The sequence below is a fragment of the Amphiprion ocellaris genome, chromosome 17 (genome assembly GCF_022539595.1).
Source record: "Amphiprion ocellaris isolate individual 3 ecotype Okinawa chromosome 17, ASM2253959v1, whole genome shotgun sequence".
Classification (NCBI taxonomy): domain Eukaryota; kingdom Metazoa; phylum Chordata; class Actinopteri; family Pomacentridae; genus Amphiprion; species Amphiprion ocellaris.
In genome coordinates this window covers 32,456,836-32,561,892 of record NC_072782.1, presented here as the reverse complement: position 1 = coordinate 32,561,892, position 105,057 = coordinate 32,456,836, and the positions used below count along the sequence as shown (strand labels likewise).

Below are 105,057 nucleotides of genomic sequence, written 5' to 3'. Positions count from 1 at the left end.
AGACTTAAAAAAGCACAAGTGAGTAATTTTGGACAAAAGTTGAGTCATTTGGACAAATTTCGAGTCATTTTGGACAAATTTTGTGTCATTTTGGACAAATTTTGCGTCCTTTTGGACAAAAGTTGAGTAATTTTGGAGAATTTGGGTAATTCTGCACAAATTAGAAATCATTTTGGACAATTTTGAGCGATTTTATTGCACTTATAAGAACTTTCTGGGGACACATTACCAGCCTGGATTAAACATTTTGCACTTATTTTACATTTTCAAGGTCCAATAATTAAAGATTTGTTCTCTGCTGGATCCAATCAATCACTCTGATCTGATGAAACTATTCTGTCTGTTCTCAATACATTTCATGGCTGTTCTGAAGATACTGAACCATTGAAATGGCTTCTCAGGTGTTCTTTTTGGGGTGAACATATAAAAACTCTCAAGCTGGAAAACACAGATTTCTCAAAGCTCTGCTGCAATATTTTACAAAACATTTGGATCCAATAGAACAAAGACAGTGGAGGAACACCGCAATAAGAAATGACTCATTTTCATTTAGTTTTTTCCCTTTTTCCAGGTAAAATAACTAAGTTGTTGAAGTGCCAGTTAAAATGTAAATGTTTTCCAGTGTGAGGACTCAGTTCTCTCCCCGTCCTCCTGGATCTTTGAGTCTTTAACTGTCGTTTTAAAGCCGACCTGCTGCTGTTACTGGAGATAACTGGAGAGTTTCTGCACTGAGCTCATGAACAGCTGGACTCAGACTCACACAGCTGCATTAACATCCTCCAACCACGAACACACACACTGTTTCAGTGGTCGACACATTTACAGGATCATAAATCCTCCGACAGCATCAGCAGCAAGAAAAACGCCACAATGAGAGTCTGCAGGAAACGGATTATTAAACGTGACGGCTGCAGGACGGACAGGAAGAAAGACTGGAGTTACAGCGAGTAAAGTCAGGATTTTACAATAAAACAGCAAAGACAGACAAAAAAACACACAAAACGACCACAAAGAGATACAAAAGGATGAAAAAGACACAAAAAATGACCACAAAGAGAAACAAAATGACAATAAAAAGAAACAAAACTACCACAAAGCGACAGAAAAGACACAAAACCAGAAAAAGACACAAAATGACAACAAAGAGACCCAAAATGACAAAAAACCCAAAATAACCACAAAAAGATATAAAATAATGAGACACAAAATGACCACGAGACAAAAAATTAACACAAAGACTCCATTGTAAATTTAGTTTTCACCACATCATGAATCATGTCTCTAGAAGAGAAGATGATCCTTGTTTCTTCTTCATCGTCTATATTTGTTCTGACCTACCACCGATCGATCACACTGCTCGGAAATTGATGAAATGACTCAAAAAATGCCCAAAATTCCACAAAAAATATCCAAAATTGCTGTAATTTGTCAAAAATAATAGATTTTCCCCCCCAAGATGACTTTTCAAATTCATCTAAATGTTTGTGTAAAATGACAAAAAAAATTTAAAAATTGTCCAAAATGCTCCTTTCATGGTCTATAATAATTCTGACCAACCACCTACCAACATGCTGATATGAAAGTCTCTAGCTTTAGACAGAATTCCTGAATTTTTGTAGGAAATTGGCTCAAAAAAATTGTTCCAAATGACATAAAATTTCCAAAGTCCTCCAAAATTGTGCAAAATTACTCAAATCTTTTTCTTAAAAAGGCTTGAAATGTGTGTAAAATTACTGAATATTATTCAAAAATGTCATTTAAATGGTCCAGAATTAGTTGAAAATTGTTTAATGACTCAAAAATTGTCCAGAATTCCTTAAAAATGTATTTAAAATGACATAGAAATTGTCCAAATGTGTTCAAAATGAAAAGAAAATTGTCAGAGTGGACTCAATATTTCTGAAAAATCTGATGAAAATCATCCAAAATGAAAGAAAATTTGTTCAAAATTAGTTTATATTTTGCTGTGACTTGTTCCTACCAACCACCTATCAACATGCTGATATGAAAGCTTACCCAGAATGCATTTTTCCCCTTAATCTTGTCCAGAATGACTGAAAACTTATGCAAAATAACTCAAACATATCCGAAATATCCCCAAACTCACCCAAAATGATCAGAAACGTCTCCTAAATTACAACATTTTTGCCCAAAATGACCGAAAACTGTCAAAAGTGAACAAAATGTAGGTAAAAATGATCATTTAAATTATCCAAAATTACCCAAATGTGTTTAAAATTAGATGAAATTTGTTTAAAAATCGTGACCCAAAACACGTAGAAAAACTAAAATGTGAACAAATCAGCAGCTTTGTGTGTCTGTTGTGGTTCTGTGATGTTAAACCTCCTCCTGCTGGTCAAACCCTGCAGTTACACTCTGATGGACGTGATGAACTCAGGTTAGTTTCTGGAAGTTAAATGATAAAAACACAGAACAAAGAGAAGGACGAGAAGCTCCACCAGGAAGATTCTAACAAATTCTAACAAATAAACATCCAAAAAGACCCGAGTTCATGCTGCTCAGATCAGAACCTACAAAGATGTCGATCAAAGTGACCACAAAAGCATAAAAAATGACCACAAGGAGACACAAAACGACCACAAAAAGACACAGAATGACCAGGAAAACAAACAAAATGATCACAGAGACACAAAATGACAAAAAAGAGACACAAAACGACCACAAAAAGACAAAAAACTACCACAAATCACAAAAAATTACCACAAAAACACACAAAACGACCACAGAGATACAAAATTACCTCCAAAACTGTCAGGGTCCCCTCCTCTGTCCCAGCTCCAGCCCCACCTGACCTCCCTCATCCTCTCTCATCCTCCCTCATCCTCTCTCATCCTCCCTCATCCTCTCTCATCCTCCCTCATCCTCTCTCATCCTCCCTCATCCTCTCTCATCCTCCCTCATCCTCTCTCATCCTCCCTCATCCTCCCTCATCCTCTCTCATCCTCCCTCATCCTCTCTCATCCTCCCTCATCCTCCCTCATCCTCCCTCATCCTCTTTCATCCTCCCTCATCCTCCCTCATCCTCTCTCATCCTCCCTCATCCTCCCTCATCCTCTCTCATCCTCCCTCATCCTCTCTCATCCTCCTCATCCTCCCTCATCCTCTCTCATCCTCTCTCATCCTCCCTCATCCTCTCTCATCCTCTCATCCTCCCTCATCCTCTCATCCTCCATCATCCTCCCTCATCCTCTCTCATCCTCTCTCATCCTCCCTCATCCTCTCTCATCCTCCCTCATCCTCTCTCATCCTCCCTCATCCTCTCTCATCCTCCCTCATCCTCCCTCATCCTCTATCATCCTCCCTCATCCTCCCTCATCCTCCCTCATCCTCCATCATCCTCCCTCATCCTCCCTCATCCTCTATCATCCTCCCTCATCCTCCCTCATCCTCCCTCATCCTCTATCATCCTCCCTCATCCTCCCTCATCCTCCCTCATCCTCTCTCATCCTCTCTCATCCTCCCTCATCCTCTCATCCTCCCTCATCCTCCCTCATCCTCTATCATCCTCCCTCATCCTCCCTCATCCTCCCTCATCCTCTATCATCCTCCCTCATCCTCCCTCATCCTCCCTCATCCTCTCTCATCCTCCCTCATCCTCCCTCATCCTCCCTCATCCTCCCTCATCCTCCCTCTCCCCACCTGCCTGCTGAAGCTCTGTCCAGCTGCTGTTCATCTCTAATCACCCATCAGCTGAACTCCAGGCAGCACACCTGTGGTCCATCTCCTCCATAGAAGCCGGTGTCACACTCCACACCCTGCTAATAGTAAACTCTGTTCATGCAGTCAGTTCATCTCCCCTTTACATATTGCTGTGTCTCTTTAAAAGAGTTTTCCTGTCTAACCCTGTTCTCCTTGTTTAGTTCTTCAGGCCTATCTGCTCCTGGATCCCTGACCAGTCTTGGAGGGTCTCTACCTGCCGTGTCCCCCTCGTCCCTGGATCATCCTGCCTGCTCTCTACCACCAACCAACCCCCACCATGGAGAACACCAAGCGGGCCACCGGTTCCCGGTTCAGTCACCCCCCACCCTCCCCTGTTAGTTCAGTTTCTTAGTTATCCTGGATCTGTTTCTCACCCCATCCATTATTTCCCTGCTTTTTGTTAACAATAAAATCTGCCTTTGTTGCTGCCTCAGTTCTCGTCTGTGTGCTCTCTGCTCGGTTCACCCCACACCATGACAAAAAGAACCACAAAATGACCACAAAGAGACACTAACTTTCCAGTCTGTTGTCGTATTATTGTGTTGCTGTAGATGCTCTTCTTCCGTCTCTGCGCACAAGAATTAAAAATCACACCCAGTTTGTGTCTTTCTCAACAACTGACACACACACACTGAAGGTGTGACTCTGAGGGAGGAACTGTTTTAAGAATGTTGTAGTTCAGGTTTGGATTTTCTGACCCGACTGGTTCTTTCTGCTGTCAGAGAATCTCAGAGGTTCTTTCTGCTGTCAGAGAATCTCAGAGGTTCTTTCTGCTGTCAGAGAATCTCAGAGGTTCTTTCTGCTGTCAGAGAATCTCAGAGGTTCTTTCTGCTGTCAGAGAATCTCCGGTTCTCTGGTTTCTGTCTGGATTAATCTGATGAACCAACAAGATGTCGGTGAACCTGAGTAAGAACGGAGCGGCCCTGATGGCGGCCTACAAAGACGTGGTGGACGGGAAGTCGAAGAAGAACTGGTGAGCTGAGATTGACTGAGGAGAACCTGGATCCAGCCTGGGTTCGACGTCACTGAGGTTCTCTATGTGTTTCAGGGCTTTATTCACCTACGAGGGGAACAGTAACGACCTCCGGCTGGCACAAACTGGAGGTAAGATCCAGAAAAATCTGCTTTTCACTCGGTTAACATCCATTTAAGTCAATATTTCAGTTTATATTTCAGAGCTGCACTTTTATGAACTAAAGGGAACTTTTACTGCATTTAAACTGTCATATAAAGTCCATTTAGAACACGCTAGAATCACATTTATCAGCAGTTTATTAGGAACATCTGTATGTTCCTGCAAATTCTGAGGAAAAACTACCATGAAAACATATAAATCAACCAAAATGTGGTGCAAAATGGCTAAAAAAAGATAAAAGACAAACAAATTGCAGTTCAAAATGACATAAATGAGAAAAATGTGACACAACAGGCCTACAAAAAGAAATAAAACGGCCAAAATGTCACTAAAACAATCACAGAAAGACATAAAATAACAAAAACGTGATTAAATGGTCCTCAAAAACATGTAAAATCGGCCAAAATCTGATCCAAAAGTACCATAAAAAGACATAAAAAAAACAAAACGTGGTGCAAAATTGTCATAAAAAGATAAAACACAATGTGCCACACAAAATGACCACAAAACAACATAAACTATCAACATATGACACAAAAACATATATAACAACCACAATGTGGATCAAAATGGCCATAATAAGACATAAAATGGCTAAAATGTCACTAAAACAACCACACAAAGACATGAAGCAACCAAAATGTGGCATAAAATGGCCATAAAGACACAATGTCACGCAAAATGACCACAAAACAATATAAACTATTAACGTGACACTAAACTAGCACAAAAGCACGTAAAACCACAAAAATGCCTAAAATAGTTTTCATAGCTTTATTTATTAGTCTTTATTATCTTATTATATTTTAATAATTTCTACTTTGTTTATTTGCATTAATTTTTTGTAATTAATTTGCATTTGTTTTTTAGTTAGTTTTTTATTAAGTGTATTTTATGATTATTTTTTACATCTATTTTTCCCCACGTCTTTAATTATTTGTTATTTTATCTTATATTTTCATGATTCATATTATTCTAATTTCATTTACTTTTCTTCATTCTATTTAATCATTAATTATTTTTAAAATATTTTTTATGTATTAATTTGTACTTCTTATTATTTTATTAGTATTTATTATCTTACATTTTAATGACTAATCTATTAATCTAATTTTATCTACTTTTTAATTTTGTATTATTTCTTCTTAATTAATTTGCATTTGTTTATTATTTTATTAGTTTTTTATTATGAAGTATATTTTATGATTATTTTTTACATCTAATTTTCCCCAGATTTATTCATATATTAGTTTTTATTATCTTATTATATTTTCATGATAAATTTTTAATCTAATTCATTTACTTTTCTTCATTCTATTTAATTATTAATGACATTTTTTTTATATTTTTATGTAATAATTTGTATTTATTTTATTATTTTTATTATTAAGTGTATTTCATGATTAATTTTAACATGTAATTTATTTATTTATTAGTTTTAATTGTCTGTAACCTAATTTCATCAATTTTCCTTCATTCTATTGAATTATTAATTAATTTATTTTTTTCTACATGTTAGTATTTTGTATATTTCTATATGCTTTGACTTTAAATAAAATTGATCTGTTTGCTCTACTTTTATTTCTGAATTAATTTTTCAGATTTTTCTTTTTCTTTCTGTGCAGACGGTGGGCTGGAGGAGCTGGTGGAGGAGCTGAACAGTGGGAAGGTGATGTACGCTTTCTGCCGAGTCCAAGACCCAAACTCTGGTCTGCCCAAATACGTCCTCATAAACTGGGTAAGACACACACACACACACACACACACACACACACACACACACACGGACATATATATATATATATAGACATGATGTGTTTCTACCTGCAGACAGGTGAAGGTGTGAAGGACTCCAGAAAAGGAATCTGTGCCAATCATGTGAGCTCCATCGCAGGATTCCTGAAGGTCAGTCAGACTTTTTACATTAAAAATCACTCAAAACTTATTTCAAACTACTTAAAATTCACCCAAATGTCTCATTTTACTGCATGTAGACCAAAAAGCAGCTGCTCAGTTCAGTATTTTACACTAAAAATAGCTGAAATGAGGATGAAACCACAGATATTAACCTCCAGATCAGCAGGTAAGTTGTGTTTTTAACCCTCCCGTTGTCCTCATTTACGGGTTCCTTTGTCTGAAAAAAATCCCCCCCAAAAATCCCCCAATTTATAAAAATTTGCAAATTTTTCTGGAAAAAAATTCCAAAAATTCTATAAAAGTTTCCCTTAACAGTTTTTTTTTAAATCCCCAAATTTGGCAAGAAATAAAATTTTCAAAATATTTAAAAATTTAAAAAAAATAAAAATTGTGAATATTTTCAAAAAATGTATAAAATCTTCTGAAAATAATTCTAAAAATATCTAAAGTGATGACATATAAATCAGTAAAAGTTCTAATATTTTCTTTAAGAACATTCAGAAAAAAAATTCAGACAAAAAAAAATCCCCAAATTTATAAAAAAAAATTTGCAAAATTTACAGGAAGAAAATTCCAAAAATTCCTTAAAAGTTTCTCTTAACAGTTTTTTTTTTAAAAATCCCCAAATTTGGCAAGAAATAAAATGAATAAATAAAATTTAAAAAAAAATTGTAAATATTTTCAAAAAATGAATAAAAATCTTCTGAAAAAAATCCTAAAAATATCTAAAGTGATTCCATATATATATATATATATATATATATATATATATATATATATATATATATATATATATCAGTAAAACTTCTAGTATTTTCTGAATGTTCTTAAAGAAACATTTCTTTTCTTCCACCAAAAAAATGTTCAAAAATTTCCCAAAAGTGTTGAAAATGTGGAAGTTTTCATGGTGAGAATTATTTTTTTTCCACATTTTCAAACTTTAAAACGGGTCAGTTTGACCCGCAGGACGACACGAGGGTTAAATGAATGTTCATTGGTTGGTCTCGGTCATGTGACCTCAGGGAGCCCATGTGACCATAAACGCCCGCGGAGACGAAGACGTGGAACCAGAAACCATCCTGGACAAAGTGGCCAAAGCTTCAGGAGCCAACTTTGACTTCCACCAACGAAAACAGGAATACAGAGATGCTCCCAGAGGACCAGTGGTGAGAAAAAACTCTCATTATTAGTGTTCTGCTGCTGATCTAAAGGTAAATCTGAAGAGTTTTAGTGGTTTTAATCCAGATAAAGTGATTATTCCAACAGCATTACTGCTCATCGGAACCTGACCACATCTTATTATCTAATATTCACCTAAAATCTACTTTTATATCACCTATAGCACCTTCATCTGAACATATCTGTCCAAAACAACCCAAAAATGATCCAAAATGGCAAAGATTTGTCAAAAAAGTCAAATAAAATGGCTGAAAGTGACTCAAAACCTGTTCAAAATAACTCGATCTGTACAAAATGATTCAATATTTGTCCAAAATAACTCAAATGTGCCGTACAATACTCACAGAACGATTTATGTTCATGTCCGAATTGACTCAAAATGTGTCCACGGTGATTCAAAACTATTCAAAATGACTTAATAATTGTACAAAACGACTCAAACTATGCCCAAAATAGCAAAGAATTTCCCAAAACTACTGAGAATTGTTGAAAATGTGTCCAGAATGATTCAAAACTTGTCCAATATAATAACATTTTGCCCAAAACTACTCTCAAATTGTTCATAATTACTTAAACTTTGCCCGGGATGATTCAGACCTCGTCCAAAATGACATAAAATTTGTCTTAAGTAGCAAAAATTGAACCGAAACTACTCAGAATTATGTATAATTGCTGAAAATTTGTCCAGAATGACTCAAAACTTGTCCATGGCAGCAAAATCTTGTCCAAAACTCCTCAAAATTACTCAAAAGGCTCACAAATAGTCCTAAATGACTCAAAAATGGACATAAATGACAAAATGATGCCAGATTTGTCAAAAAAAACTCTAAAACTTTTCCAAAACTACATAAAATTGTTCAGAATTATTTAAATTTTGTCCAGGATTTTTCAGAACTCGTCCAAAATGACTCAAAATTCATCTTAAGTAGCAAAAAATTTGTCTAAAAAGATTGAAATTTTTGTCCAAAACTGCTAAAAATTCAGCTAAATTCTGAAAATAAAGCAAAAATCTAAAATAAACACAACATAAAATAGTGAAATATTAGAAATGTGTACAAAAACAGAAAGTACAGCCAGAGAACTCTGTATTTTTAGGAGACTGAACCTTTAGAGGAACCAGATCCAGAACCTGACCCGTTGTTCCGTTCTCCAGGGTTCTGTGTACCGTAAGACCAACGCCGTGGAGGAGATCCAGCAGATCAACAAGGACGACTTCTGGGGGAAAACTCAGGTTGGTGTTCTGATCAGGTCCACTAGAACGGTTCTGTCGGGTCCAAACCCTTTAACGAGTTCTGTTCAGAGGGACGAGGAGGAACGTCGGCAGCAGGAGAACCGCAGAGCAGAACAGCAGAAGCAGCAGCTGGAGAAGGAGAGGAAGGAGATGGAGGAGAAGCAGGCTGAGGAGAGGGAGAGGCAGGACCTCAGGAGAACCCAGCAGATCCAGCAGGACAGGTCAGAACCACAACCACAACCAGAACCACAACCAGAACCACATAGAGGAGAACCCAGCAGATCCAGCAGGACAGGTCAGAACCAGAACCACAACCAGAACCACAACCAGAACCACATAGAGGAGAACCCAGCAGATCCAGCAGGACAGGTCAGAACCACAACCAGAACCACAACCAGAACCACATAGAGGAGAACCCAGCAGATCCAGCAGGACAGGTCAGAACCAGAACCACAACCAGAACCACAACCACATAGAGGAGAACCCAGCAGATCCAGCAGGACAGGTCAGAACCAGAACCACAACCAGAACCACATAGAGCAGAACCCAGCAGATCCAGCAGGACAGGTCAGAACCAGAACCAGAACCACAACCAGAACCACATAGAGGAGAACCCAGCAGATCCAGCAGGACAGGTCAGAACCAGAACCACAACCAGAACCACAACCAGAACCACATAGAGGAGAACCCAGCAGATCCAGCAGGACAGGTCAGAACCACAACCACAACCAGAACCACAACCAGAACCACATAGAGGAGAACCCAGCAGATCCAGCAGGACAGGTCAGAACCACAACCAGAACCACAACCAGAACCACATAGAGCAGAACCCAGCAGATCCAGCAGGACAGGTCAGAACCAGAACCACAACCAGAACCACAACCACATAGAGGAGAACCCAGCAGATCCAGCAGGACAGGTCAGAACCAGAACCACAACCAGAACCACATAGAGCAGAACCCAGCAGATCCAGCAGGACAGGTCAGAACCACAACCAGAACCACAACCAGAACCACATAGAGGAGAACCCAGCAGATCCAGCAGGACAGGTCAGAACCAGAACCACAACCAGAACCACAACCACATAGAGGAGAACCCAGCAGATCCAGCAGGACAGGTCAGAACCAGAACCACAACCAGAACCACATAGAGCAGAACCCAGCAGATCCAGCAGGACAGGTCAGAACCAGAACCAGAACCACAACCAGAACCACATAGAGGAGAACCCAGCAGATCCAGCAGGACAGGTCAGAACCAGAACCACAACCAGAACCAGAACCACATAGAGGAGAACCCAGCAGATCCAGCAGGACAGGTCAGAACCAGAACCACAACCAGAACCACAACCAGAACCACATAGAGGAGAACCCAGCAGATCCAGCAGGACAGGTCAGAACCACAACCAGAACCACAACCAGAACCACATAGAGCAGAACCCAGCAGATCCAGCAGGACAGGTCAGAACCAGAACCTTCATGGAACATACAGCAGAACCAGAACCACAGGAGAAATAGAACCTATCAGAGAACCAGAGCAGAACCAGAACCAGAACCAGAACCAGAACCGGAGAACCTGACCCGTGTTTTGTGTTTTAAAGGATCCAGCAGCAGCAGAGAGAAGAAGACAGAAGGAAGGAGGAGCAGCAGAGACGGGTGAGAAGATCTGACAGAAGCTAAAACCATGATTTTAACTATTTTAACTGACATGTTAGAAGAATTCACTGATATTTAACAGATAATAACTGATAAAAATAACAGAAAAATGTATTCATTTACATTCTAACCACAAAAACAGACCAAATGTTTAAAGTTTTTTACGACATGTGACTATGAAATGACACCATTTAGTTTAAATCCACTTAAAATTACTACAAATTATTACTGATAAATTACTTTACAGATATTTGCCATTTGCCATTACTTATTATTTAAATACAGAGCAGAACAGTAAATGTTGTAGATGTCAAACATCGGTATTTTTATAATAATAATTTATTCTATTTATTATTAGACTGTTTTTATTTGGTGTAAAAGGAAAATATCATGTATGGAGGCAAAGGCCACATCTGGAAAAAAACTAATAAAAAAACTATAACACATTAAAATAAATTAAAATTATTCTGTTTCCAGGTTGTTTTTCTGTTTATATGATTTAAAATGATTTGTTTATTTTAGAATCAGGTGGAATCTAGTAAAAAGTCGACAGGAATCAACTCAGCAGCTTCTGTTCAGAAAGCCAACGTGAGTCTGATGAATATTTACACATAAATACACACTACTATTGTTATTATTATTATTATTATTATTATTATTATTATTAGAGTAAACTGAATGTTCTGCTGCTTCGTACTGAAGTTATTTTATAAATCTCACCTCTGACCTCCACAGGAAGCCAAATCACTGGTTTCTCAGAGATCCTTCAACCCCAGAGACGTCTTCAGACAGAAGGAGCAGAACCCAGAGAACAGAAGACCCAGTCCTGCTGCCTCCAGACCTGGTAAACAACAACAACATGACGTAAACAACACAGTGTAAACAACACAACGTAAACAGCTTGTTTTCCTCCTCCAGGGAAGCTCCAGAGTCCGTTTTTATCTCAGAAATCATCAGAGAGAAAATCTGTTCAGCCTCGGGATCAGCTGATCTCTGCTCCAGCTGTCACCCCCCTGACTCCTGTCTCACCTGTCTCACCTGTCTCACCTGCTGCACCTGAAGAACCCACAAGAAGCCCAGAGATCACAGACTCACCTGTTCAACCTGCAGGTCAGAAGTTTACTGAGAACAAATAAAATCTAAAGTAAATGTGATCAAAGGATCTGAGGAGGTTTTACAGATAAAAAGTCCATTAAAAAGGGATAAACTAGAATCACCTGTCATTGCTGAACAGACGTTGCTTTCACAGAAGAAGAAGAAGAAGAAGAATGGTCGGATGAGTTTGATGACGACGGACCGACTCCAGGTTTGATTCTAGTATTATCAGTAAACTTCCTCCTGAAACTAAACAACAGGTTCTATTTTTAAACTTTATGCTAAATAATGTGAATAATCTGCAGAACAAACTTCAGTTCAAGAAGATCTTTATGAAGCTCCACAATCAGCCGACCAGGAGGAGGAGGACCTCTATGAAAACGTTTACCAGCAAACACCAGCAGTGAGTCTCTGAAAACCTGAAGATTAGTCCTAGAAATAAACCAGAACCAGGTTTAAATGAACCAATAAAAGGTTCTGATGTGGTTTAATTGAACCAATAGAAGGTTCTGATGCCGTGTTCTTGTACTTGGCAGGCTGAAGACGTTCCTGTGGAGGCAGCAGAACAGGGCATCTGTGCCAGAGCTCTGTACGACTACCAGGCCGGTCAGTGAAGTCCTGGTTCTGGTTCTGGTTTGGAAACTTTTGTACCTGAATTTAGAAACGATTACAGTTTTTAAAAAATAGAATTTTTTTGAGCATTTTATTAAGATTTTTCACACATTTTATAATTTTTTAAAAACAATTTATTCATTTTTAAAAATTATTATTTATGACACATTTTTGACTTTTTTGGACATTTTATAACCACAATATTTTCACAAATTGTTGAGAAATTTTATGTATATTTTTCAAACATTATATTCAAATTTTGAACAATTTATTAAAACTTTTTTGGATATATTTATAACCTTTTGACACAATTCCATGCATTTTATTCATATTTGTCAGACATTTGATTCATTTTTGGAACAATTTATCCATATTTCTAACCTCTTATTATATTTTCTACCTTACATAATTTCAGAGATTTTACAGCTATTTTATTCATAATTTTATATTATTTTTTGAACAGTTTATGCATATTTTTAGACATTTTTGACATTTTAAAATAACAATATTTTCAGATATTTAAGAAAATTTTATTAATATTTTTCAGACATGTTATTAATTATTTTCAAATATTTTAGAGAAGTTTTATTTGTATTTTCCTAACATTTTTAAACAATTTATCCCTATTCTTTGATATACTAATGACATTTTCAACATTTCAAAATAGCAATATTTGCAGAAATTTTTAGAAAATCTGTATTCAAATATTTTTAAATATTTTACTCATTTTTCAAAAAAAATTTTTTTTTGATTTTTAGACATATTTACAGCTTCTGTGATATTTTAGAACTGCAAAATTTTCAGACGTTTCAGAGAATCATTTTCAGATACTGTTTTTTTTTCTTCATTCTTTTGGACATATTTATCACCTTTTAATAAAAAAATGTATAATTGCAATGTTTTGTACATTTTATTGATTAAAACATATTTTATTATTATCGTTTTGACAATATATTCAGACACTTTAGGGACTTTTTATTTATATTTTAGTGACATTTTATTTATGTTTCTAACTTCTAGGACATTTTATAGCTCCAGTTTATATTTACAGACATTTTAGAGGAATTTGAATGTCGGATTTTAGACTCCAGTATAAAAACCTTATGATTAATTATCAGCTCTTCTTGCTGAAACCCCGAATAACCTCTGAATAGTTGAACCTAAAGTCTCTCAGTTCAGAAATGGTGAATGGAGGCCGAGCTGTTGTTTAGTTAAACTGATTTATTTCTGTTTTGTTTCCTGTTTTATGTGTTCTAATTAGAATTTTCTCTTTAATAATAACTATATTTCTCTTCTCAGTGGACGACAGTGAGATCACCTTCGACCCCGATGACATCATAACTCAGATCGACATGCTGGACGAAGGCTGGTGGAGAGGATTCGGACCCGACGGACACTACGGCATGTTTCCTGCCAACTATGTGGAGCTTCTCTAGAGTCAATCATCTGTCTTTTTAGTTTCATACAGCTGGAAGATCAAAGTTTCTCCTGAACCAACGTCACTGAATTATCAGACTGCTGTAAAAATCAGTCATCAATAAAAACTGCTGTTCTTCTAGTCTTCTTGTTGTTATTGTTATTATTATTATTATTATTATTATTATTATTATTATTATTATTATTATTATTATTATTATTATTATTATTATATTCTGACATTTTTCACTTATAATACTTTTAAGACATATTATTCACATTCATAGTTTCTGACATTTTATGCATTTCTGGAATATTTTCATAATATGTTTGGAAATATTTGTGACATTATGAATATCTTTGACAATATGAGTGACATTTTCTGACATTTTACAGTTTTTCTGAGCATTTTATTGATTTTTTTTTGGACATTTTCTGACCGTTTAGACAACTTTTACCTCCAATATTTTAGCATTTTTTTAAGCAACATTTTATTCATAAGGTGTAGAATGTTTTGAGCATTTAATTCATGTTTTCCTGTAATTTTATAATTTTTTATACATTTTTGAAAAAAATCCTAATATGTTTTGGATATATTTCTGTTCTGACATTTTATACCTTCAATAGTTTCAGACATTTTAGTGACAGTTTATTCAGTTTCTGACATTCTATACATGTTTTGGCACTGCATTCATTATTATTATTTATTTCTTTTACATTTTCTGACTTTTAGCGACATTTTATTTGTAGTTTTGGCAAATTTGATTTATATTTTGTTATTTAGAGTATGTGATTAATAGCAGATGGTGCTGGATGTGCCCAGGTCCTGGTATTAGCAGTGGGGTGATCTGTGCTTTGCTGTTGCCGCCCCAGACTCTGGAATGAACTTCCACTCCAGCTTCGCGTTATTACTGACCTGCCGCTTTTTAAGCCCACACTGAAAACCCATCTATTTAGACGTGCTTTCGAGTCCTAGCACTGTTTTATGTTTTTTTTTTAATGGTTTTATGGTTTTCGTAGTTTTGTGTTTTTATGGGTTTTATGGTTTTACAGTAATCCAAAATTGTATTGTTTTGTTTTATTATGCTGTTTGGAAAGCACTTTGGTCTCCTGTTATGTTGTAAAGTGCTCTACAAATAAACTTTGATTGATTGACTGAATATTCCTTTAATTTTATGCATTTTTAATACAATTTATTCTCATTTCTTGGACAGATTTCTGATTGTATTTTCACATTTTACCACACACATTAGGGACATTTTAGTTATATTTTTTGGTAATTTTTTCCAGACATTTTTACTCACTTATGATGCATTGAATAAGTCTGATTAGAAAACTGAAACATAAAAAGCTTGAAGAATATGGTAACAGATTATTATTATTTACTTTTATTTATTTATTCTTTATATTTTTAGGCACTGTTTTTTTTAGTATTTTTTTTTTTTTATATTTTAATTATATTTTATTGATTAGACTCACATTTTGTTAGACATATTTTGTGTATTTTTTTCAGTATACATTATATGAAAAACTACATTACTGGACTATTTCCGCATACAACGAATGACGCGTCAGGCGGACGTACGACGTCATCACCCATCGTCACCGACCATCCAGCACCAGAGGAGGGAAGATGGCTGCAAGGTTACTGCTCCGCTCCGGGCTCAGAGCCGCGGCGGCCTGTCGGGCTGTCCGGGTTTCCGCTGCCAGCCGCTGCATGTCGACTGGAGGTGAGGACGAAACCGACACAGGACCAGAACGACTCAAATTCGGCTAAAAAATTAGTTATAAACCGGCGACAAGGACAGAACCGGTGCTTCCTGTCGCAATAGAGAGAAACAGACCAGACTGCATTCAAAAATGTCATAATTTCTGGAGAAATCGCGGCTCGTTTAAGTTTTATAGCTTGTAAACCTGAAATTATCTTCTCAGTAGAATCAGGTTTAAATATTCTTCAATTCGGCAAAGTTTAGAAATAACAAAGAATATTTGGATTTAAAATAATGAATCTCTTCCTTGTCTTTTCCTTCTGGTGTGACCGCAGTCATCTGCTGAGTTTTGTGTTTTATTATTTGTATGTGGATAAAATACAACAGAAAGTTGAGCCAAAAGCAGCCGAATTTACTGTTAACTTTAGATTTAATGTATGTGAATGTAAAGGTTTTAACTTCATAGTGATCCCATGAAAACATTAATAATTGGGATGTAATTTGGTTCCAGTTTTAGATGAGCAGAATTAAAAGCATCGATATAAAACAACAGGTTAAAGATTCCCCAAATATAAACAGTAAAATGAGAGGTTGTTTCACATTTACTTAAGTTTTAGTTATTTAAATTACTTAATTAAAGAAGAATAAGTGCATTCTCTGTTTTTTGCAGCTCGTTGAGTGTCTAGGAGATTGTAAATTATTGTCATTATTATCTAATAATAACTATAAAGCCTCGGTGAATATTAACATTAAACTAATCAATAACTGCAATAAATCTGCACTCTACAGCTCTGCATTACATTTAAAAATCTCTTTTTGTGTGTAAAACAGCAGAATTTTGTGAAATATTTACCTGATCCTCTCGTGATATTTACATCTCATCGATTAAATAGTATATTCTGATAAATGATAAATAACTTTTCAGCAGAAATAGACAAAAGTTTGCAGATATTTGCAGATATCCATGTCTTAAAAGTTTTGTTTTTAAAATAGTTGCATTCATATATAATAAAATCATCAGCAGATCATTCAATATTGACAATAGTTCTATAAAGTAGTGATATAATTCCACTAAAAATTGATGAGATGTGATGCTGCTGTAGCTGCATTAACTCGTTTCTATTAATAAAAGTTTATTGTTGTGTTTGAGGGATTCCCACTGATGAGGAGCAGGCGACAGGACTGGAGAAGGTCATCATGAAGGCCATGAGGGACGGAACGGTAACATTATTTATCTGATTAAATCGCTTTGTTCTCTGGTTGGTTGACATCAAACATTTCACTGAAGGATTTCTGATGTATGCAAATTAAAATGAAATGAAAATTTAAAAAGTATAAAGAGGCCAAAATAAAACATTCTAGAGAAATTATATTCCGACTTTTTGACATTTTGATCACTTTTTAGGTGCCAAATCAATTTTTGAAGCTTATTAAACTCAGACCTGCAAATCAGGACCTCATTTAAATAAAGTTTAGTCAATATTTTCACACATTTTATCAAAGTTCTGGACCCTTTATTACCCGCTAGATTTTTCAGACTTTATATTCATAGTTTATTGACAATTTTGGAACCGTTTATTCATATTTTTTTGACACTTTTTTAAAAAGTTTTACTACTAATTTTAGATCCATTTCTGACATTTTATGTCTGCAATATTTTCAGACATTTTATTATTTTGTTCTTTTTTTCCTGACAAATTTCTTTTCTTTTTTTCCGACATTTTATTTAAAGGAAATTTTATTCTTATTTTTGGATATTTTGATGCGGTTTCTCAAGGACCTTTCAGACATTTTAATCACTTCTTATGCATGAAATGCGCAGTTTAGAATCAGAACCAGGAGAAATCAGCTTTCAAAGTCACCATGTTCAGATATTATTTAATATTCACTTGCTATACATTATTTACTATGCTTGTAGAACATTATATTCATATTTTTTGACATAATTTTGTAATACCTTATTGGAAAGTTTTATTTATATTCTACATTTTTCTGACATTTTCTTATCTTCTGCTGCTCATCAGCTCAGATCTGAGCAGAACCTCTGATTAGTAGATATGTATAAGTTTAGTTGATTAAAGGTAAACTTAATGCTGGATTCAGATGAAATAAAATCCATCCAACCTGAACTGAAGTGATAATTCTGTGCAGCTAACCTCGTCCTCTTCTTGGTTCCTCCAGGATCCCTACAACATGATGAAGCCAAAGGGCTACGCTGGTTCTAAGATGGATCCTCACCTGGTTCCCTCCATCACCAACAAGAGGATCGTGGGATGCGTCTGTAAGTTAAATATTAAAAACATGAATGTAATTTAACTTTCTGCACCTGTTAGATGAAAAAACAGCATCAAGGTTGTTAACTGTGGCTCTTTTCAGGCTGAAATTCTTCTTTAAATTGAAAATTCTGGATATTTTGAAGTTGTGAGACCTTGAAAAAAGCAGCATGTACTCAGATATTTCTAGAATTTATTTCCTCAGTAACAGGCGTCAGGTTTTACTTCTTCCTCTAAGCTTTATTTCCTGGTTTGCTGTGTACAGGTGAAGAAAACACTTTTGTGTGAGAACAGGCAGATTTTAAACAGATTCATATTGAAAAATATTTGATTTATGAAGCTAAAATGTCAGAAACATCTTTATAAATATTCATAATTTATGCTGTAAAAGTTTCAGACTAATCAGAGATGGTTCAGCAGAAATATTTCTAAAAACCTGTGATATTTGTGGTGAATTGTGAACGTTTCCTTGCTGCTGCTTGCAGGTGAAGAAGACAACACGGCCGTGGTTTGGTTCTGGCTTCATGAGGGTGAAGCTCAGCGCTGCCCGTCCTGTGGAGCCCACTACCAGCTGGTTCCTCACGAGCTGCCCCACTAACTGGCCCCTGGTCGCTCCCAAATATTCCACCAGCTCTGGAACAGGAAGAAGAACCGGACAGGACAGGACAGGACAGGAAGCTGCTTTATCTGCTGGTGTGTTTGTTCTTGGTCCTGTTCAGTCTCAGTACTTGATCTACCTGCTAGAACCTCAACAGTCTTTCATGTTACATTAACAGACGGGTCAGATGTGGTTTTGGGACACAACTGTTTCTCTCTAAACATTTCCACTCAGAGTCAGTTTACATCGACTAACGTACTGTACATCGTTACACTCGGTCCACTTACCTCCTTTTTCTGAACCAATAAAACTTTCTCAACTCTTGTTTATGGACTTCTGTGACTCTTTTGTTACTGCTTGGTTGGATAAAGGCCAAAAAAGAGCAAAAAGTTAGAAAAAAATGCAAATATCTTATTTTAAATTGCCTAAAAATGCAGCTGTGTGAATTTTATTTACGCATTTAAACCACATGTAGATCATATTTTAACAATATTTTAACTATAGGAATAAAAGAGTTTCAATATTAATGGTTTAGACTGCACAACAGAAATGTTGTATTTTTCAAATTATGTTAGACAAAATACAGGTTCTGCACTATCCATGTACTATTAATATATTTCAATATATGTCATCAACAATTTGACAGTTTTTCAAACTTCAGTGTGTAGTTTAAAGTCAGCTTAACTACCAAATAATGTAAATTCACTGGAGTCAACAACTGAGATAGCTGCTACTGAGGAATGCTAAGCTCGCTACCGTTAGCAGGAGTTTAGCTGTTTATCTTCTCCATCTTCTCTGTTTAGCTGCTCGACAACCTTAATTAGTTAATGTCATTTCCTCAAAATGGAATATTTTTCATCTATAGACCAGAACAATTAAACTTAGCTTTACTTTTGGCTAAGGCTAGTCTTGGCTATCTTAGCAGCTAGCTTTCACTCCAAGTAGCACTCTGATTTTAGCTGTGTAGATAGCATCTTTATTTATTATGTGGAATAAGCAAACTGAATAACCAAACTTGATCAAAAGTTAATATAGAGACAACAACCAACAGAAAATCCATAACTGAACTTACCTTTATTTTTAGCTCGGGGTAGCTGCAGCTATCCCAACAGTTAGCTTTCTCTATGACGTTAGCTGTGATATTAGCTGCCTTAGCTGCGAAGCTAATTTCTTTAATGACATTAGCCGTGTAGTTAGTTCTTTTAATGATTTTAGCTGTAAAATTAGCGGTCTTTGATGTTAGCTGTGTAGTTGACTCCTTCTTTGAATTTATCTGGGTATTTAGCTCTTTTTACTTATTTAGCGGCACAGTTAGCTCCTTTATTAATTTAGCGGCACAGTTAGCTCCTTTATTAATTTAGCGGCACAGTTAGCTCCTTTATTAATTTAGCGGCCCAGTTAGCTCCTTTCATTAATTTAGCTGTGCAGTTAGCTCCTTTCATTAGGTTAGATGTGTATTTAGCTCCTATGACCAGTTCTTAGCTGTCTATCTTTATTTTGTTGAATAACAAACTAAATAACCAGAATATCAGTTCACTAAAATGTATATTTTTCAGTTAGTTTATAGATAACAACTACTGGAAAACTAATAAACAATATTCAGTTTTTAATATTTGTATTTTCAATATTTCTCCAGTTTTCTGCCAGCAGAGGGCTGCAGGTGTATCAAAACGGAAGAAGAAGAAGAAGACGAAGAAGAAGAAGAAGAAGACGAAGAAGAAGAAGACGAAGAAGAAGACGAAGAAGAGACGTCATCACCGAGCGACCAGAGTGTGCTGACAGGAGAAGGAGAAATGGCTGCAAGGTTACTGCTGCGTTCAGCTTTAAGAGCCGGTTCCGTCTGTCGGGCTGCCCGGCAGGCTCCAGCCCGTTGCATGTCGACCGGAGGTGAGAACCGAACCAACACCGAGACACACCGTCTGAGATATCCGTTAAAAGAGGGATTATCGGCGACAAGGACGGTTGATGCTGCTGACCGGTTCCTGTTGTTCCGTTAGTCTGTAGCTTGAGCTCGGAGCAGACTTTATTTAAAATGTAGAAACCACGTGTCGAATAAATTACAGGGTTTGTAAAATATAAACCAATAACCTAAGTGTAATTAAAGCTAAAATGCCATTTATTCAGAACTATTTAAAGGACGTTAAACCGCCGGAACATCCAGCTAGCTGTTAGCATTAGCTTAGCAGCGTTAGCAATGTTAGCTGAGAGAGGTCAAGTGTCGATGTCAATAATTTACTTCATGATTTACTTACAGCCCACAGTAGCTACAAGTACACGTTGTTAAAGTATACTAGTGTTACTGTGTAATAGCACTAATTGTAGCAAAATACAGATATTATTAAGACGTTAGTGTTAGCTAGATAACACGATAAAAACAGAAGTTAGCTCAATGAAATCTAAGATGAGATCAGATCAGATCTATTTTATTCATCCTGGAGGAAATTATTTTGCCAGAGTACAGTAAACGATAAACAAAGGTTAATGGAATATGCACAATTACACAGAGGTTAGTAGTAAAATTTAAATAAAGAATACAAAATGCAAAGTGTTTAAAAGTGTTTGTGTGAAGTGTCTAGAAATAATAAAAATAAAGATAAAGAAAGAAAATAAAATGACACGAGTACAAGATGTAAACTGTATACCAGGGCTGTCAAACTCATTTTAGTCCAGGCACAATTTGATCTCCAGTGGGCCAGACCAGTAAAATCATAACATAATAACCGATAAATAACCACAACTTCAAATGTTTCCTTTGTTTCAGTGCAAAAATGTTCATTCTGAAAATGTTCATTTTTACGGAATTATTGTTTTACAAATCATCATAAACAACCTGAAATATCTTAAGAAAAATAAATTCAATTTCAACAATAATATGCTTCAGTTTATCATTTCCACATTACAACTTCCAGATCAGAGTGTCTACATAGGAACACAACATTGAGTCACAGCTATCAGGAACTGAACCATGGATGATTTTACTTTTAAAAAAGACAAAAAACAACAAAAACAAGACAAAATATTGCAATAATGAGATGCATAATGACAAAAAAGTGACAAAAAGTTACAGAGACAAAAAAATTGACACAAACGAGACAAAAAAATGACAAAAGTGAGAAACAAAACGACAAGCGATACCCAAAATGATGAATAAAGCAAAACACAAAATGAGACAAAAAAACACAAGCTGGGAAAAAAAGGAACACAAAACGACAAAAGCAAAAGACAAACGACAAAAGTCAGACAAAAAAAGACAAAAAGCAGCAAAAACAAGACAAAATATTACAAAAATGAGACACAAAATGACAAAAGAACAATGAACAATCTAGTATTTTACTTTCTGATCCAAACAACTTGTCATGGTCTAGAAATTATTTTAAATTTATAGTTTTACTAATTTATAATCTGCAGTTAATGTCTTCTCTGTAATTTTTACACTTTGAGGGCCGGATTGGACCCTCTGGAGGACCGCTTTTGGCCCACAGGCCGCATGTTTGACACCCCTGCTGTAGACTAATATCAGGAAACATATGAACAGAAAATGAACTGAAAGTAAGATAAACAGATGTGTTGCACTTGGACAGTGATAATACAGATTATGAGTATTTGTGAGTCTGATGATGTTGCACATGGAAAAGTTGATTTTGTTTTATGGTTTTCACTGGATAGAATAATTTACCAGCTTTGTGTTCTAGTTTTATTAAATAATTCAGAAGATGTTAGTTTGTACATTAGAGTTCATCTCAACAGTTTCTTGTTCTGCACCAACCCTGTTTGATTTAACGTTTTTATCCACTGTGGGCTCACAGGAGGAGAGATTCAGTTTAATGAAAACCTGAAAGCATTTAGGAAGTTTAAGATCAGAGATTTAGACTTTATTGTCTTTAAAAATCCTCAAACCAGTGACCCAGCTATAAAAAACAAATGTTGGCAACTAATTGCAGCAGCGCTGGTTAATTTTTAAAGAAAAAAAAAAATCACATTTTGACACTTTATCATGTTTGAAGGGAATGTTTGCTGTTTTTCTTCATCAAATATCACTAAACTGAACATTTAGGAGGATTTAAGGGTTCTGAAACTTGTGATCAAACAAATCAAATCATGAAGGGACGTCACCTTCAGCTCTGAAATATTTAGCAGGAAATTTTGATGTTTAATAAACTAAAAGTTACTTAATTAATTGAATAAATTATCTTCAGATGAATCAAAAATGTAATTTTCATAGTTTGTCGTCCTCAGACGTGTTTTTATTTGTTGTGTTTGAGGGATTCCCACTGATGAGGAGCAGGCGACAGGACTGGAGAAGGTCATCATGAAGGCCATGAGGGACGGAACGGTAACAACATTTATATTAGTTCTATCAGTATTGCTCTGGGAAGGTTCCTGGATTTTAGTTCTTGGGAAACTGAAGTGACTGGAACTTTTCTTTTTATTGTGTGAGGAAAAAACATCGTTGATCGGTTGATCTGACATATTGAGTTAAACATGAACGTGTAAAAGGGTGAACAATGGAGGAATGTCAGGATAAATTTGTGCTTGAATAATTTTAGTGTTTTAGATGAAATCATGTTAACGTTTTGGTGTGATGCTGCTGCTGTCGACTCTCGTCTTCTTCATGTATTTTGTGTTTTTAACATCTTGATCATTTTATTGTTGGACTCCATATAATTTTTACTTCAACCTTAAAGTCGATGTAGGCAGATTTTCTTTGGCATAATTCAGCAAAAGTTCCTTGTTTACCTTTCAGCATGTCGCAGTTCAAAAAGTGTGAAAGAAAACCAGACTTCCTTTCAGCTCCACTTCTTTCAGCTTGACTGTCTTTGTGCGTTTGAAGCTCGTGTTTTTCTGGCACTAAGGATCGCTGTGTGTCACTTTGAGGAAACTCTGCTAAAACTCGTCTATGTAGATAATCAGGTTGATCCAGGTTTCTGCAGGACTTTGGGTGCTGTGGTTGTGCAGCATTAATGGTATTTGACGAAAATCTGTGTTCAGTCTTTTACTGTGGATGATCTTATTTTGTTATGGGACTCATATAGATCGTCTCATTGGAGATACTGGATGTAAATATTGGATTTTAAAAGTCTGGATGCAGCTAAATGACATTAATGGTTTATTCATAAAACAGAAGAGAAAGTGGTGGATGAAGGATAGTAACGAGGAGCAGCAGAGAAGCTGCTTTTTGTTTTAGCTTTGAGTTGGAGTGATTTTGTATCCAGGAAACCGTACACACAACAAATAAACAGCTGAATCTGTGAGGAGAATTAGATTTTAGATCATAGTTCTACCACTAAAGATCGACCACACACCTGCTGTATTTTCATTTTGACAGAATTATTTTACAGAATTTAGTTTTAGTTCCAAATAAGGAAACTATGAAGAAAATCTGAGACGTTGCAGAAACATCAGCGTCTAAAATCACCCGTAAGGTTTTAAAAAAACTGTTACAAAACAGACGTAGTTGAGATTTTTGTCTGTCTTTGTAAAATCAAAGTGATATTTTTAAGATCTGATGATTCGAAGCTGCTGCTGAGTTCAAGTTTTCTGACAGACGCCCTTCAGCTCATGTATTGATAAAGATCCTCTGTTGGCTGCGATCGATACTCTGCTGCAGATAATCAGCCTTCAGCAGATAAGAGGAGCTGAGAGCTGCTAAACCTGGACTTTATTATCGTCTCCCAGCAGCTTGGAGAGGAACGAACTGGAGATGAACTCCAGCTGGTTCAGTCACTGTTGAAGCTGGAGTTCATCTGTTACTGCTGGGAGATAAAGTGAGATAAAATCACTTGGATACTGTAGAAAAACAAACAAAAAATCACTTAGATACTGTAGAAAAACAAACAATAAAAACACTTACTGTAGAAAAACAAACAAAAAAATCACTTGGATACTGTAGAAAAACAAACAAAAAATCACTTAGATACTGTAGAAAAACAAACAATAAAAACACTTACTGTAGAAAAACAAACAAAAAAATCACTTGGATACTGTAGAAAAACAAACAATAAAAACACTTACTGTAGAAAAACAAACAAAAAAATCACTTGGATACTGTAGAAAAACAAACAAAAAATCACTTAGATACTGTAGAAAAACAAACAATAAAAACACTTGGATACTGTAAAAAAAACAACCATATATAATATTTTTTAAAGAATGTATAGACTGTAAAAAAAAAATCTAATAAAAAATTTATTTTGGACAAGTTTTAAGTCATTTTGAGCAAATTTAAAGTCATTTTGGACAGGTTTTGAGTTGTTTTCGCCATAATTTAAAGAATTTTAAACTACTTCAAAGTAATTTCTGAAAACCTGTGGTCATTTTCGACATGTAGTTTACAGGAAAAGTGGTTTGTACATTTTTAAAAATATGTTAAAAAAAAAAAAAGCAAAACAAGAACAGAATATTATAACATAAAAAAAATGATATATATGTTTATATATATAAACATATACACATATATATATGTTTGTTTATATATATGTATGTATATATAAACATATATATATATATATATATATGAACTGTGGAAATAATGGCAAATATCTGTATTTTTAAAAAATATTTTCAGTCGTTTTTTTCAAATGTCATTTTATGGTCACACACTCTAAAAGAGTAAATTACTATTACTATTTTTTTGATGTGGACATTCTTTTTTTTTTTACAGTTTTCCCTGCTTTATCCATTTTTTTACAATTAAAAAACCAACAATTAATACTTTTTCTGTAATTTTATTTGATATTTGTAATTAAACGAAACAGGAAGAGCCTGTGAAATGACAGTAAAAAGACTATTCACCATTTTTCAGTCCTTAATATGTAGAATTTTTCTTTCAAATGACACCAAATATCTGTAAAATGTATTTTTTTCTGATTTAAATGCAGTGTGTAAATGTGTTGTAAATTTACCAAACTACAGTAACAAACCATCAGAACTGAACCAGATGATCTGTTGAGTTCAGATCATCGTTTCTTTCTGCTCCGAGTCGTTTATTAACCTTCATCCTCGGCTGAGCGGCTCGTTTTCAGCTCAGAGCTGCTTCCTGTCAGCGTTAATTTAGATTCATTAACGTTAATGTTGATCAATTCAGCTGCTGAAGACCGTCATAAATGCTCAACATAACAACCCTTAAAGGTCTATAAATATATAAAAAATTAACACAGAGACGCAAAATAACTGCAAATATGTGCAAACTCATTGCAAAGAGACACAAAAATGAGTAGAAACAGACGGAAAATGTCCAAAAATAGTAAAAGTAAGACTCATAATCACCAGGAAGAGGTGCAAAAAACTGCAAATAGGTGAAAAATCACCTTAAAAAGACATAAAATGGACTGTAAAGAGGCGCAAAATGTCCAAAAACAGCTACCGAATGTGTTTGTTTCCTTCATTAGTTGCTCCTTTCACTGATAGATCAGCTAACCTCGTCCTCTTCTTGGTTCCTCCAGGATCCCTACAACATGATGAAGCCAAAGGGCTACGCTGGTTCTAAGATGGATCCTCACCTGGTTCCCTCCATCACCAACAAGAGGATCGTGGGATGCGTCTGTAAGTTAAATATTAAAAACATGAATGTAATTTAACTTTCTGCACCTGTTAGATGAAAAAACAGCATCAAGGTTGTTAACTGTGGCTCTTTTCAGGCTGAAATTCTTCTTTAAATTGAAAATTCTGGATATTTTGAAGTTGTGAGACCTTGAAAAAAGCAGCATGTACTCAGATATTTCTAGAATTTATTTCCTCAGTAACAGGCGTCAGGTTTTACTTCTTCCTCTAAGCTTTATTTCCTGGTTTGCTGTGTACAGGTGAAGAAAACACTTTTGTGTGAGAACAGGCAGATTTTAAACAGATTCATATTGAAAAATATTTGATTTATGAAGCTAAAATGTCAGAAACATCTTTATAAATATTCATAATTTATGCTGTAAAAGTTTCAGACTAATCAGGGATGGTTCAGCAGAAATATTTCTAAAAACCTGTGATATTTGTGGTGAATTGTGAACGTTTCCTTGCTGCTGCTTGCAGGTGAAGAAGACAACACGGCCGTGGTTTGGTTCTGGCTTCATGAGGGTGAAGCTCAGCGCTGCCCGTCCTGTGGAGCCCACTACCAGCTGGTTCCTCACGAGCTGCCCCACTAACTGGCCCCTGGTCGCTCCCAAATATTCCACCAGCTCTGGAACAGGAAGAAGAACCGGACAGGACAGGACAGGACAGGAAGCTGCTTTATCTGCTGGTGTGTTTGTTCTTGGTCCTGTTCAGTCTCAGTACTTGATCTACCTGCTAGAACCTCAACAGTCTTTCATGTTACATTAACAGACGGGTCAGATGTGGTTTTGGGACACAACTGTTTCTCTCTAAACATTTCCACTCAGAGTCAGTTTACATCGACTAACGTACTGTACATCGTTACACTCGGTCCACTTACCTCCTTTTTCTGAACCAATAAAACTTTCTCAACTCTTGGTTTTTGGTCTGAAGCTGCTTCATTGTCCAACAAAGACACAAAACCACCAGAACCAGAAGTAAAACAGCCACAGACACTCAAAATGACTGAACTTAGGTGCCAAATGTTTGGATTCAGAATGACTTCATCCATCCACCAGGGGGCGCTGCAGGCAGTCAGTTTGTTCTCTGCTTCCACAAGCAGCTGCAAAATGAGACACAAACCCACTGCAGAGACTCAAATGTGAATGTTTCCACAAATATTTGCAAAATGTCTGCAAAAAGATGCAGAAAAGTCAAACTGAGGCACAAAACTGTGAAAAATGCTAAAAAAAAAAAGAGGTTTGAAATATCCACAAAAATGCAAACTGGTGAAAATGAAATGGAATTACTGCAAAGAGACTCAAAACTACTGCAAATAAGAGCAAAGTCTTTGCAATAAGACAAACAAAATTGGTTAAAGAGGTGCAAAAGGTCTATAAATTAATACAGAATGACTAGAAACACACAAGACAAACACAGATCTAAAATGACTGCATGAAGTTGTAAAATAATCATGAAAGACAACAAACAAGGTGCAAAATGTCCACAAATAAATGCAAAATTATGAAAAATACGTGTAAAACAGTCAAACTGAGGCACAAATCCACCACACAGCAACCAAAAATGACTACAAGAGACACCAGAGACACAGCATTACCGTAACTAGAAAAAAATGGCTTTAAATAATGCAAAACAGCCCTAATCAGACACAAAACTACCCTAAAGAGGTGAAAAAATATTATAAAGAGACTCAAAACAGCTGCTAATAGGTGGAAATGTAAAATAAAAAGAGAAAAAATGTCTGAAAATAAATGCAGAATGACCAAAAAGTCCCAACATCAAACAAGACAAAAAACCCACAATACTGATGTTAAACAGATCACTCTCACAAAAGACAACAAACTAGTGTATAGAGGTGTAAAATGTCTCCAAATTAATGCAAAGCAGCTCTAATCAGAGACAAAACAATGGTAAATAGAAATTTGTCATAGAAAGAGAAAAAAAACCAGACACAAAATGACCCCAGACATCAAACAACTGCAAAGAGATAAAAAAAAAACAACGACACAAAGGGGTAAAAATACTGCAAAAAGACAACAGATTAGTCTAAAGTGGTGCAAAATGACCACAGAGAGACAAAACATGATCAAAATGAGACAAAAAATGATTGTAAAGAGACTGAGAACAACTAAAAATATGTACAAAATTACTGCAAAGTTACACAAAATGACTTCCTAGAAACCATCTCACAGGGGAGCAGCATCAAAGAAACAAACACATAAACAACAACATCATCCTTATTTCACTTTAAGCTGAGAGCAACTTTAACTAGTGCTGTTTCCTCTTCCTGTTTCTCTTCATGTGTTGCTTTGAAGCTGCTCTGAAAGTTTCCAGCTGGACTGCAGTAACTTCCTGTAGCTCCACATGGACGCCTCAGACCTTCTAATGTGTTCACACAGCTGAAGCTGCCCATAGCAGTTTACTGGTTCCAGCCTCACATTGATATTCCTGCTGCAAACTCCAGCTCGGCTGATTTGGCCTCTGGTGGGAAGGAACGAAATGAAATCTTGGATAGGAAGGGAAGGAAGGAAAGGAAAAACAGAACCAAGCTCAGGGAAGGTGGATATCTGCATCCACCAGTTGGGTGTAGAGAAACCATCTGGTGTGTTTCTGAGGTGTTTAGGGCCGAATACAATAACCTCAGTTTTGTCTGAATTTAAATGAAGAAAGTTACAGTCATCCAGGCCTTTATGTCCTTCAGACATGTTGGACAAACTGATTGGTTTCATTTGGCTTCATAGATAAATAAAGTGGGTGTCATCTGCATAACAACGGACATTTATGCAGTGCTTCCTGATGATACTGCCTAAGGGGAGCATTTACAAAGTACATTTTAGGAAAATGCCCCCCTTTGGTTTAAGTTTGATTGAATTTAGCTGCCAAAATTACACAGATTTAAGAAAATATCACAGTTTGAGTTAAAATATGAGTTTCACTAACAGTTGAAGCTTCTCCTCTATTTTCTGTGTTAGGAGAGTATCTGACTTTGTGGCTGACAGGAAATTAAAATAACAAATGGATCAGAAAGGTTTTTGTGATACAGCATAATTGAATATGCAGTTTATTTTTACTGGAACCGGATAAAGCTGCCGTCAGTATTTAAAGATGGTCCGAACAGAAACATCCTCCAACAGAATCAAGAACAACAGTCAGGGAACTTTGCTAACCTTTATTAGTTGACATAAAAGCATCAGAGAGCTGCTTCTCTGTTCGTTATCTTGGTTTGGAAGGTGGAACCAGCTGATTGTTCTCCTGTCAGCTCTTCACCACGTTCTTTAATACCACCGACTTCCCCGTTAATTGGTTTCCATATCGCCGAACCAGAAATGAGTCTTTTGCGGTGGTAAATATGGAGATGCAGCTTTTCAGCCGTGCAGTTAATTCTTTCCCCAATACAAAGAGATAATTAAAGAACCTTTATTCTCTCCTTTTCTTTATTGTCTTCGTGGTGCAGAAATCCTCAGAGCAGCTCTCAGCTTCTGTTCCTGATCACTGGATGGAGAGAAATCACCGACAGGAGACTCTTTAACTTTAGATTCTTTATACTTTGTCTATTCGCTTCAACAATCTGATTGATATTTAGGGACATCCTGATCCTGATTAAGGCAATTTTTACCTGATCAACATCTGCACAAACCTCAGACTGATGTTTGTTTAGGTCCTCTGTGACACAAATGATGTCAGCTTCAAAATATTCTTAATGAATACAGCATTACCAGCCAATAACTCATTAATCTGTATTAAAAATGAGGAACGTTACACGTCTGTGCTGCGTTAAAATCATTACTTTAAGCCACAGATACAACACAGTCTTGAACTAAAGTTTCCATCCACTTATAAAGTTAATCTTTATCATCAGTCTTTAGTTTCCAATGACTACTAGAACTCTTAATTTTCTATGAATCCTTGTCACAACAACACAATCGTGTATTCTGGTTCTTTCATAGATTTATTCTGGAAATATGACAAAATCTGATGCATCAAAAATAAACAAGCAACAACTTGAACAATCCGTTTTGTTGATGTAGAAAGTTGTGTTAATCTAATGTTCTTATTTTCATGGCCTCTTAACTTCACCTGAGGGATTCCAGTTGACTACAGCTGCTGACTCTGATCCAGTTATATAGAACCATTAGATCCACTCATTAGACTCAAACACTACAGGGGGAAAGTCTGAGGAGCTCAGCAAAGATCTGAAGAAGCAAATCCTTGACTTCAAGTCAAAACCTGCCAAAGTAGATGCAAAAATTGCCCAAAATTGACTCAAAAACAGCCTGAACTGACTGAAGAGACGTCTACACTGACATAAATTCACTCAACAATTGGCCAGTGACTAAAAACATGCCTAAAATTATTTAAAAACCGGCCCAAATAGACGCAAAAACTGTTAAAGTCGATTGAAAATGAGTCCAAATTTACTCAAAACTACACCAAGGTGACTGAAAACATTTTGATAATGATTCAAAAACTGTACAAATGAATGCTAAAATTGACCAAATTACCTTAAAAATTGCCCAGATTAACTCAAAAATAGTCCAAGGTAGCTAGAAATACATCTAAAAATATTCAAAACTGAGATGATGCAAAAATGGTCCAAATTGACTGAAACTCTGAAACGCTGACAAATATGAATAAAAAAATTGTCCAAATCGACTAAAGCTGTCAAAATTGACTAAAGAAATGGTCCAAATTGACTGATGAAAATGTCTACATTGACTCATAAATTCACTCAACAATTGTCCAAATTGACTAAAATATGCATAAAATGTTTAAGTCTTGCCCAAACTGACCCAAAAAACAGATACTGCTGAGAGACCATTGGTCAGGATGGTCAAGAGTCAACCAAGAATCATCAGAAAGCAGGTCTGAATGAATGAGAAGCTGCTGGAACACAGCTGTCAGTGTCCACAGGGTTTTACATCAACATGAGCTGAGAGGATCCATGAAGAAGGAAGTTCTTCCTCTAGAAGCAGAACCTTAAAGCTCCACTCAAGTCTGCTGCTGATCACATGGACAAAGAAAAGACCTTCTGGAGGAAAGTTCTGTGGTCAGATGGAAGAAGAACTGAAGGTGAGGCCTTTAACCCCAAGAACACCAAACCTACCATCAAGCATGGAGGTGGCAGTATCATGCTCTGGGGCTTTCTAGAAGAGCTTCTGGACTGGTTTCAGACTGCATGTTGGACTGGTTCTGGACTTTCTTGGGCGGGTTTTGGACGTTTTTAGGAGTAGTTTAGGGTTGGTTTTGGTCCCAATTTTTTTCTGTTTATTGATTTTTTTAGGACTGGTTTCAGACTGTATTCTGACTGGTTTTGAACATTTTTTGGACTGGTTTAGGTCTGCACTGCCCGTAGTCCTGTTAGCACATTTGAACTTGTTTTATGACACTCATCCAGCTTGTTTTCTCCTGGTGCTGGATCTACTCTCAGATGTATGTCGCTTTGGATAAAAGCACCATCAAGAACCTGAAGAACCAACTCTCAGACTCAGTTTCAGACTAGAGTCAATTAAACTTATAGTACAATGATACCGCCACCTCCATGCTTGACAGTAGATATAGTGTCCAGAGGAGTCAAAGATGAACCAGAACACTGAAAGCAGAAGAATCAAACTGAGGTGGAAATGGACAAATTTAACCAAATATTTGTATGCTGTATGTATATTTTTGATCCATTTATGTTAGATAATTTCAGACCTTAATAAATCTAATCCATGATTGTTTTTGTGACCCAGCAGATTTTCTTTTATTTCCAGAATATCTTTAATAAATCTATGAAAGTCGTGTTTGAGTCTAATGAGTGGATCTAATGGGCTCATTTTTAAACTGGAGTCAGCAGCTGTAGTCGACTGGAATCACTCAGGTGAAGTTAAGAGGCCATGAAACTTAAAAAAAAAAGATTATTGCATCTTTTTCTTCACAAGAAATTAATGATGAAAGTTGAGGTTTACATATTTTTGATGCAGCAAAGTTTTTCATATTTCCAGAAGACCTTGGATAAATCCATGAAAGAACCAAAATACATGAATTTTTTTTTTTTTTAGTGACAAAGATTCGTAGAAAATTCAGAGTTCTAGGACTGATTGGAACCTACAGACTGATGATAAACATGGACTTTACATGTGGATGTAAACTTTAATTCAGACTGTAAATGAGCCACACAGTAGACAAACCCAACAGTTTGTCTGCAGGAACTAGTCAGTACTTTCAGAGGAGACTAGATAATATCATTCAGGGTTCTCATGTTTGTATCAGAGGTGGCCGTTATCACTTTAATCTCTACTTAAGTTCCCTCAGATCTCAGATTTCTAACAAATAACTCAGAACATGAAGTCGTGAATGCTGGGGGGATTTATTCCTGAGCTCCATCAGCCGAACAGACGTTACCTCGTTAGCTCTGCGGGAGCTTTTATTGTGGAGGAGATGAGCTGTTAGACACACTTCCTTTCTTTCTTCATCTCACCTTCAACCCCCCCGCTGAGCGCACACACACACACACACACACACACACACACACGCACACACACACACACACACACACACACACACACACACACACGCACACACACACACACACGCACACACCTCGTTAGCTCACATCGTTGCAGTATCAGAGTTGGGAAAAAAAGCTGTTGCCATGGAGACTGAGTGCATTTGCAGTAATTGCAGTCTGTGTGTGTGTGTGTGTGTGTGTGTGTGTGTGTGTGTGTGTGTGTGTGTGTGTGTGTGTGTGTGTGTGTGTGTGTGTGTGTGTGTGTGTGTGTGTGTGTGTGTGTGTGTGTGTGTGTGTGTCTCATGTTGCTCGGATTATTCTACTGTCTCTCCTCACAAACATCCAGAGTGTTTTCATAAAACATGGATGAAAATAAGTGAGACAGAAGCAGAATAAAATGATAAAAATTTAAAAATCCATGAACAGACAACGAGGTCCAATAAATCATATGATGTAAGAACATGATGCACAAAAAGTGGAGTTCCTCCAGACAGGTCTGTCTCCCAGGAATCACGTTCCACAACAACTAAACTGTTCATTGTGTTCAGAGTCCAAAATTACTCAAAATCATCCAAAACTATTTCAAAAAATCCAAAACAATCCTTTTGACATTTGTCTGAAATGACTTGTAACTTGTCGAAATGATTAAAATTTCTGAAAAAAAAATCCAACATGACCAGAAAATGTCCAAAATCATGTGTAATGGATCCACAACACAGTAAAGTGTGTTGTGCAGTGATGCTCTGCTCCCAGTGCTCCTGCAACACTTCCTGTTTAACTGTTTTTCTTAAGTAAACATGTAAATTTATGTCTTTTCTCTGTGATTTTACTAGTTATTATGTGTAATTTAACAAAACAAGGGAAATCTGTAAACTAATAAAAGCTTTCAGTTAAAACAGTTCATTTTTAACAGGTTGAGGATATAATTTCTAATGTTGTGCACCAGGTGAAACTCCAAATATGTAATAAAACGTTGCTGTATTTCTTGTTCTGAAGCCTTGAGGGTTACTTCTGAGCCTGACAACATGAAAGCCTCCGTTAAAACCACCACGTAGAGTGTAATTACCCACAGTTCCATTGAAGACGAGCCATTGTTGGCTTTTAAAAGCTGACTGTCCGCAGATGGAAACTAAACAGTCCATTAATGTGTTTGTGGACGTCGTATTTATGAGATGTGGGTCAGAGCCGCTCTAAAGAAGCTGAAAAGAGGCTGTTCGTGTTGTTTTATTATCGACTCTTTCAATAAAGTGACCACATGCTGCTCTCTGTGTAAATTCAAAGGACCCATTACCACCAGTTCAACAGAATGCAGATCTGGAACCTAGAAAACGTTGGAGGTTTCTGTTTTGGTTTAAAACCAAATTCAAACTGTAGTAACTTGATGAAACCAGCTTCATTAAACTACATTTTAAATACGAAACACACCTGGATGACTTCACAGGATCTAAAGACTTTTACTGAGCAGTAAAATCTGTTAATTCTTTGGTTATTTATTTGACAATAATTCAATTCAAATTAACTTGTGCTGAGGCGTTGCCAACAGAAAACAAATAAGTTGTCTTCACATGATGTAAATATTCAACTATTTGTACAATCTTGACAAACTCTGAGGTCATTTTGTGTCTCATTTTTGTTGTTTTGTGTCATTTTGGAGCAGTTTGTCATTTTTTTTGTAATTTTTCACCACCTGTCACGTTGTGTGTCATTTTTGTTGTTTAGTTTCTTGTTTTTGGTTTTTGTGTCTCATTTTTGTTATTTAGCTTCTTGTTTTTGGCTTTTGTGTCTCATTTTTGCTGTTTTCGTGTCTCTTTGTGTTTGTTTTGTCTCCTCATCCTGTAGATGTTTTTCTATCTTCATGTTTCGTCTCCAGACTATTCCTCTCTACTCTGTTTCACATGCTGGATGTTACTTTTTCACCTATTTTCTGTTTCTTGTCATGTGTCTCTTGTGTTTTAACCTCCTCCCTTTGTAGTTTTCCCTCCTCTTTTGACTGCCCTCATTAGTTTCACTTGTTTCTTGCCTCCTTCATTGGTTTTCTGTGTATAAATATTCTTGTATTTCCTTTGTCGTGTGCCAGTTTGTTCCTGTGCTTCGTGTACTGCAAGTTTGTATGTTTGGATTTCTAGTTTTTCGGATTTTTTAAAGCTATGTCTTGGGCTTTTAGTTAATATTTAACTAGGATCTCCAGATGCCTTCTCTCTGCTCCTTTTAAGTTTTATTCAAGTTTCTTCTGTTGCTTTCATCCGTCTGTTTCTGCAGTCTTTCCTCACCACCATGTGACAGTACTGGCAGCAAACCTGATTCTGCTCATGTCCAAATGTCTAAATGTTCTGCTGTTGTTCTTATTTTTAGCATGTTTTCTGTTGTTTTCCTTGCTTGTTTTGAGCTCTCCATTATGTGCACTGTGCAACGCTGCCATTGTTTTTTAATATCTGCCTGCGAGCCAACACTTCTCTTCATTTAGTTTTTCATTTGGCTCATCTCGCCATAAAACAGGCCGACTCAGTCAGAGCGGCAGCCAAGAGTCGAGGCGCAGCGCGTTACATAACAAAATGGTAAATTGTGCAAATGAAACCGAAATAAAAGATGCAGCTGAAATCACAGGAGAGCTGCTGCTTTATTTCAGGCTCTTCCTCTGCTGCCCTGTTTTCCAAATCACTCAGCTCACCTGCTTTTCTTCCGACTCCACTCTGACAGTTATTCTGCATTAAATGTTCATGTGATGAGGAGCATTTTGCAGCTCCCTTTTCAATTTAACACTTCATCCCGATGTCCATGCAGGCTGGTATTTCTGGAAACTCTCCAGCGGGCTGAACACTTGACAGTCCATGAAATTCAAAGGGAAACACCGGCGCTCGGCCTTATGGGAGCCGCCTGCCATAATTGACCACATTATTGAGCAAAGTATTGCTTTTATAAGTGGAGAGCTGGTTTCTTCCACCGCCGAGGACCCTGAAGATGTCATTAAGTGTCGGTAAATTGTTCTTTCTAATTGGCGGCTGCAGCAGCTGTGTATTATTCATCCAACACTGTCTTCAGCTCATATGAGAGTTTCTGACTGACACTGGATTCATTCAGATACTGATGGAGTCATCAGCCTCCCATAATGTGAGCGTCTCGTTGATGGCCATAAATTTTGTTAATGGACATAAAAGCTGTGTGTCTCTTTGTGGTTGGCTCGTCTCTTTTTGTGGTCATTTTGTGTCTATTTGTCATAATTTTTTTGTCATTTGCAGCCATTTTGTGTCTATTTGTAGTCATTTTGTGTCTTTTTACAGCATTTTTGGGTCTCTTTCTGGTCATTTTGTGTGTTTTTGCCATCATTTTGGGTCTACTTCTGGTCATTTTGGGTCTTTTAGCAGCCATGTTGTGTCTATTTGCCATCATTTTGTGTCTATTTGTAGTCATTTTGTGTCTATTTCTAGTCATTTTCTCTTTTTGCAGCCCCTTTGTATTTATTTTTGACCTCTTTGTGTCTATTTGATAATTTTGTGTGTCTTTGAAGTCAGTTTGTGTTCTTTTGCGACCACTTTGTGTCACTGTGGTCATTTTGTGTCTATTTGTGTCCACTTTGTGTCTATTGGAGATAATTTTGTGTCTTTGTGATTGCATAGATGACATTAGCCAATAATTCATGCTGTCCAGGTAGTGATACAGCAGACTAATATAGCATAATGTTATTTTTTTTCATAAATTAGCTAGTTAGCTAGTGCCACCGCAGGCTAATATAGCAAAACATTATTCACTTAAGATAAAATTAATTAGCTACTTAAATTAGCTACTTATCTAATGGTATGACAAGTTAATATAACATAATATTACTGGTTTTACATAAAGTGAATTATTTAGCTAGCTAGTTATGCCATAGCGAATACAGCACATTGTCATTTAGTTTACCATAAATTAGCTCGTTAGCTACAGTTACAGCAAGCTAATTAAGCACAATGTTGTTTTAGATAAAGTCAATTAGTTAGCTAGTGCTGCACCAAGCTAATGAAGCATATGTATTAGTTTAACATAAGGTTAGCTAGTTATCTAGTGTTTCAGGAAGCTAATCAAGCATAAAGGCATTAGTTTAACATAAAATTATTCAGTTTGCTAGTATTCCAGTGAACCAATTTAGCATAATGTTATTAGTTTAACAGAAATTTATCTAGTGGTACAGCAAGCTAATGACGAATAATATTAGGTTAACATCAAGTCAGCTAGGTAGCTAGTGCTACCATAAGCTAATTTAGCATAACAGTATTGACGTAACATACAATAGCTAATGTTACAGCAAGCTACTTTAGCGTAAAGATATTAGTTAACATAGTCAGCTAGTTAGTTGGTGCTACAACAAGTAAATTTAGCATAATAGTGTGACGACCCTTCGTCTGGACACCAGATGTGTCTGATCAGGAGCTGAGGGTCGTCACCTGACTGAACCACACCTGCAGTCAGTGGTTCAGCTGCATTTACCTGCTCTCCTCTCCAGTCTAGACGGGCCTCGCTGACAGCAGCTGGTGTCTGTGGAGCTCCAGCCTCATGTGTGGGTTTTTGTGTTGGTTGGGCCTTGACAGCATTGTGAACTGCTTTTAGTTGGCAATAAACCTTTGTTTTTCACCGTACAGTGGTTGTCTCCGAGCTTTTGTTGCAACTGTGGAGCCGAGTTGTAACAAATGGGGGCTCGTCCAAACAGTCCAACCTGTGTAAACAGCGGCAGCTTGACTGGGTGAGTACCGTTGTGGGCGGAGACTGTGATTTTTGTGAATGACTCAGGTGCTTTGTAGTGTCGGGAGTGACGCTGTGTGGCCTGTTCATTCATTCCGTTTAGGAGGATCGGCGCGTTCTGGGTGTTCGGAGACACATCAATGGTGAGTGGACGGCTCTTGGAGTTCTGTTTAGTGCTCGCTCTGATACTGTGTTTGTTTCTGTGAGTTCGTGTGTTTCTGTAGCGGCCTAGTGGAGATAAGTTGCTGTGAGTCTCATCCCTGTTAGGCTTCAGAGCGAACTCCCTTGGAGTCCGTTGGGGGGTCGGTAGTGTGGTGGGAACGTGGTTGGAGCAGTTGTCTCGGGAGCACGTCCGAGGCTGCAGGTGGAGTCGCCGATCCTTGGTTGCTTTGCCGGGCCTGCGGGAGATCAGTGCATAAATACCCGCCACAAGTAGCACCTGAAGACTGGGGGGGGGGGTCCAGTTAGATTCTGGTGGAGGCAGTCAGAGGGACAGAACCACGGCAACGAGTCTGCTGCTTTAGCTGCAGAGGATTTAGTGTCACAGAGCAGCTGATTAAGCAGGTTGGCATCATTGTGGTTATTCAGTCTGTGCTGAGTCATGGCTTCAGCAGAGGATTTTCTGAGAGCTCCATCAGAGGAGCTGTTAGACCGCTGTTCATGAGAACAGTTACTGAAGATAGCGGAGTACTTTAAAATGGATGTGGGGGATAAACAATCAAAAGACAACATGAAACACATCCTGAAAATGAACCTACTTGATGCAGGAGTTCTCCAGCCTAAAGTTCAGGCTGTGGAGGCTGAGTTAGACTCTGGTGAAGCTGCTGCTGCTTCTGGTGAAGCTGCTGCCAGCAGTTCAACTTTAACATTTGAGCAGCGTGAGAGGTTGCTAGTGTTACAAGTGGAACTGAAAAAGCTTGAGCTGGAGGAGCGCTTGGTAAGCCTGAGATCTGCTGGTGTCCTGGGTCAGACTCCTGGAGGTTCATCTGGTCCCCCATATTCATTTGACGTTTCCACTAATCTGCGTTTAGTTCTTCAGTTTAATGAACGTGATCCTGATACGTTCTTTTCTTTGTTTGAGAGAGTGTCTGAGACCAGAGGCTGGTCTGACACTGAGAGAACGTTACTCCTGCAGTGTGTTCTCACAGGTAAAGCTCAGGAGGCGTATTGTGCACTCAGTATTGCAGACAGCAGGGTCTATACTTCTGTCAAAGCCGCTGTTCTTAAGGCCTATGAGTTGGTACCTGAGGCCTACAGACAGAGGTTCAGGTCATGGGAGAAGTCTGGTCACCAGACTCACATGGAGTTCTCCAGAGAGTTAAGTATACATTTCCATCGGTGGTGTTCTTCACTAAAGGTTCGTACATTTGACGCTGTGGGTGAGTTAGTTATTCTGGAATAGTTCAAGGATTCAGTTCCTCCACACATTGCCATATATATTAGTGAGCATAAGGTGAAGACAGCAGAGGAAGCGGCAGCCCTCGCCGATGATTATGTATTAACTCATCGGGGGGATTATGACTGTCAGGCTCCGGATTCTGGTAAGAGTAGAACAGATAGGCCAGTGTATAGTCAGACACAGGGGGACCAGAAGAACATCTGTCACTACTGTAGAGGTAGGGGACACTGGAAGGCTGAGTGTCCGTTAAAAAGTAATCCTGAAGGTGGGCAGGTGGAGCCTGTTGCACTCGCTGCTCCTGGCAGGAGGTTTACTGGTGTCGTCTCTCCAGGTGTCTGTTCTCCCAGATTTAAGGGGGAATCTGCAGTGGTCCATGGGAGGTTACAGTCTGACTTCTCAGCCTTTCTGTCTAATGGTTATGTGTCACTGGTAGGTACTGATGGTAAAGTACCAGTTAAAATCCTGAGAGATACTGGAGCGAGCTGCTCATATATTGTGAGTTCTGTGCTGCCGTTCTCTCAGTTCACTGCTACTGGTGATAAGGTTCTGAAGAAGGGAATGGATTTGGATGTGCTGCCTGTTCCAGCTCATATAAACTGAGGTTGGACTGTGGGTTGGTTCAGGGTGAGGTGACCATGGGGGGGCGACCGGCTCTACCAGTCCAGGGGGTGCAGGTTATTCTGGGGAATGACTTGGCTGGTAGCCGTGTGTGGGCTGATGGTCCACCTGAACCTGTGGTAACAGCTTCTCCTGGTATTGTAGAGTGTTTTCCTGGTGGGGGTGCAGCTGCCCAGACAGTGTGTACTAGAGAAGCAGAATCAGACCTTGAGCTGAGTGGTACTGAGGATAGTGGGTCCTTCACTGTTGGGTTACCTAATGTTTTTCCTTCTGTTTCTCACAGTGACCTGGCAGCAGAACAACGAGCTGATCCCTCCCTCAGTGTGATGTTTAATTCTGGGCTCTTACATAGGGAGAGTTCTGCACCAGGTTATCTGGTAAACAACAACCTGTTGCTAAGAAAATGGGTGCCAAAGGGGAAAGGTTTCACTGGTGATCCTGTTTTTCAGATTGTTGTGCCTTCAGTGTTCCAGGGGGAGGTACTGAGGACATCATATGGTGGGTGTGGACATCTGGTGGTACGAAAGATGTACTGGTACATCAGGAAGCACTTCTTTTGCCCTCGCATGAAATGTGATGTGTCTCAGTATATTAGGGCGAGGAAGAGCCAGCTTTCCCCTCCTCTGAGTGAAGAGTGCTGGTATGACCGTGAGGCTGAGGTTAACAGGGTCGTCAGTCGGTTTAAGCCTATGCCCTGCAGCATCAGTCCTGTGAAGGGGTGCATGAACTGGTAACCGAATGTTGGTCATAGTTGTGTTTTTACTGTCCCACTGTTTGGATGCATGCCACATTAGCTCTGAAGATGTGGTGGCTGTTGGTCCAGAGTCCCTGGTTTGTAAAACTGTGCTCATTGGATTCATGCGTGGTCCTCCTGGTCCCTGTTTGTTTCTCCTCCTGCCACCAGAGGTTGCTGGGTGCAGCATGGAGATGAGGGGTTTCCTGGAGTGGTCTACGTAGGACTGGTGAGTATGATAGCTTGGACATTGTGTCCAGTCGACTGAAATTTGTCAGTATAAGAGTTTGTACAGTTTCCGGGGTGTGGGAAATTGTTGACCAATTCAACTTAAAGCAGTGAGTTTGTGTTGGTATTGTTGATGCAGCTGTTTGAGATTTTCCAGGGGGAGCATCGTCTTGGGGGGGGGGGGGGGGGGGTGACGACCCTTCATCTGGACACCAGGTGTGTCTGATCAGGAGCTGAGGGTCGTCACCTGACTGAACCACACCTGCAGTCAGTGGTTCAGCTGCATTTAACTGCTCTCCTCTCCAGTCTAGACGGGCCTCGCTGATAGCAGCTGGTGTCTGTGGAGCTCCAGCCTCATGTGTGGGTTTTTGTGTCGTTTGGGCCTTGACGGCATTGTGGACTGCTTTTAGTTGGCAATAAACCTTTGTTTTTCACCGTACAGTGGTTGTCTCCGAGCTTTTGTTGCAACTGTGGAGACGAGTTGTGTTAGCTTAACATAAAGTTATCTTGTTAGCAAGTGTTACAGCAAGCTAATAAGGAACAATATTAGTTTAGCAGAAAGTTAGTTCGTAAGCTAAAATTAGCCAGTGCTACAATAAGCTAATTTAGCATAAAGTTAATAGTTTAACATGGAGTTAGCTAGTTAGTCTTTTGAGAGCTAATTATTAATCTTTACTGGTGGAGCTTTTATGTTGTGTATAATGATGGTGAACACAATTAATCAGAAATCTGAGAGAATACATTAAAAATCTCTGATGTCTTTGGGGACTTTTGCTTCAAAAGTCACTCTTGATTTGATTGCGTTTCTTGGCCTTTCAGGCTTCTTTCTGTGTGCAGATCTTGAAATTAACTTCATTATCATAGATTATTATTGTAAACAACAGAAATTATGGACAAATCTCTGAGACTGACGAGCTACATGGTGGAAAAGCTCCCAACTGGTTGGATCTTATAACAGCAAAAATGCCCAAACCGGCCTTATTCTGTTCTAACAACCTGGAATTTTCCTGAAACAGAAGGACAGCTGATGGTATATTTCATTCGTCCACCATGGAACCAGCGTTATTACTGTTCATAGCATCTGTCATGCTGCACTCGGAGCCTCATTACATCCTCTCAGCAGGAACCTCGACAGCTCTGACATTATCGGACGCTCCGTTGTTGATCTTTCTGATCTCTGATTTCAATTTGGCATCAGGGAGAAGAGCGGAGCTTTGTTACGTTGGCTGGAGTCGATCTGATGCACTCAGGGCTCCTCGGCGGCTGCCTCTGATTGGACGTGACATTTACTTTAATGCTGATGACACCGAGCAGGAAGCTGCAGGTGGCTGTCAGCTGCAGGTGTCAGCAGGAAACTCCATTTATGGTGTAGAGACGGCAACATGTTGCCATAATGATAATGATAATAATAGTAATAATAATTTTGGATGAATTTAGAGAATCATCTGAAGCTTCTTGATGCCAGTTCTACATTTTCTAACACCATCCCAACTCCAGCTACTATGAGGAGAAAACATCACAAATAATAAGATGAACAGACACTGAAATGACTTTTTAGAATTTACTTTGTGCAAATAAATAAAAAGTAAATCAACATGGAAGCAGCACCAACATCTACACCCCTATGAACACCAACATCTAGACCTCTATGAACATCTAGACCTCTATGAACATCTAGACCTCTATGAACACCTAGACCTCTATGAACATCTAGACCTCTATGAACACCAGGTTCTGGTTCATACCAATGAGTCCACATCAACATTTAGTCTAAGCATCTAAAAACTAGAGTCTAGTCTTATCAAACTTTTCTCACATCAGATTCTACTGATGTTAGAGCCTCAAAAGTTGGAGAAATGTCGACCAAAGACTGTATTTTAGTAGAAATATGGATCCATCCATAGCTAAACACTTACAGGAACTTTATGGGGACACTAGACCACTTTCGCTTGAGAATTTTGTACGTGTTTCCATTTTCAAAGGGCAATAATCAAATCTGTTGGATCCATTCAATCATTCTGATCTGATGAAGCTGTTCTGTCTGTTCTCACCACATTTCATGGCTGTTGGAGTTTTATTTCTGGAGACACTGAACCATTAAGATGGCTTCTCAGGTGTTTTTTGAAAGCAAAAATACAAAAATATTGAAGTCTGAAAGCATGAAATTCTTAAAATCCAGTCAAAATATTCAACAGGACTTAGTTTCTGGTCCTGAAGAACCAATCAGTGCCCTGTGGATGTAATTCTGTCTGACTGGATCCGGACCTACAGCTGCTGAAGGTCTTGTGGATGAATTATTGCATTAGTTCGGATACTGCATCCTCATCAACTCCATCAGCATCTGTCTGACTAATTAGCGTCTTATTTTAGCACCGAGCATCTCCTGACGTGCTGCTGTCATGGTAACCGAGGAGGCGGTGAGGAGGAAGGAGGACGAGATGGACTAGCAGAATGACCTGTAATCGCAGGTGAGCTCAGGTTCTAAGAATAAACCCGGAGATGTTCTGATTGTCAACCCGTCAACTGATCCCATTAATGTTCAGTCTGACTGAGGGCTTAGATGTAGGACTTGTTGGTAGTGACTTGAGGTTTGTCTGCCTGGTCACAGACTTTGACTTGTGGATTTTAAAAGCTGCTTGGGTCTCCTGACTCGAGACTTCTTGGTCTTCAGTTGGGATGTGACATGATGCGGACTTGTTGGTTTTGACTTAGGACTTACCAGTGTTGACTTGTTTTGGGACTTGTCTGTTCTTACTCTGGGTTTTGTCTTGACTTGGAACTTCATGGCTAGAGACTTGGGACCTAGTAGTTTTGAAGTGTGACTTAACTTGATACAGACTTGAAGGACTTGATTGGAGACGTGCTCCTGTCTACTTGGAACCAGGCTTTGACTTGTGGGTTTTAATAGTTCTGATTGGGGCCTTGACTTGGGACTTGTTAGCCTTTACCAGAAACTCAGCTGGTGACTTAAAACTTTCCACTTTTCCTGAGCTATGTCTTGACATGTTGGACTTGGTGGTCTTTACCTGGGACTTGTTGGCCTTGACTTGGGGCTGTTTGTCTTGAAGTAGAGGTTGACCTGAGATTTGTTGGACTTGTTTTGGGACTTTCCTGTAGGGACTCGGGGTTTTGACTTGTCTTGGGACTCAACAGATGTCACTGTTAGTCTTGAGTTGGAACTTGACACGATGAGAACTTGTTGGTTTTAACTTGAGACTCAACTGTTGCCTTGCAGCTTTCTTCTCTTGAGTTGGGACAGACTGGTCCTGAGTTGGGACTTGACACATCGCAGGCACTTGTGTGACTGGAACTTGTTTGTCAGATTCACCTCTTTTAACAAGAACTGCTAGGTCTTGACTCAGATGTAGACTTGAAGGGCTTGACTTGAGACTTGCTCACATCTACTTGGAACCAGACTTTGATTTGTGGGTTTCAACAGCTGCATGAGTCTCCGGATTTGGGACTTACTGGTCTTCAGTTACATGATATGGTTTTAACTTGGGACTTGTTAGTCTTTACTAGAGATTCAACTATTGACTTAAATTTTCCACTATTCCTGAGTCACGTCTTGACATGTTGTGGGCTTGGTGGTTATGACTTGGCGCTTGTTGGCCTTGAAGTAGAAATTGACTTGAGATTTGACTTTGGACTTGCCAGCAGGGACTCAGGGGTTTGTCTTGACTTTAAACTTGTTGGACTTGACTTGGGACACAACCATTGACTTGGAACTTGCCTTTGATTTATTAATGTTAAGTTGGGACTTGATCCACTGTGGACTTGGTTGGTTTTAACTTGGAACTGACCTTTGGATTTGTGGGCCCCGACTCAGGACTTGTTGGTCTTTACTTGAGACTCATCCAGTGACTTGGAACCATGCAAGGGATTCTGCATCCTCTGGTGATGATTTTGTATTTTGTTGTGGTGATTTATCATGTTTTAGTGATAACTTTTTGGTCTTTAGGACAATCTAGTCTTCTCTTGGTGATTATGAATGTTGCGATGTTTTTGTACAGATTTTGCATTTTCTTTGTTGTGTTTTCAGGCTTTTCATGGTCATTTTGCATCTTTTAATGGAGACTTTAAGCATTTTCATGTGTCTTTTAAAAATAAATTTGGTCTTCATTTGGTGATTTTACCATTCAAGGTGATTTTGCGTCTTTTGTGTTTTTAACAACTTTTAGTGGTGATTTTGTGCTTTTTTGACATGAATTCAGCGTCCTTTCATGGTCATTATGTATCTTTTAGTGATGACAGTTTGTCTTACTTTGTGATTTCATGTGTGTGTTCGTGGAGGTTTTTTACCTTTTGCGATGCTGCATCTCTTTTCTGCTAATTGTGCATCTTTTTGTGGTGATGTTGTGTCTCTTTGTGGTGATTTTGTGTCTTTTTGTGGTGATTTTGCGTCTTTCTGTGGTGATTTTGCGTCTTCTTGTCGTGATTTTGTGTCTTTCTGTGGTGATTTTGCATCTTTTTGTGGTGATTTTGTGTCTTTCTGTGGTGATTTTGCATCTTTTTGTGGTGATTTTGTGTCTTTCTGTGGTGATTTTGCATTTGTGTGGTGCGCTTTGTTTTTTTTCATGGTGCCTTTGTGAGTTTTTGTGATGATTTAACAGCCTTTCATGCTTATTTTAGATGTTTATGTGGTAGTTTTGTATCCTTTTTTGAGGATTTTGTGTCTCGTTGTGGTTGTTTTGTGTCTCTTTGTTGCCATTTTGTGTCTCTTTGTGGTTGTTTGGTGTCTCTTTGGGTTGTTTTGTGTCTCTGTTGTCATTTTATGTCTCTTTGTTGTCATTTTGTGTCTCTTTGTGGTTGTTTTGTGTCTCTTTGTTGCCATTTTGTGTCTCTTTGTGGTTGTTTTGTGTCTCTTTGTGGTTGTTTTGTGTCTCTGTTATCATTTTATGTCTCTTTGTGGTCATTTTGTGTCTCTCTGTAGATGTTTTGTGTGTTTGTGGTTATTTTGTGTCTCTTTGTGTTAATTTTTGACCTTTTTGTGGTGATTTTCTATCTTTTTGTCATAATCTACTGTATATATTCAGGTTTGTGTTGCTGTGTAGCGCTCAGACTAACAGAAAGAACAAATCCTCTACAAAGATTAAAACCCATCAGAATAATTATTTGGATGAAACTCATCAGCAGCATGTTAACATTAAATCCACAGTAGATGTCAATAATGTAAATGAACATGTAGAAGTCAATTAAAACAGATGACTGAGCTGCATTAAAAACACTGTTCCTGAGTGGAAACTGATGAGGATGAATCCTGTGTTCACTATTTCACTCTTTATGTCTTCATAGTGCCATTTAAACTGCCCCTGAGGACACACAACCAGCTACACACTGCTACACAAACCCTGCAGCCTTCAGATGACTGACGGAGGCTCAAAACCGAACGCTAATAACCGGAGTCAGCCAGCAGGAAGTGGCTTTTATTCCAGGTGGATTATTTCACAGAGAACCACTGAAGTGTTTAAAGACGCCTGAAGGGATGAAACCAATTTCCCCTCCTGAGATTAAAACTGAAACTGGATTAGAAACTGAGCTGCTGGAAGGACATTCAGACAGAAAAACAAAAGGAAACACATATATAGATACAGGCTTTAAATAGCAGCAACGTCCAACTTTTACGCTTTATAAAAACTTTTCCTATCGTCATCACTGCATCAGTAGACTTAGTGTGTCTATTTGTGGTCATTTTGTGTCTCTTTATGACCATTTTGTGTCATTTTGTTACCATTTTGTGGTAATTTTGTATCTTATTGTGTCTTATGATCACTTTATGTCTCTGTGTGATCATTTTGTGTCTCTTTGTGGTTGTTTTAAGTCATTTTGCTTCTATCTTTGTGGTTGTTTGACTTTCCAGCAACAAATGTTGACAATAATTTGAAAACCAGGAGCAACTAGATGCAGTTTAAAAGGAGCAATAATTCAAAAAGAACCTCCAGCATGAAAGAATGAAGATAAAGTGATGAGACAGAATGTAAAACAAGAGGAGGTTTCAGTGACATCAAACAGGTTTAACAGCCTTTTACTGCCTGTATTTGTGCATAAGGTGCTTATATGTAATTATCTTATTCAATTAGACACTAAAAAACAACAGATAGAGATAAATATGAAATATTTCCAAGCTGTTTAACTGTATAAATCTCTGTTTCATGGATTAAACCAACACATTTATGCCCCTGAAATCATCATATCTGCATGCAAAGTACTGATTGACACCATGAATGGAGGATTTCTGCCCACACACGACTCATTTCTGCTGTCAGATGAATAATTAGTGCACAGTTACTCTGAATCCACAGCAGAGTTTCAGTTCACCAAAAGAATCACGCAGAGCTTTTTATCTGTAATCAAAGAGTCTGTTCTTTGTGCTCAAGTCAGAGTGTCTGAATAATTTACTTTAAACTGTGTAGTTTGAAATCACAAAGCTTTCACACGTTGACATTACTGTTTCCAAATGAACCTTAAGGGTTACGTTCCTCCACAAGATAAAAGCAAAGACATCACAACGGTGTAAAATGCCGCAGATGGACACAAAATGGCCTCGAAAGAAGCAAAAATCCCACAAAAAGCTTGAAATTGCTGCAAAAGTACACAAAAAGAAAGAAAATTGACACAAAACAACACAAAATAACCACGAAAATTACCACCAAATGACAAGTTTACAACAAAAAATACAATATCATTGTAAAAAGCTGCAAAATCATGATAAAAGGACACATAACCGCAAAAAATGCAACATCAGTCCAAAAAGGTGAAAAATCTCCATTAAAGGATGCAAACATCTGCACAAAAAAGCTGCAAAATCACCACAAAGATGCAAAACCATCGTAAAAGGATGCAAAATCACAATGAAGACACAAAATCACCACAAAAAAATGCAAAATCACCACAAAAATACATGAAATCACCATAAAAAGATAAAACTCATGATAAAACAACACAACACGACAACATAAAGATGCAACATCAATGCAAAAAGACACAAAATCTCCATGAAAGGACATAAAGATCTGCAATAAAAAGATGCAAAATCATCCCTGAAAGGCACAAAATCGCCACAAAAACATACAAAATGATTACAAATGAACAAAAACTAACCATGAAGAGAAGCACAATCACCACTGGAACCTCAGCAGTTTCTCTTTAGTTTGTGTGTTTGAGGGATTCTGGGACATGTTGTAACTTTGTGTGATCTAAACCTGATTCTCCTTCCATGGAAGCTCTCAGAAAGCTCCTCCTGAGAGGCAGCCTTTAGTTTCCCCGTCCTCCTCCTGCAGCTCCATGAGGCCCCTGAGGGCCCACAGAGCAGAATAAGCAGCAGAAACTAAAGGTTAATGACGAGTCAGTCCTCAGTCAGCTCCGTTGTTCTGCTGTTCCACTTCCTTTACTGACAGAAGCAGCTCAGTCTTCTCTAAGATGATGCATGCATCCAACACCAGACACTTCATTTTACTGGTTAGCTGTCACTTTACAACATCTGGAAACAGCTGCACACGTCACATGCTTCTCACAGCAAAGCTTTGATGCAAAACACATCAGATATGCAACAAAAGGGACGAAAATACCATGAAAAGATGCAAACTCAACACAGAAAGGGACAAAAACACCATGAAAAGATGCAAACTCAACACAGAAAGGGACAAAAATACCATGAAAAGATGCAAACTCAACACAGAAAGGGACAAAAATACCATGAAAAGATGCAAACTCAACACAGAAAGGGACAAAAATACCATGAAAAGATGCAAACTCAACACAGAAAGGGACAAAAACACCATGAAAAGATGCAAACTCAACACAAAAAGGGACAAAAATACCATGAAAAGATGCAAACTCAACACAGAAAGGGACAAAAATACCATGAAAAGATGCAAACTCAACACAGAAAGGGACAAAAATACCATGAAAAGATGCAAACAACACAAAAAGGGACAAAAATACCATGAAAAGATGCAAACTCAACACAAAAAGGGACAAAAATACCATGAAAAGATGCAAACTCAACACAAAAAGGGACAAAAACACTGTTCATTGACATCATTGTTGTCATAGCAACAGTTAGTGTTGTTTGTGTCTCTTTGTGGTCGTTTAATGTCTTTGTGGTGGTTTTGTGTCTCTTTGTGGTGGTTTTGTGTCTCTTTGTTGTCGTTTTATGTCTCTTTGTGGTGGTTTTGTGTCTCTTTGTTGTGGTTTTATGTCTCTTTGTTGTCGTTTTGTGTCTCTGTGGTGGTTTTGTGTCTCTTTGTGGTGGTTTTGTGTCTGTCTGTTGTCGTTTTGTGTCTCTTTGTGGTGGTTTTGTGTCTCTTTGTTGTGGTTTTGTGTCTCTTTGTTGTCGTTTTGTGTCTCTTTGTGGTGGTTTTGTGTCTCTTTGTTGTGGTTTTGTGTCTGTTTGTTGTCGTTTTGTGTCTCTTTGTGGTGGATTTGTGTCTCAGTTTACATGCTGACTGTTTCTGAACATTATTTTAGCACTTTTCCACTGTTTCCTGACGTATTTTAGTTGTTTCTGTCCGTTTTATTTTTTCCAGCGTGCTGTTAGTGGCATTTTAAACTCCACCACATCTGATGATCTCTGGATGGATCTTGTTTAGTTTTTGTCCTGTTTGTGTGAAAACAGCAGAAACCTTTTCACTGAGCTGATAAAACTACATGAGGTCCACTTTAGAATGTAAATTCCAGCAGCGGCTCAGAGAACAACTGAATTCATGAGCAGAGACAGAGGAACTAAAGTGTGCAGACTGGGAACATGAAACCATCCTCTGCAGAGAAAATCCTTTTCTAATGGGGCTAAAGTGAAAGCAGCTGTGTTTGCATGTAGTGCAGCTTTAACCTTTAAACTCCTGGATGGAAACGGCTGCTCCAGGTTTTATGTATCGATCAGCTGCATGCAGCAGCAGGAAAACACAACAGCTGTGTGTCTTCCTGCTCCGTTTGTGGTCATTTCACGTCTCTTTATTGTGGTTTTTGTGTTGTTTGGTGTCATTTTTAATGCTTTAGCTGTTTTTTGTGTCTCTTTTTGCAACCATTTTGTGTATATTTACTGTATTTTTGTGGGCCTTTTCATTAGTTTGCATCTTCTCATGGTCATGTTGTCTCTTTGTAGTGTTGTTTTTGTGTCTTTTGTTATCATTTTTTTGTTTTGGAACTTGATTTGTGTCTCTTTGTTGCGAGTTTTGTGTTGTTTGGGGTCTTTTTGTTCCTCTGAGGGAAAAATAATCATAATAAATCTTGTTTTCTTGAGTTTTATTATATTATTAATGGGTTTCTACCATTAAATAATAGCAAATGCCCATTTTTTTCATTATAAATCTACCATTAAATAATTAGAAAATGACCTGTTATTCAAACTTGGTACCATAGTTTATTCTTAAAAAGTCATACAACTGTTAATTTAAGTAATATAGGTTGCATTTTATGATATTATTAATGGATTTTTACCATGAAATAATCACAAATGCCCACTTTTTAGTCTAAATCTAGCATTAAATCATTAGAAAATGACTTGTTTTTGACTCTTGGCACCATAATTTATACCTAAAAAGTCCTACAACTGTTGATAAACATTAATTTCTTGCAATCATTCTGCACTTTAAGGCGCATCAGTGTTTTCCACCACAGACCTAATTTGTCCATCAAGCCTCTGATGATCATCATGAAGTCGGTTATTATTGTTTCGTTTCCCTCGAGGATCCGAACAGAACGAAGGCCGACAAGCTTCTGCTCTTAATTAAACAACGTGCTTCATTAGTGGCGTCGATCAGAAACGTCTTTGATGAATCCAGAAGTTTATTTTCAGCTCTCAGAATGATGTGCTCTCATTTCCAAACAGTAAAAAGCTGTGATTTATATGCAGCACGTTGGTCGCCTGCACAGCCTTAAAGGGATTAGATTTAATAATGTCACTGATCAAATGACAGAAGAGCTGCTTGTGGCTTCAATCACATCATAGAGATCTGAGGTAGGAAACAGAGGAGGAGGAGGGCAGGTCAGTCAACCAGCAGGCTGAAGGCAAAGTCATTCATTTCTTCTTTCTGGGCTTGCAGCACTGAATCACACTTAAAGGACAACAGAAACCTCCACTCAGAGATTTCATCTCTGCTGACAGTCCTCCAGACAAACCCTTCATCCTCAACAAAACACTTCCTCCTTCAGACAAAACTGTCCTAGTCCTTGAAATGAAACCTTCCTTCTCAGGATGAAGACTTCCTCTTCAGGACAGAACCTTTCCTTCCAAAACGAGACCTTCCTCCTTGAGACCAAACTTTCTTAATCAAAATGAAACCTTCCTCCTCAGAATCAAACCTTCATCATTGTTTCTTCTGAACCACCTTCTCTTTGTCTTCATGTTGTCTCCATGAATCTGCTCAAGTTTAAGACTTTTACTGTAGAACTCCAAAGTCCCTCCGACCTGCATGACTCTGCACATCATGTTTTCTTTGGTCATTTGCATATTTTTGTGGTGATTTTGTGTGCTTCAGTAGTAATTTGTGTGTTTTGGTTGTGATTTTCCATCACATTGTGGCAATTTTGTGGTAATGTTGAATGTTTTTGATGTGATTTTGCATCTTGTTCTGATAACTTTGTGTCACTCTGTAGTTATTTTGAATATGTTTGCAGTATTTTGGCATATTTTTGTGGTAATGTTGCCTCTTTATGCTGACTCAGCATCTTTTTTTGTTAATGAGTGTTTTCAATGTGATTTTGCATCTTCTTGTGGTCATTTTGCCTCTTTGTTTGCATTTTTGTGTGTTGTGGCATCATTTTGTGTCTATTAGTGTCATTTTTTAATGTTTTGGCTGTTGGTTTGTGTCTCATTTTGGTTGTTTTGGGTCTATTTTATATCATTTGCATCTTCTTGTGGTCATTTTGTGTTGCTTTATGGCAGGTGTTATGTCTTTTGGTGTCATTTTCTATGTTTCGGTTGTTTTTTGTGTCTTTGTGGTCATTTTATGTCTTTCAGTCTAATTTTCAGTCTTTTTGCAGTTATTTTCTGCGTCTTTGTGGTGGTTTTGTGTGTATTTGCAGTCATTTCTGTTTTTTGTGGTGCTCTTGCGTCTCTTTTTGGTCGTTTTGTGTCTCTTTGTGGAGATTCTTGTGTCTTTTGGTTCCGTTTTTCATGTTTTGGGAGTTGTTTTGTTTCTCCACCTCTATGTAAATATTGGCTTTATGAAGGTAGAACTTTGATCATGAATAAAGTTACTGTGGATAAAGAATAATTAAAAGGCTGGAGGACACATTAGTGTCTGTAATCCTGCTGTTTTACAGTGTAAGCAGGTTTGTGTTTCCAGTAAATGTCTGCACAGTGTGGTAGTAATTACCATCCTCAGATCGTCTGGGTTTCTCTCTTGTGTTTGGCCTCGAGTCTCTGTCGTATATTGATGTTCTGCTGCTGAGGGTCAGATCTCACAACATTTCATTATATCCAGGAGAGGACCTGAGAAAAAGCTTTTCCAGCCCATAATTGAGCCTCCATCTACCTCCAGTCGCTGCTCAGTCCAGCTCAGAGGCAGTAAAACTCATTATAGTGTGTAGCTGCCGTCCCGCCTCCATTCAGCTCAGCTCCTGACTCTCACTTTGTCTCATTTGTGAAGCTGATTGCAGCGGCGGCGTTACATCAAACCCGACAAGCAGCGAGGTTTCATGGAAACTCACAGCAGACACTGAGGGTTTAACTTGGACTCAAAGCAGGAGCTGATTTCACAGAGCTGGTAATGAGACGGGCGGCTTTTTATTCACGTTTAATCAGTTTGTACACAGCTGATGCCTGAAGACAAAACCCAGGAGAAATTAAACACCTTTAACTCCATCTATAGATGACACCTGAAGGCAACACTCAGGGGAAAGAAACACCCTCATCTTCTATGTCTATCACTTACAACTTACCAGACACGACTTCAAATGAGTTCAAAAAATGCTTTTTAAAAATGTGTCCAAAATTATTTAAAACTTTTCTAAAATTATTTGTAACTTGTTTAAACTGCACTAAATTTACCTAAAGTGTGTCCAAATTAGCCGAAATTGTCCAAGATTATTCAAAACCTCCATGAATGTCCATGGTTATTTGTAATTTGGTTAAAATTACTTAAAAATCTGCCTAAAATGTTTAGAAAGTGACTTAAAATGTATCCAAAATATATCTGAACATGTCCAATGTTTTTCAAAACCTGTCCAAAATTACTTGTAATTCATTTAAAATTGCATAGAATCTGTCCAAAAATAACTCAGGAGTAGTTGAAGATGATTTAAATTTGTTGAAAAACACAAAAAGTATGTCTCAAATGACACCATGTCATCAGAAATTACTTTAAATGTGTCCCAAATGGACAAAATCTTGTCCAAATTTACCGTCTCCAAAATGATGCAAAATGCATAACTACTTGTAAGTTGTCTAAATAATTTAAAATTTGTTAAAACATGTCCAAAATGATCTAGCAATTCATAATGATTTCAACTGTGTCAAAAATGCCTTGAAAAGCGTCCAAACTGGTTCAAAATCTGTCCATAATGACATAGAACAACCTCAAAATTACATAAAACTGATCAGAAATTCAATGAAATGTGAAAATTAAATAAATATTATGAGAAATTCATTGAAATGAGACCAAAATGGCCCAAAACTTATCAGAAATGCCTTTATATGTGTCTGAAATGGTACAAAATGTGTCCAAATTGACCAAAAAATGCCCAAAAAGATTCTAAATTTGTCCAAAATTATTTGTAATATGTTTAAAATGATTTAAAATCTGTCTAAAATGGCTTAGAATTTGTCCAAAATGACTTTGGAGTTCATAAAATGTCTTGAAACGTGTCCAAGATGGCTCAAAATCTGTCCATAATAACTTAGAATGACCTCAGAATAATCTAAAACTGATCAGAAATTATTTGAAATGTGTCCAAAATGACCTAAAACTTGTCCAAAATCATTTAAAATGTGCAAAACATGACATGAAATGTGTCCTTAATGAATTATAGTTTCCTCAGAATGACTTAAAACTCATCCAAAATTGATCTAAATGAGTCCTAAATGACTCGTAATTTTGTTCAGAAACACTTAAAATACTTAAAGTGTGTCTAAAGTGACTCAAAGCTTTTCCAAAGAAAGAGAGAAATGAAATAAAGAAACAAAAAAGGTGGTAAAGACACAAAAGCTAAAAAGTAAGGAAAGCAAAAAAAAGAAACAGAGGAAGGAAAAGAGGCTTCAGAGAAAAGGAAATAAAGGAGTAGGAAAGAAGAAAATGAGGGAAACATGAAATGAAACAGAAAGAAACAGAATGAAATGAACAAAACTGGACAGAAAAGAGATGAGAGCAACGGAAAGGAGCGAGATATGAAGAAGGTAAAGAATAAAAAGCAGAAGATAAAGGAAAGAAAGAAGATCAGCTCATTCTCACAACAAAAACGCATCACATTTACATCCATGAAGGTTTAATCAGAGTGAATAAACAGACGGTGCAGCGATATTCATCAGCAGCTCAAACACAAAGTGAAAAGTCCATCAGAGAGAGAGCAGCCAGGATTTGATCTGAGGCGTCATTTCTAAGCTGCTCAGCTGAGACAGATAAAAACCCTCAAGCATCGCAGCAAAAGGAGGACAGTTGGGGAATAGACAAGGAAAGACGGATCTAAAGCTCCAAAGGTGTGACCGACCTGTTGGTTAAAGCTGGAAAACAAACCACTTTACTGGAAACAACATGTCAAAAATGAAATGAAATGACTCCCAAGTAGTTTAAAATGACTTAAAATGTGTCACAAACAACCCAAAACCTGTTCAAAGTGGCTCAAAACATAGCAGAAATAACTTGAAACCTGCCCAAAATGACTGAAAGCCTGTCCAAAATGATTTAAAATTTATCAAAAATGACTGAAAGTCTGTTCAAAATGATTTAAAATTTATCAAAAATGACTGAAAGTCTGTCCAAAATGATTTAAAATTTATCAAAAATGACTGAAAGTCTGTCCAAAATGATTTAAAATTTATCAAAAATGACTGAAAGTCTGTCCAAAATGATTTAAAATTTATCAAAAATGACTGAAAGTCTGTTCAAAATGATTTAAAATTTATCAAAAATGACTGAAAGCCTGTCCAAAATGATTTAAAATTTATCAAAAATGACTGAAAGTCTGTTCAAAATGATTTAAAATTTATCAAAAATGACTGAAAGTCTGTTCAAAATGATTTAAAATTTATCAAAAATGACTGAAAGTCTGTTCAAAATGATTTAAAATTTATCAAAAATGACTTAAAGTCTGTTCAAAATGATTTAAAATTTATCAAAAATGACTTAAAGTCTGTCCAAAATGATTTAAAATTTATCAAAAATGACTTAAAGTCTGTCCAAAATGATTTAAAATTTATCAAAAATGACTTAAAGTCTGTTCAAAATGATTTAAAATTTATCAAAAATGACTGAAAGTCTGTTCAAAATGATTTAAAATTTATCAAAAATGACTTAAAGTCTGTCCAAAATGATTTAAAATTTATCAAAAATGACTGAAAGTCTGTCCAAAATGATTTAAAATTTATCAAAAATGACTGAAAGTCTGTCCAAAATGATTTAAAATTTATCAAAAATGACTGAAAGTCTGTCCAAAATGACTTAAAACTTGTCCCGCTATTTTATTATAATTACTGGTAGCAGTAGTAATTTTATTTATTTATAATTTCATGTATAATTTAATTTAGAATAATTAGTGCATTTTTATTTTCTTTATTTTATCGTGATATTCCATATCATTACATTTTCCCATTATTTCATTATAATTACTGGCAGTAGTAGTAGTAAAATATTATTTATTTATAATATAGTTTTGAATAATTATTGCTATTTTTGCTTTGATTGTTTTGTTTTGTGATATTCTTTTTTTCCTACTAGCAGTAGTAGTAAAATACTATTTTTTAATAATTCAATCTAGAATTTAATTTAGAATAATTATTATTTATTTTGTTTATTTTGTGATATATTTTACATTAGATTTGTTAAATTTATTTATTTTGTATTGATTTCTTTAATTAATTTTGTATTACTCCTACTGTAGTTATAAAATATAGTTTTTTTATTTCATAATATTATTTTTTAGGAGTTGCCAATAGTAGCGCTAGTACAGTATCACTGTTTATTAGTTTATTTATTTAAGATCATAATATTTAGTTTACGTCATCTTTAACTTTCCCTCATCTGAGTCATTAACGTGGATATTTTTCCTGTTTGTGTGTGACGTCATCAGCGACACAAACTTGGATCAAACGTGGATCTTCCGCCTCCTCCGGTTTCTGACCCACCGGAACCACCGGAACCGAGAACCGGAGCGTCGAACCGCGCACAGCTGCGGGGCTGCGCACGTTTGGTGCACACGCGCACACACACACACACACACACACACACACACACACACACACACGGACACACACACACACACACACACACACACACACACACACACACACACACACACACGGACACACACACACACACACAGACAGACACACACACGGACACACACACGGACACACACCGCCTCCTCTCCGCAGATCCTCCAGACATCCACCGACTCCGGACGCAGACACACGCCGACCGGTGAGTGCTTCTCTCCGCCTTCCCTCTTTGAGCCTCCCGGTTCCTCCGGTTCCTCCGGTTCCTCCGGTTCTGTTGGACGCTGCAGACGTTGGCGGGGAGGATCCAGATGTTGGAGCCGGTACCGGAGCGGACAGCTGCCGGTGGAGGCGGCTGCCAGGCGGCTTTAGGGCTCAGACGGTAGAACCGAGGAACCGGAATAGAGAAAGTTGAGCTTTAATGAGTTAATTGGAGGTTAATTAGTGGCGATTTAAGGATCATTGAGCTGAACGGAGCTGGTTTCACTTTAACTCTGTTTTATTCTGAGCTGGATTCTACCAAACTGTTGGATTTAATGCATCTAAATGATTAGATTTATTCATGTTTGTAGTGGAAACAGGTTTTCTGGTTTTTAATTTCAGGCTTAAAATAAAACCTTGAAACTAGGAGGCTGTTTGCAGAGAGATGAAAGTTCTTACATGAATAATTTAGAGTGATTAAATAGATATTTCTTTCAAAAAATACATTTTCTGGTTGCTCTTTTACCTTTTCTTTGAAATAGGGCTGCAGCTAAAAAACTAATTCCACTGTTAATGAATTAGTTGTTTGATATCTAATGTTATTTAAATGTTAAATATATTCAGTTTACTGTCACAGAGGAGGAAAAAATGAAAATATTCACATTTAAGGAGCTGCAATCACAGGATTTTATTTGGAAAATAACTCAAAATAATAAATTAACTGGTAAAACACTTCATAATGAATTTAACAGCTGACAACTAATTGATTAATCAATAAATCATGGCAACTCCAATCACACTTTAATGTGAATTTTTCACTATTTTTATTTTGTTGTCCTTCCTCAGGTTGAATATTTAAGAGATTAATCATTAAATAGAAATTAAATAAAACTAAAAATAAATAAAATAATGAAATCAGAGGCCTTTCAACCTTAATAAATGAAGCAGAATTGTGTAAATAAATAAATTTAATATGAAATTCCAGCTTTAGGTTCATCGATCCTTCGTCTCGTGCAAATAAATGTTAAACATGTTTGAAATTTAGATGCAATATAAGATTTAAAACCTTGCATTCAGGTGCAGACGTGATTCATTTGCCAAGATTAAATCAATAAAATGCAAAATAAATGTCCTCCATGTGAAACACTATGAAATGTGGTCTGCAGAGAAACAGAAGAGTTTCTGTGATTCTGAGACGAAAAGCTTTTCAAACACACAGAAATGAATCAATTAATAAACCGAGAAGAAGTTTTCATCATCAAAAGTGAAATCCTGTCTGTAATTCTGTTTTATTTAGCAGGATTCCTGCTGATGTTTCTCATCTTTCATAGTTTCTGTTTGATTTCATCATCATCCAGATGTTGCTGGTAGCTGCAGCTGTTAAACATCATTCGTTCTGCTTTGTTCATACCGAGAAAATCAACAGTTTCAGGAAATGTTTGATTGTATTTGTTTCTGTTCATGTGACAAAAATCAGTAAAAAATGTAAGAATTAGGATTTTTAACTGTGAAGAGCAAAAAAAGGGAGAAAAGGGAGAAGTTTGACGAGTGGGAGATGCTGGGTTGGATGGAGGGGTCGACAAAACGAATAAGAACAATGATTTACTGCTGTTGTTGACTTTGTTGTCTTTGCTGGCAGCTGGTTTGTTGTGGGAGGATGTTGGGTGGATGGACGGGTCAACAACATATCAGAAAAAACATCTGCTTCTTCTTTCTTTTCATTTTGCGTTGATTCTTAATTACCTGGAGAATGTCATTGATAAGGAATAGATAATGAATTAGCGGTACTTTTTACCTTCTTGTCTTTGCTGGCAGCTGGTTTGCTGTGGGAGGCTGCTGGGGTGGATGGACGGCTCAACAGAATGTAGGACAAAATGACAGTTTCTCATTTGTTTTCACTTGAATCACAATTTCTGTAAATACCATGTTATTTACTGGGATTTATATTGTTAAAGGAAATCTTTGTCTTTGTCTGGGAGCTGAATATTTGGATCTAATGGCTGGATTTTGGCCATATTTTAAACATAAAGTTAGCAAAACATGTAATCAACAAACGTCCATGTAAAAGATGTGCTGTGCTCAGACATGCAGCTCAGTAGAGTTTAACCGCTGAAGCTCCACAGTTCTGCTTGTTAAACCAACCAGACGCTGAGATACAAAGCAGAGTTTTGCTGTCTTGGTTTCTCTGAGCTCTAATCATTTATAACTCAGAACATTTAGCTGGCAGCTTCTCGGAACACATCAACACCAGACAGCTTGTGTGTTCGCTTTCACACCTTTTATTACTCATGTTGTGAGGACACAAGTCTGCGATCGGCCACTTTCTGAGAACTGAGACGAAAAACAAGTCGTGAGATGAATGGTTTAGTCTGAAGGCTGCTGAGTCTCCACAAGGTCAATGTAAAGTCAATGTAAAGTCCCTGTGAGGTGGAGGAAACACAACGGTGAGGCACTATTCTAGGAAGGAGAACGTAGAGAATATTCCAGGAAAATAACTTCATATTATGTTTTTGATCTGGGTTCAGGTTGGTAGAAGGAACTGGATTCTCTGTTTAGTTTGTTTGGCCTCCAAATCTGAGAAAACAGTCAAAATAGTCCGTTGGTTTATTCGATCATTGGTCAGTTGGTTTGTTCCATTTTCATTCAATTGGTTTGTTCCATTTTGGATCAGTTGGTTTGTTCCATTTCTGATAAGTTTATTTATTTGTTCCAGTCAGTTGGTTTTCTCCATTTTGAGTTAGCTTGTTTGTTGTGGTCAGTTGATCCGTTCCAGTCAATGGATTTTTAGTAAGCTGGTTTGTTCCATATTTGGTCAGATGGTTTATTCCAAGTAAGTCAGTTGGTTTGTTCCAGTTATCATATTTTTTCCATTTTGGGTCAGTTGGTTTGTTTCAGTTGTTTGGTTTATTCCAGTCTCGGTTAACTGGTTTGTTCAAATCACTTAGTTTGGTCCATTTCTGGTCTGTTGTTTTGTTTCAACTACGTAGTTGTTTGATCCAGTCTGTTGATTTCTTCCATTTTGTGTTAGTTGGTCTGTTACAGACCAAATCAGTTGGTTTGTTCCAGTTGGGTTGTTTCTTCCATATTTGGTTATTTGGTTTGTTCCAGTTGGGTTGTTTCTTCCATATTTGGTTACTTGGTTTGTTCCAGTTGGGTTGTTTCTTCCATATTTGGTTACTTGGTTTGTTCCAGTTGGGTTGTTTCTTCCATATTTGGTTACTTGGTTTGTTCCAGTTGGGTTGTTTCTTCCATATTTGGTTACTTGGTTTGTTCCAGTTGGGTTGTTTCTTCCATATTTGGTTACTTGGTTTGTTCCAGTTGGGTTGTTTCTTCCATATTTGGTTACTTGGTTTGTTCCAGCTGGGTTGTTTCTTCCATATTTGGTTACTTGGTTTGTTCCAGTTGGGTTGTTTCTTCCATATTTGGTTACTTGGTTTGTTCCAGTTGGGTTGTTTCTTCCATATTTGGTTACTTGGTTTGTTCCAGGGTTGCACAGTGGTGTAGTGGTTAGCACTTTCGCCTTGCAGCTAGAAGATCCCTGGTTCACGTCCCGGCTTTCCCGGGATCTTTCTGCATGGAGTTTGCATGTTCTCCCTGTGCATGCGTGGGTTTTCTCCGGGTACTCCGGCTTCCTCCCACAGTCCAAAAATATGCTGAGGTTAATTGATCATTCTAAATTGCCCGTAGGTGTGAATGTGAGAGTGATTGTTTGTCTCTGTATGTAGCCCTGTGACAGACTGGTGACCTGTCTAGGGTGTCCCCTGCCTTCACCTGAGTCAGCTGGGATAGACTCCAGCCCCCCCGCGACCCTAGTGAGGATTAAGCGGTGTATAGATGATGGATGGATGGATGGATGGATGGATGGTTTGTTCCAGTCTGGGTCAGCTGCTTTCTTCCATTCATGGTCTATTGGTTTGTTCCAGTCTGAATGGGTTAGTTTTTTTTCTTCCATTTTGGGTCAGCTGGTTTGTTCCATTTCTTGTCAGTTGGTTTGTTCCATTTTTGGTCAGTTTGTTTGTTCTAGTGAGTTGGTTTGTTCCAGATAAGTCAGCTGTTTGTTCCATTTTGTTGATTTTTCCATTTTGGGTCAGTTGGTCATTTCAGACAAGCTTGAAGTTGTTTTAGCTACATTCTCAATAGTTTTGGACACATTTTGTCAGAGTTGAAGAGTACAAAGACCCACAGAGACACAATACAGTCATCAATGTAGATCCTTCTTTTTGTCAACAATGTCTTTTAAATAAAGGAAACGGAGTAAATAATGTTCTATCAGACAGACTTTCTTTTGGTGTCAAGATGCAGATTAAAAGTTGTACCTTCATGTGTCATATTTTCACTCTGTAATAAATCTTTCAGTCTCATTGCGACCAGGAACTAAATCCTGAGCAGGAATCTGATCGTGGTAGTCGTGAAAACTCAGAGCAGTTTTTAATTTTCTCTTTGGGTCTTTGTTTTTTCTGTGATTTGATCAAATCTAGCAGAACTGAGCGACGGGCTGGAAGCTGCCGTCGCCTCCAACCATCTTCATGATGTCAGGCTGGTTTCTATGACAGCACCAGAAAAGCCAGAAACACAGGAAAACTTGGCACAGATGCATGAAAATAATTCAATTTTATATGTGAGTTTGGCTGTGATGTGAGTTGGATGTTGTTTTGAGTTCAGCAGCTGGTCTGAACTGGTGGCTCAGAATGACTTTTCGAGTTTTATTATCTGAAATCAGCCTCCTGCTGCTGCCGGAGATGAAAGTAATGACAGAAAAATGGTGAGACTGAAAAAAAATGGAGAAATGGGGGCTGGAAAACTAAAACTAGGAACTAAAGACTCTAAAAAGTTATTTCACTTTTATATTTGCAGTGAACAGATGGTATAAATACATATTTCTGTGTCAAAGACAGATGGATCTGATTTCAGTTCATTATCAATAACTTTACTTTGTAAAGACACTTAGTTTTCTTTTTGTGCCACGATGATATAAACTTGAATTGTCCTCCACTAGAAATTCAAGAACAAAAATTTAGGATATTTGTTGTCATTTTGGTGGAGAACGATGCAGAAATGAGTCCATTAATTAATGCATGTTCTTCTTTTTTATTCCAGCTTATGTGTTTACGTACAAGGCCAGTAAAGTTTGAGTCATTTTGGACAAATTTTAAGTCATTCTGGAAAAATTTGCTTCACATTTCGATGAATCACACCATGATGCTGCCACCACCATGCTTCCTTTTTCAGTGTTTTTGGACAAATTTTACATAGTTTTGTACAATTTTTTGAATCATTATGGTCAAGTTTTAAGTTATTTTGGACATATTTTAAGCCATATTTGACATTTTCTGGGTCAGTTTGAACAAATTTCTGTCAGAGATGCAGAGTTCAAAGTTAGCATGATCCATAGAGTCACAATAAACTCATTAATTGGTGCATATTCTTCTTTAAGTCTTTTTGGACAGTTTTTCTGTTGTTTTAGACAAAGTTTGTGTTGTTTTGGACATTTTTTTTGAATTATTATGGCCAGATTTTAAGGTATTTTGGACTAATTTTAAGGCATCTTGGATATTTTATTGGCCATTTTGAGTCATTTTAGACCATTTTTGGAAGAAATGGAAAGTGTAAAGTTAGCATGACCCATATAGAGACACAATAAACACCATAATCCATCCAATTCTTCCTTTTGGTTCCTTCTTTCCTTCATTGTTTTATATTTCTGTGCATGTAAAAGGTCTGCAAGCTTTGTTTGGGTTATTTTGGACTTTTATTTCGTAATTTTGGACAATTTTTTGTCAGAGATAGAGAGAGAAACGTTATCATGACCCATAGATACAAAATATACACAATAATCAGGGCTTATTCTTCTTTCACTATAGCTGTTTTTTGTTAAATCTGTAAACTTGGAGATTTTTTGGTTGTTTTGGACAGTTTCAAGTCATTTTGGAGCATTTTTGAGTAATTCTGGACATTTCTGAGTATGTTTTTGTCGTCGGTGTCGAGTGCAGAAGTTTGTATGACCCTTAGAAACACAATAAACACAATAATTAATGTATGTTCTTTCACTATAGCTGCTTTTCTGTACATGTTGAATTCTCAGGTTTCGGACATTCCAGACAGTTTTAAACCATTTTGGATCATGATTTTTGTCTGCTGTGGAGAAACATTAGTTGAAAATAATTTTTAACAAAAACTTACCAAGTACAGAGCAACTGAACAGCTTTATTTCTGCTGTATTACTGCTGTATACGGTTAATTTATGTGTTTAAATAGACTTTCTTCTGGTGAACATCTGTTGCTGTTTAATATAAAAACACATTGATATTAAAGCTGTTGGACGTAGTTTCCCTTCAAGTCTTTCTTCTGTGTTTTTATTGGCCGATCTGTTGCAGATTATGAGATTATGTTCTGGCCACAGGTGTGTTTGTGTTCGGCAGCAGAGGTTGTGTAATTAGGATTGTGTAAATGTGGTGGGGATTAACTATAATACTGAGGATAAAGAGGTTATTAAAATCCACAGCAGCGACTCCCACAGAGACAGAAATCATATTAAACCCAGTCAGTGTGACCCACTGACTAAATGTCTCATAAATCACAGTCGCTCCGATCTCTGGGGTTGAAAACGTAAAGTATCTCTCAGATATACTGTTTATTTTAACCATTCTGTATAACATCATCCAAATTTGATCAAACCTCCTCAGAACATCTGGTTCTTCATCTCCAGTAACTTTATCAATGATCAGAGTTCTACCTTCATACTGGGAATATTTCCAGAGTCCATAGAGGTGGGTCCAGATTTATCACTTTTTAAAGGACTTTTTCCATCATTTCTGAGCCTCAGAACTTCATCAGTCCAGCAGAAAGAACCATGACATTTAGGAGGAGAAACACATCTGAGTTCTGGTGGAAACTGACACTAGATCAGTTTTACATCCATCCAGGTGTCACAGTCTGAACACTGAATCTGGTTTGACTTTACAACAAGGTTCCTGAACATCAGCGGAACATTTAGAAACAGGTTGGATAAAGAAATACAACTTTTAAAAAAAAAAAAAAGAATTGTGATGATATACAGCTGTCAAGTATTAATGCTGCATTGAATTTAACATCTTAAATGCACTTGAAGTTTACATTATGAGGAAAATGGTTTCACATTGGGACTCCATACTCCACTCAGCAGATACTAAATACTAAATGATGTTGTTTAGGATTTAAATAGTTCAAATAGTCATTAAACAAAATAAAGTGAAAATATAATGTTCTGACTCTGGACACATCTTTATTTTCCTGCTGGAAACTGTAAAAACTTTTCTCTATCTGTCGGCATCTACTATTGACGTAACCACGAAGCCCTTCTCGCTCTGACGGTTCAGTAAAGGTTATTCAAAGAAGACAGTGACAGAAAGAGAAAAGGTTACTTCCTCAGCTCTGAAGATGAAACCACTTTAGCGCTTCATTTCAGTTCATTATGAGCATGTTGGCCTTTTTATCAGACGTCTTTCATGCTGGATGTAAACAGTTCAGAGTCTTTTCTTCCTGAAAGGATTCAGCTCTGGAGTGTCTGACCACTCACTGATCAATGTTCACTTTCTTTAGATGAAAAAGATGTTCACTTCTGCTTTTGTTTTGGTTAAACTGAACTGAAAGCAGGACAAGTTTATCTGAGGATGATCTGAGGTCAGTGATTGTAGGATAAAGACTCCTGGATCTGGAAGGTCCAGTCTCTGGTTGATCAGTTCTCCTGGATAGAACTGCACCATGAAGACTAAAGAACCAAGAAACTCTGAGGAAAGCTTGTTGAAAAGCATCAGTCAGGACGATACAAGAACATTTCCAAGTTCCTGAAGATCTCATGGAGTCCAGTTAAATCCATCATTAAGAATGGAAGGAAGATGGAACATGAATAAATCTGACTAGAGCAGGACGTCCTCAAGACCTGAGAGACTAGAGAGGGAGGCCACCAAGACTCCTATGACTCCTCTGAAGGAGAAAGAGACTAGAGAGGGAGGCCACCAAGACTCCTATGAATCCTCTGAAGGAGTTCCAGCTTCAGCAGCTGAGATGTTAGAGACTGTTCATCCAACAACTGTTGTCTGTTCTTCACCAGTCAAAGCTTTATGGAGACAAAGAGAAAGACTCTGTTGGAAAAAGCTCCAATTAAATCTGGACTAGAGTTCACCAGAAGACATGTGGAGACTCTGAAGACACCTGGAAGAAGGTTCTTTGGTCTGAGGAGACCAGGATGGAGCTTTATGACCATCAGACTAGATGATGTGATTGATGGACACCAAACACTGAACATCATCATAAACACACCATCCCCACTGTGAGGCACGGTGGTGGCAGCATCATGATGTGAAGCATGGTGGTGGCAGCATCATGACGTGAAGCATGGTGGTGGCAGCATCATGATGTGAAGCACGGTGGTGGCAGCATCATGACGTGAAGCATGGTGGTGGCAGCATCATGACGTGAAGCATGGTGGTGGCAGCATCATGACGTGAAGCATGGTGGTGGCAGCATCATGACATGAAGCACGGTGGTGGCAGCATCATGATGTGAAGCATGGTGGTGGCAGCATCATGATGTTCCTCAGCAGCAGGTAGAGGGTAAATGAAATCCTGGAGGAACCTGATGCAGTCTGAAGGGAACTGAGACTTGGACAAGATCAGTTTCCATCCAGACGATGAGTCGAAGATCCCCAGAAATTGTTTAAAGACAAATAGTTATGTAATTATTTATTTTACATTTTATATTTTTAATGGACAGACATTACTTTGTAGAAATCTGGTTCACTTTGATATAAAAGAGTCTTTTTTTTGCAAATTCTTGACAAAAATCTGAATTAAATTGATCATAATTCCATGTTGAAAAGCAACAAAAGTGTAAAACCTCCAGCCGGCTGTTTCCAGATCCCGTATCGGCGCCATCGAACTTCCTCCCTGAAGGTTGAGGTTAATAAAACATCCTGTTTGTCTCTCAGCTGTAATCCATCCAGATAAACTCCAGGTCTGCATCCTCTGAACATTTATCTTCATGAAGAGCTTAATTGGATGGGGGTCTGCAGAGAGTGGACGTCTTTATGTCCTCTGGACAAAGTCTGGATGAACTGACATCTAATTACACGTCGCCTATCGTCACATGAACACATGGAGAAGACTGATTAGTTTCACTGACGGAGGTAATGAGGCGGCGTTTAATTTAAACGAGAGGCTGGAAAACAGCGTTTCTACTCCGTAAACTCTGCTGGTGTTCACATGAAAACATCATATCTGTCCGTTGATTTAAGGGTTTCTGAAGCTGCTGATCAGCTGGAGTTTTACCTTTTTCTGACAAAGTGAGCTGGATTTGACTGGTTTTCACAGCATTACTGAAAGAACATGACATTTTCTGTATTTTAACAGTAACTCAAGAATCAAATTGACATTTATTCGTGTATAGTTGTGTATCTGTAGTGAAAAATGGGACATTTTCTTTCATCTGATGGTAAATCTGCAATATAAAAGCTGCAAATGTTAAATAAATCAATAAAATAACAGAAAATGTGCTGGTAGCTCATTGCCTAGATGTGTTCTGTAATTTAAAAAATATGACACGACTCTGTCCATCTGAGACGATTAATCTGTCGTTTAATCGTCTCATTCTGTTGAAGCTCTGAATCAGTTCTTTCAGAAGTTTACCAGAAGTTTTTAAAAGACAGAGGAGAGATGGTGAGGATAACTGGACGATAATACAGCAGATCTGGGAAGACGTTCGCTCGTCCTCCTACAACAGAAGCTGGATCTTTGGCTGCAGACTCTGAGTGGGTGATCAGGAAACAACAGAAAGACTCTCCATCATCCTGCAGCTGATAACATCTGGAATCCACCAGACTCAGACTGACAGATGTTCCTACCTGACATGGTGGAAGACGTTTGTGTGTCTGTGCTGAAGCATCGTGAGGTTATCAACACGACCCAGGTCTGTGCTGAGTCGTGATTTGGAAAAAAGCTCCTTTCAGATGGGAAACAATGTGTGAAGATAGAAATCTGCTCTGCAGGTTTTCTTCCAGACAGGAGCCCTGCAGAGCTGCAGCGTGAAGAGAATCAGTGGAGACACGACAGATTAAAATGCAAATTATCAGTTTGTTTTTTTATTACCTGAAGCCTCGATCTACGAGTTAGAAGAAACCAAACACATGAACGCTGTGTTCTGTGGTGAATAATGAATAAAATGTGAGAAATTCAGTCAAAATTCAATAATATAACAGAACGTTACAGTAGCTCACCTGGTTGGACTGAAAATATGAACACCGGCTACTTCCTCGTGTCTTAACGTACAAAATTTAGAGGCTGTTGATGTATTTGCAGAGTTTGACAAACTTTACAAAAATGACAATTAAACCAGTTTGATCCAGAATATCTGCGTACAGAAAACATCCATCAGCTTTAGATTGAATGATGCTCAATGACGAAACGAGTAAAAGTTCTATAGAAGCAAAATGGGATTCTTTAGGAACCAAAACTTCTCAAGTTTAGATGTCAAACTGCCTCATGCACCATAATTACACAACCTGCACCATCTGACTTCTGTTTCCCAAACTGAGATCCCACTTATCTGGTCACCATTTCCTACTGATGATGAGGTCATGTATGCTGTCAGTAATGATGAGGTCATGTATGATGTCAGTAATGATGAGGTCATGGATACTGTCAGTAATGATGAGGTCATGTATGATGTCAGTAATGATGAGGTCATGTATGCTGTCAGTAATGATGAGGTCATGTATGATGTCAGTAATGATGAGGTCATGGATACTGTCAGTAATGATGAGGTCATGTATGATGTCAGTAATGATGAGGTCATGTATGATGTCAGTAATGATGAGGTCATGTATGATGTCAGTAATGATGAGGTCATGTATGCTGTCAGTAATGATGAGGTCATGTATGATGTCAGTAATGATGAGGTCATGTATGATGTCAGTAATGATGAGGTCATGTATGATGTCAGTAATGATGAGGTCATGTATGATGTCAGTAATGATGAGGTCATGGATACTGTCAGTAATGATGAGGTCATGTATGATGTCAGTAATGATGAGGTCATGTATGCTGTCAGTAATGATGAGGTCATGTATGATGTCAGTAATGATGAGGTCATGTATGATGTCAGTAATGATGAGGTCATGTATGATGTCAGTAATGATGAGGTCATGTATGATGTCAGTAATGATGAGGTCATGGATACTGTCAGTAATGATGAGGTCATGTATGATGTCAGTAATGATGAGGTCATGTATGCTGTCAGTAATGATGAGGTCATGTATGATGTCAGTAATGATGAGGTCATGTATGATGTCAGTAATGATGAGGTCATGGATACTGTCAGTAATGATGAGGTCATGTATGATGTCAGTAATGATGAGGTCATGTATGATGTCAGTAATGATGAGGTCATGTATGATGTCAGTAATGATGAGGTCATGTATGATGTCAGTAATGATGAGGTCATGTATGATGTCAGTAATGATGAGGTCATGTATGATGTCAGTAATGATGAGGTCATGTATGCTGTCAGTAATGATGAGGTCATGTATGATGTCAGTAATGATGAGGTCATGTATGATGTCAGTAATGATGAGGTCATGTATGATGTCAGTAATGATGAGGTCATGTATGATGTCAGTAATGATGAGGTCATGTATGATGTCAGTAATGATGAGGTCATGTATGATGTCAGTAATGATGAGGTCATGGATACTGTCAGTAATGATGAGGTCATGTATGATGTCAGTAATGATGAGGTCATGTATGATGTCAGTAATGATGAGGTCATGTATGATGTCAGTAATGATGAGGTCATGGATACTGTCAGTAATGATGAGGTCATGTATGATGTCAGTAATGATGAGGTCATGTATGCTGTCAGTAATGATGAGGTCATGTATGATGTCAGTAATGATGAGGTCATGTATGATGTCAGTAATGATGAGGTCATGGATACTGTCAGTAATGATGAGGTCATGTATGATGTCAGTAATGATGAGGTCATGTATGATGTCAGTAATGATGAGGTCATGTATGCTGTCAGTAATGATGAGGTCATGTATGATGTCAGTAATGATGAGGTCATGTATGATGTCAGTAATGATGAGGTCATGTATGATGTCAGTAATGATGAGGTCATGGATACTGTCAGTAATGATGAGGTCATGTATGATGTCAGTAATGATGAGGTCATGTATGATGTCAGTAATGATGAGGTCATGTATGCTGTCAGTAATGATGAGGTCATGTATGATGTCAGTAATGATGAGGTCATGGATACTGTCAGTAATGATGAGGTCATGTATGATGTCAGTAATGATGAGGTCATGTATGCTGTCAGTAATGATGAGGTCATGTATGATGTCAGTAATGATGAGGTCATGTATGATGTCAGTAATGATGAGGTCATGTATGCTGTCAGTAATGATGAGGTCATGTATGATGTCAGTAATGATGAGGTCATGTATGATGTCAGTAATGATGAGGTCATGTATGCTGTCAGTAATGATGAGGTCATGTATGATGTCAGTAATGATGAGGTCATGGATACTGTCAGTAATGATGAGGTCATGTATGATGTCAGTAATGATGAGGTCATGTATGATGTCAGTAATGATGAGGTCATGTATGATGTCAGTAATGATGAGGTCATGTATGCTGTCAGTAATGATGAGGTCATGTATGATGTCAGTAATGATGAGGTCATGTATGATGTCAGTAATGATGAGGTCATGTATGCTGTCAGTAATGATGAGGTCATGTATGCTGTCAGTAATGATGAGGTCATGTATGATGTCAGTAATGATGAGGTCATGTATGATGTCAGTAATGATGAGGTCATGGATACTGTCAGTAATGATGAGGTCATGTATGATGTCAGTAATGATGAGGTCATGTATGATGTCAGTAATGATGAGGTCATGTATGCTGTCAGTAATGATGAGGTCATGTATGATGTCAGTAATGATGAGGTCATGTATGATGTCAGTAATGATGAGGTCATGTATGCTGTCAGTAATGATGAGGTCATGTATGATGTCAGTAATGATGAGGTCATGGATACTGTCAGTAATGATGAGGTCATGTATGATGTCAGTAATGATGAGGTCATGTATGCTGATGTTGACGTGTTTGTTTTTTTCTGTTCATCAAATCAGTTTTTACTAATTTCATGGTCATTTTGTGTCTCTGCAGTCAGTCTTAGTTTGGTTGTTTGTTGTTGACATTTTTGGAGTATTTTGTGTATTTCTGTGTTTGTGTGATGCTGCATTGACGTGACGTGTTGCTGCTCTGCTGGATGCATGAGAGGATAAAGTGTGCATCGCTAATTAGTGATCGTAGCTGCACTCGCAGCCGGACTGTGCTGTGATTCTAGCAGCTGGGTGTGATGGCAGTGAGTCACCGGCCTGCAGGGCTTCGCAGCACGTCGCAGTGAAACGACAGCGGCTTTCATCCCCACGTTCAGCAGCAGCGCTTCATAGCCGCCTGTTTTCATCCCTCAGTGTTCAGCGCTTTCTGCTAAACGCCTCCATCACAACCAGCCACTTTCATCCCCACGTCCAAACTGAGCTGCAGTCGGAGAACGTTTTCTCATGAACGTCTCATGATCGAATGGTTTTTTCTGTGTTTAGGTTTGGAGAGAAAATTTATCTTTAAAATCTCTGAATGTAGAAAACAGACACAGCTGAACATTCACAGTGTTTTAGTGTCTCTTTGTGGTCATTTTGCGTCTCTGTGGTCTTTTTTACAACTCTTTGTGCTTGTTTTGTGTCTCTTTGTGGTGGTTTTGTGTCTCTGTATGGTCATTGTGTGTCTCTGTGGTCGTTTTGTGTCTCTTTGTGGTCCTTTAGTCTCTCATTATGGTCATTGTGTGTCTTTTTGTGGTTGTTTTGTGTCTTTTTGTGGTTGTTTTGTCTTTGTGTTTGTTTTGTGTCTCTTTGTGGTCATATTGTGTCTCTTTGTAGTTGGTAGTGCGATGGGTAAACTTTTTTTTAAATGAAAAGATTGCGATCGGTTTGTTTTGATGTGATTTGTGGATGGTACAGATGATTTTATGATTTGTTCAGCTGTCAGTCAGCAGCTACTTTAGTAATTTTTCAAACGTTCTCTGATTCCAGCTGCTCAGATCTGAGGATTTTAAAACATCTTGACTATTTCAGACAGTTGAGGAGACAAAAGAATGCTTTGATGATGTTGGTTTTGGTTCTGGGAAGCTGTCATGGACATTCTATTCCTGGCATTTATTTGATTTATTCAATTTTCAGTGTTCAAACTGACAAGTTTTTCATCCATCCTCCTTCTGAAAACATGACATGAAGGGAAGAAAGATGCACCAAACCCTCTGGATCGATGTGAACATGCCTTTAAATGTAGCTTGGCATCCTCCTGACAGGGTTTACAAGGCGGTTCCACATCATTTTCCATCTGAGGAAAATCAATACGAGTAAACAGCGCTGAGCAGTTAGCTGTGATCTTTAGCCCCCAGAGACCTGAACATGCTGCGATCAATAACGCAATAAAAAGCCCATTAAAAGTCCCTGATGCTTTCTAGATCAACTGTTTGGTCTTTAAAATATCAGGAAAAGCCAAATTGAAGGTGGTCAGAAGTTGTTTTATCCGACTAAATGCTGAAATCCAAAGAGAATAATCATCCTGAATTTATTCAAATGGAAGAAAGCAGCTGAAAGTGACATTTAATGATGAGCTGTTTATCAGAACAGCTGCATTTGTTTGGTTTTTCTGTCATTTGATTACTCAGCTAATTGCTGCTCCTGACTGGTTTTGCTGGTTTACTGCAGCAGAGATGAGCTGGTGATGGAGCTGAATCTGTGGAGGTCAAACCTGACCAGGAAGTAATGATTGATTCCACAAATGTAGGCAGAAGAACAACGATTTCACTAGAATGGTTTCATCTTCCACAGACACATTCATGATGCTTCTATAAATAATCTGCATCTTTTGTGTTCATTCAGCCTCATATCATCACAGTGTGTTCTTCTCCGTCAGGACTACGCATCCACTGTGGCAGTCCTGGCCACGAGAGACACAAAACGACCACAAAGAGACGCAAAACGACCACAAAGTGACGCAAAACGACCACAAAGAGAGGCAAAACGACCACAAAGAGACGCAAAACGACCACAAAGAGACACAAAACGACCACAAAGAGACGCAAAACAACCACAAAGAGACAAAACGACCACAAAGAGACGCAAAACGACCACAAAGAGACCCAAAACGACCACAAAGAGACGCAAAACGACCACAAAGTGACGCAAAACGACCACAAAGAGACACAAAACGACCACAAAGAGACCCAAAACGACCACAAAGAGACGCAAAACAACCACAAAGAGACAAAACGACCACAAAGAGACGCAAAACGACCACAAATAGACGCAAAACGACCACAAAGAGACCCAAAACGACCACAAAGTGATGCAAAATGACCACAGAGACACAAAATGACCACAAAGACACACAAAATGACCACAAAGAGACACAAAACGACCACAAAGAGACACAAAACGACCACAAAGAGACAAAACGACCACAAAGAGACACAAAATGACCATAAAGAGACACAAAACGACCACAAAGAGATGCAAAATGACCACAAAGACACACAAAATGACCATGAAGAGACACAAAATGACCACAAAGAGATGCAAAATGACCACAAAGAGACACAAAATGATCATAAACACACAAAATGACCACAAAGAGACACAAAACAACCACAAAGAGATGCAAAATGACCACAAAGACACACAAAATGACCATGAAGAGACACAAAATGACCATGAAAAGACACAAAACAACCACAAAGAGACAAAAAATGACGATAACGACTCAAAAATAAGGCAAACTCATCAATTGCATCATTTTAGACAAATTTCAGATAATTTTGGACATATTTTCCATATTTTTTGACAAAATTTTAATCATTTTAGACAAGTTTCACATCATTTGCTCAAATTTCACATCATTTTGGACAAATTTTGCATAATTTTTTACAGATTTTGAGTAATTTTAAACACAGTTAACATCGTTTTGTATAAATTCTGAGAGAGGCAATATCATTATTTTACATACATTTGTCTAATTTTTCCGCATCAATAAGTAATAAAAAATGTTATATTACTTGTAATACATAATATTCATAATAATAAATACAGTTCATATCTTGTAAAATCAGAAAAAAGTTTAATTTACACATTAACAATAAAAAAGGCTGTAAATAATGTCAAATAGTATTTTTTTCTTTTACTGTGACTGTAAAATTAGATTATTTTACCGCATTTAAATAAGCTAAAAATATAATTAGTTTACAGATATTTGTCTTCTTTTTCACATCAAACAATAAACAACAAATTAATCAGTTTTTTTATTTTACTAATATTTGCCATTGTTTGAAAGAAAATTTATGTATATTAATTATTTCTTCTTGTTATTTTGTTATTTTACTAATATCTGGAAAAGCACATTAATTCACATGTTAACAATAAAACAAATAAAAAATGAAAACAGGCCAAAACTGTAAATATTGTCCACATGAAAAATCTTAAATTTCACAAATTGTGTTTTTTCTTTTATTATTTGTGGCTGTAAAATTGGACTGTTTTTCTGTTTACACAAGCTCAAAATCTCATTATTTTAGAGATAGTTGTCATTATTTCCTACAGGTTTTGAATCAGACTCTATCCCACTGTGTTTTAACTGATTCTTTCTGCCGTCATTGCTGCCAGATTTTTTTTACTGGATTTGAATTTGTCCGTGAAATTCCAGAGAAAACAGGCAGTAATGTTAGTAATCTGTGTGAATCATGTTTCAGCGTTGGACTGTGATTCTGTGGTTGTTCTACTAGCTCTTTATTTTATACAATGCCTCAAGATTCTTAACTGTGAGAATTACTGAGCGGATGTCCTCGTCCTTGGTCTCAGCCTTGAACTTTGGAGGAAAACAAGTTTCCTCCTTGAGATGTTTGAAGAGCTGCTCATCGCTGAGGGTGGGTTTGAGAATAGCAGCTCTGGTTTGGTGTCAGGGCCGAACACGATTTAATGAAGCCTGAAGGGAAGGGCAGCCGAACCAACGCCGTGCACCAATCGTCACATTCAGGAGCTGTGAGAACATGTGAAGGAGGAAAAAAACCACCTTCAGGCGGAGAATCGACACGTAAAGAATCCACCAAACTCCACAGCAGCCTCTCAGCAGATTGTCAGCTACTTTCTGCTGCTCGCTGGTGGTTTCCATCGGAGGGAAGCAGCCATGGGATTAGTTGGAGGATCTGCTGCCAGCGTTTCCTCCAAACATCCCCGGAGCTTTAATGGAAACGACCATCTGTGTCGGACACTTTCCCGTCCAGGAAACTGACAGCAGAGGTCACTTCTGCTGGAACTGGAAAATGACACTAAAAATACACAAAACAACCACAAAGAAACACAAGATAGCGGCAAAGACACACAAAATTACTGAAAAGACACACAAAATGACCACAAACAGACACAGAATAGCCAAAAAGAAGCACAAAAAGACATGAAAGACACACAAAATCAGACTCAGACTGACACAAAAAGAAACTAAATTACGACAAAGAAACACGAACTGACACACAAGACATACAAAAAGAGATGCAAAATGACCACAAAAACATAAAATTATGGAACAGACACAACATGATGACAAACAGATTCAAAATAACCACAAAAACACAAAAGACCCAAAAATATACACAGTGTCCTCAAAAAGACACACAAAATGACAAAAAAACTGACTCAGAATGACACAAAAAGACACAAACCAACCACAAAGAGACTAAAAGACGACACAGACACCGAAAGTTTTAGTGTTTCTTAGGTCAGATTCGGTTCCGTTCAGGTTCTATTCAGGTTCTGCTCAGGTTCTGCTCAGGTTCTGTTCAGGTTCCGTTCAGGTTCCGTTAATGTTTGTGGGTAGAATCACTTCTCGTCTGTCTGAATTTTTTCCCGTCCTTCTTTTGCTCGTCGTCTGACTCTTTCTTCGTCCTCGGCGTCTATTTTAACCTCACTGTGTGAAAATGTTTTTCCTGGAGCTCAGAGACTCTTTAGAGCCGACATGAAACCTGGAGGTTGGATTCCCCCCGATGACCGAGACGCTGGGAAAAAGAAAATAATACCAAGTAGAAAAATGACAGAAAATAGATAAAACATCAGGACAAAACTAAATAATGTCCAAGATCTGCATTTTACAAATATTATTTCGTTCTTTTACATTTCAGTGTAAAATCACAGTTTTACTGCATTTAAATCTGCTAAATATTTTCACATTTTTTAATCATTTTTGTACGTTACAGTATTCCGTCCTTGCTGCTAGATTTTCAGTTTTTTTCTTGAATTTTATTTTTTGACAGTTTGATTTTTATTAAAATAATTAACTGTAATCTCAATTAATACTGAGTAAAATCACAGAAATCCTATTATTTTATTAAATGTTATTAAAAAATATTTTTGTTTTCCACATTAATCTTAAAAGTCAGGGCAAACTGGAAATAATGTTCACATTTGATTATCAGATAATTAAAATCAAATAATTTTGCAAATAATAATTCTTAATTTTTCCACATTTGACCAAAAAATTACACTTTTTTGAAACTTAAATTATATAAAATATGAATTTCCGCATTTTCTCTCAGAAAAAACTATTAAAAGTATTATTACTATTATTATTATTATTATTATTATTATTATTATTAATAATAATAATAATAATAATAATAATAATAATAATAATAATAATAATAATAATAATAATAATAATAAATTACAGATAATAACAAGAAAAACTACAGCAAAATGTGTAGCTTTAGATGTTAAAAATCAAATCAATATTATGAATAATATCCACATTAAAAAATTGTGCTTTTTAAAATATTGTTTACATTAATTTCTTCTTTTAAAACATTTGACTGTATTTAAAGTAGAAAAAATCCTAATTTTACAGATATTTGTCATTATTTGAAAGGAAAAAAACATGTATATACATGCATATTAACATTTAGAAAATAACTAATAATTTTTCTAATTTTATTTTTGTTTTTTCTTGTTTGTTAAATAAAGTAAAAACATTTAGTAAAATTACAGAAAAAAGTTTTAAATGTTGAGTGTAATAAAAAAACAGGAAAGGGGAAAAAAACATTATTTCACAGATATTTACCCATTATTTGATGTATATTAAGTGTTTTAAAAATGGTAAATAATACCAGAATTTCCTTCTTTTGATAAAATACAGATTGTATGACGTAAAATTACAAACAAATGTTGACTGGAAAAAAAGAAATGAGACACAATTGTAAAAATGTATGATTTTAAAATACTTCTTCCTTTATAATGTGTGAGAATAAAATTACTGTTTTTAAATCAGCTTAAAATATCATTATTTCACAGACTTTTGCCTTTATTTTCACGTTTTTACCATTTTTAAATGTTACAGTATTCCATTGTTTCTTAGTGTTTTATTCTGTGTCTCTCTTCATGCCAGATTTCCACAGTTTGTTTTTCCAGAATCAGTTTTTCCATCTTCGTCTCCTGCAGCTGAACGTCTGAATGTGTGCAAACAGTCAGAACTGAGCCTGAAGTAAAACATCAGGACGTGACCTCAGTGACGAAACGCTTCTTCTTCTGCTGCTGCCGCTCAGTAAAACCGTGATGAGGTTTAGTGCAAACCGGATTAACAGCAGAACTGAATCAGGAAACACTACAGTTATTTATACCCAGAAAACACGACGTTAAACAGTGGCAACGTTAAACCCTCCAGGATGAAGCTGCAGAAAACAGTTTTATTTAGATTTAAAGGAGGATTCTGGATGATTTCAGTCTGACGGATTCAAAACGAGTCTGTTGTGTCTCTAAAAGTCAGAAGGAATTATTCTCTGATTTAATAAAGATCCAGGGAAATGAGGAGTCACACAAAACAGGATGTACGTAGTATATATAGTAAAATATCAAGACTGAAACCAGTTCAAAAATGGTCTAAGATTAGTCTAAAATCAGTCTGAAACCAGTTCAAAACTAATTCTAGATCCCAGTCGAAAACTAAGTCTAAATCCAACTGGAAAAAAGTTTAAAACCAGTCTAAAATCAGTGTAAAACCAGTCTAATCCAGTCCAAAACCAGTGTGAAACAGTCTGAAACCAAATCCAAAACCACAGTGCAAGACCAGTCTGAAATGAGTCTCAAACCAGTTCCAACAAGTCCCAAACTGGTCCTAATCCAATCCAAAACCAGCATAGAACCAGTGCATAACCAGTTCAAAAACAATTCAAACCCAAATCCAATACCAGTTCAAAACCAGTCTAAATCCACTGTAAAATCAGTCTTAAACCAGTCCAAAACCAGTGTATAACAGTATAAAACAAGTCCAAAACGACTGTAAACCAGTTTAAAACCAATTCTAGATCCCAGTCTAAAGCTAATCTAAATCCATCTGAAAACTAAGTCTAAATTCAATTGGAAAAAAGTTTGAGACCAGTCTGAAACCAGTCCAAAACCAGTTCAAAATCAGTCTAAGTTAAGCCGAAAACAACTGCAAAACTAGTCCAAAACTAAGTCTAAAACCAATTGGAAACCAGTTTAAACCAGACTAAATTCAGTCCAAAATCAATCTGAAACAATATAAAAACAAGTCTGAAAGCACTGAAAAAAACAGTTCAAAGCCAATTCTAGATCCCAGTCTATAACTAATTTAAAACCAGTGGAAAACAAGTCCAAAACCATATTAAAACCAGTCCAAAACCATGTTGAAAGCCATCCAAAGTAAGTCCAAAACCAGTCCAAAATTAAGTCTAAAACAAGTTCATAAGCAGTTTAAAATACCAACCTAAATCTAGTTAAAACCAAGTATGAAACAAGTTCAAAAATAGTCAAAAGCAGATTAAAGTCAGCCTAAAACAGATTCAGAACAACCCCAGACTAATTCTAGATCCCAGTCTAAAGCTAATCTAAAACCAGTGGAAGACTCAGTCTAAATCCAGTTGGAACCACTCTGTTCCATCACCTTAATTCACTTGTTATGAAGTGACTCAGCTCCAGTTCCAGTTCATCGTCTCTGGACGTCTGAGTCGTGACATCTCATCAGAAAACGTAATTAAACTGGAACTGAACCAAAGACCCGGGCCAGAAAGGACTCGACCGATGATCCGTTAGCTCCGAGGAAAGATTTATGAAAAGATGGAGTTTAATTCTCCATTCAGGTGAAACGATGAATCTTTAATATCTGCCAGATAATGAAGGTTTTTATTGGGTATTCTGTTTATGTTCTGCTATTGTTTAGGATGACACATTTGGAAATTAAGAAAGATGCTGGTGATTCATCCAGAAGAAAAGCTTAATGGATGGAGACGAATGCTGAGAAGCTGTTATGAGGAGAAATTAAGGGTTTTTATGGGTATTATTGCAGAGTTGAACTCAGAATCTCGAGCATTTTTAAATGTCGGCAGCACAATTCCCAGAGTGAAGCTTTAGATCAGATATTTTGTAGATAAGCAGAAGCAGTAAAATAACAGGAGTCGGTCTGGAGGGATTCACTGGCAGCTGCAGCTCGGTGAAGGTCAGCAGAGGTAAAGCTACGCCAGAAAAATGGAAAAAGTTAAATACCAAAGGCCACTGACGTCATCGGGGGGCAAAGAGGCAGAACAGCCGACCCTCAGACCTCCTCACCGATTCACGTCATGCCCCATGTCTCCTCGCCTTCCCGTCTTATTCCTCAAGATGTTCGCTTTCATAAATTCACCGAGGAGTTCTGAGCGAGTCGATGGCGTCCTTGAACGCTGTCTGGAATTAATGCGTCGGATCAATCAAGTGTTTGTCTCCAGCAGACGGTCGACGGCATCAATCCTCCAGTATCTCCCCGCGTGGTGTCGCAAACACATTTACACAACCTGCCACTTATCGAACCGACCGGACAGAGTGTTCAGGATTTAAATTCAGAGGGAGATAAAATGAGAACACATAAAGTGAAGAAATACGTGAGCGTGGACCTGAGGAGGAAATATATTATTTACAGTATATTTCAAAGTTAAATGGAAGTTGCAGAGTCTTGCGAGATGAATAATATTAAAAGTTAGAATCACTGAGCTTCACATTAATGCGCTCTGGTAGCGCCACCTAGAGCTACAGGCAGGTGTGTGTTTACAAACCCGAAGAATCATGGAGATGTTGATGTTCAGAGCAAATAAATTGTTCTGTGGTTATTATTCCAGCTGCTACTTTAACTATTTTGGATGTTTGAGGTGTTTTTTGTGGTTTGTGGAGGTTTAGCTAGTAAAGGGGCACCTTGACAAAGATTTCTGTGTTGATTAATGACTTCCAGGCTGAACTTTAATGCAGAGAGTAACCTCAACTTGAGTTCTTAACTAATGACTTACAGTTTTAAAGTTGTATTTCACTACAGGAAGTTCAAGTTGACAAGCAGAGATGATCATGGGGGATTAGCTAGTGAAGGAGCACCATGACAAAGACTTCCATGTTCATTAATGATCTCCAGCCAGAAATTGAATGTAGAGAGTAACCGCAAGTGAACATAAGATGCTAACTAATGACTTACAGTTTTAAATGTCTGTTTCACCACAGGAAGTTTATGTTGGCAAGCAGAGATCATTGTAGGGGTTGTAAAAGGCCACCATGACAAAGACTTCTATGTTGATTCATGACTTCCAGGCTGAACTTTAATGCAGAGAGTAACCTCAACTTAAGTTGTTAACTAATGACTTATAGCTTTAAATGTCTATTTCACTACAGGAAGTTCATGTTGACAAGCAGAGACCATTGTGGGGGGAGTAAAGGTGCATCATGAAAAAGACTTCCGTGCTGATAAATGACCTCCAGCCTGAACTTTAATACAGAAAGTGAATATAAGTTGTTAACTAATGACTTACAGTTTTAAATATCTCTTTCACTACAGGAAGTTCATGTTGACAATCAGAGACCATCGTGGGGTTTTAGCCAGTAAAGGGGCCCCATGACAAAGACCTCTGTGTTGATTAATGACCTCCAACCAGAACTTGAATGTAGAGAGCAACCGCAAGTGAACATAAGATGTTAACTAAATGGTTACTAATGGGAACCAATATAATAAAATTTAACTTACAAAATTTTAAACAAATTTCCTAACAACAGAAGCCGTTAAATCCTACCTCCACTGCACGATTCTTTCTCACATCCAGTACTGCTTCACAACCTGGTGGTTTGCTTGTATCACTGCTCTAAAACCCACTGAACAGCCACAGTCGTTCCATCATTGTTCAATCTTGAAGAAATATCGATTTCTAAGCTTTGAGAGTTTCAAATCATTTAAAAGTGCTTGTTGAATCGATAAGACTATGAATGGGATGGCCCCACTGCCCCTGGGGGATTTTCTCAAAAAGAACAATGGTATTGGTAGTACAAGGTCAGCCACCACGGGTGATTGTGAAGTACAATTTAGAAAGTCCTCCTTTGCACAGAATGCCTTATCTATTAAAGGTTGCACACACTGGAATGCTTTACCTACAGCTATCAGAGAAAGATCCACCTCTTTCAGTTTTAAGAGACAGTATAAGACATGGCTGATTGACAAACGTGAGCATTGAGGAATTTATTCACCTTAAAATCAGACACTTTAAAAACAGGCTTTGTAACTATTTGCACTTTATGACAGGCTCTGCCTTGAAAGCATTTTTCTAAAATAGTAGCACTTTAAGGTAGGTTTAACCCAGTCAGTATTAATTGCCATTGTCGTCTTACTATATTGTTTGTTATACGTCTGTAACCCTGTATGTGTTTCTTTTATGTTTGGGACAACGGATGGAATTCAGCCTTGTTCTAAATCCAGCGTATTTACTGCAACCTTGTGTAAACTATTATCAGATTGTCTGTTCATTAATATGCACTGTCAGGTCCAAATAAATAAATAATGACTTAGTTTTTAATGTCTATTTCACTAAAGGACGTTCACGTGGACAAGCAGAAAACACTGTGGGGTAGTAAAGGGGCACCATGACAAAGACTTCTGTTTTGATTAATGACCACAAGCCTGAACTTCATGCAGAAAGTAAGCTCAGCTTAGGTTGTTAACTAATAATTTATAGGTTTTAATGTCTATTTCACTACAGACAGTTCATGTGGTCAAGCAGAGAGCATTGTGGGGGTTTAGTTGCTACAGGGGTACTGTAAAAAAGTTGCTGTGATGTTTCATGACGTCCGACCAACACACAAATGTAAATTCAAGCAAAGATCAACCATGATAGTGTGTCCAGTGTGTTAAGTAAGTTAACTATTACTACAGCAAGATTAACATAGCATAACTTTATTAGTTTAGCATTAAGTCAGCTAGTTAGCCAGTTAGCTCATGCTAGTGCAAGATAACATAGAATAGCAGTATTAGTTTACCAAAAAGTCAGCTAATTAACAAGTGCTATAAGACAATCATGTAAACAGTAAAGAAAATTTTGATCTCTGTATGATAATCTATATAAAAAAGACAAAACAGAATCACACAATAATGAAGTGAAATAAAAACTAGATAAAATGTATTAAACATTGATTTACAATGCTACACTTTACTCAAATTATTAAGAAATGAAGTGTCCACATGTGAATGAGATTGGGTTTAAATAACCTGCGGAGTTCCCCAGGGATCAATTTTAGGTCCACACTACTTTTTAATCTATAATCCAACATTTGGTTCTACAGTTACGCTGATGACACACAACTTTACATAGATGAGTTTCCTGATGAATTAAACTAGATTTTAATGTCTGGATGTCAGGAAAACGCTAAAATTTTTGTTACAGGTTATATAGCTCAGAGAGAAAGTCTCCAGGACTCACAGATCTAAACTTAAAAGCTTATAGTAATATTTATAATCATAATGATAATAAACTTTATTGATGTTGCAGCTTTCTGAACAGTGGCACAAAGTGCTAAACAGGAATATGACCAGACTAAAGAGATTTATTGTGAAGGTTTGTTGGGAAATCTCCACTCTGTCACCTTAAAAATATCTCTGAAGTGCAACCACTTCTGTCTCTGGGTGTCACAGAGGGACTTTCATCTTGAACGGTTCTGACAGCTGCTGTCTGGTCCACACAGAAACCTGATAAATCATCTGCAGCTGATTCACAGTGCTACAGACAACATATTACATAAAGTGTTTTTAAAGCACCTCATGGCCTTGCAGCAGGATATGTGGTGCCATGCTTCCTTTAACATCCTCTGGTTCTTCAGGGCCTTCAGTCAGCAGCGTTTAGGTTTAACACTCTGAGCTGCAGGATTCAGTCTGAGGACCTGGAAACAGCTGCAGGTGATGAAATATTTACCTTTAAACTGACCTCTGGAGCCTCAGGGTGGTTTACAGACAATATTGACATTATATTATTCATTTATTTTGTACCTATATAGTCACATTTTATTCTATTTTATTTCATTTGTTTGTTTTGCCTTTTGAATACATTCTATGTAGTTTTAAATTCAGGTTCATTTCACTCCATTATGCTCTTTTTGTTATAGAGACTATCATAATGGACATGATCATCTTATAGCATTAACTAACTGATTTTATGCTAAACTAATGATGTTATGCAATATATATCTTGTGTAGCATTAGCTAACTAGCTCACATTATGCTAAAGTAATAACGTTAAACTACATTACCTTACTGTAACAATGGCTAACTCGATCATTTTAAGTTAAACTAATAATCTTATACTATATTAGCTTGTTGTAGCACTAGCTAACTTGCTGACTTTATGCTAAGCTAATAATGTTAAACTACATTCCCTTGCTGTAACACTGGCTAACTAGCTAATTTAAGTTAAACTAATAATGTTTTGCTATATTAGCTTGCCATAACACTAAATAACTAGCTGAATTTATGTAAAACTAATATCATACCATACAAGCTTAATATAGCATTAGCTAGCTAGCTAATTTTAAGTTAAACTCATAATGTTTTGCTATACTATCTGGCTGTAGCACTAGCTAATTAATTAACTAGCTCACTTTATATCAAACTATTAAGATTATACGGTATTATCTTTCTGTAGCCCTATCTGGCTAGCTAACTAGCTGATGTTATGTTAAACTAATAACATTATGTTACAATATCTTGCTGTAGCACTAGCTAACTAGTTCAGTTCATACTAAACCAATAAGATTATACTATATTGTATTGCTGTAGCACTAGCTAATTAGTTAACAAGCTCACTTTTTGTTAAACTAATAACATTTTGCTACTTTATCTTGCTGTAGCACAAGCTAATTAGTTCACTTCATGCTGAATTAATAATGTGCTCTATTAGATTGCTGTAACACTAAGTAGCTGAATTTATGTAAAACTAACATGCTATAAAAATCTTCATTTAGTACTAGCTGACTTCAAGTTAAACTAATAATGTTATACAATATTAGCTTGCAGTAGCACCAGCTAACTAGCTGACTTTAGGTTTATACCGCTATGCTATATTAGCTTGATGTAGCACTATCTGGCTAGCTAACTTTATCCTGAATGAATAATTTTATGCTATATTAGCTTGATGTAGCACTATCTGGCTGGCTAAGTTTATGCTGAATGAATAATGTTTTGCTATATTAGCTTGAAGTAGCACTATCTGGCTAGCTAAGTTTATGCTGAATGAATAATTGTATGCTATAGTAGCTTGCTGTAGCACTATCTAGCTAGCTAACTATATACTTGATGAATAATTTTATGCTATATTAGCTTGCTGTAGCACTATCTGGCTAGCTAACTGTATGCTGAATGAATAATGTTTTGCGATATTAGCTTGTTGTAGACTAGCTTACTAGCTTGAATTCTTTGGCCATGTTGGCTAAGCAGCACTGTTAATAGATTTTTTCTTATTTTCATTATTTATTTTTTAATTGGTATATTAAATTTATCTGACAGTAAATTTAGAGCTTTAGTTTGAGACCCATGGACTCTGACATTGTTTCTGTCTGTGTGTGGAAGCATTCAGATTTAAGACACCTGTGTGATTGTGGACACAAAGAACTGAGTTTAGGTTCTTGTTGATACCGAGCAGTCAGTTACTTCTGGTCAGATACAGTTATCCTGGATCATACTCAGAATGACTCATGAGGTTTCACAATTAACTTTATGACAAACTCTTTTTTATTAATTGAACCTTTTAATTTGTTCTCTATAGCTGACTTCCTGTTTACATGTTATATTGATTTATAGACATTAATATGAGGAGGATCTGTTCCTGGTTTATCCTGTAAATCTGTATTATTCTCCTCTGTGAAGCTCTCTAAAGTGTTGTATCCGGTATGAAAGCTTCTGTGTAGATCCAGTTTGATTGACGGGGTTAATGATGTAGCAGCTCTGGAGAGCAGCTGGTTGGCGTCTGCTTGGGTTGGACTGACGGAGCTGACGTCCACCAGGAGAAGGTCGGGTAAAACCTGCTGTTCTAGAAATACCGATTATCTGCTCCGATGGTCCAACTGGAGCTGCACTTTAAATGGATTTAAATGGATCCTGTGAAGAGGAGATGATGATAGACGGCGGTAAAAGTAGCCGTCTTCATGTCAGGGCAGCTTTTATTCTACAGCTCCAGAGATGTTTTCATGTTCTAAAGGTGAAACGTGAGATCCAGCAGCAACCATCAGCTGACTGAGTCTGTTTGTTTAGATGATGCGTGTGAGTCCCTCTGATTGAAACTGGTTCAGTCAGTTAAGCTAAAAAAAAATAAGATGGGAAGCATTTTATTTACACTATTTACCTAAATCAATGTTGACTTGTTTTATTTCAGTTCAGTGTGAGCGTTGTGGTGGTTTTGTGTCTCGTTTTGATAAATTTTCATCTCCTTGTGGTTGTTTTTAATCTTTATACAATCATTTTGTATCTGTTTTCAGTCCCTTTGTGCCTCTTTACGATGATTTTACAGCAATTTGTGGCTATTTTTTAGTCCTTTAAATACGGCGATGTTTATAGAACATCAGATATCTGGATGTGATTCCATCAAACCCTGCTTCACTGGTTCCACAACTGTTTCCTGCAGAGACTCGTGAAATTACACAAAAAATGACAAACGTTAGACACAAAATGAGAAAAATGAGACACAAACCAACTGCAAAGACAAAAACTGACAAAAACAAGACTCAAAACAACAAAAACAAGACACAAAATAACAAAAACAAGACTCAAAACAACAAAAACAAGACTCAAAACAACAAAAATGACAAAGAAAATGACAAAAACCAAAACAAAGCAACAAAAACAAGATGCAAAACTACAAAAATGAGACACAAAACGACAAAAACGAGACTTGAAATGACAAAAACAAACTGACGAAAACGAGACACAAACCAACAAGAATGAGACTCAAGTGGACAAAAACAAGACACAAAACAGCAAAAACGAGAGTTAAAGCAATAAAAACGAGACTCAAGACAGGAAAAATGAGACACAGAACAACAAAGCCAGATGCAAAGCAACAAACAAGAGACGCAAACCAACTGCAAAGAAGCAAAATGACAAAAAACAAGACATAAAACAACAAAAACAACGACTCAGATACCAGTAAACTCATTAACTACTTTTTGTGATGATTCTGTACTTCTGTGGTCATTTTGCATCGTGTTTGTGGCCATTTTTGGTTTATTTGTGGACTTTTTGCACCTTCCTTCGGGCATTTTGTGTGTCTTTGTGATGATTTTGCATTTGTTTGTCGATCCCTTGAATCACTTTGTAGTTTATTTTCTTCTCTTTATGGTACTTGTGTCTCGCTTTTACCATTCTGTACCTCTTTTCAGTGGTTTTGTGTATCTTTGCAATGATTTTGCATGTATTTTTGATTGTTTTGAGTCCTTTTGTTTTTGTTTTACTTGTCTTTGTGGTGGCTTTGTTGCTCATTTGGAATATTTTAAGTCTCCTTGTGGTAATTTTTCATCACTTTGTGGCCATTTTGATTTAATATTGTCTAATTATGTTGTTTTTTGTTTTTTTTTAAACTTTTTAAAATTGTTTTGAGTCTCTTTGCAGAACATTTTGCATCCTTTTGCAGTCATTCCAGGTTTACTTCTGGAAATTTCGAAAATCTTTTGTAATTTCATGTCTTTTTGTGATGATTTTAGTATAATTTGTGATTGTTTTGAGTCTTTGTGGCCATTTTGATTTAATTTGTGGATGTTTTATACCTTTTTTCAATTGTTTGAGTCTCTTTGCTATGATTTTGCATGTATTTGTGATTGTTCTGAGTCTCTTTGCAGTTGATTTCATTTTCTGGCAGTTTTGTTGCTCATTTTGACCATTTTTTCATCTATTTAGGGACATTTTAATTAATTTGCTGACATTTTGTGTCTTTTGGATTCACATTTTTAAAATCTTTGCAGGGATTTTGTATCTATTTGTGATTGTTTTGAGTCCTTTTGTGTTTGTTTTACTTGTCTTTGTGGTGGTTTTGTGTCTCATTTTGACCATTCTAAGTCTTTTGTAGTCATCACTTTGTGGCCACTTTGCTGTAAATTGTGGATGTTTTGTACATTTAATTGTTTTGTGTCTCTTTCCTATGATTTTGCATGTATTTGTGATTGTTCTGAGTCTCTTTGCAGTTGATTTACTTCATTTTTTGGTGGGTTTGTGTCCCATTTTGACCTTTGTGCATCTTTTCATGGATATTTTGTGCTTATTCTTGTTCTGTTCTCTATTCTACCTGCTACATTCTATTTACTGTAACATCAGAAGGTGGGATGTTGCAGATTTCCTCAGAATTTGTTGTAATTTGTGCTGCTTTAGCACATAAACCAGCTGTAGAGGCACTTTGAGCCGGTGTCTGTTTGAAGATGTTGTTCCCATTAAAAGTGACTGAGGCGTTTGTGTCTTGGAGGAGGAAGTTCAAACCCGTCTCGGTGTGAAGTGGGTGGATGTCAGAGTGTCAGTTCACAGAGTTTTCAGACTCGGCCCACTCAGACGGAAAGATGAGGAAGTTTGAGACGGCATCTGACAGGCGTGACGTTCACTTTTAACTCGGCATTGTGTCGAGAGCCGACGTTGGTGTGAAATCAGGGCAGAAATCACAGCAGAGTGATGAAGCCTGCAGAGGAAGCAGCGATTCTGCACACAGCTGCTGTTCTTCAAGCAGCTCCTGACAGGAACATCTCAGGTTTACCTTCAACGTGGCAGAAAAACACCCAAACAAAATGCAGTTTTGCACCTTTTATTTGCAGTGATTTTGCAATAATTTGGGATTCTTTTGAGTCTCTTTGTGGTCATTCTGCTTTACTTTGTGGATGTTCTGCACCTTTTTTTCAATTGCTGTGGTTTTGCAGTGTTTGTGCTAAGTCAGTTTGTAATTGTTTTACATCTTCTTGTTCTGGTTTTCTGTCTCATTTTGCATCTCTTTAGGGTCATGCTGAATTAATCTGTTGACATTTCATGTCCTTTGGGGTTACTTTTTGTATCCTTGCAGTGATTTTGCATATATTTGTGATTGCTTTGAGTCTTTTTGTAGTTGTTTTACTTCACTTTTTGCTGGGTTTGTTGCTTATTTTGACCATTTTGCTTCTACATTCGTGTAAAAAATGATTAGAACACCCTTGTTTTTTATAATTTCTTGTTCATTTTAATGTCTGGTACCACTAAAGGTACATTTGTTTGGATAAATATAATGATAACAACAAAAATAGCTGATAAGAGTTTAATTTCAGAGCTGATATCAGACATTTTCTATGGTTTTCTTGATAATAACCAAAATCCCTTCAGTTCTTCCATCAGTAGCTATGGGATTGTTCTGCCAAAAGCAGCTTTCAGGATTCCATGTTTTCATTTCTGTCTGTTTTAATCCCATGATCCACACAGGAGTTAGTACTGATTCATAACCATTGTTTCTGATGACTGCATCCATGCGTCTTGGATGTTCTCCACCAGCTTCTGACATTGTTCTGCTGTCACAGCAGCACATTCCTGTTGCACTCATTCTAACTAATCTGCTTTGTTTTTGGGCTTGTGTTTCTCCATTTAGTGTTTGATGATTTTCCACAGGTTTTCAGTTGGATTTAGATCTGGTGATTGAGCAGCCAAGGCATGGTTCCAATGTTCTGGTTCTCCATCCAGGCTTTAACTGACCTTGTCTTGTTGGAAAATCCAGTCATTGGAGGCAGGAAAGAGTTTTCCAGCTGATGGAAGAAGACTGTTTTCAAGAGTAGCCCCAGACATGACCTGGTTCATTTGACCTGTTCCACCCAGACTGAAACTACCCCAGATGGTCACTGATCCACCCCCATGTTTTACTGTAGGGCCAGACAGTCTGGTTTGTAGCTTCTCCAGGCTTCCTCCTAACCAGTAAGTTGGCTGGAGTGGGCATCAACTGAAAACTGGATTCATCCCTGAAGAGAACCTTAGTCCAATCATCAACAGTCCAATCATTGTGATCCCAGCAAAGAGTAACCAGCTTTCCTCTGCCTTTCCTTGATGAAGGGCTTCTTCCTGCCCTGTGTGACTTCAGACCAGCTTCAACAAGTCGCTTTCCAACTGTCCTTGAAGAACAAGTCCCATTTCTCCACAGTGTCCACTCATTTTACGGTCGCTGGAGGTCTGAGGATGATTCCTGACAGGAACGGATGAGTGACGGTCATCTGGTGGGTAGAAAGATGTTTCCTGACCAGCTAGCAGTTTGGTAGAACCATGTTGGGCTGGTTTATTCGTGGTGGAATGAACGGTTGTCTTGGAGATCTTCAGTTTTTTCGCTACCTGTCTCTTACTCATGATGGCTGCCTTTGTGGCTTCACATAAGTCTTTAGTTTTAGGTGTTATGTGAGAGCTGACAACTTCTGAGTTGTTCTACGGCTTGAATGTCAGCAGGAAACCACTCTAGGCCTTTGCATGTGCTGCTGATGACATGAAATGTCCTCTTATAGACCCTGGAATACAATGAAGCTGAAGCATGTCAAATAGGACATAAAGTATGATGAAATCAGCTGCATTTTTTGTTGTGTTCATTGTATTCTTCAGGTAATAAACCTTTAGTGGTACCAGGCATTGGAATGAACAAGAAATTGAAGAAAACAAGGATGATCTAGTCATTTTTCTATGACTGTATTTGTGAACCTTTAGAGTCTTTTTCGTTCTGTCTCTTTTAATGAGTATTTTGGTTTATTGGAATAAACTGTTGGTGAAGCTGCTTCTGCTGCCTTCAGTACTATAAAGCACTAATGCTTATTGGATTCTTCCCTTATAAACAGTGTGCAGTGAGAAGTATTCAGATCTCTCACGACGAGTTGCACCGTGTTGCGTTTAGATTCTGTTTTCTGCAGCTTCACTGACGTCTTGATTCATTCAGCAGCTCTGCTTCAGTTTCTATCGACGCTTCAACTCCTTCCAGACGGTGTTTTTAAGGACGATTAGCATCAAACTATTGTTTCTGCACAAATGTGTGAAAACCAGAAGTTGTGTTTGTGAAGCACCTGAAGGTTTCAGAGCAGCTTTTTATTGATGCTGCAGTCCTGAGCTCGAACACTTCGGCCTCCGGAGGAAAACCAGACTCACAACAGTTAGCGTTAGCATGTTCCCTGTATGCTAATGTGATTAATTCTGTAATCAGGACGAGATGCAGCGACGTGTCTGAGAGGCAGCCGGCTTAATTAAACCGTCGCTCTGCTGCAGATAAGAGTTCAGATTATTATTCTGCTTCAAACGTGTCCAATGTTGAATAAATAAACCCAATAAAAGCAGTTTACACGACCAATAAACAGCAACCGTTTAACAAATCACCTCAGATGATAATTAATCAGCTGAAGAGGAAGATATTTATCTCAGTACACTGTAAAAAAAAAACAAACAACCAAGGTCTGGTAGGGAGAGCACCAGAAAGAATATGTAAAACAAATATGGTTAATGGTTCAAAGCTGTTTTTAAAACATTCATTTTTACACTGCAAAAATGTGCAGAAAAGATGTTTAAAAATGGCTGACTACTGGAATGTTGAAAAAACTGCAGAAATATGTGTAAAATATTGAAATTTCATGATATTTGCCGTTTAAATTTATGATTGCAATTCATAAAAAAATTACTATTTAAAAAAATATTTTGTGGAAAACTATTTACAGTTTTGGCCTGTTTTGTATGTTTTTTTTAACAGTCAACACATAAATTTTAAAACAAAAACTGTAATTTATACAGGATATCTGCAATTTGACAAAACAGGAAAAAAAATCTGTAAAATAACAGTTTATAGATTATTTACAATTTTGAAGCCTAATATACATATTTTTAAATAACAGCCAATATCTGTAAAATAATATATATAACTGATTTATTTTGCACATTGTTGTGTTTTTTGGTTAAAATTTAAATAAATACTTTTTTCTGTGATTTTACTAGTTGTTATCTGTAATTTTACCATTTTAAAAATGCTTTATATACACATTTTTCCTTAAAATCACGGCATCTATCTGTACAAACATATTTTTGCTGATTTAAATACAATAAAATAGTGTGATTTTATGGTCACACATTGTAAAAAAAGAAACTGCCAGTTGTCAAAGTACAGATTTTTGATGATTTGAGGAGTCCACGTGTAAATTGATCCTTTTTTTCTGCGATTGAACTTGATATCTGTAATGTAATGAAAGAGTTTATCATTTCACATCTTTTTTTAATTAAAAACACAAATTTTTAAGATGTTTTCTCTGTTTCTGTGTTTGACAGGAAGCTGCTGAGGATCTGAATGTTTCTTCCTGTTTCTGATGAACTGATCTCTGGCTGATATTCTCCTCTGATTCCTCCTCTCTCTGGTCTATCGAAGGTCCAGGTCCAGGTTCTGGTTCTGTCCTGCCCCCTCCATCCTGCCATGTCCAATGACAGCAGCCTCGTGGGCATCTGGGAGGCCTCTGATTGGGCCGACACCTCCCAGTGCCCGCCCTCAGTGGGCGGAGCCACTTTCCTTATTGTGGCCTACAGCGCTGTCATCGCCATCGGGTTGCTAGGCAATGCGGGCCTGGTGTTCATCATCGCCCGGCAACAGGAGCTACGCAACGTCACCAACATCCTGATCGCCAACCTGTCCTGTTCCGATATCCTGATGTGTGTCGTCTGTCTGCCGGTGACCGTCATCTACACCCTGATGGACCGCTGGGTGCTGGGAGAGGCGCTGTGCAAGGTCTGAAACCAGTATAAAACCAGTATAAAACCAGTTAAAACCAGTTGAAATCAGTATAAAACCAGTTTAAACCTGACACCCTGATGGACTGCTGGGTGCTGGTGTAGTCGTAATCCACCAACATCAACACCAACATCTTGACCTCTATGAACACCAACATCTAGACCTCTATGAACATCTAGACCTCTATGAACATCTAGACCTCTATGAACATCTAGACCTCTATGAACATCTAGACCTCTATGAACATCTAGACCTCCATGAACATCTAGACCTCCGTGAACATCTGGACCTCTGTGAACATCTGGACCTCTATGAACATCTAGACCTCTATGAACATCTAGACCTCCATGAACATCTAGACCTCTATGAACACCAACATCTAGAACCCTAAAAACATCTAGACCTCTATGAACACCAACATCTAGACTTCTATGAACACCAACATCTAGACTTCTATGAACACCAACATCTAGACCTCTATGAACACCAACATCTAGACCTCTGGAACACTGACATCTAGACCTCTATGAACATCTAGACCTCCATGAACATCTAGACCTCTATGAACGAGACCTCTATGAACATCTAGACCTCCATGAACATCTAGACCTCTATGAACACCAACATCTAGACCTCCATGAACATCTAGACCTCTATGAACACCAGCATCGAGACCTCTATGAACATCTAGACCTCCATGAACATCTAGACCTCTATGAACGAGACCTCTATGAACATCTAGACCTCTATGAACATCTAGACCTCTATGAACATCTAGACCTCTATGAACACCAACATCTAGACCTCTATGAACATCTAGACCTCTATGAACACCAACATCTAGACCTCTATGAACATCTAGACCTTTATGAACACCAAAATCTAGACCTCTATGAACATCTAGACCTCCATGAACACCAACATCTAGACCTCTATGAACATCTAGACCTCTATGAACACCAACATCTAGACTTCTACGAACATCTACACCTCTATGAATATCTAGACTTCTATGAACATCCAGACCTCTATGAACACCATCTAGATCTCTATGAACACCAAGATTCAAGACGTTTATTTGTCACAAACACAATTATACATAGTATGATTATATAGTGAAATGCATTGTGCACCTGTTCCAAAACTGAAACAATAAGAATAATGAAATAAAACACACATATATATACTCATATGCATATGAATATATACATATATATATAGAGAGAGAGAGATGAGGAGCAGGTACGACAGCAGCTGCACTCACTGGCGCCATCTTTGACCAACATCTAGACCTCTATGAACATCAAGCCCTCTATGAACACCAATGTTGTCTTTCCTCACATCAGATTCTACTGATGTTACAGTCTCAAAAGTTGGAGAAATGTCGACCAAAGACTGTATTTTAGTAGAAATATGGATCCATCCATAGATAAACACTTATAGGAACTTACACTAGACCAGCCTGGACTGGCAGTTTTGGTCTTTTCTCCGTTTTTAAGGTCCAATAATGGACTGTGTTCTCTGCTGGATCCATTCAATCATTCTGATCTAATGAAACTATTCTGCCGGTTCTCAATGCATTTCATGACTGTTTGGGTTAGAAATGAAACAACTGATTTGTTCTTTCAACTGTGACACCTGGATGGATGTAAAACTGATCTGGTGTCAGTTTTCACCAGAACTCAGATGTGTTTCTCCTCCTAAATGTCATGGTTCTATCTGCTGGATTGATGAAGTTCTGAGGCTGAGAAATGATGGAAAAAGTCCATTAAAAAGTGATAAATCTGGACCCACCTCTATGGACTTCAAGGACCTGGAATGTTCTAAGTGAAACTAAACTTAAAGACTGGAAGCAGGAAAGGAGAACGTCATCTGGAGAAAGTTCTAGAGTAGACCTACCGACAACTGGAGAAAGTTCTAGAGCAGACCTATCGACAACTGGAAAAAGTTCTAGAGTAGACCTACCGACAACTGGAGAAAGTCCTAGAGTAGACCTACCGACAACTGGAGAAAGTCCTAGAGTAGACCTACCGACAACTGGAGAAAGTCCTAGAGTAGACCTACTGACAACTGGAGAAAGTTCTAGAGCAGACCTACCGACAACTGGAAAAACTTCTATAGTAGACCTACCGACAACTGGAGAAAGTCCTAGAGTAGACCTACCGACAACTGGAGAAAGTCCTAGAGTAGACCTACCGACAACTGGCGAAAGTTCTAGAGTAGACCTACCGACAACTGGAGAAAGTTCTAGAGCAGACCTACCGACAGCTGGAGAAAGTTCTAGAGTAGACCTACTGACAACTATCCAGTTGTCAGTAGGTCTACTCTAGAACTTTCTCCAGGGGACGTTCACCTCTATGGACTTCAAGGACCTGGAACTCTGGAAATATTCCCAGTATGAAGGTAGAACTCTGATCTTTGATAAAGTTACTGGAGATGAAGAACCAGATGTTCTGAGGAGGTCAGGGGGAGAAGTCATCTGCTGTAAATTCCAGTATTTATTAAACCTACTTCTCTGGAAAACTAAACATTTAAATGTCTTTTAGTTTATTCTAATATGTTCTCTGCTAGTTTACTCTGAACCAGAACATTAATTAATCACGTTCATTTAGAGCTGAAGGCTGTGATTCAAAGCTTTATTTAAAACCAGACGATAAAACAACAGGCTGCATTTTAAACATCCAATAATAGTAACAGCAGTAAACACTAGGATGAATAACAGGCTGATGATGTGTGTTTACAGAAATGATTCTTAATGAATTAAACAATCAGCAGATAACCACAGGTTCTTATAAATCCTCGTCCAACAGCTTTAGACCTGATCTTTCCTCTCATTCACGATGCAGGAGTCCATTCCTAAATTTGGTTCCAATTAAATAAATTGCTAACAACTGGCGACTCTGTGGATCTGATCTGTGACCCTTCAGTGTCCGGAGCCTCGATTTGACCAACAACTGTCAGTCCCAACCACAAATTGGCCCCTTGAGGAAAAACTGGAGGATCTGTGACAGAAAGAAGCTTTAATTTATTCTGTTTGGTCATTAAATAGGAAGCGTCTAGCAGCAAGAACATCCAGAAGAAAACCAACAAAACCTGAACAAAGTTTCCCTCAGAACCATCTGGTTCTTCATCTCTAGTAACTTTATTAAGGATCAGAGTTCTACCTTCATCCTGGGAATATTTCCAGAGTTCCACAGAGGTGGGTCCAGATTCCCATCATTTCTGAGCCTCAGAACTTCATCAGTCCAGCAGATAGAACCATGACATTTAGGAGGAGAAACACATCTGAGTTTTGAGAAAAACTGTAATTAAAATAACTTAAAAAGCTGGAACATTACTACAAAAATGGTGAAAATCACCACAAAAAGGGCCAAAATTACCACAAAAGGTGAAAGGTCAAATTGCAACAAAAACTCAAATTTTGCACAAAAAAAATTTGCAAAATGACCTCAAAAAAAGTCAAAATTATCCTGAAACATTCAAATATGCCAGGAAAAACGTGGAAAATAACCACAAAAAGGAGCAAAACCACCACTAAAAGTACCAAAATTACCACAAAACAGGTGAAAATTGTGACAGACTCAAATTCAGCAAAAAAAATGTCAACCAAAAAGGACTAAAGTTCCTATTCCTATATGAATATATATATATATATATATATATATATATATATATATATATATATATATATGAATTTTTGGGTGTTTTTTCTGGCATATTTGAACCCTTCAGGCTAGTTTTGGTTCTTTTTGGGGTTATTTTGTGTCTCTTTGTGGTCATTTTCACCATTTTTGTGGTGATTTTTTTTTTTTTTATATAATAACTTCAGTTGCAGTTTTTCCCAGAACTCACGTGTTTCTTCTCCTTAAATGTCATGGTTCTATCTTCTGGACTGATGAAGTTCTGAGGCTCAGAAATGATGGAAAAAGTCCATTAAAAAGTAATAAATCTGGACCCACCTCTGTGGACTTCAAGGACCTGGAACTCTCAACTTTCGTGAAATGACCCGTTTTAATTCCAGGTGTTCAGACTTTGATCTTGTGTTCTGTACCTGTCCAGGTGACTCCGTTCGTCCAGTGCATGTCGGTGACAGTGTCCATCTTCTCCCTGGTCCTCATCGCTCTGGAGCGCCACCAGCTGATCCTCCATCCCACCGGCTGGTCTCCGGCTGCTGGACACTCCTACCTGGCCGTGGGACTCACCTGGCTGGTGGCCTGCTTCATCTCGCTGCCCTTCCTGTCCTTCAACATCCTCACCAATGACCCCTTCCAGAACATCAGCCTGCCTGCCAACCCCTTCAGGTGAAAACGCTGTGTTTCCTGTAACTCCTTCACAATAAAAGACTTGTTCCTTCCTAAATCACCACATTTTTAGAACAATTTCTTCCCAGCCAGCTCGGTTTTGCTGGAAACATGTTTATTTATAAAAATTATTTCTGAGATTTTAACTTGAGATATCAAATAATTCCACTCTCTTTCAGCAATTTTTTTTCTCACATTTAAATTTGAGGCTGTTTAAACAACAATATTTCAATAAATATTAAAGATTAAAACCTGAAATTTATTTCCTATCATGTCCCTGATGGACTTTAGCTGTTTTCTTGTTGGGCGTTGAGAGGTAATGGTGGTTAATCATCAGTTAACTAATTGCCGGTAAGAATTTAGCAGATGAAAAAGAACCGATAAAGCAAAAGAAGAAGGCCATGCATGTTAGTAAATATATTGTAGATCAGCTGTAGTACCTGGTTGTTCCACCAGGTGGTGTTCAGTTTTGTGTTGTTTAAAGGGGCACCATGACAAAGACTACTGTGACGCTTAATGACCTCCGACTAGCACAACCAATACTGTAAATATTATCATCACACACTGTAAAAGAATTACAGATATTATTATACAGATAATTTAACAAAACAGGAAAAATCTGTAAAATAACAGTTTTAAAAAGGCATTTTTCTAAACTTAAAATACATTATTTTTCTTTTAAATTTCAGCCAAATATCTGTAGAATAACAATATTTTTGCTCATTTATATAGACTAAAAACTGTCTAATTTTATGGTCAAACTTTTTAAAAGAAAAAAATAGCATTTCAAGAAATACAGTAAATTTAATTTACCAAAACTGTAAAAAAAATAAATACAAATCTGTGAAAAACAGAAAATAGTTTTTAAAAATTATGGTAAAAACAGTTAAATTCTTTCTTTTCTTTTTTTGTACAGTGTAAAACTAGTATTCTAGTTTTAAGGCTCTGACGTGAATATAATGTAGTTTTTACTTGTAAAAACTGTTAATAAAAAGCAATGCTCATATTTTATAGTGCAGTTAAAAGTCGTATTCAGTAGATAGAAACTGTCCAGATTAATTATGAGTCATGTTTTTACCTTAAACTCATCTTTGAGTTCATCTATTACACTTCATTCTGCAGTTTTTCCGCATTGTCGCAGATGATTGGAAACTCTTTCAGCTTCTGACCCAACATTTGTCTCTGAGAGGTTAAAAATGATCCTCAGCGCTGAAGGATTTTAATTATAATTTCACCGCTGAAGCTCTAATTAATGGAGGCTCGCTGCCGCTGCTGACAATTAGTCTGCTGATGAATCTTCATCGTGGAGGAGATAAAAGATGGAAACATGAAGCGACTGTGATTCGATGAGGCAATGCTTTAATGCGAAAATGTTCTCCAACCAGCGGAGATCAGAGAAAAAAGATGGTTTTAGATGAACCTATTGGAAGAGAAAGAAAGAAAGAAAGAAAGAAAGAAAGAAAGAAAGAAAGAAAGAAAGAAAGAAAAGGTTTTTTTGCATATTTAAATTTGAGGCCATTTGAACAGCAACACCTGAGTAACTGCTAAAGATAAAAACCTGACATTTATTTCTCATCATGTCACTGATGTACCTTGGCTGTTGTCTTATAGAGATTTTAGAGGTAAGGGTGGTTAATCGTCAGTCAAACAATAGCCGTTAAGAATTTAACAGATTAACTAAAAAGAACCAATAAAACAGAAGAAGAAGGTCATGCATGTCAGTAAATGTAGATCAGCTGCAGGACCTGGTTGTTCCACCAGGTGGAGCCTCTTACTGTTTAATCCTGTAGAGACCAGAGGAGGCATTCAGTGTTGTGTTTTCTTTAGCTCTTAAAGGGGCACCATGACAAAGACTGTGGTGACGCTTAATGATCTCCGACCAGAACATACGTGTTCATTCTTATATTTCAGCGTCATATAAAACAGCTCGAGGTGATTGTATGTTTGCAAACATCACAGGAATGTAAATGTTCAGATCTAAATTGTTAAATAAGTAGTTCTGTGATTGTTACTTCAGTTTTTTGTGGATGTTTGAGGATTTTTTTATTCTGTATTTGTGTGGGTTTAGCTAGCAGTAGGCCACCATGACAAAGACTTCTGTGGTGGTTAATGACCTCCTGCTAGCACTGAGATTCTTATATAAATTCTAGTTTTAAAGGTTCATTTCACCCAAAATGAACAAACTAACTATTGTAACTATTTTTACTATTTGTAAAAATACAGATTTTTGAATAATAGTTTGGAAAATGTTATTTTTCAGTCAAAAATATACATAATTTTTCTTGGACATTACAGCAAATATCTGTAAAATAATTAGATTTTTTGCTGATTTAAATACAGTAAAAATGTCTGTAATTTATTAAAACTGAAAAAAATATGTAAAATAGTATTTCATTGTTCAAAAAGTCGCAGCTACAAATGGTTAAAAAAACATTTTATTTTAAGCGTAAGAATGAAAGAAAGCAAGTGATATTGTGTTTTTATATTTTGGGCTTGTTTGTGACTCGGTCTTTTATTGTGTTTTCAGACTGTTTTGTTAAGTTTCGGCACAAAAATCACTAATTATCATCACAGAATCCCCAAAAAGTTCAGACAGTATTAACACGTTCCTCATTAACACAGAACATTTTTTAATTAATGTAAATCAGGAGCTTGGCGTTGGTGTCGAGAGTCATTTACTTGCATTTCTGTTGGCAGGAGTCAGACAAGATTCTAGTTTGCTCAAATATACAAAACAAGTTGATTAATATCTCCAGTATTGTTCCAAAAGCTCCAGTATTTATTGCCAAAAAAGTTTTTCAAAAATTAAAAGAGTAAAATAAAGGTTCCTTCACCAATGTCTCCTCAGAACTCAGCTGTTAAAGGTTCTCCAGGACCCCACAAGTAAACCAGAAAGCTTTAAAGTCCTCAGAAGGTCTCCTAGTCCATAGAGAATGTGTGTTTGTGTCGTCCTCAGGGACCATCTGATCTGCATGGAGCTGTGGCCGTCGGACAAACACCGCCTGGCCTACACCACCTCACTGCTCATCTTCCAGTACTGCCTGCCGCTGCTGCTGGTTCTGCTGTGTTACCTCCGGATCTTCCTGCGTCTGAGAAGACGAAGGTCAACTAGCTCTGCTGTCCACAGCGGGACGGATAATCTGACATCCTGAGCAAATGTTTTCCTTTTATTTCTTCTCAACATTGAAGTGTGATCATATAAAAAGTAAAAAAAGATTCCGACAAAGTGACGTTGATTAACTAAAAACAAAATGTAAAATAAGCGACTGCTGCCGAGAAGCATCCCTATATCATGATGCTGCCACCACCGTGTTTCATGTCATGATGCTGCCACCACCGTGCTTCACATCATGATGCTGCCACCACCATGCTTCACATCATGATGCTGCCACCACCGTGCTTCACATCATGATGCTGCCACCACCGTGTTTCATGTCATGATGCTGCCACCACCGTGCTTCACAGTGAGGATGGTGTGTTTGTGATGATGTTCATTGTTTGATGTCCACCAAACATATCATCTAGTCTGATGGACGTAAAGCTCCATCCTGGTCTCCTCAGACCAAAGAACCTTCTTCCAGGTGTCTTCAGAGTCTCCACATGTCTTCTGGTGAAATCTAGTCCAGATTTAATTGGATTTTTTTCCATCAGAGTCTTTCTCTTTGTCTCCATAAAGCTTTGACTGGTGAAGAACAGACAACAGTTGTTGGATGAACAGTCTCTAACATCTCAGCTGCTGAAGCTGGAACTCCTTCAGAGGATTCATAGGAGTCTTGGTGGCCTCCCTCTCTAGTCTCTTTCTTCTCGGTCTCTCAGGTCTTGAGGACGTCCTGCTCTAGTCAGATTTATTCATGTTCCATCTTCCTTCCATTCCTTAATGATGGATTTAACTGGACTCCTAGAGATCTTCAGGAACTTGGAAATGTTCTTGTATCGTCCTGACTGATGCTTTTCAACAAGCTTTCCTCAGAGTTTCTTGGAGTGTTCTTTAGTCTTCATGGTGTAGTTCTATCCAGGAGAACTGATCCACCAGAGTCTTTATACTACAATCACTTTTGAACATTTTATATTTTTAATTAACTGATATTACTTTGTAGATATATTTTCTTTTTGACATCAAAGAGCCTTTGATGTAATTTTTTTTAAATTGTTGTCAAAAATGATAAATTAAACTGACCACGATTCAATGTTGAAAAGCAAAACAAGAGGAGAACTTTTTCTAGTCTTTGTATTTGATGCTGTTTGATGATTGTGCCTGTGGCGTGTCGTGATATCTGACAGTGGGCTTCATGCTGTGTCTGCAGGGACATACTGGAGCGCAGTAGGAGGACTCGGGGAGCCCAGAGGATTAACGCCATGCTGCTGGCCATCGTGGTCGCCTTCGCTCTGTGCTGGCTGCCGCTCAACGTCTTCAACACTCTGTTCGACTGGCACCACCAGGCGCTGCCTGACTGCCAGCACGACACTGTCTTCTCCGCCTGCCATCTGACAGCGATGGCGTCCACCTGCATCAACCCCATCGTCTACGGCTTCCTCAACAGCAACTTCCAGAGGGAGCTGAAATCGACGTTGCAGCGCTGCCAGTGTGGAAACCGGCCGGCGGAGAGCTACGAGAGCTTCCCTCTGTCCACGGTGGGCAGCGAGGGGATGACCAAGGCCACGTCCCTCAACAGGATGGGGTCAGTGTATGTCCCATCACCCAGGCTGGAGATCGGCTCAGCGATACCTGCCAAAACACTGCCGACTAACACCTAATGAAGAGCACCAGCGAACTCTCTTCTGGCAGGAGGCTGGAAGGTAAAAGACAGCAGGAAATAGTTTCCAGAGACGGCTGTCCAGACCTCTGGGTGAGTTCAGAACTGTCCGGCTCACCGTTCAGGGTCAGGAGAGGCCGAATAGTGGAGCTCCGAGTCTACAACACGAGAAGCAAAACCCTGGAAATGGACTCAAACACAAGATAGGAAGAAAAATGACCGACTCCCTTTAGTTACTGACACCAATCCTCGTTAAGACCTTCTGATGATGGTGTTTCCAGGTCCACCCTTCTACTGCATCGGTTCATCTTTATAACATGCTGTGATGATGGGTTTGAATAGATATGAGTCCTTGAGCGCCCCTGTAGTTCAACTGGTGGAGCAGGCGACCCATAAACTGGGTCATGGTCCCGATGCAACGGTCATGGGTTCGAGTCCGACCCATGGCCATCTACTGCATGTCTTTCTTCCACTCTTCTACCCACACTTCCTGTCTCTCTCTCCACTGTACATTATAATGAAGGCAAAAAGGCCAAAAAAGTCTAAAAAATATAAAAGATATGAGTCCAGAAGTGACATTCAGTTGTTATTCTACTGCGGCCTTTTATTAGCCCCACTAATTTATGACCATAAATTTCTGAATAATTTATGGGATATGACAATAGCACACCTTTATGTTTTTAAAGACTCTTCTCAGTTTTACTCTACGGCCTCCAACCATCAGAGTTTTAAGACTTTTGAAACTATGAGTCACTTATAAACTAAGATTTGAGTTTGGAGATTAAGCTTAGAAGTAGGGAAGTCAAAGGCCAGAATCAGGGTCAATCAAGGCACCTTTCATCAGGTGTATGTCGACATTAACATAAGACTAAAACTTTGTTTACTGTCACACAGGTGTTGTAAAAGGAAAGCACAATAACTTAATAGTTTTCTGAATCAATAATCAGCTGCTTTATCAATCGTTAACAGATTAATCAAAATGAATGTCATGTAATGAATACTTGAAATGATCTGTAGCTCAGTCCAGGTCAGTTTGGTTTGTCTTAAACACATCAGTTCTAATTGGAGGTCATTAACCGCCACAGAAGTCTTTGTCATGGTGCCCCTTTACTAGCTAAACTCCCACAATGCTCTCTCCTTTAACATGAGCTGTAGTCTGAGTGACGCCTCCTCTGGTCTCTACAGTATTAAACAGGAATAGGCTCCATCTGGTGGAACAACCAGGAACTACAGCTGATCTGACGAAGCGGTTGGACTTGGAAATAGCTGCTACATCAGACTCAACATGAGGATTGGTTCAGAAACTACTGTTTTAAGCGTTGGGTTTGGGGTTTGTCCATTGCCATCTCAGTCTTTTGTAACTGGACGTAATGAGTGATTGGTGGATCTGACTGAGAACTCGAGGACACTCTGATTTGATCACGATGTAGCCCTGTCCTAAAGCGCTTTATCGTCTGTTTTCCCAACAGTTCCGGAAGTCAACATCTCAATGAAATCATTGGATATCATTCCCATACATATGGACCAGTAGGGACCTCCACCTTTTAGCAGACTGAGGTATCACTTCATTGAATTAAAATCTGTTATCACTTCATTTAATGGCGATCAAACTGTGGTTTAGTATTAAGAAGAGCAAAAGTCCACATTTGGAGTCAGGTCTCAGATCATAATTATGGTTTTACTTTTTTATTTAAGTGTTTCATTTTTACTCACTGTTGACTTGTGTTTTCAGTCAGTGTTTGGTTACGTTTCTGTACCAAAACGACTGAGTTTAAGTTTCAGCCCCATAGTGACTTGGAGAGGTTGAGACCAAAAAAAAAACCACTTGGTAAGTCTTTTGCATCAAAACAGCTTGGTTAAACTTAACCACTTAACACCAAAACTACTTGGTTTCATGTAGGTCTCATCTGCACAACTACAAGGTGTCCCTGATGTTATTGGGATTATTTTCTGTTTAGCAGATACTGGAACTGCTGATAAAACCCAGTGAAGCTGCTAGAAGATGGAGGAGGACACTACTGGACCAAATGTGTGGGAATGATCCATGATGATGATGGTCTTTTGATGGGTGATTCTCCTGTAAATGGGACCATAATTTACTAAAAGAACTCCTTACTGTGGTAACCCTTTGATGCATAGACCACATGAGGAGATACCCATTTTCCATTGGTTTTGGGTCACTTTTGACCCAGGTTATGCATCAAAGGGTTAAAGGAGATTTCAAACTACCAACCGGGACCATAAACTCATTAGATCAATGATCACTGAGGTAACAGATGAAGTGAGAAGTAGGATCATTTTCTCATCAGTGCAGTTAGACCTCATGTTGCCATCAGTCGCCCCCTGCTGACTGCTTGACAGAATGCAGGTTTGATATGTTTTATGTGTACAATGTAAATGATATTTTTATAACGAACCCTGATGACGATGAGCATGACTTACTGCATTTTAAAGGTGTGGTGGAGATACAGTGGAAGAAAAAAATACTACTAAACTACTCTGTGCGCCGTGTGGAAGATGTTTCCTTGTACTTTCAGTGAGTTTAAATAAGTGATAGACATAGTCGATGCCAGTCAGCCTTACTTTATCCAGAATGAGATGAAACTCTGTAGGAATGTTTTAAAGACTCAGCTGAGTTTGTAGCAGCCGTCAAACTGTCACCAGGCTTTTAACGGCGTTTCATCCTGTTCTTTCTGCTCTACGTAAACAGAGTAATGTCACACAGGATCTTCAAACGATTTAACCCTCCTGTTGTCTTCATTTACGAGCATGAAAAAATATTGTTTCCTTGTCTGAAAAAAAATCCAAAAATTCAGCAAAAAAATTCTCCAAATTTCAGAAAATTTGCAAAATCTTCAGGAAGAAAATTCCAATAATTCCTTAAAAGTTTCCCTTAAAAGTTTTACTTAAAAAAAAATCCCCCAAATTTGGCAAGAAAATTCCTGTAAATATATTCAAAAAATGATTAATAATATCTAAAATGATTCCATATATATCAGTAAAACTTCAAATGTTTTCTTAAGAACATAAAAATCACCCAAAATCCAGTGAAATTCGCTGGATTTTGGGTGATTTTTTCTGAATGTTCTTAAGAAACATTTTTAACATTTCTTTTTTCCACCAAAAAATGTTCAAAGATTTCCCAAAAATGTTGAAAATGTGGACATCAGAAGTTTCACTGTGAAAATATTTATTTTCCCACATTTTCAAACTTTAAAATGGGTCAATTTTGACCCACAGGACGACAACAGGGTTAAAACACCAAACTCCTGCTTTCAGGTTCCTTTTTTAATATCTAGCTGTGCCTGATTATTTTAGTAGTAGAACAGATGAATCCTGATTTGGGTTTTAAATGATCGTCTGTTATATCAGTTAAAGTGTCTCTTTAACGAATGAGCGTTTTCACCTTTGCCGACTTCTCTGTTGGGTCCGTCGTTATAAAAGTGATAAATGTGGTTTGTGTATCGTTTGGTTTAATAATGTGATGCACAAAGTCTGGAATAAAGAAAAAAGAAATTTAGAAGATGCTTGAAACTGGAATGTGTAAAACTCTTACTGTTTTCTAATGAAGCATCTCAGAATTTCAACTGAGCTTCTTACACAGGTGTTAATTTCAAGAATGAACGATGCTGCCACCACCGTGCTTCACATCATGATGCTGCCACCACCGTGCTTCACATCATGATGCTGCCACCACCGTGCTTCACATCATGATGCTGCCACCACCGTGCTTCACATCATGATGCTGCCACCACCGTGCTTCACATCATGATGCTGCCACCACCGTGCTTCACATAATGATGCTGCCACCACCATGCTTCACATCATGATGCTGCCACCACCGTGCTTCACATCATGATGCTGCCACCACCATGTTAACATGACAAAATACTTTTTTCTGTTATTTTAGAAGATATTGACTGTATTTTATCAAAACACACACAAAATAACAGTTAACTGTTCACAATATTACAGCAAAAAAACGTTAAAAGCATCATTTTTTACAGTGTAGACTGATTCAGCTTCTGTTTATCTCTTACAGACTCATAAATACACGAGCAAGAGTTTTTTGTATTAAACATTTGATCATATTTATTTCACTAAGTTTATACAGGATTTGGTGCTCAGTATTGAAAGAAAATCTCAATTTTGCGTCTTTAAAGAGTAATTTTATGGTTTTTGTCTCATTCCATGTTTCTGTGTTGACATTTTATGTCTCGTGGATGTTTTTTTGTGTCCTTTTTAGTGTAATTTTATGTTTTCATGCTGTGATTATGTGTTTTTGGTGTCATTTATTATGATTTCTGTAATTTTTTGCTCATTTGATGTCATTTTAGTGTCATTTTTTGCCTTTTTGGAATTATTTTGTGTCACTTTAGTGTCATTTGATGTTTTCATAGTGTAATTGTGTCTTTTTGGTGTCATTCGTTATCTACTCTGTCATTTTTTGGTCATTTTCTGCTCAGTGTTGGGAAGAAAATCTAAATTTTGTGTCTTTATTGTGTAATTTTAGGATTTTAGTCTCATTCCGTGTTTCTCTGTCGACATTTTATGTCTCCTGGATGTTATTTTGTGTCCTTTTTAGTGTAATTTTATGTTTGCATGGTGTAATTGTTTTTGGTCATTTTGTGCCTTGTTTGCATTATTTTGTGTCATGTTGTGTTTTTTGGTGTAATTGTGTGTCTCTTTCTGGTTATTTTATCTTGTCTCTTTGATATTAATTTGTGTCTCTTTAGCATCGTTGTGTCTCTTTGTGATCATTTCCTGTTGATCTACATCCATAAATTCTTTATATTGCAGCCTTGTATTTAATTAAATAGTGGAAATATGTGCCTTGACATGTATTTTAGAGTGTGTCGGTCTCTTTCGGAGCCCATTGTGTGTCTCTTTTTGGTCATTTTCAGTTGAACTAAATCAGTAAATTAGATTTAACGCCCTCCCTGTTCAGGTCTTCAGAGCATGAATCTTGCAGATGCTGTGATATTTACAGCTCCTGGAGACGTCAGTTTGCAGTTTTTCTCCTCAGTAGCTGAGATTGTGCCTCCTGTCAGCAGCTCTGGGAGCATCGGAGGAGCTGAGGATGGGAATCGGTCGGCCTCCCGGTGAGATCTGCTGCAGGGACGTGACCAGAAGCAGAAGAGCTGCAGAGGAAGCTGCTTTCCAGGCGGCTCGGTGAGAAGCTCCTGCTACAGAGGGACTCGGCCGTGGAGCCTCAGGAGACACTTTGTTGTCGCCTTTTTCATTTCAGACTCGTGGCATCAGTCAAAGTGAATTCATTAATAATTTATGGGATCAACTCTGCAGCTCTGAGCAGCTTTTTATCATCTTTCTGCTCAGTATTTTGGTTTGAAAACCCAAAAATGTCCTGAAACTGCATTCAGGTTTTAAAAAAATAACACAATCTACACCCTAAAATAGCTTTCAAAGGACCTGTTCACAGCATGATATTAAATGTATGGATGCAAAATGATTAAAAAAAATCTACTTTACTGATTTAGATAAACACAAACTGATTACAAGGAGACATAAAACAACACTGAAGGGACACAAAGTAACACCAGAACACACAAAACTACACTATAAAGTCACAAACTGACCACAGAGACACAAAATCACACTTTAAAGATGAAAGATGAAGAAGAACACACAAGACGACCACAAAGAGAAATAAAAATGACACAAGAGACACAAATCAACACCAAAAACACAAGATTACACTATAATGACACAGAATGTACCTGAAACGATACTAATCAACGACTAAGAGAGAAAAAATTACACTAAACAGACCCAAAATAACACTATAAAGAAAAAAATGGTGAAGACACACAAAAAGTTTTCAGTTTCAAACCAAAAATGGGGGAAAAAGTAGAAAACAGACCTATTATTATTATTATTATTATTATTATTATTATTATTATTATTATTATTATTATTATTATTATTATTATTATTATTATTATTATTATTATTATTATTATTATTATTATTATTATTGCTGTTGTTTTTTTAAAGGAAAAAATAAAAAGAACAT

At 37.5% G+C, this 105,057-nt stretch overlaps 4 protein-coding genes across 5 annotated transcripts; all 4 read left to right on the top strand.

Annotated features, from left to right (window-relative positions):
• Nucleotides 1-4,458: 4,458 nt before the first annotated feature.
• LOC111569323 (drebrin-like protein A) lies at nt 4,459-14,099 on the top strand. Of its 2 annotated transcripts, none has more exons than XM_055019332.1 (15): nt 4,459-4,693; nt 4,769-4,824; nt 6,481-6,593; nt 6,686-6,760; nt 7,795-7,938; nt 9,105-9,182; nt 9,252-9,403; nt 10,780-10,834; nt 11,357-11,422; nt 11,570-11,678; nt 11,753-11,944; nt 12,084-12,140; nt 12,235-12,332; nt 12,466-12,535; nt 13,841-14,099. In XM_055019332.1, the coding sequence occupies exons 1-15, from the start codon at nt 4,611-4,613 to the stop codon at nt 13,975-13,977; spliced, it is 1,485 nt and encodes a 494-aa protein (XP_054875307.1). In that variant the 5' UTR covers nt 4,459-4,610; the 3' UTR covers nt 13,978-14,099. The 2 variants fall into 2 exon arrangements, with proteins under 2 accessions (XP_054875307.1, XP_054875306.1); XM_055019331.1 differs by having other exon boundaries at nt 12,069-12,140.
• A 1,436-nt stretch (nt 14,100-15,535) lies between these two features.
• Nucleotides 15,536-18,675, top strand: zgc:86599 (cytochrome c oxidase subunit 5B, mitochondrial). The gene is made up of 4 exons (XM_023271365.3): nt 15,536-15,687; nt 16,817-16,887; nt 17,848-17,947; nt 18,425-18,675. Exons 1-4 carry the CDS (start codon nt 15,591-15,593, stop codon nt 18,535-18,537), a joined length of 381 nt encoding a protein of 126 aa, XP_023127133.1. The 5' UTR covers nt 15,536-15,590; the 3' UTR covers nt 18,538-18,675.
• A 1,589-nt stretch (nt 18,676-20,264) lies between these two features.
• Nucleotides 20,265-26,807, top strand: LOC111569320 (cytochrome c oxidase subunit 5B, mitochondrial-like). The gene is made up of 4 exons (XM_023271364.3): nt 20,265-20,424; nt 22,800-22,870; nt 25,980-26,079; nt 26,557-26,807. Exons 1-4 carry the CDS (start codon nt 20,331-20,333, stop codon nt 26,667-26,669), a joined length of 378 nt encoding a protein of 125 aa, XP_023127132.1. The 5' UTR covers nt 20,265-20,330; the 3' UTR covers nt 26,670-26,807.
• A 28,731-nt stretch (nt 26,808-55,538) lies between these two features.
• npy8ar (neuropeptide Y receptor Y8a) lies at nt 55,539-102,546 on the top strand. The gene is made up of 5 exons (XM_055019336.1): nt 55,539-55,832; nt 89,612-89,965; nt 94,028-94,269; nt 97,226-97,372; nt 98,574-102,546. Exons 2-5 carry the CDS (start codon nt 89,657-89,659, stop codon nt 99,022-99,024), a joined length of 1,149 nt encoding a protein of 382 aa, XP_054875311.1. The 5' UTR covers nt 55,539-55,832; nt 89,612-89,656; the 3' UTR covers nt 99,025-102,546.
• Nucleotides 102,547-105,057: the final 2,511 nt, after the last annotated feature.

Excerpts from the sequence above, each read along its gene's own strand:
- zgc:86599 (XM_023271365.3), top strand. The coding sequence starts at position 15,591 with ATGGCTGCAAGGTTACTGCTCCGCTCCGGGCTCAGAGCCGCGGCGGCC. Across the intron at positions 15,688-16,816 it reads CCGCTGCATGTCGACTGGAG|GGATTCCCACTGATGAGGAG; the intron begins GTGAGGACGAAA and ends GTTGTGTTTGAG. Across the intron at positions 16,888-17,847 it reads AGGCCATGAGGGACGGAACG|GATCCCTACAACATGATGAA; the intron begins GTAACATTATTT and ends TGGTTCCTCCAG.
- npy8ar (XM_055019336.1), top strand. The coding sequence starts at position 89,657 with ATGTCCAATGACAGCAGCCTCGTGGGCATCTGGGAGGCCTCTGATTGG. Across the intron at positions 89,966-94,027 it reads TGGGAGAGGCGCTGTGCAAG|GTGACTCCGTTCGTCCAGTG; the intron begins GTCTGAAACCAG and ends GTACCTGTCCAG. Across the intron at positions 94,270-97,225 it reads CTGCCTGCCAACCCCTTCAG|GGACCATCTGATCTGCATGG; the intron begins GTGAAAACGCTG and ends TGTCGTCCTCAG.
- LOC111569323 (XM_055019331.1), top strand. The coding sequence starts at position 4,611 with ATGTCGGTGAACCTGAGTAAGAACGGAGCGGCCCTGATGGCGGCCTAC. Across the intron at positions 7,939-9,104 it reads ATGCTCCCAGAGGACCAGTG|GGTTCTGTGTACCGTAAGAC; the intron begins GTGAGAAAAAAC and ends TCCGTTCTCCAG. Across the intron at positions 12,141-12,234 it reads TGACGACGGACCGACTCCAG|AACAAACTTCAGTTCAAGAA; the intron begins GTTTGATTCTAG and ends AATAATCTGCAG.
- LOC111569320 (XM_023271364.3), top strand. The coding sequence starts at position 20,331 with ATGGCTGCAAGGTTACTGCTGCGTTCAGCTTTAAGAGCCGGTTCCGTC. Across the intron at positions 20,425-22,799 it reads CCGTTGCATGTCGACCGGAG|GGATTCCCACTGATGAGGAG; the intron begins GTGAGAACCGAA and ends GTTGTGTTTGAG. Across the intron at positions 22,871-25,979 it reads AGGCCATGAGGGACGGAACG|GATCCCTACAACATGATGAA; the intron begins GTAACAACATTT and ends TGGTTCCTCCAG.